Source organism: Gymnoscopelus braueri (genome assembly GCF_963280865.1).
Source record: "Gymnoscopelus braueri genome assembly, chromosome: 9".
Lineage (NCBI taxonomy): Eukaryota > Metazoa > Chordata > Actinopteri > Myctophiformes > Myctophidae > Gymnoscopelus > Gymnoscopelus braueri.
In genome coordinates this window covers 17,221,921-17,366,099 of record NC_137610.1, presented here as the reverse complement: position 1 = coordinate 17,366,099, position 144,179 = coordinate 17,221,921, and the positions used below count along the sequence as shown (strand labels likewise).

Sequence of the window (144,179 nt, the reverse complement as noted above, 5' to 3'; positions counted from 1 at the left end):
TGCTTTGCATTTTGAGGCCTCTTTTGTCATCCCATTCTTGCCTTTACAAATCACAGTGACAGCAGTTATCATAGTTAAAGTTTACACTCCATATTTCATTCATTACATCCTTAAAACACAGTTCCACACTTACTCCTGATTCATATTGTACTTCATCATACAACGGTGTCGCTTGACGAAAATAGCAGATCTTCAAGCCGCATTGTGAGCTTGTAGGTCTACTATTTTCGGCTAGTGAAATCGCTGTACGACGGAGTATAAATGAAGCACACATGCCATTAAAAATGAGTCGTGTGTGGCAGTGTGTTTTCTTAATCCCAAAATGTACCAACTGCTGGGATGGAATAGATGTGTGTTAACATTACATACTGATCCCATCTTCCTCGCTTTCAAGGACACATTAACAGGAGTGTGTTAATCACATGAAAGCAGACATTAGAAAGAATAAAAGTCCTTAATCTGCCATGGCTGTGGATGCCCATACTGAGCCATTATGAAGGATTAAACTGCCGTTCCGGAGTGAGTGTCTCTTGAAGCCTGCTGGACCTCAAATATCACTTACAGTAGCTTTTACAGTAAGATGGGAGTGCAGGCACTCACAGCACTGATCTGCACATGAACATGTGTTGACCCCACCTCTCTCTATCTCGCTCACACACACACACACACACACACACACACACACACACACACACACACACACACACACACACACACACACACACACACACACACACACACACACACACACACACACACACACACACACACACACACACTCTCTCTCACTCGCACTAGCACCAACAGTGGCAGGGCGAGCAGCTCAAAGCAGCAAGATGTCATGTGGCTGCCAAATGATATGTTAAGAGACCTGTTGGTTGTCCATGACAACCCCATCTTCATGTACACATCATGATGTGATGCAAAATACAAACCATTCTCCCCATAATAACAACAATCATTTAGGCGCTGTATCCAGAAGTTTGGTCATGTTTAGAGACATTTTAGGAACAGCTCAAAACCGGTACTAGTTTAATAATAACGATTGCAATTCATTGCACGCAACCTCTGCAAGGTAACACTGAATCACCTGTTGAATATGGCCTAAAGCTCTAATATGTTCTCTGCCAGCTAGGATGAATCTTACCTTTGTCGATCCAGAGGGGTTACGCTTGAGGGAGGACCGCTTGCAGGTGCCACTACTAGCACCTTTGGTGCCACTACTAGCACCTTTATCCATGTTCAAGACTCAGATGATGTCTCACAGAAGCATGTAAACATGACAAGGAGAGATCCTCCGTCGACACATCGGTGTGTGTGCACCAGTGACATCAACAGCACTGGAAATTTGCCAGAATCAGCCCTGGGCACCCGCTGCAGACCCGAGACATGACGGCGAGCTCCCAACATCACACACTGAGAAGAGTAAACAAAAGTGTCACCATCGGTGCGAGGATCCCACCACTCCTCTGTCAGCAGCTTTGCTCACAAATGACAAGATAGAGATCCCAGCCAGGGGATATAAATCACTAGATGACACACTTGACACATAGACCCCCTTCCACTGCTGGCCGTCCCGTAATCGGGCTTAATGCGGCCAGCTCTTTGAAGCCCCACAGTCTAATGGATAGAGATTTAATAAATGGTTATTGAAGGTAAATCTACTTTGGCGCACAACACCCCACCCCCATCCCATCCCCCATCCCAAAAATGGAAAGACCATGCAGTTTATACCAGGTGACTGTCCAGTCATGTCCCCCAGACAGGGTTCAGTGTGCTGGAGAGATGTACACATTATGTGTGATGATTCCCTCAAGTTCAAACAAATGCACAGTGCACATCATTTGCAGTTTTCAGGAAAGCAGAAAATAATTTAAGCAGAAAGGAAACAAGGAAAGCACATCAGAAGTGTCAAATATTCCTAATGTGAGTAGAGTAAATATACAGTATACATAAGATCCATGGTTAAAAGAAACAAATGGCAATGGAATGAGGCAGTTAAAATAGCAGCAGATAGAGTAACTGGTATACCGTATATATACATAGTATAAAAAACAATCACAGTAAAATAGCAATAGATATAGAAACATAGTCCCTTGTGTGGATAGTATCACATGCAGTTAAATTAACAGTGAGGAGGTTATTGAGTTGAAGTATGCTGAGGAGCTGAACTAATTATTGTGCAATGATTCTATACATTGTATATCAAGAATATTATTTTGTAATTGTTATTGTAATTTGTAACTATGATTACGACCAAAACAATGCAATCATTTTTATCACATACACAGCTTCCTATAGGCCTGTTATAAAGTATGTATTTTGGCCCCTATAGAAGAGAATACAGAGTGACTTGCATTTATTGTGTAAAGGGAATGTTGTCAGTTTGACTTTTGTAAAAGCAAAACTTTCACATGAAAGTATGTAATGGTGTATTACTATAATAACTAGTGTTGTTAACACAGCACTAGTTATAAGTCTGAATCCTACATTAGAGTTTGGTCTAGTCTCACTAGCAATGTCCGCCCATTCGTGAACAAAGAGGGTTGGAATGTGGAAAACACAAAAAATCCTGAAAGCCATCAGAGCGTGATAAATTGCACATTATAATCAAACCGTTTCATATATTAGGTCAAATCGTAGTGATTTGTTTTTACCTGGGATGTTGTATGTATCCAGCTAGGCTAGCTGTTATACACACATCAAAATACATTGCTCTCTAGACTAATACAAACAAACAAATTGTAGTCTTTAGATTGTTTTTTCCTCTCACTTCATGAAATACAAAAACATATTTAAAAAATCTTGATGCAAGTTATGCAGCAAATTTTACACCAGTCACATAAAAATTATAATTTGAAAATACAGATTCACTTGAAACTTTTCAAGTGAATCTGTATTTTCAGATTAGATTTTTTTTTAAATTTTAGAAATATTTTTTGTCTCAAATGTGATAAAAACTTTTGGCACAATTTGGAAGGCAATCCTAGCCAAAGGGAATGGAATCAGCAAATTCTACTGATCCATCTTGATCACACGACTCCAGTAATAATATGTACCGATTTCTGTGAGTTTTGGAATACATTCGTAGAAGTAGTAGCAAAAAGTGTGTTTTGAAGAAAACGTGAAATGGCGGAAAATCCAGTCAGGCACAAATGGCCTACAATATAATGCACATTCATGATTTGTGGCATTTATTTTGTGAACATTTTGAAGAGAATCTGAAAAAGCAGATAGATACATAACGATCACATGATCACAGAGATGATGTGTATCGATTTGCGTTGAGTTTTGGACTAAATCTGTTGGACTAGTAGTAAAGTGTGTTTGACAAAAAAGAATGGCCTAAGGGGAGTTGTGTCATGATCTATGGAAAAGATTTAGGACTGTATGACAGAGGGTTCAAGAGTTATAGGCCAAATGGGAATTGGTCTGTTATAGCGCCACCATGAGGCCAATTTTAAAATGGGGCAATGGTTCTTCCTTGGCTTACTGGGAGCATTATGGAAAATATTTATATTCCACTCAGGGTGAAGTGTAGACACTTTATTGAAGATGATTCGAGCAGTAAAACAGCAGGACAGCAGCATACCCCTCTAGCCCCAGCAAGGCCTCAGACCCTTCTATAGTTGTCCAGTCTAGCAGATGCCGTCCTTGAATGGTCATATTCTATGTACAGGCATGTCAGACACTTATAGACAACATGGTGTTGCTGAACCAGCCAAAAAGTTAACAGTGAAGTGGAAATAGGCCTTGGAACAGCTGCTGACCTAATGACATGAAGCAGAAGCTTGTGACAAGACTCCCTGCTGTGAAGTTAAACACTCTACAGTCCAAATAAAATCAGATACCACGGAAATTATTTTGAACAGATTGACATTCTATGAATTACATAACAGGAGTGTACACGCAGATTGGTCCTATAGTGCCTGAGATTAGCTGTTCACAGACAGACAGACAGACAGACAGACAGACAGACAGACAGACAGACAGACAGACAGACAGACAGACAGACTCACAGGAGCTAAAACATAATAGCTTGGAAACCAGACGAATAGTCTGACCATGCCAGGCTAAAAACATAATACCTCGCTTTCGGCCGTTCCGGCCTGTCTCCTGGCGGGGATAATAAGAGATTCATAGGCCTATATCTATCTCAGTCTGGTTTAGACAGCAACCCCACCTATTGGACACTGATTAGAATGGCTGTACAAGTGAAAGTCAGAGATTTTACAGATAAGCCTAACTATACTGCCTCTTTTATGAGGATAAATAAATCTATTACACAAATGTCTCACAGATATCCAGCAAATGCACTCAAGCAAAAAGCATTCATCTGCAGTCATTTTATATTTGAAATCCTTAAGTATGTGTATCAATTCATTATTACCCACTTAAAGTTGACCGATGTCCCCTATGGGTCTATACTTGGTTCCCTCCTTTTCCTCTCTACACAAAATCTCTTCCTGGAAACTTGTTTGCTAGCTTGTAGATCTGCCATTTTGAGCGATTGTTCGCCTCTTATGAAATAGCCCAGAAAATGCTGGGGTTCATTTGGTTAAACATCTGTATTCAAATAAGCTCAAATAAGTAGGTTACCCCAAATCAAGGTACACAACAACTCTACTACAGCATATTGAAACCATCTAATGATAGGACTTACTCGTAGCCTAAGCCTATTAAACTGTCATCAAGCCCAGTATTGAGATAGAGGTTTACCTGTCTTCGACAATGTAGGCAGTTGACTGGGTTCTTTCTAAAAGCAGCTCAAGCCATGGCAAAGTCTTGAAAACAGCAAATCAACCCCTAGATTTCCCTTTTCCCCCACTGCAGTCATGTTTATCACTGTTAGTGTTGCCTCATTTGAAGAATGCATAATGCATAATTCCTCCTCGTAAGCAGACACGAATAAGCTTTATCATCTGTTGGGATGGCTTTGCAGGTGTCAATTGAAGAGATTACTTGCCCATGGGAGCAGGTATGAGCAGTGCCGAGAGGTGAAGCAATGTCAACTGTAACTCAAGACAGCATGCCTCCACAGCCAAACATTTCCATTATGGCCTAGCCAAGATTCAGAAGATAAATGATCAGTCCAGTGTCAGATCAAACGGCGCAATAAGGCAGTTTTCACACATATGGGAAACCTGGGAAGTTCAATAAACAGAACTGGGATTCTACGCACACTGAAAACATTATAGTGTGTTAGCAAGTGTTGATTTATACGTGAGCATTGATTTGTGAGTTCCACAGGCCAAAACCCCTCATGATTGTGTCCATCAGTGGTGTTTAATTTAATAGATGTTATGGTCCTGGTTTTTATACACTCTCTGACTCCCATTAACATAGAAGATATTGCTGTCTTACTGCAGTATATGTTGCAACATGATAATGGCACAAAGATCCATGTTGCTCTATTTGAAATAAGCCTCCCATATATTTTGGTTTCCACATGATGATGATGATGATGATGATGATGATGATGATGATTTTTACCTCCATGAAGAACTGTCAGAGAATTATCAGTTGCATGATGATGGCAAAGCACCACAAGAGGGTGCTCTAACATCTTGCATAAATAATGACTCCACAGATGTATATTTTTAGAGCATTGGAAAACTGTGGAAATGCAATTTAAGTGTTCCATTGTATCACTATTAATCTAAAACGTCAGCATGTTATATCTAGAGCAGTGGTTCTGAAACTTTTCAGGGCGTGACCCCCAAAAATAATCATATTTGAACTGGGGACCCCCCACCCTGATAAGGAGTTGAGGCATTTAATTTTGTTTGACTCGCAGATAATATTGTGAAAATAGCAGATCTACAAGCTCACAAGTGAGCTTGTAAGATGGGCAATTTTCTATTTTTTTAATTTTTGCCTCTTTCTTATATAATTTGGCCAATGTTTGACCAGTTTTTATAGTTTGTTGATTACTTTTGATGGAGCATTGATGGTCTTTTTTCCTTTTCTTTTTTTGAGGTATTAAAAAGGTCTTTAAAGTCCTTAAATTGTCACTTCACTGTCACCTGGGGAGTGGGGACCCCCCAAAATCATGTGGGGACCCCCTGGGGGTCCCAAACCACAGGTTGAGAACCACAGATCTAGAGGATAAAATCCCAGCATACATACCACCATGAACATTTTTCACATGCTGAATGATGCTTCTTCTCACCAGTGTTAGGCTACTCATTAGAGTCAATTGTATGATGTATCACTGTTGGTATCTTATATTAACTTTACACTATCATTCTTTTTGTTACAGATGCTTTGTGTCACGCACTGTCAACGTTCTACTGAAGATTTTTCATTGCAGTTGTTGAAGTAGGCCCACGTGAGATGTGCCGTTGTTATGTACTTGTTAATTTGTTAATGTCTTCTCCCGGTGACTTCCCTCGGCACTTAAACCAGATGGGATAGGAAGCAGTGGTGGGAAAAGTACTCACATTGTTTTACTTTTAAGTAAAAGTATTAATACTTCAATGTAGAAATACTCTGTTACATATCATTATCATGAGTAAAAGTCCGGAAGTAGTAAAATTACCAAAGTATTGGTATCAAAATGTACTTAAAGTACCAAAAGTAGAAAGTACTCATAATACAGAATGTCCCATTTCACAAATTTTCAAATCTTTTGAAAATAGCAGATCTACAAGCTCACAATGCATTGTGAGCTTGTAGATCAGCTATTTCCAAATGGCCAAAATGGATAAATAGCTGAGGGCTGAAGTGGGTAATGAATAGTCAAAATCTACAAAGTAACTAGCAACTAAAGTTTTCAAATATTTGTAGTGGAGTAAAAGTATAATATTTGCCTCTGAGATGTAGTGAAGTAGAAGTAAAAGTACTGAAAATTGGAAATACTCCAATAAAGTAAAAAGTACAGTACTTGAGTTAATGTACTTACACCACTGGACATAAGAAGACAACAGCTGGAAAGCAGGTTATAGGCTGTGTGAAATGAGTTCCCCATGTGATACTCTTGGGGAAGGAAAGACCCAGGGAGACTGCATTGGAGGAAGCAAACATATTTTGACCCTGTGCTCTGGTGCAGAGTGGAGACCCCTCTGTTTTAATGAAGTGGTATTCGGTGGAAGTAGCCTTTAGGTCAAATTAGTCAAAGTAAAAGTGTATTGAGTCAAATTTCTTTGGATGTAAGACTTGTCCAGTGAAACTGATCCTGGGGTTTTCATTTCATCCCAAGAAGACTAATTTCACTAATTAATTAGACGTGCTAATTTGTGAATTCACCTGGTGTAGTGTTGTGCTGGAATGGAAACTGAATACCCTCACTCCTTCATGGCATATCATTTAGGGATGCAACTATCTTTTTTTCCCTAAGCAATTATTCTATCGATTACATTTTCAACTAATCATATAATCAAGAGGCAATTTTCCCATTTTTTAAATATATACTGTATATATCAACAAATCGACGTGAATTATTTTTATTTATTTGTATTTATAATTGACTAAATCAATTAGTCTGCTGAACCACTTAAGCCATATTCATATAGCATACAGAAAATACTGTAGCTGATCTACAAGCTCATTAGGCGTTGCTTTGCCAATGCAGTGTGTTGTGAGCTTGTAGATCTGCTATTTTTGAAAAGTTTTGAATACCTGATAATTGTTATTTTATTCAAATAGATTTTTTAAAAATAATCAATTAAATTGATTAGTTTGATTAACTGTTGCACCCCTGATATACTTGCATTATACCACCATGCTATGTCATTTCTCATGGTCACCACCACCTTTGGCAGGCAAACGTGTGCAATCAAAAGTAAATAACACCTTCACAAAGCGTTACATGTACACTCACTGCATAAGTGCCCTGTGGAAGAATACAGAACAGAACACACTGCTCTGGGAGTACAGCCAAATCACTTCTTGTTTGTTTACGTGGGCTCCATCCAGCTTATCTATTGCTCCTGTAGTGACCAACAGCAGCAATAGATAACAACAACCACACACAGCAAAGCTGCTTCTATTGAATTGGGTGTTGTTGGTTTTTATTTTATGTATTATAGTTGCTGAACAACCAGCTTTTCCCATTGTTGCCAAGGAGATCAAATACACCCTCACCTGAGACCTTGGTGCTTCAGGTGTGCTCGGTCCCATGGTCCCAGAAGCAAGTTTAAATTGGTGAGAGCACACCCTTTGTTTGTTGGTTAAAAAAGACATGAATGCAGTTGTACTACTGTAACTGTTAAAATTCTGCCCTGGTGTTTTAGTAATATGTTGTTGCTGTTTTGTGCCGACATGCACGTAGGTGCATGCAGATCTGGATACTATGCCACTTGGAGGACATTTGGCTCGACATAACCCACACTTCCCCTTCTTGGTAGACCAAACATACTGTCCACAATGAATGGTACATGTGAATGAGACTTGTCAGAGCTTGTTACAGCATGTGTATAGATTACATTATCATCATTTGTCTTCTAGGAAAACAATCTAATCTAGAGCACAATACAGTAACAATCCAGATGGACCTGATCTGGTTAAAAGTCCATACCCAATTTAAATCCTTAGAACACAAAGCTTTAGGTTGTATTGTACAGGGCACTGTGTCAATCAATAGCAGTTCCCCTACTTGTGACTGAATATGGGAAAAATGAACTGATTACATGGTACAGTCATTGCTTAGGCCTATTTGCGGCTGTCGTGTGTGCAGTACAATGGAAACAAACAGGAATCTAGTAGATGTTTTTGAACCCATGCAGACACAGTATACCCAAACATGCAGAAAAACAACAACAATAAGGGTGACTATGATTTGCCTTCCTTGATAATGTGACTTACAAAACACTTATTATGTCTCCCTAATCACAGTGACCTTACACATTTAATCGCAGGTTCTTACAGGCACCCTTTCTTTGTGAAAGCTGTTTAAACAGATTGTTTTACTGATGTTACCTTTTCTACTGGGATACTGTGTGTGTATACTGTATATAGTGGACAGTCTCTGCTGTAGAGTATTGTATTGGGAGAGAATGCTTCGGGCATGAACAGATTGGTTTTGGTGTTCTGACACCACAGCATTCAATTGGACAGAATTAAAATTATACTGACTGCACTGTTTAAACATTATGAATTTCTTGCAGCCTCGCTTTTGAGATTTGATTCTAGTTGAATCCAGATAAAACAGGGTTTTATCTGGATTCTCTACAAGAGAATTAACACCAGGTTAAGACCTGCAGGAACTGATGATTGTCAAAATAATCATTCTGCTGAGCATGTGATCTGCTCTGTATGTGTAAATGATAATGATATGGCTGTGTTTTCACCTCCTCAAAGCTGAGGGAGATGGACCCCTATGGCTCATCTCTCAGAGCTGCAGGGTGGAGTCACAGTGGCAAAGTCCACTGTCAACAACACTGCCAGGGGAGGTGGAGAAGTGAGCTACGCCTGGACCACAGGAAGGGACAGCAGGGTGAACAGTTGCAAAACCACAGATATTGAGACACATGCCTTACAAAGAACATATTATGAGCATAATTGAGATGACAGGGTGTGCCATATCTGTTTCTGGTAATCCCCACTTTACTGTATAAAACCTATACTTTATATGACTGTGGGCACAGTCGTTTCAAGAAGTATTAATTAGGCTTAAGGGTACACTGTAGTTGTAGTTGTAGGGTGTTTGATTAGAAACCAAAAGATTTAGCAATCACCAAGGTTGTGCTGAAAGTGTTACCAGCTAGTGGTGTCACTGTGCTAAAATCAGTTTTTAACCTCAGTGGCCATAACATAGTTCTTGTTTATGGCACTCTGTTTTCTACAAAATAGCTATTTTGACTTCAGAAATATTGGTTGATGTTGGCCAACTGGCCATAAACCAACCGTATGTGCATGCCAGGCCAATGCTTGCCGGAAAAATGCATAATGGGAACACAGAGAAAGGCCAAAACATACAGAAAGGGGAATTTTCGCAGTCAATATGCAATAGGTAAATACTGCTGTTTCTATAGAATATGATAACCATCAACAATTAACTAAAATGCACATAAAAAAGCATGAGAGTGTCCCTTCCTAAAAATAACCTTGGGTTGAGGTAGACAAAGCAGAGGTGTGGCTTTAAGGCTCAATCAGAGTGTCTGAGTAACAACTTCACTCAGGAACAACAACAGGGCAGGCCTGTGCATATACAGCCATCTGAACTGAGATTGGCTCAGTGCACCCCACTAGAGTAAACTGTTCCTGGAAACCTGTCCCATGGGGCAATCTCCCGCCTGGCATAGCTAAAAGGCTATAGCACAGAACTACATATGTATTCCACTCTCCACTCAACACTGGCTGGCGTGTACTATTGACCTGGGCCCACACAAAGGTTAACAGGGAATCCATATGCTGCCCTGGGGTTGTAAAACAACAGCACTCTTGACCTGCAGGAAGTCACCCCAACCACTAACTTAATTACACAATGTATCTTACTTAACCGACAATGACTTCTCCCTTTGGTGAGAGAATTTGCATCCTCATTTGCTACTGTGGCATCTTTGCCAGTGAGAGGACATCCATAAGCAAAGAGCAGTTCCCAAGAGCAGTTGTAGGAGGATATCTGGAGAAGAGGGTGGTACAAAGCTTCTCAAAACTCAGCTGTGTCAACTTCCAGTGTCGAGTCAGTGCACAACATCCAAGCAACCAGATGTGCGATTAAAGACTCAGGCGCCTTATTTTTTCACATTTTCCACATATCTTTTCGAGTGACTGACGCGGACAAAAGAAAAGGATATGTTTTACCCTCCAAAAACATTACTCTCCAAAAACATTTCTGAGAGGTGAGAAGGTACAGCTTAATTTGAAACAGAGGAGACAGGAAGAAAAAAACACATTAGTGTTCACTTGTGTACCAAGAACGAATGCCACGTGCTGCAGTTGGCGCTTTGCCCACGGAAACTCCAATCATCACTGACTGCCTCAGACCGCTGCCACAGTTTAATAAATGTAAATGAATGTTAGCATAGGATGTAATCACGAAAAATCAATAGCCATCACAGTGGCTGTTTACTTCAGCAGTCAAAGTGCTACTGTGAATGGGATTACTGAGCATTTACGAGCCAAAGTCAGTCAATATTTGGAATTCTTCCTCTCAGCCAAAGGCAGTTGTCAGTCCCACGCTAGCCTTGTAAAATCCAAAGAGATTTTTCTTTCATTGGTGGGCTACACATATAACACAGCATTATCTGGCAGGATAAAGCAATAAGGACTACCTGTCATTCCACCGTCTACTGTCTAAAGCAGCAGGATCAGGTACAATGCAGACACATGCTTACTTGGGATTATTGAAGCTCAATGGATATGAGTTAGTGTGCTGAATGAGTGTTACTTTGTAGACAATACAACCATTCCAAACTTTCAAGATTGTATTCTTTGGAATGAACCAAGTAAGCTTCTCTAAAGTCAATTAGATAGCTGCTGCTTCATGGCAGATCAGTGTCTGCTGTCTGAATGCAAGGGTGGAGAAGGACTATGGACAATTGTTTATCACATGGGCTGCGCTCCTGACTCATTTGGTTTGAGGCCACAGTTGAGATCTACTGTAGGGATAAGAGAAAAACAAACAATGCAAAGCCATGGCCATGTCGTATCACCAGTCACAGATGCACCCACTAAGACTGTTTCAGTGGATTAGGCTGTCTATATATAAATCTTGCATCTTATCGGCAGAAAATAACAGCTTTAGGCTATTTCGCTGTAAAAGTTACCTTGAAGCTGTAATTCAGTCAAATGTATCCAAATGAAGCTAGCTGGCACAATTATTAGATGGATTTTTCCCATGCTGAAGTAAGACATACTGCTTTGCTTCTTTTGTACAGCATTAATCACATGAACCCTAGTATCCCTATTCTGTGCATGTCATAATAGGCGAACATTGGGTGAAAATAGTTGAACGTTTGGAGAAATTGCAAATCTTTGTGCCCCAAGAGATTTGGTGTAATGTGAAAAAAGGATGTGGTCAAACTAAGTGTAGACCCCTCGGGGTCCAAAGTATGGTTTAAGTGGTTGAGTATCTCAAAACATCAAATACAACACCAATCACTATGAAACAAACGGTTACAGGTTCAGTGGGATGGACCGTAACCCAACGTTAAATTGGCAGTTTATTCCTAAATGTAAAAAAAGATAAAGACTAAATGTATCCTTTGGACAATAGTCAGAAATAATGTAAAGTGTACATACACGGTACATCATTATCAGACCTAAATTTACCCTTCAAGTTCCTTCCAAAATGACTGGCTATCACGTACATCCTCTCCAATGGACAGGTCTGCCACTGTGATCTGCAGATAGGACAGCACCCATTTACTAAAAGGAAGTGGCATTCTTGTGTATCTGCGTGGAAGACAAAGAGATGCTGAGATTCTCATCTTGTCATTGATTGGCCCAGGGTTTGTTACTGACCATAAGACCCCAAGTCAAAGCAAGTAGATGAGCACCTGTCTAATCCTGCTGAGGGTAGCAGCATTGTCATTATCTATGAGCTCTTTAGACTGTATTAATTAGAATTGCTTTGGATGATCTGAAACACAGATGGCGGTGGGGGGGCTGAGCAAATGGTAATGAGGTAATTGGACAGGATTCAAGGAACAGACAAATCTATAAAGACAGGTTGACTGGGGTCAAAAGACTTCAATCATGGAAACTAGGAGATGCTCCTTAACTCCGGAGAACCAATCCGGCCATATCTGTTTGATGTTCAAGGAACAGGCTGTGACAGTGTGAATTTATTATAGGTGTTATAGGTGAGCTTAAAGTCCTATATCAAGAAAGTGCAGCAGAACTCAACATGGTGGCCCCCATCCATTGAGTTCAATGGACAGGTGGTGGCGCCATCTTGTGTGTTCCGGCACTATTACTTTCAATGTGTGAGGTCACGTTCTCTTTCTGGATAGTGCTTCGTCACACGACGAATCCTACTATAATTGCGCGAAATCTCTGCGTGTGTGCATGTGTGCGTGTCTGTAGTTCACATATCTCGAGAACCGTCCAACTGACTCAAACTCAGCGTGCACCTCGCAGAGGACCCGAGGGAGTGCGATGCCTGCCATAGAGTCGGTCGGATAGGCGGTTGTAGGCCTACAAAACTGCTGATCCAACCGATATACCCAGCAAAAATAGCCAATTTTCTTTTTACAAATTTTGAGGATTTATTTTGTGTGAAATCTTTTGCCCAATGACATGCCAAAAACATGCCCTGAAATGTTATGTGTGTTATGTGTTTTGTTTAAAATATAGTCCCATGGTATCTAAGTGCACATGAAAGTATTCCTGATATTCAACCATCTCCAACATTTTAGAAACCTCTACCTCTCTCTGCTTTATTTGACACAAGCCTTTGAGATGCTTATTTCCCCCAGGTTTCATTCTAGGCTATGCACAATTGATTTATCTCTGTTCCCACACACCAAGCATTTGAAATCATTGCTAAAATCATGAAAACTATAATGCTGTCGCAAAACATTCACAGGAGCCAGGACTCTGTTGAGACAATTCTATTGTGGTATAGAATCTCCCTGCAGAGAGATTCACCTTCAGGGTTCAGCATACAGCCTTGAAAATCATTCACAGTCACAACTTCACTCATAAAACTTGTATAAGGTTCACTGTCGACACAGCCCTTCCTTGGCACATATTTTACAGTTATTGCAGTTATTACGTCATGCATCAACAAGTGATGGTCTGGAATGTTTCGCTTGGAAGGTTTTCCACAGGTGAATACCTCACTGTGTTTAACAAGCTGAATAAAGTGAAGGAACTAAACAAGTCATAATGGAAAAGTAGGGCTGTAAAGATGCCCCTCAAATGCCAACAACAATATGATTGGGTGTAGCCTTTGAGTTTTCAGTGGTATGGTATGGGGCTGCAGCAGGGGAAGCCCAAGACAAATTTCCCTTGTGGACAATAAAGTTTACCTTGACCTTGATGTTGTAAAAAGATATACATTATTTATGATATAGGCTATTAAAGAAGCAAAAGGGAAACACTTTTCTCCAAAGATCCCAAGATAGCAGACAGTATAGGCTATATTATGTCTTAGTGGTTAATTAACATTGTTGACCTACATAGGGTGCAGCCATGTCACTATTTAGATTCAGCCTCCAAATCAGTCTGTCTCAGAGATTCTCCAGACAGGAGACTCCAGAGAACACATAGCAACAGAAACTGCCCTCCCACTCCCCCACCCCTTGTACCCTCCTCTGTCTAGCTCTCACTGCGCTTCCAGACCAGTTGGAGTTGGGATTCTATCTGGGACTTTGGGGGGAAGGGATTAGAGTTAACATATGGCTTATTGTGCGTTATGGTTTGCCGCTGATGAAAAACCACATCAGTTGCCGCATGTCGGATACCTCCGTATAAACTTGAGTGCTTACAGTGTAATTAATATCAGTTTCGTTACAGTGGCTAAAATGGGTCTCTCTCATACGAAACTGCTCGCGCAGTTAAACTGCTCAGAAAAGTAGCCATCTGTCCATATTTGAAGCCTTCAAATTGAAGGGTAACAGGATAGGTGCCAAGGAAGAGTGGGCACCTCGTGTGAAATTGGCATTTTTTCCCCCCTAAATGTTATAAAATAAAATATTGGAAGTAAAGTAAAGTATACATGATTAGAACATGCTAAAACATTCGACAATTAAGACGAAGCTTCGTTTAAAATTGAGCGATGCAGTATGCGTGGCGTGCAGCGCACTCAAAAAGAGTTTTGAGTGAGCTCCATTCCAAAGACAAGAGTCATCTCTGCTGCTCTCTCTCTCGCCAGTTTAATTTGTGTCGCATTTACAAGTTGTAATCACGTTGGCTGTGAACTCCTCACAGACAGCTGCGGGTGAATGATGACTACCTGTTTTAAAAACCCTGTTTGCTTTGGAGGAAAATTAGTTTCTGGCACCGTTTTGTGGCACCCTCGCGTGTCTAGCAAAGCAGTCAACCACAGTTCGGTGACGCAAAGGGAGCTATTAATATCTCAGGAACGGGATGTTCTGTGTTCGGCATCGGGGTCATTCGAGGATAAACAATGCGCAGCCCCTTTATACAGTCTCATTATGGCGAGTGTGAAAAATGACGTTTATATAGATTATAGAGATAGACTAATGCTACGCTAAAGTTGGAGACGTCTTATAGCCATGGATACACGACGGTCGTCCGTCATGGATGAACTTCACCCTGGTGTTTCACATTCCCCATTTACGGCCCGTACATCTACATAAACGTTCAGATTTCAAATATAAAGTGCTTACCCCATGGCAACGGATGTTGCAATTATGTACGGGCCTACAGAAGTACCCGTATCGTCCGTATTGTTCAATAAAAAGCATTTTAATCCGATCGATGGCCATTTTCTCATAGAGTTATAATGTATCAGAGTGCAATACACCCCCAACCGATAGGGTAGTGGAAAGCTTATGGCGAAAATAAGGAGAAAATGGCCACCAATCGGATTAAAATGCTTTTTATTGAACAATACAGAAGATACGGGTACTTCTGAGGGCCCGTACATAATTGAAACATCCGTGGTCATTGGGAAAGCACTTTATATTCAAAATCTGAACTTTTATGTAGATGGAGAAAGTGCAAACACCAGGTTGAAGTTCATCCATGACTGTCATGATATGACAGGGCTAGAGACGTCTCAACTTCTCACATTTCAGTTGATCGTCCACACTGCGCATTCACACGGCTGCACCGTCGTGGCGTGACGTGCCGTGGCGTGCGGCGCTGCCATGCACTGCGCGCAGTGCGATTTTGTATAATCTAGGCGACGAGCCTCGCCCACTTGTGAACTCGATGACTGTGGGGTGTGTACTCCGATCAAAGCAGTGAAAACAAAGTGCCATGTGACGGGAGAGTACCAATTAGGAAACCTTACATTTTAAAATGTGAACTCCTCATTTATTTTAATCTCTCGCACTTTTCCCCCCCACATCCAGATCTTTGAAGTTAACCTTTGTTTAGTCGGCTACACGCATCATCATTTAGTCTGCCAGACATAACAGTATGCAAATACAAGACGGTTGTTGGTTTAATAAAAAATCAAGCTATTTTAGTGAAATCACTAGATTGTAAAATAACAGACGTATTAAAAGACAACATGCACACACAGAGCACATGCTGGAACATGTGTTTTAAAGGGAAGTGCACAGATTTCCATGTCATATAGCCCAGTGGTTATGCTATCATTCCAAAGTCTAGATAACATGTGTGCATCAAGATGCTCTGCAGTTTTTCATTCATTTAGGTGACTGAATGCTTTCTTTCTTTCTTTCATTTGTTGGTTAAATTAATTATTTCTATCTAACTATCTACTGGTATCTATCTATCTGTCTGTCTGTCTGTCTGTCTGTCTGTCTGTCTGTCTATCTCTATACTAATTTCAGTGATTTGAATGCGTGCAGAAGTGTTGAGCAAACATAATGTGGGTCTATGCTCTTCTTCACGACTTCACGTCACACTACGTCATACATGTCCCAGGCTTGGACCAAAATACTATATTCAGGGATTTGCTTGACACAAACTTGACTTATGTCATTATTTGACACCAGGTTACAATCTGGGAACCCATTGGAAAAAAGCTAGAATTTCAGCTTTTGAGCTGAATCTGTTTTGAGAGATTACTGTGGACATAACAGCACTACAGCTTAATGCACTGTATTGTAGGCCTACTGCATATACATTAGTACATAAAGGAAACCTTCATTCCATAGTGCTTCAGGTGGTCTTGTGGCTAATGAACAGTATAGGATACTTCCTGAGGGTGGGCATGCAATGAAATTGCCCTCACACATTGAATGACCAGATAAAAGAGACCCTAATTCCATAGCATCAGCATGGTGGGTTAATGCAGCGCCTGGGGAAACATCACCCAGCTGAATGGAGCATTTCAAGTCATGTCCCCCACGCCAAAGCCTGCAAGGCAACCCACTCCAGTCACTGCATGCCACTGGTCAATGCATATAGTACCACAGGTTGCAGGCAAATGGGATAGCAACAGCAAAACTGAGTGCGCTTCAGTTTGCTCTTTTGACTTGCATTGTGTGGTGCTGACAAAGCCGCCATGTTGTGATGCAAAAGAAACAATGATTGCAGCACACAGCTCGTCATCATTCCAGGCTGTAGGGATTGTGTCATTGATTCTGTTTAGGTTTGTCAATCATTTGCATAACAGGGGATTTTGATTCCATAGAGAAGTTGTTTATTTATTTACAAGCACATGCATGACAACAATATAATACAATGAAACTTTTGATTAATGTGCTATGCATTTCCAATTTTTGCAAATGATCATCAAATTAAATGTGGAGAAGAAATGTCCTACTAATCTCCAGACCTTTATTGGCCTCAATGTCAAATTTGACCTTCGACCATTACCATGATATATTGCATACTATGGATGTATAATCTATTCATGATGTAACTTGAACTTGTTTAGTTGTTGATGTTTCAATGTCTCTTACTTGACATCACTGATCCCCACTGACTCACCTAGTATATGTGACAGGCTTGGGTCCTGTTGTATCCAGCCCTGATGAAGACAGTGTGCTGTAGTTAGTTAGCTGAAACCTTGGTGATTTGTATAATAACCAGAAACAACAAGACTGTTTGCATCAAAGCAGTTCATGCGCATGGAGTTTTTTCAATGTACCAGTGTATTTTCCCGTACCAGATATTTCTGCTTTCAAATAGATCCTCGATCAGCAAAAAAGCCATGCATGTATATTATGGGTGGCGGGGGCTAATGCCAAAAACAACAACCTCATACCTACAGTTTAAAATAAGGGTGTAACCTACTGCTTATGATAGCAGACATATTATGTATATTTACCAAGGGGGGTAGGATATGAAACATGTTTGGGATCTTATTTTTGTGTATGGCAGGCAGGTATATGTTTTGTGTTTAAATTGAGATTGGCATGTTTGGGTCCTTTTGTGTGACCTCAAAGTCTCTGGAAGTGTCAGGTTTGTACTCTTTGTGTGTTACAGGAATGTTATGACAGCAGAGTCAAGGTGATAAGCAGGTAAATAGCACTGTTGCGCATGTAACCAGAATATCCTGCAGGACGGAGTCCAAGTCACACTCTGTTACAATAACATGTATTTTGGACTTGTTTACTTGCCTCAGTTCAGTTGCGCCTCAGTGACTTCACCTGACCTCATACAGTATGATTACTGCGCACAGAATATTCACCAGCAAATGAGTTAGCACCTGCAATCAGAGACAGACGGAACAGAGTTCAACTGGTAACCTCGCGAAATGGCAGCATACGAAACTCTTTGTTATAGTTAATCCTCCTTTGCAGTGCACTGTTGACTTACAGTGCATTGCATGTTTACTATATGCCTGCTCTATGTGACTAATTGTCTTTTATTGCTTTGTGTACAGGTAAAGATTCCACCTGGCCCCACAGCTATTTAAGTCATCATTAGTCATAGGCCTTTTCTGCCAATACAGGCAACATCACGAGGGAAACGTGCACCGGTATCATGCATTGTCACACAATAACACTCTAATATTTCTAACGAAATATAATATTTTTGTATGTTATTGTATTTTGTCCATTCTATGTTTGCTTAATTTTAGGATATTTTATGTCTATGTCTACCTTTTGTTAAACAACAAAACGAATGATACAAAAAAAGAATTATGTAATATAAATGATAAATTATTGTACAAATGATTCATGTGGTAAATTGACAAGTACGTTTAGCTAACAATAGGCTAAATATAAGATAATGCTTAATGCGAAAATAGCAGATCTAAAGCTCCCAAAGTGTTGCATCTGCGGCACATTGTGAGCTTGTGGATCAGCTATTTTTGGCACATGACACAATTATACGACTAGTATATAAATCATGCTTTATTGGTCTCCTGGCATGCTCCCTCCAAATGATCCAGAATACTGAGCACGCCTGGTCTTCAACCTCCAACAATCTTCAGGTCTACCCCCTTTTGCGTTCCCTTCACATCCAGTTGCTGCCTGCACCCAGTACAAAACACTGTTCATGGCCTACAAGTCAACCAAGGACATGGCACCCCTGTACCTTCAGGACATGATCCAACCCCACAACCCTTCCTAACACAGGAAGGCTGTTCAAACCTTCCCTAAAACACTAACACACATCCTACACTCTACTCCCACCTGAACCCCCAATGCAGACTCGCTCCCAATTTTCCACTGTAGTCTGAAAACTCACCTCTTCACACTCCACCTCACCTAGCACTCTTCTCTCCTTGTATCCCTTCTTGACATCTCGTCAGTAGATGCTAGTTTACCATGATGCAGAAACTGTACGTTACTTGTTAACATTTGTTGTTTAATTTGTTTTTCTTGACCACATATGTTAAGAATGTTATTTTACATAGCATGTTGTTTAGACATAATATGCTAGGTTTGATGTTTACTTGCTATCCTATAGTTTCTTTGAAGCACTATTGTTCTCTTTGCACTAGACAATTTACCCTGTTGTTTGTTGACTAGGGTTCCTGCTTACTCTACTTACTCTGATCTCGCACTTGTAAGTCGCTCTGGATAAGAGAGTCTGCTAAATGCCAAAATTGTAATTGCTTAAAGGAGTAGTTCACCCAAAAAATTACTTATTTTCTATCAATTACTATCTAATCGCACCTGGTGGGATTAACCAATGGACCAATGGCCATGAGAATACTGCCATCAGATCAGAACTTCACCAATTGCTTCTCATCACATATGATGTTTTTTTCTTTCTTCTTCTTTCAATCTCAGCCTTGACAGGATGGGCCAGCCAGCTGGTTTTAGTGGTCAGGGTGCCCTGTGCTTAAAAGGGATCTCTCCCATTACAAACACAAAGTGGGGGGCCAATCAAACCACAGATCCTGCCTGAGAACTTTGTGTTAGTCCTAGACAGCTCTGTTTGGACACTGTGCTCCGGGGGTGGGTGCTGGGATTTGGGAATGTACAAAAGGTCTCTTGAGTCATCACATTGCTGCAACCACACAGAGAGGGAAATGCAATGCCTCAATAATTCCCTCAATCTTGATTAAAAAACAAATACTTTAGGTAAAGATGCTACTGTATAAGTGATATATGTTGTTGAAATATCAGTAATCATTGCTGTATAGAGTGTTTGTTCAGTAACGGGGGTCCGGGTCTCTTTAGCAAACAGAAAATACATTTTCAGGTCGGGATAGAAATTGTATCCAATCAGGAGAACTCATACAGGATACAGGATAAATTGGTGTCCTACCTTAAAATGTAATTTCTGTTTACTAAAGAGCTTGAGAGATGGGGAGACCCGTGTTACTGAACCTATAGCAATGAATCAGAATATAGAGCTTTAACTTTTTTAACTAACTTTAAAAAATATATATATCATACACATGATGAATATTGAATAATAAATGAATCCACTGTGAGTTTTGATTTTTTATATTTATGATTATTATGTTTTTTCTTTAAATTTTAAAATGTACCATATGAAGGCGTAGGTCGATAACATACAACTAATTTCCTCACTGCCTCATTTGGACTTGTTTTGTTCAAGACACCCACTGAGAACTGATAAATATAAGCAGTTTCTAGCTCTGGGGAGTAGCCCTGTGAAAGAGGAACTACCCTCTTGTCGAGCTGTCATAGACCAGGCCGCCAAAAGCAGGAGAAGAAACACGAGAGCACTGAGTTTTTTGTGGTTGAAAGAATATGTAAAGTAATACAGCCAGATGGCCTTCTGAATGGCTCACTGCCTTGCTCACACTGAACACTGGGAACTTTCTAGTATGGGCTTTTGTGCGCAGCACTGAAAGTGTGCATTCATTCTCACAGGAGAGCATCAGCTGCAGCAGAGAGGCAGGTCTCGTCCTGCAGGACTAGTGCAGGTTTGTTTCCTATACCCAATTGACCATGTTCACACGGCGGCCATTTTGTGCTTATGTCTTACTTGGGGGGTGGAGAACACCACCCTGTGTAATTGGGTTTCCCACCCAGTACAAAAAATGTATGACACTCTTAATTTGAGAAATATTCATGCCAAAATCCCCTTCAACTTAAATACTTTGTTCTGGTGATGTACAGTAAGCAGGTCCCAGCTACTTATCAGCCAGCTGAATTAGTTATTTCCCCCCCATGCTTCTAGAGACCAAGCAAGCAGGCAAGGGGACACATGGGTGAAGTTCATAACGTTTAGTTTTATTTACCCAAATTAAAACTAGAAAAATGTGCTCCTCTGAGCACAGGTCTCCGCCAGCAGGTAGTAGATATGTCACGGTATCATAGCCGCGGGAAGATGTTTTAGGTTAAGGGTGCTGTATGCGCATGCGTGTGTGCATGAGTAGTGTGTGTGTGCGCGCAGATATTTTTTTCTTTTCTGATTTGTTCCTTTTTTGGGGGGATTTTGTTACTTTAATTCGGTTCATTCGGTTCCAGAACACATATTGCACTGAATCCCCCCCAAATAACGACCAACAGGCACATTATGCAAAAAGGTGCTGCAGCCCCCCAGCACCCCCACTTCCCGCGGCTATGTACGGTATGATGGGAAAACCAGTCAGATTGAAAAAGGTGCACTAGTTCTTCGGCGTGAGGCGGAGCAAGCGGAGGCTTTGATGTCCCTGCGGTACAAACCGAGTGCTCTGAAGGAACGCTGCCTCCCTTCGAAGTGTTCCGAAAATGGATTCAAATGTCATTCCGAATGAAATAAATAATCCTATTATATGTTGTGAGGGGGGGAGGACAAGCTAAACCGCTAAGACATGACTATAGAGATAATGTGTACCGATTTGCATGATGTTTGGACAAAATCTGTAGGAGTAATGTCAAAACATGTGTTTTGACATTACTCAAAAAAATCGGCCTGCTGGTGGCGAAGGCCAATTTGAAATATTTGGCCCAATGGTTCTGCTCTGGCCTCCAGGGAGTGCGCATGCACAGTTTCAAGCAGATCGGCCTAACGGTGCCGGAGATTAGCTGTCCACAGACGGACGAACACACAGACACACACAAGGACGTACGGACGGACAGGGGCGAATACATAGTCTCGGCTACGCCTACGGCCTGGCAGAGACAAATATCAAACAATGGGTAATAAACCATAAAAATGTTAACCATAAGATATACAAAAATAACAAAGACAAGTGGGCATGTTCTCAGAAGGACAAAACTGGTTGTGTGCTATTTCCTTTCTCACTTCCACTACTGTCTATTACCATAGTTACTGTGTTTGAATTTGTGAGGTTGAAAACAAATAGAAAAAGTTGATTGTGATGAGTTTCACTTCAACTCTCTAGATATCTGTGTACACAAAAACTGATCAGGTGCACGAGTGAATCATCGCTAGGATTTAAGTAATTGTGTTATGACAGATGTCTCTTTTTATATTACACAACTTTGGCATCATGTTGACTTGAGGCGTGGGGGGGAAGTAATGCCCAAGGCAGTTGGCTGGGGTCCAGTTGGCATAAACTGCAGTGTCTGTTCAGAAAAGGCCCTTTGAAATCCATAGTTCACTGGACAGAAAACGGTCATATCTCAGAAATGTACACGCTATTAATGATATATTAACTGGCATACTTCACTCCCTGCATTTAAAAATGGAACATGTTCAGAGAAGCATATAAAGTCAAGAGTGTTGTGTGTTGTGTGTGTTGTGAATCTAGCCGCTTGTCTTGTGGAGTTAAGTGGTAAATGACTCAACAGCAACTCAACTCAAAGTATTTGTATAGCCCTTAATCACTATTAGTCTCAAATGGCCTTGACGGACACATTTAATAAAGGAAAAGAAAAAAACTTGATGGGAAAAGAAACAGAAGAAACCTTAGGAAGGATCACAAAAGAGGGGAACCCCTTCCATGGTGGACAGGTGTGCAATAGGTGTCAATTGGCAAAATCCAAATGCGAAACAAAAATAAAATAAAACATGAGGCACTAGCCTAGACTAGGTTTAACTTTATTGTCAACAATACCAATTACAAGGAAAAGGCATGTGAAATTCATTGTGAGCTAAAAAACAACAACACAGCAGCTACAGTCTCAAGAAGAAAGATGTTAAAGACGCAGTGTCAAATGTGATCTGTGTTAAACTAAGCTGCTTAAATAAATAAACAATCTATATAAAAGATCTAAACTACCTGTGCAAATTAGCTCAAGTGCAAACTGCATTGTCATTGGTCCCAAATCTGGCCATATAGTCCGGGCCATGTAATGTTCAGTGTGTGTTCATAAGTCTGATGGAAGACTGGTTCACTGCCAGGAAGAAAGTGCTCCATAGTCTTTTTGTGCAGTTAGAAAGGCTGAGATACCGCTTGCCTGGCCGCGGCCGCAACCCTGGCCTGAACAGGCTGTGGCTGGGATGGACGTCCCCAGCAATCCGTTGAGCCATGGCCACGCACCACCTCTCGTATATTCCCTGGACGGAGGGAAGCTTACCTCCAACTATGCGCTGGGCTGTCTGCATCACTTTCTGTAGTGCCTTCTGTTGAAGAACAGTGCAGCTCCCATACCATAGTACAGTACACTGGAAGATAGCGGAAGAAAATAGAGGGATTAGTTAACAGGTTAAGGAAAGACCTTTGATCATTTGGAGGTAACAAAACCCCTTCTGGCTTACATGCGTTACTAGTCAGACACAGCAACGCTGAGGATTCATTTTATATTTTCTCTAGGCAGTGGCGTGTCCAGGGGGACGGGGTGGCCTAAGATGGCACGTGACACCCCTGGAATCTGACTGGCCACCCATTATCCTAAACTATGATTGGCTATCTGTCAGAGGGCATTTAATTGTATGTGTCTATAAATTCAACTTTAAACAGGAATTAAAGACACTGTAATGTGAAATTAAAGTAGATATGAGCAGTGGACACAACAATGTGTGTGTGTGTGTGTGTGTGTGTGTGTGTGTGTGTGTGTGTGTGTGTGTGTGTGTGTGTGTGTGTGTGTGTGTGTGCGTGCGTGCGCGCGACGCTCAATAATCCTGGCTTATGCATATAAGTCAGTACCCCACTTGGGCCACCCACCCCAGTCAAAAGATTCGGGATACGCCACTGTCTCTAGGGGGCGTACTCTCCTTCAATGACATTCATATAGAAAAATCAGTCTGTCAGTCAGTCAGTGGATGATTGGGTGGTTAATGAATGAAATAATGAATACAATATTGAAATTAAAATATGACAAAATATGTACACAGGCAAGTGAAACCATTCTATGGAATTCTTTATAATATAGCTTACTTATTATAGCCAATAATATAGCTCAATACTGACAACAATCCAAGAGTGTGTACACAGGTATTGTCCACACGCATTTTGCAATAATATTTAAATGTTATATAATAAATGATATAAAATTGAGGAAAATGAAGACGAAAATTAGTAGTCTGTCTCCTCCCCACAATATTCATCATTAAAATTTCACCTTGGCAACCTGTGGTGAAACAACTTTCAAGTGACTGAAGTGTCTGGTGCATTTAGGGACAAACGGTATCCAATGAATGGGGCGGCCGCTCTGACGATGCTGCCAAGCAGCTACCGGTCGGCACGCCCCCAGCATGGATACAATCAGCAGCATTAACAGGCGCTCACGAGAGAACCGTCACTCTATTGGAGAGTGCGTGTGCATTGAAGCCGCGATGGGAGTTATGACATCTAAGTTTTTAGGCTTATTACTACCAGCATCGTTGCACTAAACAAAGAACATTGCTTTTGCGTTGTCTACTATTTTTTTTAGACGTTTCTCTGTCTTGTAGGATGTTGATCACATTGGAAAGCTGGGTAAGATCATAAAAAGTCAGTTCTCTGATGAGAGCGACCACCTCAACACCATCATACAAAGGGAACCACGGAACAAGTACTTTTTTTTAAAAAAACAAGCTTTCTGTTTTTGAATGTCATAAAGAAGCAAGGGCTGTTGTTTCAAATACAAAATGGATCACTTTGCAGCAGAGTGCCTTGTTTCAATGTCCAGCCGTGCAATTGTTCACGCTCCTAAAGGGAATAATAGGGAGATTAAACCAGAAATTGCGTCTGCTCCAAAGAACGGAGAGGAAATTAAAGAACCTTTGGTGAAAGATAATTCTTCCCTTTTTGTGGTGGCAAGAATTCTGGCGGATTTTAACCAGCAGACTCCCAACAATGTTGCCGATCAGGCAAAAATAAAGGAGGAGAGCTTCATGCCGAACATCACAGATGATGGAAACTCTGCCACACCTACCACCGTCTCCGATCCTGCACTCAAACAAAGAGGCAAAAGATTGAGAGGTCGAATTGAACAAGAATCACCTCAGAAAAAGCACAAATGCCACTATTCAGGTTGTGAAAAAGTTTATGGCAAATCATCCCACCTCAAAGCCCACCTAAGGACACATACAGGTCAGTCTCACTGGATGTTAATATTTGATGCTGTATATAGATCTCGAATTAGTTTAATAATAGCCTGCACAAGAGTTGATACACAATTATTCAAAGTAAGAATACCACGACTAGGCTACCATTAAAAGTGGGGTTTCTTACAGACAATAGTCCTGGTCGACTACAGTAGCCTGATAACATGCATATGCTTTTTTAATCCACGTATGCACCCAGCCAGTATGGAAATCATCATAGCCTTTAATTGATTTGTGCCTTTCTAAGTTGGATGTAACTTTGCGAAATACCTTTTTAATGTAGTGTGGGGGAGGGAGTCAAACACAGTGCCACTCCCACTCTAGAGTATTGTCGCCGCTCCCCTCAGCAACCCCAACCCCATTGCCTCAAATGCCCTATTCTGTATTCTGCAATCTGCATTAACACTTAACAGGAAGACCTCGACTGCAGTGCAAATGCACAACAAAACTGCCTTGTTGTTCCGATTTATAGCTTTTCTTTGTTTGGACAATTAACCACTTAACCCCCATATGGATAATTCGAGTCCCCCAGGGCTCAATGTTAGTATCTTTTCTGTTGCTGTGGGGAAAGCTTTCGCCGAAAATAGCAGATCGACAAGCTGGCAGAAATGCGTTGTGAGCTGCGTTGTGAGCTTGTCGATCTGCTATTTTCAGCGAAAGCCTTCACCACAATACCGATGCTGGGGTTCAAGTTGTTAAAGGACAAAATTCTGGTGAGCCGTGAGCGCCATAGTACCGGATCAATGTTTATATCAGCAGGTTCGAAATAAAAAATAGGACGATCGAGGCACTAATGCTAGATACATGCAGAAAGTTTTCGAATCCATCTGACAAGTTGCACTGCCGTGTCACACTGCAGATAAGGGAGAAATCCAGCATGTCATATTTGACCTTCTTGAAGAACTCTTGAATTCGTCCGATATTACAGTAGCGCTTTGCATTCCCCCATTTCCCAAGATAGCCTACAAAGAGAAAAGAGACGTATAGTTGATCAACCCAAAATTGCAGGTTGATAGCAGTTGTGCAGTAGTCGCCTGTCTGCCCAAAGCTCTTTGTTGTGATGTGCCACACCCCCGCTACACAGACTGCCAGCTGATCTGGCCAGCAACAGACTCTGCTAGCTGAGCCCAGAGAAGACTTTAACAACTCATCGCTCTGCTCAGTGGTGTAAAGGAAGCACATGTACTCAAGCACTGTAGGCTTACTGAAGTACACTTTTGAGGTAGCCTACTTTTACTTTACTGGAGTATTTCCAAATTTCAATACTTTTACTTCTGCTCTACTAGATCTCAGAGGCAAATATTGTACTTTTTAATTATTTGAACGTTTTTATTAAAAAATGTTACTTTGTAGATATTGATTATTGTTACAAAACATACATTATCAACTTTAGCTCTATTTAAACTTTGGCTATTTTCAAAGCATTTTTATACATTTGGAAACTTGTGAATTGGGTAATTCTGCAAAATGAGTACTTTAACTTTCAGTACTTTAGTATATTTTAATACAACATTTCGAATACCACTCTTTTATTTGTAACAGAGTATTTCTACATTGTGGTACCTGTACTTTTACTTAGATACAAATTGTGAGTACTTCGTCCACCACTGGCTCTGCTCTATAACTTTACAGCAGTGATTCTCAACAAATGTAATTTCAAGGACCGTCTGTTTGATATGCATTATTTGGATTAGGCCACAGACCCCATTTGATATGATTTTTATTTCTGGGACCACAATCTGCAGTCTAGGGGTCCAATTTGGTTCCCAATACACTGTGTTACAGGCCTGTAAGGGTCCATTTGGTTCGTATAACTATCAAACATTTAGCAGGGGACACCCTGGAACTCCCACAAGGATCCCCTGTGGGTCCCTGAACCCTACGTTGAGAACCAGTGCTTTACAGCTCCAATTATTATTCATAAATGGAACAAAATAATGCCCAATTCTCTGAAACACTGTGTGAACTGTGTCCAACTATCCACATTAAATATGTTGTGGTAGCCTATTTATTGTCAAGTCTCACTCCAAAATAGTTTCTCGCTGAGACACCAGACAAAGCTGTATTTGCACCAGCTGTAATATGCAGCTGCACTGAAATGTGTAGACCTGCTGATTGCCAGAAACACAGCTGTATATTATGTTTAAGTAGGAGAAATCTACTCTGGGCCATTCACACTGAGCACTGTAACTATAACTATAAAAATATAGTTTTAAAAATCGTTTTAAGTCAAGTGGATGGCAAAGTTCACACCGACTATAAAAAAAATACAATGGTTAACGATATAGTTAGTTATCTTTATAGTTATAGTGCTGAGTGTGAATGGCACTTTGTTAGCTTACGTAATGTATATTCCTATATTCACTCCACTGTACTTTTTTTGGTCCTATTTTGTTGCTCACTATAAGCCCTGCCTCCACCTCTTGCCTACAAAGCTTTTCTCACTGCTGAATCCTGCCTTGTGATTGGTTTGTGTGAATAATGACTGTGTTTCTGCTTATATTTGGGTAATGAGAGAATGTGGGTCATCTGAGTTCAGCCGTCTTGGCTCAGCCAACCTGCAGCGTTCCAGTCAGCAGTCAGCGTGCCGCAGCCTCTACTAGCAGAGTCGAGAGCGAATGGATCTGTGTGGATCCTTGCCCAGCTCCAACCAAACACCACTATCTAATTGATGGGGAACACTGTGTAACAGACACAATTTAAACACAGAGCCAGAGAGAACTAGCTGGTGTCCTCACTTGACTCTGTAACGCCCAAAGCCCCAGTTTTGAAACTCCTCTGTATATAATTTTAGTGCAAAAGGAACTGGAAACTGAATGCATTTTGGCAATTGTGTGTGTGTAATGTATAAAATTATTCTGACTGAGTAACTGGGTATGTTGTTGTGGATCTCCTATATTCAGGGCAGAAGCTGCTTCATACTATGCAAGGGTTTATTTTTAGTCTCTTGTTGCACATTGCACGCTTTCTAACATTCTTCTAATCGTGCTAAGCCAGTTCACCACTACTACTACTACTGTCTAAATAGGTTAAACGGAATTGGTGAAATGGAAGGATCTCTTTTCCATTATTTAACTATAAAATCAGATTACTATCTTTCATTTTGCTCTAATTATTGTAGTACCATCACAACACCTGGCCACGTTTTGGCCACAGCATATTGTGTCTACCACACCACACGACACACAGTGTTAAATATTTGATTTTAATGTCAACCCTCATGCTGATAACATTCACAGTTTGTGTGATTGCTCACCTCGTGACGTTCATTGCAAGCCATGCCAGACTAGTTTGGTAATGCAGTTCCATATCCATTAGTTGTACGACCTCCTAATCAGAGTGGTTATTATAGTACACCTAACTATGATTTATCTCATGCCATGATAAAGTACCTGATCAAAGGTTCGTCTATACTCCAAAGATGATTCATCAGGGTACAGTGTGAGAGGGACATAAGGGTGTAGCTAGCAGAGAAGAGGGTGCATGCAGAATATACTGTATATTGCTCATTATACCACATTGATTATGATTTCTGGGAATCCACAGCACATTTGAGTCTAAGGTTACCAGACAGCTTTGTCTGATCTCATGAAGTGGAAAACACATATACCTATACTGTGGAAAATAGAATGATACTTTATAGCCTAATGTTAGGTTAATACCACAGTGCAACAGGCTTTAAAATTCTGGTTGATTCTCAAGCCTAATTTATGCTTTGTCGCACGGAGGTATCACTCACCGAAGATAACTGATTTCCAAGCCGCATTGTTTTTCTAGCCTGAAAATCAGTTATTTTCAGCGAGTATAAATTAGGCGTAACTGAGCTTTAGCTATACTATAGCATCAGTGAATTTGTCTTTGCTTAACCATTGTCAGCAGAGGAATAACTATTTCTAACAAGGGCAGACCAGTTTCGCGGTGTAGAGGGATCTCTCTGTGAAGCCTCATTACTGTGCTCTGGTCATGTCATGCAAACTGCCATCTCCAGCAGAGAGATGGCCCCTGACGAGCTCATTACAAGTCATGTCTTCTTGATAAAGAACAACTCGAGCGTCCTTGCTCCCCACAGCTGGGCCTCACAAAAGGCCATCTTAGCAAAAGTACAAGGGCATGACAAAACCCTGAACCACCAGAGTAGAATGGGGAGGACATATCCTTCAAAGACAAAGAGACTAATGACATACTTTACAGTTGGTTTGACTTTTTGTGTGGGTCCATTCTTTTGTGTTCTATTGGGGGGTACCTCTGGTATTGTAGGGATGGCATTGTGGAACAGTCATCCAGTATAGAGGCCCCTAGTTGTCCTCAAAAGTAAGCAGCCCCACCTGGTAGCTCTTTCACCGTTGCACTGCTATTTAGACTCAATTATACACACGCATTCCTTCTATTTTTAGTTAAACAACTGCACGTACGGTTGAGTAACATTTTTCTTTTGCCGTTAAATCATCCTGAATTCCACATGGAAAATGAAGCGCGTATATGTGTATTTGCCAGTAGCTTTATTTTTGGTACGCAGTAAAATCCGGATCTCACTGTGTACATTATGTCCTGCTACACTGCATACTGTGTTCCTGTTTGGTTATTGGTGGTGATGAGGTAGGAGGGTGGAGGATGGGGTTTTTCCCGCTCTTCCACCAGTCCTGACCTTGGATCAGTGATGGGTAACAGTTCCACTGGGGCACAAGAGGTCAGTCTGTCTACCCGCCACACGGCAGGATTTCCACCCCCCCCCCTCCCTCCCCCTCCCAGCAAAGCCACGTTTCCACCAGACCTTGTATGAAATGACCGTTTGACATCCACGAGCAGTTAAATAGACCGTTTCCTAATTCTGGTGATGAGAGAGTTAAAATACTAGGGGTGCATCCATCGGTGGACATGTTCCAGTGTTTTATCCCCCAGGATCATGATGATCTGTCATCATCAGATTACGTTTTCCTCAAAAGGGGACATTGTGAATTATTGGTCCATGAGGCTCACATGTCACTTCACATCGTTTGTGTCCAATGGAAACAAGGTATTAGCTAAATCTACTTGATCCCTGGGATGTAAATAAAACCAAAGTGAAGCTGCCATCTTGCCTGCTCTAATCCTCTGGGCTGGGGTCAGTGCTACTGCTGCTTTTTTCTCTGTCGTCCTAGACATACGTGTAATGTCTTCTCCATATCCCATAAGTGTAGTGGTGTATGGTATATGCACTGTGTGTGTATATTATTCGAACATGCAAAGGTGTCACGTGAAGAGACAATTCTGGGCTGATGATCTCAGCATACAGCCACATATATTTTTGTGCTGAAGCTGTGATCAAGTAACCAAATGTTGTAGACATTCAACATTTTGCAAGGCCCCTCACACAGGCTGTGGGGCTTGCTGTGCTGTTTTCAATGGCCCACAGAGCTCATGTATTCTTTAGTTAGCTTTGGAGTAGTTCTATAAAAGCCACTTTTGTGTGTGTTTTCACCCGGCCCCTCCCGCTGTTCTCTAGCCTGCTCTAATGCAAATCAAAATAGGGGTTGAAGCTTGTTGTGTTCCTGGCCGAAGCCTGTGTCAAGTCAGGGTGTCGATTTCCATGGGCAGGAAGAGAGGGATATAGGACTGGTGGAAAGCTGCATTTTTCCCCCACTGTTGAAAAAAACAGCCAACGGCATCTCTCACGCAACGGTCGCGATCCACAATACAAAGCGTGCCAGAGAGCGTACAGTACGGCGTGCTGTGTGGGGGTGGGGCAAGAGGCCGAGATGTTTACACTGTCAATGCTTTCCATTGATGTAGGTCATTTATTCAGCTGCATCTGCGGCCAATCTGATTAGCGTGTGAAGGGCTGTGACCTCCACAGGAGAGAACACCCCTGTCAGCCCTGCACCAACAAGAACCCCATTTGAGAGTTGGACTAAAATGAGTGTCCATGGCTTGGATAAATCAGCCAATGGCAGATCTCGGTCACGTATGCACCAGGGTTAGGGCGTGGTCGTCAGAGGGGACGTGGGGAGTAGGATTTGGCGGAGCATATGGGACGAAGCTTTAGGTGGGGGAGGGGCCCGTAACAGTTTCTTGCCGAGATATGAACATTTTTCCATCACACTCTCCTTTTGGAGCATCAGATAAGATATGTGGGCTGCATGAAGGTTGTGGCCTGTATCTCCTCTCATGGTGAGGCCTTTCAGGACTTGGTAGGGCCGTGGCTCTTTGTCTGATACCTATCTCCTGTGAGCTATAGCGTCAAGACTCCATCAACTGAATGAGCTGGCAGTGTGCTGTGTGATTGAGAGTCATGGATGATAGGATGTCCCTTCTCCCACCTGTGTGTGTGCCAGTGTTCCTGCAGGCATGCTGTAAGCACCCAGTAATGGCTGCAGCTGTCTCCATGTCCTTAGCTAACCAGGGTTAAAAAGATTAGACAACTGCCTGCAACACAACAAGGCTTCAGGTCATTTTACCTTGCACTCAAGGCTGAGAGAGATGGCCCACTTAAACTAATTGACGAAATACTGATGAGCTGGTCAGTGCAGTCTCGCCCCCAAAGAGTTAAAAGAGATGAAGTAATGTATGGCTGAGTGTCTGCAGGAATCAGACTGTCGCCCCCCGACCCCACGTGTACGTCTCTGGGTGAATGTCAATAGCCCTTTGCAGTGTAGACCAGGGGGAGTGAGTTACGGTCAGCATACACAGCCCATCTGATTGTAATGCATTACGGGAGTGCCTCTCCTGCTGCGTGCAAGGCTGCTGCTATTGTTCACAACCTGACGGCCATAGGCCCACAAGGGGAGACAGGCTATTCAATGGCAAGTATGGTCCTCTCAATAACGACAAAAGATGATAATAGATCAGATTCTCTATGTTTTTTAGGGTCATGACAAGCCCAAGCTAGTCCTCCTCATCAGCAGCACCGACCTGACCCACCCACGGCTTCTTTGTTAGTTGTGCAGAGATGACTTATTCAAAACAAATTTGAATCAAAACTCTGAATGGGAGCTTGGAAAAAGCCTGTTTTGACGGAGTGACTTCACTCCTGTAAAACGACACGACTCCCACAGAGTAAATTCTTCATAGATGAACATCCACGCAAACAACTCTCATCTTTGATATGTATTTGAAAACAAGCCGACCCCCCCCCCCCTCCCCCGGACCACACATTCATTCAAGCCTTTGTTGTTATTTTTGCTCAAGCGGGGGCTGTGTTTGGTCCATGTTAAAGCTCTCTGCAATGATAAAAGACAAACTGCAAGCCTTAATATGTATTTATTCTTTGCCACACACGTGTTTGTGTTTATGTCCCTGTGGCATGCAATAACGTGTGTGAAGGGAGAGGCTAGATGGAGGCGGAGAAGGGTGGGAACTTAACCCTGTCCTGGCTGGCTATCCCAAATCCAGTTTCTGTCTGCCAGTAGTGATGTCATGGAGGAAAGCCTGCGCAAGTGGTCATGTTGAAGAGTTTTGGTCTTACCCAGAGTGAAGCCTCATGCTTTGGTTGTCTGGTGGCAGGGTGGACGGGCTGGCTCCTGCCTGGCTTTAAGCCACAGTTGGTCGTAAACATGCAAGTAAATTACAGGCTTCTGCCACTGCAGTTAGCTGTGTGCCTCCTCTGCTCTTGTGTGAGAGTTTGCCCAACGGCTGAGGAAACGTCAGGAATGTTATCTCCTCTGGTTTGAAGTACTGGTAGCTTGTTGAAGCAGGTGACATGGAGTCAGAGCCCACTGGTGCTCACGTCAAACAGTGATTTCATCTCGTGTCTGCACACAGTGTCCCGTACGCTCCAGAGATCTACCCAGATTCCATTATTCTTAGCCATTTCTGCAGAAGCCCAGGGAGTGCAGGTGGGACGTGTGTGTGTGTGTGTGTGTGTGTGTGTGTGTGTGTGTGTGTGTGTGTGTGTGTGTGTGTGTGTGTGTGTGTGTGTGTGTGTGTGTGTGTGTGTGTGTGTGTGTGTGTGTGTGTGTGTGTGTGTGTGTGTGTGTGTGTGTGTGTGTGTGTGTGTGTGTGTGTGTGTGTGTGTGTGTGTGTGCGTGCGTGCGGAAGATGGACAAAGAGGCTCTGAATTGAGCAGTTTATTTACTGACCTAGTGGCCCCAAAGGGAACAGTTGTATAACGGGAGTATCTGTGACATAATCGTATTGCCTCGGAGGGGAGATGCTAGCGTTTAGCAGAGGTACAGTTTGTGTGCATGATGTAACTTGCACTATGGGTAACTGGGTCACTGTGTTCGTTAGAGAAAAGCTTCCCTAATTATACCAACCATCTCTCTCTTGCACACTCTCCTCCCCCTCTCTCTCTCTCTCTCTCTCTCTCTCTCTCTCTCTCTCTCTCTCTCTCTCTCTCTCTCTCTCTCTCTCTCTCTCTCTCTCTCTCTCATATATTCACTCATTCACTCATTCTGAGAAAGACAGACCACACGCTCTTGATGTGGAATTCAGCCAGGGCTGCCCCAGCCAATGGCGGGCCCTGCTGTCACAGTCGTTACGGTGCCACCGCACACCGGGATCACTACGTAACTGAAAGAGGCGTGTGCGAGTGGCTGACTCATTTTTATCCTTTTTTCATAGACATGCTGATTGCCATGTCTTTTTTGTATGCGAGTATGACAATCTCCCAGTACTGACGTATGTGGACCCTATCATCATATCCTCCTCGGGATCAAGATGTTTGTTTCCCAAACCTCCCCGTTGTTGCCATTCATTTTTACCACCCTCCTTGAAAGCCTAAGCCTCATGTTATGAAACCAGCACAAAATAAATTAGGGCGCTGTGTAAGCCTTTCAGGAAGACATGAAAGCAAGAGGTTTCTGTGTTTTAGGCATGGTAATACTTTTGATCCAGCCATCCTTACGTTTTTATCCATAAAATGGATTAGAATGGGCAGTTGCTCTGTCATGCCACGTTTCCTTAAGAACCCAAGGGCAGTTCAGCAGGTTGCCAGTGTACACCTGATGGTATCCACTATCACTGCATTACTGTATCAGGGCAGTTAGACTGGATATCTCAGCCTAGCTCTCTGGTGTCTGGTCAAATATTGATGCTGTTGGATCTGTTACACTGGTGGTAGATGAACTTTAAGCTGCATGCCAGATCATAGCTTCGCTCCTTAGCCTATAATTCAATCTGCAGTGCCAGGTGGCACCTTTACTCTTGTTAAGTCTTGTTGAGCCTTAAGTTTTAAGTTTGTAGAGCGAGAGGAGGGGCCTTAAAGCCAGTGAAGTTTGAGGTTCCCTTTCTACAGGAACAAGCAATAGGCTAATGTTTTTGTATATGCAATGAGGAGGGTTTGATCCAGGAAGTCCAGAGTCAAACAAGCATGACCTCCTCCGTCTTTTATATACATACATCATATCTTTGTGTGGGAAACATAGCTTGAAACTGTGCGTGTGTGTGTGCGTGTGCGTGTGTGTGTGTGTGTGTGTGTGTGTGTGTGTGTGTTTACTCTAGGAGAAGAACAGGAACAGCACAACACAGTGTGGCTGGGAATTCTTTGCGTGAGATCGGAGGTGTTTTTGCTACTAGTGTTTGAAAAAAAATGAATGAAGACTGCATCAGATGCATCAACATTTGTCTGTATGCAATGAAGTGAGGTGAATTCAAGTGAAGGGAGACAGCAGAAGTTACAGTGGGCGGGGCAGACTGAGTTTGTCTGGATCCGAGGTGAGGCGTCTGGAACACAAGACTGAACTGTCTAGACTTGTTCTGTCTGTCTGAATGTTTTGTAACCATGCAGTATAGGGGAGAGGCTGGAGCTGATGGCACACACCGAGTTCTTGTTTATGAGGCATGTTGGCATCAGGTAGCATAGAAGGTTTTTGATGCTGAACAGCCCTGTTTCCATTGTGGCCATGTGGGAAACCACAGAACAAAGATAGCATTTGGTGTACTGCTCCTATGCACTCATTTGTCATGCTGGTTTATAAACAGTCATGCAATTTAGGATCTCTCTCCCTTTTCATATATCCAATCCTTGGCTTAGTTTTGCACATAATGATCGAGCCTGCTCTCTTTCTGAAGCCCCATAACATTAAAAGAGTTTGCCCTGCCTTGGTATAGAACTGCTAGGTCACGCTGGTAAAATTAGAACGCTGGGTCCTGCTATTGTCAGGCAGAAAATCACTGAAACGGAACTAAAGGGAATACTGCATTAGCTATATTGTCCAGCGCATGCAGAGAGCACTGTATGCAGACTCCATGGAACACGCTGTTGCCACATCAGAATGGAAGAAAACCACACCAAGATATATAGTACCATCTGGCTTTGGGTAGATTTGTGTCAAAGCCCACTTTTATTGCCCTTGGAGGGGGAAGGGTATAATTTACCACGCACAGAGTCACAGATAGTTGTATGGTGGAAAATGGGCTGGGGAACCATTCTGAACATCATTAGCATATGGAGCTTAGATAATTAAGCTGTGCATCTGCCTCTGCAACATGGGTTGCAGATTCCTCCCAATCCATTTGTATCAAACATACTGTAAAAGTATGTGCTGTGAGTAGTGCACATGGTCACCACCACCACCTCTTTCTTCCATTTCAGTGCATGTACACCAAGTCTTATCACGTGGTATGAATACACCAAGTCTTAGTGTGTCCATTCTCCAGTTCGACTGGAAACTCTTGTTTGTTTCCAGCAAAGTTCTTCCAGAAGCACAGAGGGAAAAGCAGATGTTCCAGCAGGTCAGCTGTAAAAATGAAGTAGCATTGTTGTTGAAGCTGTAGTTAACACTTAAGCTGAAAATAGCTGATCTACAAGCTTGATGTGTTGTGAGCTTGTAAAACTACGCTACTTATATATTTAAATATTTTGAAAATCTTTGCCTATAAATAATGACATGCCCAACATAGGGTCACCTTGTCTTCACTTTTAGTCAGAGTCAGCAGGTTTGAGGAGCCGCATGAGCTGTCAATACATGTTGGTGGCTTTGATGACACATATTGGGAGAAGGATAGAAAACAGCCCAGTCTCGTTCAGTTAGATTTGTCGTCTCTGTAGGTGTCTTCTAGTAAAATGTAACAGCATTTATGACTTGTCAACAGTAAATCATCACTCATTGGTGCTTTGGTGAGCAGCTTGTGACAATTTAAGCACAAGTTACAATAAAAAAGTATGCAAAACATCCCAGCATTTTTTCATTTTAACACACTTTACTTAAGTAGTCTTGAGACCATAATCTCTGTTAAATGGTATAAACTTAAGCTCCTTGTGTTGCTGTTACGTAACATACTGACAGTTGCCTCCTTCTGTCCTTGCACTGCAGGAGAGCGGCCTTTCCCGTGCACCTGGCCCGACTGCAGCAAGAAGTTTGCCCGTTCTGACGAGCTGGCACGCCACTACCGCACACACACCGGAGAAAAGAAGTTCGGCTGCCCGCTTTGTGACAAGCGCTTCATGCGGAGTGATCACCTGATGAAACATGCCCGCCGCCATTCAGATTTCCAGCCCGGCATGCTGAAGAGGCCTCACAGCGGCAGTGGCAGCGTCATCGCCACGCGCCCCGGATCTCTCAGCGACTACAGCCGGTCTGATGCGTCCAGTCCCACCATCAGTCCGACCCTCAGTCCAGCCAACTCGCCTTAATGAACTGTAACCCGGTCGCATTTTCCGCCTCCGACCTCCAACATTTGTGTTGCAATCGTCAGCAACCCCCCGCCCCGGCCCTTTTCTTTGCTAATCCTGCGCTTGCTGTGGTGTAGCCTACCTTACTGTACATACCTGCTTATTGTAGTGCAATTACTGGTGTGATCTTAAAAATAAGGTAATGCCTTTCCCAAATGGCAATACATTCTGTACCATGTCTGTATTTTTTAAGCTTCTGACCGTGACTAGTTGTCCATTGTGTTTTCTCTGTTGACTAAACAAGGTTTAGAGGAAAAACAAACAAACAAAAAACAGACACACTGACAGCTCTTATCGAATCATTTTTCTTTCTTTTTTACGGGTCAGGAGAAGGGGTACACACACCTCAGGATTGAAGACCATTGCTTATTTTCTTCAGTACCACAGTACATACAGTACTTCAGTACCACAGTACTCACTTTGACTGCACAATACAAGCATCACTTTACTCTGAAATTCAACGGGGGTTGAATTTTATGCCCTGCTCAGGGATGGCCTTGTTAGCTTGAAAGAATGAACATGATGAAGAGAAACATAACATATAGCAGCCTTACACTCAACAAGATTTGCACTCTTTCCTTAGTTTTTTTGTTGGTTTTGTTGTTGTTGGTTATTGCATTCAGTGAAACTAACCGTAGTCATACAGTCATCACAGTTAAACAATATTATATCCTTCCTGGTGTGCCAGTAGTTCAGCTAACATTGGGGGTTCAAATGGAATCTAATTGCTTTGTGTTATTTGAATAGCACACTCCTCACCTCAGTGAACAAAATTCCTGCTCCTCTGTTGCAATGTCTCCCCAGGCCAGTGATCTGCAGCAAACGCTGTGAACATCTTAACTGGGAGGGTAACTGTCTGTATCACTATACTTAGCTGAATAACGTTTTAGATCTAAACTTTTAAATGGATACAGTCAAGTTTTAAAGCAGCTGTTTTGTGCCCCTTTTGAGGTGGGGGGGGGGGGGGGTCGTCGTCGTCTACAAAACGCTACATCATCAGCAAAAGTATTTCACACAATACCTACAAAAAAGGAACCTCAGTCTGTACAATGTTTATTCCCCTCACAAGCACATATAGGAAAACCTACCAAAGACAAGACTGAATGAAAGCCTCTCTATTCACTCTTGTGAGCCAGCCTTCATTGAGCCTTGGGGCTGGCGCTTGGCACTATCGCAGGTAGCGCCAGACGGCCCTGCCCACTTCCCTCCTCCTGGCCTTTGCCTGGTATGGTCTCCCTAAGGGAAACACCTGCATCCCACTAGAGTCTATTCACAGCCCACGGAGAGGTGTGGCGACATCCCTTTACTGGGGAGTCCTCCCTGCCCTTCTGGCTCTACCTGTCCTGTCAGACCTTAACTGAAGTTGAGCCTCAACCCTGCCAAACCACAGACCGAGGCTGTTCAGCCAGGGGGCAAATGTTGGCCACAGTGCTATAGAAAACACAGGGCTGGGTTGGGCCGGTACTTGGTGGGGACTCATGAAGTTAACAAAGCAGCTATCTGAGGGAGACAGGAAAGAGAGGGCAGGTCTAGAGGGCCCCTGATAAAGAGACAAGGTTTATCACGAGGTTAACAGTGCAGAGGAAGGGACGCCCCGTCACAGACACTCCCTCACCCCCTCCCCTCCCTATCCAAGTATGTCCCCGCCCCGGACAGCAAAATCGTGAGAATTGAATCGAACACTGAGTTCATTTCATTTGTTCCAACCTTTTGGATACCCCTTGGTTTAGAACTGAGAACAAAAGAGGGAGTATAACAGCAGCAGAACTGCCTAAAGCACTATGCTAGTAGTAGTGGTTAATGGCTGACTGATACAGTAACCATCTAACTTGGAGTAGGTGTTCCCATCTGCCACCATAGTCTGTGTCACAATAGACCACCACAATCTGATGTGATGTGCCCAACCTCACCCTAAGCACAAGGAGAAATCCTCCAACGCCACCACTGCTGGAGTCCAGTATCATAATGCCAAGGAATTCACTGTCTCATATTTAAACCGATGACCTGCTCAGAAACGGCTGCTTTTAAACTTCACACTTTGTAACAAGGGCCAGTGGTGGGGGAGGGGGCTTTCAAACTCTTGTAAAAACTTTGGAACCAAAATGAACATATCAGCAAAGTACAGAGCTCGCTTGCCTCACTTCCTCCATGCCTGTGAAGCTCAGATGTCCCGTGAGAAAACTCACTTGTGTTTCTAGACAGACATGCCTCAATAAGTCAGGCCAAAGGCACAGTAAACCTTCCAGGGAAAAGGGCACCACTATCAAAACTGCTGTGGCCCCGACAGTCTGTGTTATGCATACATTTTCTCTTAATGCCTCAGCACTATAGCCAGAGCTAGTTTGATCCATGCAGTTCGGCCCTACATTAGACCCCCCCCCCCAGACTGTTGCCAAGTCTCAGTGTCACAATTATGTATCGCATGCCCATTCTACCTCCCTGCCTAGTCAACCCTATCCTAATGCTTCTTTCTATTTGCATGTTAACAAACTCGTCCTTACTGTGGAGAGGGTTTCTCGGGGTCGAAAAGCAGGTGTCAGTTTATGAATGGCAGGCCTTGTCCCTCATTCTCTCCAGTGGGCATCTGTCTTAAAATGTGAGGAAAGCCACACATAATCAGCAGCTTTCATCACATCCTCCAGAGAGAAACCTGCCCCTATTCAGATAAAACGCAGCAGTTGCCTCAATAGACCACATGTAAAGAAGCCTCTATGTGAGATAAACTCATAACGAGCTTGTCTCTGTTAACTAGGGCTGTAGGCTGCAAGATGACACTTTGAATGCCACTGATAAACAGTGCCCAGTGAAAGAATCACTGAGAGACACAGTCAGACACAGGTATCCCCTTGATTTTTTTAGAAAAATGCTCAGAATGCTGCTGAGCAGCATTTTATGGTTTCTATCCATGAAATCACTGTTGTTTGTTGTTTTAACTCAATTGTTGTAGCTCATCATTTTTTTTCATTTTAATTTTTTACATGCATAAGTCCTTATCTCTTCCCAAGTGGCTCAACTCACAAACATGTTACATTAATAATTTTTGTATTCATAATCTGTGCATTTACCTCAGGGTCACCATCAGCAGGGCAGACATGGGACAGCTTGTGGATTTTTGTTGTTGTTCTTCTGACATTAGCTACAGCACAGTTGAGCCCGATTTATACTTAAAAATAGGATAAATTGGGCATTATTATGCGCCAGCCTTCCTGGTGTTCCTCTGTGCATAGTCCTCACTGCTGGTCAGTGTCCAAACACACTGGAAACATGGGAGCTCCTCAGTACAGTGCCCAGCTCCTGCCTATATGTCATTAACCTCTCACAAACCTACCTTCCCCTCATTACAAATGTGGTTTTGTTTTTATTAATGGAATGAATGCCCCCTTAGAAAACCCAAAACCCTTTAGGCTAATTTATGACAACAGTTGAAAATACATACATTTCTGCTGTACCACACAGTGGTTTGATGATGTGTAAATTAGCCTTTTAGTGTCAATGGACTTTAATTTATACTACAGTAGAGTAGACCACACAAAAGGACTCTCATCTGATCCTCAAGAGACTGACCTAAGAACACATAGGCTACAATTGATCCCAGTCAATCCATCCTCACTGCACCATTGGCATGCTGTCCTCCACAGGCCTGATGTCTCCTAACCTTTATTTCTTTCCTGTATATCAAAACTACTTGAATCATTCTCATGAAAGGCCATCGAACACAGTTTCATACATGTCCATTTTTACTGTACTTGCTTTTCTTAACATAATAACCCAGTTGACTTAGACTCTGTTGAATACGGTGTATAGTCTCTTCTTTTGTTTTCTTGTACTGTGATTTGTTTTTTCATAAATTTTTCTCTTCAGGTCATTTCAAGAGTTCTTTTTACATTTTATTTATCAAACTATTATGGTGGACAATTTTATTTCAAGGCGCCATTCTTTAACAACATTATTGTAATTTTCTTTTCTTTTGTATTTTACCCCCAACAAAGTTTTGCCCTTCTAATCTGCAACACTGAATGCTCTGTGGATGTAAGATTACAGGTGGAACAGTCACTCACTGATTCTTTAAGTTAGATAGTTGAGCCAGGATTGATGGTAAAAAGGGAAACCTTCCGACCTCTACATGGATCACTTTCATCGTGTGTACCAAATTTTATTTAATGTTTAGCTTATTTTAATTTGTTTTCCATAAGGATAGAGACCACAACATTGTGAGTTAGTAATGTAGTCATGAGTTGTTCCTATCTGTCTCACTTGAAATGTTTGGCATAATATAGTTTCATATTCATACCTGCAAAAAAAAGCATTTGATCTACCTTTAGTTCTTCTGAAATGTCCCATCAAATGACTGAATGTTTGTTGGTGTGGTTTATTTTTCAACATTTCCTTTTACTTTTTGATATCATCATCACATATTGTAAGAGACCTGCCGAACGTTTTACATCAAAAAAGTTATCTTTTCAGAATTTTGTATATATTTTTTGTCATTTAAAAAATTATAAAGATTAATATTAAATGATTAAGATTTAAATGATTATTTCCCTACTGATGTCCATGTCTTTGCTTTGGGCCAGGAACATTTTGGGCCAGGAACATTTCCTAAGTGATGGACATAATCTGTTGACAACTTTTACTTTACTTTTCTTTTCTTTTCTAACCTATATTTAATCAGGTATACCATTTGAGATTAAGAATCTATTTTTCAGTACTGACCTGGCTGAGAAAGAAGCCATAAGACAAATGAGAAAATGGTAATGCAAAGTTTCAGCAGGACACAAACAGTATACGACACTGACATTTCATGGAATTACATAAAAGTAATTAACCTGAAAATGTTCTGGTATTTTGGGAGGGCTATAAAGAATGATCATTCATGTTCAAAAATACTTATTATTAATTATTAATTACATAATTCATTGATCAGACCATCATCTCAGCTTCCTGATTGATTTATGATGCATTGCAGTGATTGATCACGATGTACATGCATGATAGATGCATCTGTGTGCCAAAAGCATAGTGGTAATTTCATTAACCATGACGAAAAACTCTGAGGACATAAAATAGTTACTAAAAACATTTAACAAAGTTGTACAGTTTTGTAAGTGTGAATTTTCTTCTTTTTTTGTACAGGATTGAATGAAACAATTATTTGCGTATTAGATATGCAAGCATTTTAAGTTAAGGTATTTCTATTCTGCTTTATCTAAACATTATTTTGATTATCTAGCTTTGTTTTCATTTGTTCTTTGTTATTTAATTGTTGTTTTTTGCTGTACAATACACACACAATGTATAATGGCTTATTCAATTTTGTGACATAATCTTATAACGAAAGCCCAACCATTCCAAAGGATTGATAATTGCATTTGCTAAAAAACTGCTGCTTACATCAAACCAATGTATCACTGCATTTCTGTAGCCTATGAATAGTACGCTGTCTTAACTGTGAGGTTTTCCACATAGTGAGTTGTACATAAGGTACGTTTCTCATTGTCAACTATCCGCCAGGTTGAATCTTCTTTGTAGTCTACAGGATCTTTGGTAGACTACACCCATTCAAATGAACAACATAATATAATAGCTAAAACAAGATAGTGAGCAAGATGTCTTCCCTTACTATAAAGGCCCAAGGCTTTTAAGATGGTCATAGTTGCTTACAAGGCAGCCATGATAGGATAGAGTGGTGTAAAAGCAGTGTGGGGGACTGGAGTGCATACTAGTCTGTACCTCACATGACACTCTACAGTTTGAAGTTGTTACCAAAGGTTCAGAAGAGATAAATGAATGTTCGTGCACTGGGTAAAAATACAGTAACTTTGAGCTCAGTGCAGGTCTGACTTCTAGGATCAACTTAGGCCTATAATTTATACGACTTTGTGCAACTGTCTCTCACAGGAAATAACAGATTTTCAGTGAGTGCCACAGTACAACGATGTATAAATTAGGCTTACGGTTGTGTTGCTCAGTGGCTGTTATTGATGTGTGGACCTTTTTTTTTTTTTTACTGAAGAAGCAACTTGTTTGATACATTTTAGGCATTTACTGATATGAACAAAACAAACCTTGAGAAGAAAAAAAGAAAACAATGAACACAAAATAGAATTATCCGTATCAGTTTGTCCTTGTTTTTTAGTTTGTTCTTTTCTCAACCAACCAAAATCACTACGCTGAAGTATTACAGTTGTACAGGTTCTTCTACACACATTCATATGTGCTGGTCTATAGTTGCTCTGCTGTACCTTTTTATGGCATTATTTTTTACATGTTAGACGATATATTGTGACCATGTCCTATGCAAATATGAAAAATAACAGAATTGTTGAATAATGTATGTTGTCATAACTTGTATGCATGAAATAGTGAAGTTTACATTTGGAAATAAATTCATAAAATAAGCAACCCCACAAGTGTTTATTTTCTGTTAAGTTAACCTCCCCTTTCCCCCAATGCAACACATTGCGAATTTTGAGATTGGCTATTTTTGGCATCATGAACACAGCGTGCGATTGCCATGAAACTTTGCATGCACATTCCCACTAGGCCAAGGAAGAAATGCGACGCTACATTTTTAAAATCAGCCTCATGGTGGTGCTATGACAGGCCGATTTGTGTTTTACCTATAACTGGACCAATTGGTATGAAACTTTTCACGCACACTCCCTAGAGGCCAAGTAAAAACCTCCGCCCTGCATTTTTCACAGCCATCAGGAAGCCGATTTTTGAGAAACATTTTTGGGGGCGGTGAAACCGCCCCTATATGTGAGGTTTGGGGATTGCACCCCCCAACCCTGCGCTGTGATTGGCCACCATTGTACCCCCCTAACCCTGCACCGTGATTGGCCAATCACAGTCTATTCAGGACTGTGATTGGCTAGTGAAACATGACACATGTGCATAGCCCTATAAATAGGACTATGCACTTAAAAAAACACATTTATGTTTTTTTAAGTTAGGGGTGTACAATGGTTGTCCACAATATTACTTTTCTTCCATCACTTCTTCCATCACTGTGATGACCACTGTGACCACACCGCCCACTTCACACTGGGTGTGATTTTTATGTGAGGTTTGGACATCGACATTCGCTGCACAGTGATTGGCCACCATTGTACCACCTATTGTACCCCCCCAACCCTGCGCTGTGATTGGCCACCATTGTACCCCCCTAACCCTGCACCGTGATTGGCCACCATTGTACACCATGGTGGCCAATTCAGGACTATTCAGGACTGTGATTGGCTAGTGAACACATGACACATGTGCATAGCCATATAAATAGGACTATGCACTTAAAAAAACACATTTATGGGTTTTTGGGCGGTGAAACCGCCCCTATATGTGAGGTTTGGATATTTGCACACCAAATCCTGCGCTGTGATTGGCCACCAGTGTACCCCCCTAACCCTGCACCGTGATTGGCCAATCACAGTCTATTCAGGACTGTGATTGGCTAGGGAAACATGACACATGTGCATAGCCCTATAAATAGGACTATGCACTTAAAAAAAATCAAATATCTGACTCCACTGAATCAGTATTGTGATTAGCTAGCAAGACACCGCCCACTTCACACTGGGTGTGATTTTTTTAAGTTAGGGGTGTACAATGGTTGGGCCACAATATTACTTTTCTTTAAGTTAACTTCCATCACTGTGATAACCACTGTGACCACACTGCCCACTTCACACTGGGTGTGATTTTTTTGGGCGGTGAAACCGCCCCTATATGTGAGGTTTGGATTTTGCACCCCCCCAACCCTGCGCTGTGATTGGCCACCAGTGTACCCCCCTAACCCTGCACCGTGATTGGCCAATCACAGTCTATTCAGGACTGTGATTGGCTAGTGAAACATGACACATGTGCATAGCCCTATAAATAGGACTATGCACTTAAAAAAAACACATTTATGTTTTTTTTTAAAGTTAGGGGTGTACAATGGTTGGTCCACAATATTACTTTTCTTTAAGTGAACTTCCATCACTGTGATGACCACTGTGACCACACCGCCCACTTCACACTGGGTGTGATTTTTGGGCGGTGAAACCGCCCCTATATGTGAGGTTTGGATATTTGCACACCAAATCCTGCGCTGTGATTGGCCACAAATGTACCCCCCTAACCCTGCACCGTGATTGGCCAATCACAGTCTATTCAGGACTGTGATTGGCTAGGGAAACATGACACATGTGCATAGACCTATAAATAGGACCATAACTTTAAAAAAAACATAAATTTGTTTTTTTATATTACTCCTACAGATTTGTGTCAAGACGGATCAGTCCGATTTTTTATTTGATCTTGACTGGAGAATTCCGAACATTGCTGGTCCACAATAACCTGCCTGACCTGGCGGAGACCTGTGCTTCGAGGAGCACTTTTTCTAGTTTTTATTGTGTATTGTGTTGCATATAAAATTTTGAAAACATCTCGATTTCCAAATATGGGAGGGGCCTGATGTGACAGGGCTGTGATAGGGCCTGACATCCCGTAACAGGGCCTGACAGGCCAAGTATCATGGTCAGTATCATGTCAGTATCATGTCAGTATCATATTAGTATCACCATGGTAACATGAAAACATGTTACCATGAAGGCCCTGTGACAGGGCTCACAGGTCACATCTACCTGCCACTACGTCTCATCGTAACGAGTTGTTGCCTTAAAGATATGTTCTTTTCGGCAAGCAACACTGTCGTACGACGGAGAATAAATTAGGCTTCCGTATAAAGCCTTTCCAGACATGCTTCCAACTGTACAAACCCCATTCAACACTTACAAATCTAGCCAATCTTCCATCATCATCGCAATAAAAACATGCAACTACACACAATTCAGAAACCACGCCTCATTTGACTGCAGCGTTAATGTCAAAAAAGTCTAGGATGAAATGAAGAAAATGTGCACTTGAATTTATTAAACTCCCCTCCCCCTCCTAAGTACAGAACCCTGGGGGACCCCGGTCATCGAAGTGTATACACGGTTTAAGTGATTAAAGGTTAATGACTGAAACTCTGAAAACATCATGGCACCCCCAGAGATAATATCTTTTGTGTACAAATATCAAAGAACTACAGCACATAAGAAAGTGAAAAAATAAATAAAGAGTGAGGTAGTAGAAGAGCTTTTCACAGGCTTGGCAAGAACTACAATAATATTCCTGCAACAGGAAGTACACCTTGTTCACTCATTGCACCCATGCAAATATTTACAGTAACTGCTGGGGTATTAACAATGAGGCACTGAATTCTGGGGACTCTTTCCTTACTGTAGGATCAAATTCAGGCCAAATACAATGGGAGCTTTTGTGCACTTTTGTGCACTTCCCTTATAGATTCAATGCTTTTGAGACTTCAGAGGAATGCTTGATTCAGTATAAACTGCAACACTTCCTCTGTGCATTGTGTTTCGACAGCTAGCAAAGAAATATTAATAACCTGAGATTCTTGTTCCATCTGAATTTGCTGCAGGTCATTTTCTAGTATATATAGCAACCAATGTGCCTTCATGTTTGTGTTCTGGTGAACGTGCCCACCATATTGAGACTGAGATTACAGGCCTGGCTTCGTCCCCTCACAATGAATCACGCACTGTAGAGTGGAACAGGAAGAAGGGATTAAAATGCTTGACGAGGAGTCTTGTGCTCCCCTGTTCAATCTGTATACCTCCTGTCTCTGGGCAGGTCGGAGCCTTCAGCACACCAGGCCACACACACACACAAGCTGCCACCCCTGGCACTGCCACAAAACTTTTATTATGTCCATGTGCCATCGCAGCAGTAGCAGGGCCTTACAGCATGTTTCAGTCCTCTTCCATGTTCATGCATAGTAACATAATAGGTAACCAAGCCCCAGAAGGCACTACTAGACAGTGAGTTCTCCAATGTGTTGATCATTCAACTACATGGTGCTTAAGTAGGAGGAGGCACTATTAATCAATATATTCGCTTCAAACAGCCATATACTTCAAATGCTGTGAAACCTCTCTGAGATCACACAGCATCCTGGTGTCAGTATCCTGGCGTCAGTATCCTGGTGTCAGTATCCTGGTCAGTATCCTGGTGTCAGTATCCTGGTGTCAGTATCCTGGTGTCAGTATCCTGGTCAGTATCCTGGTGTCAGTATCCTGGTCAGTATACTGGTCAGTATCCTGGTGTCAGTATCCTGGTGTCAGTATCCTGGTGTCAGTATACTGGTCAGTATCCTGGTGACAGCATCCTGGTGTCAGTATCCTGGTGTCAGTATCCTGGTGTCAGTATCCTGGTGTCAGTACCATGGTGTCAGTATCCTGGTCAGTATACTGGTCAGTATCCTGGTGTCAGTATCCTGGTCAATATCCTGGTGTCAGTATTCTGGTCAGTATCCTGGTGTCAGTATTCTGGTCAGTATCCTGGTGTCAGTATCCTGGTCAATATCCTGGTGTCAGTATCCTGGTCAGTATCCTGGTGTCAGTATTCTGGTCAATATCCTGGTGTCAGTATCCTGGTCAATATCCTGGTGTCAGTATCCTGGTCAGTATCCTGGTGTCAGTATTCTGGTCAGTATCCTGGTCTCACTATCCTGTCCTGGTGTCAGTATCATGGTCAGTATCCTGGTGTCTGTGAAGTGCAGGCGGAGAGGCAGCTCTGTGTAGAATTGTGTATTCAGTCTCATGCCATAGTTTTTTTTCGACGATAACAAAGTCACTCTAGCCTGGACATTTTGTCTGCCTGCTCCAAACACCAGGAAAAACCCTTGTATGATCAATTTATACTTAAACATGTAATATAATTGTAACCAATCTATGAGCTGACTAATCATTGCATCAGTTTTTATAACATTTATTTTCATGTAGCCTAGTATCTCAAATATATTTCTCAGATCAGTATTTTGAATCTGTATTGTGATACATTGTTTGACCCAGTATTTGTAATTTGGCTTATACCTGTGCCATGTGACCCCCACAGGTCATACATTTTTTATAAAGATGTCTCACCACAGACAGACCAGTAACTGTGCTACTCCATGCTACAACACCAGCAGGTTGTTGAGTTCTGTAGGATTAGTGGCATAAGCACTGCATATTCTCCCACAGTAACATGGCATTCAGTCAATCGTCTTTTATTCTCAAGAAGATCTGTTTTCTCCTCCGTGGTGAGTTATGCTGCAGCAGATGCCAAGGGCAAAGCATACAGTTATATGAGCTCTGAGAACGTGGCTCTGCCTATGTCTCTCTCTCTATTCTACAGAGAGAGAGAGAGGGGGAGAGAGAGAGAGAGAGAGAGAGAGAGAGAGAGAGAGAGAGAGAGAGAGAGAGAGAGAGAGGATGTGGGGGAGGTGAATATGGAGGTTTCACTTTGACTGACATATCTCTTTATTTTGCTTTTGGATTTCTACCATCTAAGCACCCAAACTCTAAACTACTGCCCTCAGAATGAAAGCACATGCATTCATTTGCAGCCTGCACAAGAACCTTATGGATGAGAGTTCTGGATGCATCACATCTTCTTCAGGGAAAGCGTGTACGTTGGGGAGAGACAGAGAGAGAGAGAGAGAGAGAAAAAGGTGCAGTGATTGTGGAAGGAGGAGTGGGTGGAGGTATTACCCGGTGGTATTATACGAGTACCTAAGTACCTGAAACACATTCAGATTCCACACCACATGGGAGACCCCACTGTGGGCTCGGGCGTGCACTGACCTGCTTCAGAAAGGGCCCATTGCAGGCTCCGTCGTGGTGTGTGGGCATGTACTGTAGCTGGCTTGGAGACTGACTCATGGTGGAATTAAGCCACAGAAATGGGGGGTGGGTGTAGTAGCAGAAGCAGTAATTCCGTCCACACAGAGCCCTGTGTGTCTATGCATATTCCTCCGTCTTCCTTCATACCAAGCCCCAGAAGGCAAAATGAAGGCCCGTGTGATGCCACCACCCACTCCCAAATGCAGTGTGTGGCAGAGCTTGGCGCTATAGCCCCTGTGGAGAGAGGGTGGAGTGAGCTCAGAGAGCGGAGGCTGGCACTGCGGGTGAGGAGAACAAGCAGCTCCGCTATGGGAGGCAGGAGAGGCCTTTGCAGCAGAAGCATCATAGACGAGGGCAGCCCCGCTCCAAACACGACCAGATCTGTAACACGATCGATAACAAACGTAGCACCAACTGAGCACATTTTTGGTGAATAAGATGCAAGGAGATAATTCTATTATATTTGTACACATTACACAGCCATGGCCCTTATCTCCCCGTGTTTTAATTTTTGGTGTCTGGACTGGATGAGACGCATGGCTGGCTGCTTAAAATAAAAATCTATATTTATTAACTCCCATTTTGTTGCAGCTTCCAGTGGGGATGGGCTGCTAATATGAGAAAGAAGACAGCTGTAACTGAGAGGGAAATAAAAAAAAAGGGTAATTAGAAAGCCTTGTGTTTTTTAATAAGTGCCTTGGTTTTGGAAATGACTTCAATTCAATGTGACAACATGGAGTCTGCGCTGCCTCCTCTTTGAGAGCGTGAGAGGCCTGCCAAAAGACTGCTGAGAGGTTGATAGAGCTCTTTGTTGCTTTGAACAGCAGGGAGGGCCCTCATTGTAAATTCAAAGGAAATTCTAAGAAAAGAGGATCCAAAGAACCTAGACAATGCTCTCTGTCTCTCTCTCTCTGAACACTTGTTGTGGGATAAGAAGCAAACAAGAGGTTGGGATATGCTACTAAATGCAGAAGGCTCCTCAGGTGTCAAAGTGTCACTAACCTTATACTCTTTATGTGGAACCTTTAACAATCTTACTATAATAAGGAAACCCCTGTCTGTTCTGCACGGTTCTCCTCAGTGGCTTGAGCAATTGATCTGAACTTGCACACAGGCATTGACCATTAGCATATGCACTGTTTTTCACTTCCCCAAAATGTAAGCTTTTTAGCGTTTTGTGTAAACACTGGAGATTCGGAGTTCAGCCTATGGCATCTGTCGTCGTCATGGTTACTTACAGCCCCGGATGTACTCTGTCACGGTCCCAACCAGTGGTCAGGCTGTCAGCTCTTGGTGCCAACAGCGGTAGCGCGTTGTTTACTCATTGATACAACAGAGCAGAGCGTCGGACCCCCTGGGCATTCGCTGGAGGTCCGCGACGACCTGCAGCAGAGCGCCGGGTCCGCGAAGCGTTCGCTGGGGGTCTGGGACGGCCTTCTCTCTGTGAATCACAACTCGTTGAGCTGCACTGTGTGTGTGCATGTGGTTGTTGTGTGTGTGTGTGTGTGTGTGTGTGTGTGTGTGTGTGTGTGTGTGTGTGTGTGTGTGTGTGTGTGTGTGTGTGTGTGTGTGTGTGTGTGTGTGTGTGTGTGTGTGTGTGTGTGTGTGTGTGTGTGTGTGTGTGTGTGTGTGTGTGTGTTGTAACTGTCTGAGCTACGCAGACATCGAAGCATAGGAACACATGCCTTGCCCCTACATAACTCGAAGTCTGCAAATACTTTAACTGTGCACATCCCCGGGTATGGACTAGTACTAGTTAATGACTATTTACACTTTGTTGCATTGCAGTCTGTGCAGTATTTCATATACAGTAGCTCATATCCAAAAGTCATAGAACTCCATTGTTGTCCATAATACCAAGTCTCAAAGACAGATGATTGCACGACTTGTTTTAACTTTTTTCTTTTTTGACACAGTGGCGTTGAGTATGACTTCCAGACATAGCTATATTGAGGGGTTGGAGCTCAAAGGGCTTGTGTGACATTTTTTGGCAAAAATGACTTTTATATATAATTGTAAAGGTCTCTATGAGCTCTATCAGAAAGTAAAAGAATATGGTCATTATAATTTTTACTTTTTATAATAAAGGGAAAAAAAACCTAAAGGCGTAAGTGAAAACCTTCAATTGAGTATAGAGCGCAAAAGGCATAATAAGTGTATTGAACTTGGAGTGCAAAAGGCATAAGTGCAGGTCAAATGCATTGAGCTTGGAGCGCAAAAGGTGTAACTGCAGTTCAAGTGCATTCACACCTCTAATGCACTGAGCAATTCATAAAAGATGGTGGAGTTAAGGCAAGGAGTTAAGGCAAGGAATACAAAGTTATACTGCAGAAGATGATGTCAGTATCATGGCTAGCATGGTCAGTATCATGGTCAGTATCATGGTCCAGTATCATGTCAGTATCATGTCAGTATCATGGTCAGTATGATGTCAGTATCATGTAAGTATCATGGTCAGTATGATGTCAGTATCATGGTCAGTATCATGGTCAGTATCATGGTCAGTATGATGTCAGTATCATGTAAGTATCATGGTCAGTATGATGTCAGTATCATGGTCAGTATGATGTCAGTATCATGGTCAGCATCATGTCAGTATCATGGTCAGTATGATGTCAGTATCATGGTCAGTATGATGTCAGTATGATGTCGGTATCATGGTCAGTATCATGTCAGTATCATGGTCAGTATGATGTCAGTATCATGTAAGTATCATGGTCAGTGTCATGTCTGTATCATGTCAGTGTCTTTCAGTATCATGGTTAGTCATGGTCAGTATCATGGTCATAGGAAGTACCATCGATAGGTAAGTACTAGTAAGCACCATCGATAACAGCTACTGTAAGTACCATAGGTAACAGGTAAGTACCATATAAACACAATAGAAAACAAGTAAGAACCATTAACTGCCCTGCCAAGCCAAAGTGCAGTAACTACGAAAAATCAGAAAATCACTGAAAAATGGGTTTAAAAGTGATTCAACTGGTCAGCCAAATGAGATATCGGCATATAAGTGATATTACACTAATTGTACATCTGTTCTTGAGGTAATTGTTTATCCCCCAAAATCACGAAGGCTAATTTGACCTTTTGGATACACAAATAAGTTGGTGTGTCCAAAAACGTAGTTACTGCACTTTAGCTTGGCAGGGCAGCATAGTAAGCTCAATTGAAAACCGATAAGTACCATAGTAAGCACCATAGAAAACAGTTTAGTACAAGCAAGCGCCATAGAAAACAGGTAAGTACCATATTAGCACCATAGAAAACAAGTAAGTACCAAAGGAAGCACTAGAAGACAGGTAAGTACCATATGAAGTACCATCACATACCGTACCTTTAAATGACATGGGGCTATAATACATGGGGGACACTTTTTAATAACATAGGGTTCCTGTTTTTACTTCATGGTGTTAAACAAAATGTAATCGTGGAAAGTGTTTTTAAATATCTTATTTTGGCTTGTTACTCTGTCTCTGTTCCAGTATCATTATTTTCTGAGTGTTACTTACGCCCTTGACAACAAGCACAACGTAATAAAATGTTGGTGTGCAAAAGCCGTAAGTGATGTTTTAGCTCAAATGTAATAGTAAGTGTATGTTTTTTTAAGTATGTCTTTTAAAATATAAATTCCTTGAAGCCTAATCTGTATAAAAGTATAGATTACTTAAATGTGTTGTTTTTGATTAAATACTGTAATTACAATCAATGAAAAGTTTGTTTTTACTCTCCTGTAAATTTCTGAAAGTGTCACCTACTCCCTTTGCACTCCAAGCCCTCGATATAATGTTTTGGCAAGACTGACTAAGTGACTAAAGCAAAAGCATATTTCAGTGCTGGTCTTTTCGTAGGCTATGTTGACAGTGTGGAAAAAATATCCTTCTTTTCCTTTAAAGTCATTGCAAATGTCAATTACGATAAGGTTAAAGCTACACACTATATACACTTTCCTGATCTACCCTGGATTTGAACCTCTGTCTCCTGCGCAAGTGCTGAATTTTGTTTTACCACTGAGCTAATAAAGCCTGCCTGCCTGCTCAGGGGAGACCTGAAGTCAAACCAGAAACAGGATCGAAAGGTTGTGTCAAACGGACACAGGATCTAAATGTCTCGATAGAAGAGCAGGGGGAGACCAAATACAACCACCCCAATTGTATAGGTTATATTGCATTACCATAGTCTAATACAGATTGGACAAAATAAGATGTTACTCTTTTAAAAAAGGTTACATAATACAGCTTTAATCAATCACTACATGATTTCTAGCCATATTCACAGATATAGGACCACAATGGAAACTAGTCCCAGGACTTTTTTGTGTTACCCTTTTAGCCTAAATGTCTGACTGTACCTTGTGCTGTTTACAATTTGGACTAATAAAGTATTCAATCAATCAATCAAATGCAACCATGGAGCATGGGGAAACAATTTGAGGATTGGCTCTGAACTCCACTTGCCCACACTACATTCACTATACTCCACCCCACACATGACAGCCTGCTATACTCTTGACTCACTCACTCCACCAACACAGAAAGACACTCGCCTGCTAAAGGTTAGAGGGAGGAGGAAAATAATAATAAAGCCTAATTTTGTATCCCTACTTCAAATACGGTACCATTTAAATTGTTTTGAGAGGGAAGGATAATTGTGATTGCCATGATGATGAGGATTCTAGTTTATGGAGAATGACCACAGGCACCACAGTCTCTTTTGCAGTCTAGTTTCATAGCCTACTGTATCTAGAAGTGCACTGAACTAGGTCATGTGTGCCTATCCTGACAGGCTGTGCGGGGATTGATTTGTTGGTCTGTTCCTAGGGCTCAAATTTACCATTGATGCACGTCCAGCCTATTCATCCAAGCGTTTCAACAGAATGAGTACTTGGGAAAAGTGCTTGAATGTCACTGTTGTCAAGAGAAATCATTTGGTAAATCTTTCTAATCAATTGTCCTATTGCAGTGTATTTGGGAAACACATGTTCTAGGTGGACCAGCCGCAGCGATTTAGTGCCCCTCACCAAGACCAAGTTGTCATGGGTTTGTATCTGGTTCATCACTTCTCTGCCCTCAAAAGTCTTCCAAATTAGCAGCAACAAGCTACTGTACCAAGAAACATTGTAAGCTTGTAGATTGGCTATTTTCGCAGGTCAACGCCATCGTATAGCAAAGTATAACAATAAGTGGTTAAAGGGAAATTTCACTTGTGTGCACCCCTGACAGTTTTTAAGTTGCTTGATTCAGTATTTAGACATTTTATATTCATTTTATCAGACACGCCAGCTTCCTGTATAAACCCATTGTAACTTCAAACTCCATTTTAACCATGATAGAAAACACCCATCCTTGGTTCTGGTGATTGATGTTGTCCTTCCGTGAGAGGGCCGTGTTTTTTCAATCACTTTTTTTCATTCATTTTATTTGTATAAATGTTTTAAAGGATGTTTTTGGGGGCTTTTTGGCCATTATTTACAGTAGAGACAGACAGGAAACAGGGAGAGAGAAATGAGGAGAGACATGCTGCAAAGATCATTGGTATCGGGACTCGAACCCGCGATGCGCTGTCAGGCTGTTTATAGCCTAGGTGCCTGGACCGCTACACCAGCAGTACGGACCTATTTAAAAAAAATATATATATATTCTGGAAAAAAATTTAAAAAATGAAAAAGGTTATTGTAAAAACACATCCCCCTCACGCATTAGGAGGCCAATATCAGTCACCAGAACCATGGACGGGTGTTTTCAATAAATCTAACATGGTTAAAATGGAGTTTGAAGTTACAATGGCTTCATATAGGAAAGGGGTGTGTCTGATAAAATGAATATCAAATATCTAAATACTGAATCAAGCAACTTAAAAACTGTCTGGGATAAGGGTGAAACACAAAAGCCAGAGTAGACGTTAAAATAACCCCACACATGTTTGAAAGTGAAATATCCCTTTAACCACTTTCAACCTCACACCCTGGGATCCCGATTTTGGGCAAGTTGTTCTAGGGGCGATAATGTAAAAAAGAATTCCAAATGTTTTAAAAAATAGACATGTTGTGGGCTTGTAGATCAGCTATTTTCACTGCACGAACACCATCATATGACAAAGTAGGGATAATCCAAACAATCAATATCTATTAGGGGGGGTTAGTTGTAACACAGTTATTGACTTCCTTGATATTTTTAGCCCCTCTAGCTGTGGGGCTCTCTATAGATGACGATGCCTTCTGGTCATATTTGACCTCATGGCCTTTACGCTAGAGCTAGCTAGCCGCAGGCCAACATTTCCACTTACAAACAAGATCTTCTCAAAATGTAATGGGTGGATTGCCTTGGAAATTACTGAGCGCATTCATGCTCCCTGGAGGCTGAACCACAAACATTTGAGTGACCCAATGAACCTAGCCCACCCTCAGGCCTCTCCTAAAATCTCAAGTTTGCACACAATATTACCTCTTATGTAATAGAGGATAGATGGACACTAGAGGATGAAACCTACTGTTTTTTTGGTGACCCCAAGCTTTTCCTCAAAAAGGACAAGATTTCTACTTTCTACTTATTTTTAACCCTATGTCACCAAACGTATCATATATGATACACACATTACACTGATTTTTTAATAAATCAGTGTAATCAATACTTGGACCAAGAACCTGTTGTATCATATCTGACACATCCCCACTTCCCCCTGGACCATACCATTTGCACTGCAGGTACTTACAGAGCCTCAGGTGGTCTGACCCAAAATGGCTGCCATCAACTAAACAGGAGAGGTTGATGCACTACTAACAAACAATTATTTTTTAAGGTACGTTTTCCTAGTATATCTTTACTAATATTTTGAAATAAGTGTTGGATAACTTGAATGCACTTATGAGCTCTCAAAATTTAGCATTTGAGTTTGTTTTTTATGATGTCAAAAGTGTTTGTATCATATTTGATACTACAGGTCTAAAAGATTTTTTTTATTAATGTTAAAACCGACTTGATTTTTTTTTTTTTTTTCAAAATGTTATCCCACGATTTTGTAACCCTATTTTTTACACCCAGTGCCAATCTCTATGTAATCCTGGGCACTACACTCCCTCTGCCAACCTAGGGAGGCCAGGGCCGAGCTCATGCCTCCTTCAATGCATGAGAGCTAACTGACCTTCTTATCACCTGACAGGGGAGAGTTTCCCTGGCTGGACGTAGCGCGTGGAAGGACCACGTTATTCCAACCAGTTCCTTTCCCCTCCATCAGGCGCCCCGGCTGGCCAGGGGGAGGCAGTAAAACCGACTTGAAATACCCCTTTTAATACCCCTTGTATCAAATATGATACAACAAATAAATGATACAAAGGAATGTTAAAAAAAATGTAAACAAAATCAAAAATGTTTTAAGACCCAATAAAGTGTCCCTTTTCAAATTTTTTGAATTTTCTGACCTTTCCTTCATAGTTCAGGTTCTAGAGGGTTAAAGGTTTTTAAATTATATTAGTCATTTATTCTATTTCCATATAAGGGACCATACCTGTGGTCTTGCATGTTAAGCCCTTTGACTAAATCTGAGGTATTAAATTGTATATTATTATTATGACTTGTTGTATTCTTGATGTTACTTCCTACCATTTCTCATATACAGTATATATATATATATATATATATATATATATATATATATATATATATATATATATATATATTTTTTTTACCTTGTTAGCTTGTAAGAGTAGCAGAGCCTGCCTGGCTGAAGCTCATATCTCTAATATCTCTCCCGTGAAGGGGATTCTCACTCTTGGATGAGAAATAGGCATAGTTGCATTTGAAACACAGCTTGTTTAAAAATTGTAGCCATAGTCCCTGCCTGGAGAAAAGATTGATTTAAGAACTAAATTAAATTGTTCATGACTTACTTAAAGCACAATCAAACTACAGAGATCTGGGTTGTGTAGTTACATTGCCATGATGTATCATGTAACTCCAATTATTGGCAAAATATATTTTCAACAGAAATCGATAATCTTGGAAGTAAAAACAACTGATTCACTGTTTGTTATTGCACATGCAAATGAAGATAGTACCTTTATTAATCATTGTTAGAAGAAAAAGGCTGAACTAGGTTTTATAATCTAATACGTTGGCAGAATACACTTCATTTGTGTGCCAACACTGTGACTTTGAGACCTGTTTCATCATGCAATCATGGGGAGAATATATTGGATCATCAATTATTTTATTACTGCAACTATTGAAGGTATCTTGCCAATATTTGGAGTTACATCATGGCAAGGCAATTACACAATCCAAACCTCTACTGAAGTTGAATTGTGCAACAGAAGTATCAGCAGGAGAAACAAATAATTTAAAAGTTCTGGGTTTACATTTATATATAATTATATATATATCATTATTATTTTCTTTTATGTATCAATTGGTACGTTTTTGGAATAATTACCATATTTAATCTGGTAAACATTGAGTGCCCACGCAGAGCACCTGATGTCTGACCTCCTGTGACAACAAACTGAGTTGCCAAGCGTGGTGGATTAGCCTGACACTCAGCCTGAATTTTCGTTTCACTCCATTATTCAGTCTGAAAGCCCTCTCAGTGCAGCCGTTTTCTGAGATGGGGGCGTGGCCAACCAATCACTCTTTGGTGATTGGTTCATACTGTATTATCCCAATCCCGATTGGGCCGGGCCAGCGGTTACATTTTCAACCATGAAAACCCCGCCTTCTACAGCGTCACCAGACCCTGAACGCGAGGCAAGCGATTCAGGGGCTGGAGCCAGGCTAGTGGTGGATGGAATAGCTTGTCACCCGTTTCGAAATTGCACATGTGAAGCAAAATGAGAGCTCCCCTGTACCTAACACACGGAGGATATTGACTGACTGGGTGAAACAAAACAAGCACTCACTCGTCAGCCTCCTATCGGTCTGTCTGCCTGCTCATAAATCAGCATGGACGTGAAACTGCCTGGGCTGTAGTTCTGCCTGTGCACCAGCTCTGCAGACTCACCCTTCTACTGAGAGCGTGGGGCCACTAGAGGTGCTTTTAGCCTCTTAGTCTTGTATTTATCAGATTACGGAAGGTCACTCCAACTTGTTACCAGACCTTTAATCTCCAATTTGGGGTGTTTTTCCACAATTTTCCTTGAAGGATTACAGAGGGCGGGAGTGAGGGTGGAACTTGCATCAAAGTCCTTAGAGGCCAGGGTGCTGTGATGCACTGTACGTCACTGACTAATCATTCCCTCAGAAGTGTCTCTGGAAGGTTAGATCAGTTCAAACCAAGATGACTCTTCATACCTCCCTTTGGGTTCACCTCATCTATTGCATTCCGTTCTGTTGGCTGACTGTAGTGTTTTGGCAATGCATACTTCTTCACATGTGAATCAAATTCATATCCAGCAAGCCCTCCCTAGAATTCAGCAACTATGGATACCTCACATGGATGTACTTACAGATGTTTGGCGTGTTTTTTATTGTTGTTGTGGCTATTTGGCTGTATAGCAACAATCGTGGTCTTGCCAGTGTTGTGGAGTCCCTGGAGGAATAAGGCAGAGTTACAGCTCTGGAATGCTGCCCTACTTGGCAGTTGACTCATAACAATCTCAACTCGCTGACCTCAGAACGGGTTCGAGGGAGTTTTCCTCAGATTTTCTTTTCGGAGAAATGAGACACGGTGGAAAAGCCTCATTCTGAAAACAGTTACCGAGATGAATGGCATTTTCCGTTGAGTCCTGACCAAGGCAAATGTCTAAAAATATGGATGGCTTCTGTGACTGATGTGTATGATTCCTGAAGTTAGCTAATTTATAATTTGTCACACGGCTGTGTCGCTCAACCTTTTTGGCGTCACCCTGAATCTCATCGAAATCGGTCTGTCCGTCTTTTGTTTTTCGAATCAGCAGAAAACGTCTTGTCCTTGCTTTTTAAATATTCCAAAAATAGGAATACTTCATTTTATAACGGAAGTGACGGGATGTTTGGTCCAAAACTTGGCCAAAAATTGAGTCGTTCATCATAGATACGTCATAGGTGACAAGATCCACATGAAGCCAAGCCACGTGCATACTGTGTCTCTGCCAGGCCTGGAGTCCAGTCCATGACGTCTGTCATCTATGACATTACATGTATGGGCATGGTTTCAGCCCGATCTGACCGCCTTTCACTTCCATTATAAAAGTTAAGTTCAATATTTCAAAGACAGTACTGGGGAGGTAATTCCTTGGACTATCGGCAGCATGCACAAGAAACTTGCCGCTGATTGGCCCAGCAGTTTGAGAGATTAGCTCTAGACAGACAGACAAAGGCAAACGCATAATCCCTCCCCTTGCCTTCGACCTGGCGGAGATAATTAGGGTTAAGTATGACTGTTGTCGTTTTCTATATATGTTGTTAGCTTCAGTCCTTCTCAGTGAGTATAAATAAGGCATTACTGCCAGCCTAATTGTGGTAGTTCAAGAGTTACACATCAATGCATTCTGCAAGACGACGACCACAATGTGTCCCAATACAGCATTGATAACAGTAGGCCTAATAGGTCTACTACTCATTCTGAAGTCGTCCTTACCCAGAACAGGCAAATAAGTGTATTGGGCTACATCATTGTACTTACGAAATAAGACCTTTCTCCAGTACAATATATGTGTAGTATGAACACCATAAAGTCTTGACTGCCTTTGATCAAATCATATTTCTCCATGGAACAAGGTTAATGAATATTTCTCCAGACCGAGCATTGACCATTTCCTCTAGTCTAAATGTACATCCCCATCCATAAAAACAATGAATGACACAGACACATCATATTTGTAACAATAAACTATTTTTTTTCTTTTCATATTTACATCCGTACAGTACCTAATGTGCAAATAAATAATTTAAAGTAGTGTAAAACTTTCAAAGGAATACAAAATCATATCTTACAGTCCTAACATGGTGAGAGTCCATGAACTGGTCACGTAGAAACGAGGAAGAGGAGCGGAGGAACATCACTGCAGTGTGTGCGCACGTATAGGGGTGTGTGTGTGTGTGTGTGTGTGCGTAGAGTGAGTGGAAAGACAGGAAGTGAACTGAGGAAGCAGCGGAACATCCTTGGCCAGGACACACTCAGGTAAGGACAGTGTGGTCGAATAATATTCAGGCATCACCAGAACAAACACAAACACGGCTTCTTTTACAGTAGTCATGTCCAATGGGCAGTAAGCACTGGGGACGGGTGTCTGGAACACGTGTATTATCATTTGCACCAGAACATTTTCTGGTACAAAAGGCATACACAGGTCCGAAACCCACTGATTGGTTAAAGCACTAATGATATCACAAAAGGCTTGAGGTGCTCTTAGCAGCAGCAGGTGTGTTTTCTTTTTTATGGCCTCCCCATATGAAAGAAGTACAGACAATCTTAACGTTGGACCAGTGACACATGTATACTCTATATTGTAGTAGGTCACCACATAATGCTAGTAGCATGATCGCACAGTCTTGTGTGTTGGATTAGAGACGGGCTAGAGACACACGTTAATAACACTTCAAAACAGATGGAGCCACGATTCCTGCTCACCTAACACTATCAATGGGGCGATTAACATTTCGCTCAGAGGGAAAGACACCATGAACACTGCATATTCATTCAACCCATGCATATTGGTCAATGTTTGGCACATACATTTACATATTTGTAAATTCAGAGCTACTGATGGTCACTTTTTCAATAAGCCAGTTTGGCAGCGCTACGGAGATCGAGTTGACTAAAGGGTACAAAAACCTTCATGATACGTTGCATTGCACGACGTTCTCAACCCAAATGCTGACACATCTGACCACTTCCATTGCACCAGGGCGAGCACAGAGGTACATTGTATGAACGAGACAGGTTTATATTAGATCCTAATCCAACACCATGATCCATGTTTATTCATGTGCATTCCTGTACTTGAAGGTCTTTTACAAAAGCACACCGTAATAATCCTTTAAAATGTACAAGAGACAGTCAGACTTACAGTAGCTATCATTTGGTGCATAGACAAAACTGGGAGAGGGAGTAGCAAACATCACCAAATTATTGCTTTTAAGTTAAATGTTTCCTCCCCCTCGCATTTCTTTTGATTGCGAAACAACCACAATTTCTCCACAAACAACACTTTGAAGACCTAAACATAAATATTGTATTAAAACTGGTTAAATTAGACAAAATGCTCCTTCCACGTAAGTCGCAAACCTTTCACGCTCTCAAAAATACAGGACTTTGCCTCACATATAGAAAATACAGCACAGGAAGAGATGACTTTTACTCTAAAACAAGTAAAAGACTAATGCCGAATTTATGCTCCGTCATACGACAGCGGTCGCATGCTGAAAATTGCAGATGTACAAGCTCACAAGCTTGCACATCTGACTATTTTTGGTGCGCGGCACCGTTGTGCGACGAAACATAGATCAGGCTTAAATTCAATGAGACAGAGAAAACACAGAAATAGTACAACATCTGGCCAAAGCTGCTCACTGTTTCCAGTTCTGCTTCCCACATCATAAAGTAGTATTCTTTACTAACGAGAGATGAGTAACTGGGACACAAAGGGGAGTGTTCTTCAACAGAGTAGGAAAAATGTATGCCGTTACATGTTAGGCTAAATGTGGAGTGTGGTCGGCGGCTACGCAGGCCTGTACACTTTGCTCTCCCTCTCCCTGCGTTTCACCTCCTCTCGGTAACAGTAGGAGCAGTAGTTGTCTGCCTCCGGCCTGCCGTAAAAGGAGCAGTTCTCCCGCTTGCAGCGGCGTTGCTGAAAGCAGTACAGAGGACCCCCGGGGCTCCGCCCTTTGGTTTTGTCCTGGCTGAAACAGGTGTGCGCCGAGGGGTCCTCGTCGGCGAACTCCAGGCAGTCCCGGATGTCCCCGGCGTCGAACCCGTTGGTGTAGGTGTGGGACTTGTGATCGCCCGCCATGTTGTAGGACAGTGTCTCCATGGCGTTGATGGTGCGGACCCCCGACAGGCGGGCGGGGCTGTAGCTCTGCGAGGACAGCGAGCGGTTCTGCTGGGGGTAGGTGGCGCATGTTTTCAGGGTGCCCACCACGGGCTTATAGGGCTCATCCTGGAAGCTGGATGATTGCACGTTGACGTCTCGCAGGTGGATCACGCTGTGCCTCTGGATGGGCGGGGTATGGCTGTAGTGGGCGGACACCGGGACGGGCCCCGGTCTCTTAGCACCGATACTAGGGGAGGCGTAAGGGGCCGGGACCGAGACGGGGGCCGGGTGTGAGGTGTAGTGGGCGGCTGGGGGCGGGGTGAGAGGTGGGACAGAGGTGGGTACCAGCGGGGGGGCCGCGGGGGTGGGGCTGTTCCTGCCCTGCATCTTGAGGCCCAGCGGCGCCTGGGAGCTGTGGCTGTAGGCGTGGGCGTGGTGCGGCAGGACCGGCGAGCAGCTCTCCGGAGGGGAGCTGTCCGACCGCTCCCTCTGAAAGACGCTCTCGTGCTCGGGCTTCTTCAAGGCGTTGGCGTTGGCACCGGTGGCCGAAGACGGCTTCTTGTCGCCCTCCTTCCTCCTCTGCTCCTGCTCCTGGCTGAAGCGTTCCTGGGCGCTGCTCAGGTAGTAGCTGATCATCTCCTCGTGGAACTGGTGCCGGTGGCTGGTGAGGAGGAGGCCGGCGAAGATGAACTTGCGCTCGCCCTGCATGGCGGCCCGCAGAATGTTGAGGCTGAGCTTGACATCGGTGCTGTACTTCCAGTTGTCCAGGGTCTTGTCTCCTCCCGGGAACCTCCCCACAGTGTCCGCTCGCTCGGTGGGGGAGGAGCCAGAGGGCCTGTCTTGGTCCGTAGGGGAGGGGCTGGTGGCCTTCTCGGAGGAGGTGGAGCTGGCTGATTGGCCTGACTGGCCTGATTGGCCTGACTCCTCCTTGCTTCCCTTGACGTTCTTCGACTCTTTCTTCTTCATCTTCTCCCCACCGTTGTCGCCATTGCGGGCGGTGCCAGAGTTCGACTTGTTCATTTTGCCGTGCACGAGGCCACCCAGACCTCCCATGTTCTTCTTCAGCTTGATGCCCAGGGTTTTGCTGAAGCTACCCAGTTTGTTGGCCACAGAGTCAGCCCGGTTCTTGTCTTTGTCCTTGCGCTGCTTGTCCTTGTCCTTGTCCTTGCCGCTGGGCTTCCCGGTGTTGACGTTGGAGTTGCTGCCGACAGACTCGCGATCCGAGTCCATGGACTCGGCCAGGGATTGGACGTCCTCACCTGCGGAGGCCGTGGGCGACTCCGGCTGAGCCAGGGGAGCCTGCGGCAAGGACACACACACACACACACACACACACACACACACACACACACACACACACACACACACACACACACACACACACACACACACACACACACACACACACACACACACACACACACACACACACACACACACACACACACACACACACACACACACACACACACACACACACACACACACACATATACTCACAGTGAGAAACCACACATATAGTAGACTGCTGTACGCAGTAAAAAAAAAAATAACTTAGTCTTGCATAGCCAGACGTTCAGAGATCAGAGAACAGGGGCAAGAACGGCTGCTGACAAAGCTACATGCACTGCTTTGAAAACAAATCATCACCATCGCAATAGGAAGGAGCATTGGTTCTGCGATGCAGTTTTTTCCTTTCTTTTTAGAACTGCTTCCAACCAGTGTAAGCAAATACAACACATTTCTGATTGTCTGGCTTGGTTATCAGCAACATTTTCACAGCATCTTGATTGACGGAACATTAGGGAAGGTTGGTATCTAAATAATCAACAGAGAGTCTCTTTCATGGATTTCCTACAAAGTTGTAAAACCGATTCCAACAAACCCGTAAATCAAACACATGCTTGAGCTTGCCGCTGTTTACGTGTCCGCTCTCACGGCAGACTGTGCGGGGATACTGAGAACATAATAACATCCTGACAATAAAACTAAATTGCAGGGACTGTATGATTTAAAGGACGTCTGGAGCATAGCATCCATAAATGAGCCAAATCAAATGTGACACACATGAAATGTTACATGCGGCAAAACATCATTACCCTGGTTTCAGACGGGATCCGGATCCACGTTACGTTCATGTAGTTGTGCAGGAGATTCAGTTTGGCCTCCAGGGAGAGGATGAGGCTGCAGAGAGACATCCAGAGGTTAACACTAAGTCATGTGATGGAGCTCCCACAACCACACATCCAGGGCTTAACACCCAGTCATGTGATGTGACCCTCTCACAAGCACATCCAGGGTTAACACAGTCATGTGACGGAACCTCCAAAAGGACTCATGTTCTAATTTATACTCCATCTTATGACAGCGTCGCTTTCCGAAAATAACGGATGTACAAGCTCACAGCGTGTTGCAATGCAATGTGTTGTCAGCTTGGTGGATCTGCCATTTCCAGTGTATAAATCAGGCTTTCAATGCGGCATTGTTTCATGACATCAAAGTAAAATTTCTAAAATTCTACAGCACAGGCAAGATATAATTTCTTTATTCCAAATACTGCGTCCATTTATCTGTACCGTTTAATTAAAACATTCTAACACATAACAATCCAATTCATCGGTGACATAATGATGGTTGTATTGTGGATGTTATTTCACATAACATACAGAACAGTTATTGTTCTAAATGCTTCATATCTGTACCCTTAAGAATGTACATACCTCCAGCCTGTTCCAGGGATAAGTATACCACCTGACTGGCAAGAATGTGAAACAGATACCCTTACATAAACTCATTCCTAAACACCGAGGCCAATCCGGACTGGCAGGAGGAATGCTGCTTTAGCACACTCGTTCCTGGGAAACCCTATGGATGACTGACACGGCTCACAATTTGTTCTCTGCTTCGCTCTTTGAAGTGACCCGAGAGCCCGGAGCCCATGACCAGACCTAAATCCCTCACAGTGAACTTATACAGACACAATGGAGCCTTATGTCTCTATATACTGTATACATACTGTATGTGTGTTAATATATCCATTTGTAACTCAGAGAGTGTTACAAATGTAACCAAATGGACAATTGTATACACATAGAGAGAGATGTTTCTGGTCTGCACATAGTTCTGGTACTTTGGTAGAAAGCTGTCCAGACAACCGGTCCCGGTGCTATGGGACTTACTTGGCTAGTTTGGCGTTGTCGTTGTCATCTCTCCCCCACTCCCAGTCTCTCCCAGGGTCCACGGCGAAGTGGAGTGCAAGCAGCTTGTGTTCAGAGTCGGTCAGAGGGATAACAGCTGGAAGACAGAGGAGAGGATGAGGGATTCGGTCCGGTTTGGCTGCATCGCCGGTGATTGTGTACGCAATGATGTCAAGGTGTCAGAGACAACATGAAGGCTGCACACGTTTTGTCAGCCCGTGGGATTATCAACGACCCCAGCCACAGACTGTTTCAGATGCTATCACATGGCAAAGGGTTCCACATCCACAAGGCCAGGGGCAGTAGACTCCAAAAAAAACGAACCCCCCCCCCCCCCCCAGGCAACCAGGTTGATGAACAATGACACTACAGGCCTGTTACCTGTCTGACTACCACACACACGCGCACGCACGCACCCACACACACACACACCTGACAATGCAAAGGAACCTGACACATACAGTTGCACATACAGTACAAACATAATGCACACACATATTATTATGCTTATATTCTGCACACATACTGTAGTGTACATACTGCATAGTATTACCTATTTAGTTACGTTTAATTACGTTATGTGACACTAGTGTCACATACCTGTTATATATTACCTGTTATGTGACACTAGTGTCACATAACAGGTTAGGTCATCAAGCCATGAAAGTTAAAACTCAAATGGTTACTTCTTTCATAACACAGATGCAATTCCTGTCCTGGTCCACTGAAGCTGCCAATAAACGGCAAATGGAAACATGTGTTTTTAAGCTAGCTTATATATATATATATATATTATTTTATTAATAATAATGTATTCATTTTAACCATTATTTTTCATTATTTTCATTCAGCTCAAAAGTACTTTGAGCTGCTTGCTTCCAATGTATTAAAAGTGCTATACAGATAAAGATTATTAACTACTACTACTACTACTACTACTACTACTACTACTACTACTACTACTACTACTACTACTACTACTACTACTACTACTACTACTACTACTACTACTACTACTACTACTACTACTACTACTACTACTACTACTACTAGTGTGTCTCGCCAACGGTAGCCAGTATTTCCACATTGTCGCAAACAGAAAAGGGAAAACCTGGAAAACCACCACAGGTAAGGTTGTGGCAAGGGCGTGCCATTCGCTGTTGCTTTCACCAACACAGGAAGGAAAAGTGGAGAAGATTATCGACAACAGCGACACGTCTGCTTATGTCCTGAACAGCCCTCTCACCCAGTGCCACTAAAACGATAAGGGTGTGAGGAACAATGCAGTCACGCATTGTAGTGCACGACCAGTGGCCCTGAAATGGTTTCATTCGATAGCATCTGTCTGTCTGGCTGGCTGGCTGGCTGTCTGTCTGCACACGAGCAGGAAGAGCGTTTCAACAGCCATTGGCAAATGCAAAACAATAGAACGGTAACCCACCCGCACTTCCTCTTGTGGGAGGCGTGAAGTGTGCACAAGCGTACAATGTGTGTGTGTGTGTGTGTGTGAGTGTGTGTGGGGATGGGTGGGTGTGGATAAGACCCACAGTGTGAGGAAGAACTGCTGTGTTCCTCTGGACCACCTGACCGTTCTCCTCAGGCAGTTTAGTGTGGGGGCTGTTGTCCGCATGACAGCAGGGTGATGCAGCCTGTTCAGGCCGAGGACATTCCAGCCTCACTGTCAGTCCCAGATGGAACATACAGTCTCCTCCCTGCCTCACAAATCCTTTTACTGCCAATAGGCTGCTCTGCTCTGCAGGCGTCTCACTCACACACACACACACACACACACACACACACACACACACACACACACACACACACACACACACACACACACACACACACACACACACACACACACACACACACACACACACACACACACACACACACACACACACACACACACACACACACACACCTTTGTCATGACAATGAAACTGTGGGGCAAATCCTACCATCTCTCTCTCTATCTCTCTCTTATCCTCTCTTTAATTTCTCTCTCTGTGCATCTGTTTGGCGTGTGTGTGTGACGTGTATAACATGATGAATGTGCCTACAAGTGTGAGTTGAGTCATTGACAGTGATGACACATCTTTGTAGCATTTCCCAAAGAGAGAACAAGAACAGGCCAGAACCAGAATAGTCCGTCGTCTCCGACTCTCCATTGATATGATCACTTTGCCACCAGGCCGGCAGGCAAGCAAGCAGGCAGGCAGGCAGACAGAATGTCGCACCATCAACAGAGCAAATATATCACTAAGAGCATCTGGAAAGTCTCTCAATAGATCTCAGAGCGGCCGTTTGCTTTTTTCATGGGTGCAAACTAAAGTGCCTTACAGAGACCCTTTCAGAAGGCCGGTGCCAATTCGGCACTGTCTGGCATTCTGCAGATACTGGCATGGCTTGTTGAATTCTAGGAAAAGAGGGACGGGGGACATGGGGTCTCCTTACAGAAGAAGCATCTAGCTTACAATGCTTCTATATATTTTCTTTTTTTAAAAGCCACAACAAACAAAGGAAAGGCTCAATATAATGATCATGCAAACGTGTACAGAGCACACTAGGCCAAGCTCCCACTCAGTTCCCACTCAGGTCATGCAGCGGGCAGCCGAGGCCTTTGGGGTCGCGTCCCAGCTCCCACGGTGCAGCTGTCCTTCCCTCCCCTCTCTGTTCCGAAGTGCTGTGTATGCCGTTGTTCCCGTTCGGGGCTTGGTCCGCTTCCAGCGTCTAGTGCTTGCCAACAGAGCTCCGGGGGACTGAAGTGTGCTGTAATGTATTTACTATCCCCGTTCGGCAGCCTCGATTCCGCTGTCCTTGAATGACCGATTCGCATAACATATGCGGGGATGACATCACCGCAGACCTCCGCGGAATGTGAGCTGTGTACTCAGCAGCGTAGCTCGCTGCTGCTAGCTCGCCTAGCGCCCGTTCAGTGTGCATCTTAGATTTTGGTGGAATAGAGACGTGGAGGAGTGGGGTGGGGGGGTGGGGCTGGGTGTAACCTGGTGCTGCAAAAGGATGCAGCTGTTGGAAGTGTGCGGGGGTTGACATTTGTGTTTGTTCATTTATTTCTTTGGAGGAGGACCAGGCAGACGTGTGTGTGGCGAGCATCTCAATCCTAACTCCTGTGTGTGCGTGGGGAGCATCTCAATCCTAAATCCCGTTTCAGGGGAGAGGAGAGGAAGCAGATTATTGATTCTCTCTCTATAGCTTACTGCGTTTCGTCACGTCGCAACCTTTACACACAGACAGACACACACAGCAACAAGGCTGAGCAAATGTTTCCCCTCCGCTTTGTTTTTGAGGACAATTTGTACTGCCTGGAAAACGTACAAATTTGAATTCCTGACTTCGGCCACTGTGCACAGCTGCAGATTTAAGGGGTCTAATTCACCACAATAAACAGCAGTCACGCATATAAACAAGGCAGTGTTTGGCCTCACATATTTTAACAGCGGAAACATGTCTGTGATTACAAAAGCATCACATTTGAAGTAACATGTAAAACAAAAGAACCGGTTGATCGCCATATTGATACCATTAGGCTAAGTGTATTGTACTGTAAAGTAGGGCACTGAAAGTGTTTAATAGAACCAGTAGTTAAAGTCCCAGCCAGAGGTGAATGACTATACCATGCTGTTCTGTAGGTGGTCTTTGTGTAAAAGAGGACCATTTACTTCACTGAGAGTTAGCGGGCTGATGATGGGAAGCCAAGGAAAACCAGCAAGTCTTTTGATACTGGGAGCAGAGCTTGAAATAGCGCCCGAGTTTTCCAAGGGGCCGGCCCCTCTCACACATCGCTAAACCACAGAGGGAAAATAAGCCGACAAGAAGGCATGGTCACTGGCGTCTGTCGAGGAACCACCCATTATCACGCAGTAGGTGAGCAGGATTTGGCAGACAAAAAAAACACACCTGACTGCCTTACACAGAAAACACTCTTAACTGCTCCTTTGGGACCCCAAGTGTGAAAAAAAATATTAAACAAATAATTCTGAAAGAAAGTCTCACTTCATCCTCGCAATAACCCCTTACTCCATATAGTCCCCCCCTTCACCCTCACCGTTTTTTTTCCCTGACATCAACCCAGAAGCCCCATCAAAGCCGCCACAGCAGCCCATGCTAGCAGCCCATAAAAGGGGCAGTGGCGTGATGTGTCAGTGTGATTTAGGCTCAGGTTACTGGGAGGGACCGGGCTATAATCTTCCATAGACAGAGCTGAAGAAAGAGCCAGTATTCTAGCCGAGCCTCTGGCACCTGAACACACACACCGGCGTGACAGCCCCTCGGATGCTCCTCGCTGGCTAGCGGCTAGGGGAAATGGAGAGACCCTCCACCTGAGACGCCCACACAGTGGCCGGCCTGTGAAGGGAGTCCAGTCCAACCACCTCTCCTCCTACACAGGACAGGATGGTTGGTTTGTTGGGGCCCCCCGGCTTTGCTGGACCCTGCCCATATGTGGCAATGTGCTGCAGAGGGCTTAGGGTCCGTCTGAGGCTACCTTGCCCTAATTGGCAGTGGAAGATTGGGCCCTGTCTGTCTAGCTGACCCTCTGTCCTTCTGTCTGTTTGTCTGGCACCTGCTCAGACAAACATGCACTAATGCAGCCTGGTGAGGCAAGGCAAAGCTTGTGACATAAAACACTTGCTGAGGCTGTCGCCTCATGCTCTTTGCTAACAATAAAATACATATGCTGTAAATACATATTATCACAAAAATGTATGTGCTATATCCTTGCATGCAGACCTATAGCAATAATGTAGAGGAGCCGAAGCAACAGCATATTGCTCTGTATGTTCGCCGTGTAAAACCAATACACAGGATACATATATACACAGAGCTTTGTATTTTGACAAGTGTGTGTGTATTTTGATAACACAGTGGAGAGCGACTGCAGATGAAATGTACTCTAATCCTAGCACAGGACACCCTGTACCAGACAGTGCTAAGGACAGTCACGCTGCTACTGTGTTATAACACTGCTGTGGAGTTCTATGGACACAAGCACCACCTGCTGGACAAAACGAGAATTACCTCTCCTATAGTAAAAAGAGCTTAATAAAAGTGGCAGCACCAAACAATTATGGGCACAGGAGTAGCACGGCTTTGATGTGTGGCTGGCTTTATGGAGAATGACTTCAGGGAGTAAATAGCAGGTTAGGAACCATGCCTGTCTGTTAGTCTGCTGTGCGCTGCAGACTGCAGTGGTCATAATGACTAGGTTGGTGTCTGCAGGCCCAAAATAGGACCATAGTATGCACGCGCACACACACACACACACACACACACACACACACACACACACACACACACACACACACACACACACACACACACACACACACACACACACACACACACACACACACACACACACTAGAGAGAGAGAAAGAGAGCAGGAGGATAGGGGAGTCTGTGTAATGTGAGTGGGTGAGTGAGTAAGATTTGTGTGAGAGTGAGAGAAAGAACGAGAAGAGAAAAAGAGAGTAAGACAGAAAAATAGGGGGGGGGGGTGTAGAAAGAGAGAAATAAGAGTTGGCCAGCAGCCCACGCGAATGACAAGTGTGTTCCACCCACTAGGGCTGATACAGAGAGGTGCTGTGACTACCAAGGCCTGGTTGTCAAGGAAACCTGGCCTATTTGTCACTCAAAGGAACTCCTTGTGAGGATAACTGTGACCTCGGGTGTGAGCGACGCATCCTGAGTGGGCAAAGTTTAAATCTGAATAAGGCCAGAGCGCAGAGTCACATAGCAGAGGAACAACGGTCACTCAGCCGGCATTGACCCACACACTTACAGTATGTTTTGGCGACAAAGTTTCGACGAAAACAATGTGTTTTCAGTTGAAAATATGTTGTCGCACGACCAGCAAAACGCAGGCTTAAATGCAAAGTCAATATGCTCCACAAGGCACCCTTCGCACCATATACTTCAATGAGGAATTGAGTAAAACCACTTATAGTAAGTCAGATAGGACAACGCTAGGACATTATTCTTTACTCTCTCTCTCTCTCTCTCTGATTCTTGCTGGGATGCTTTAATAATAGATCACAGGTAATTAGACCGCAGTCTCATATATTATTCACCTTTGGCAGGACAGGCTGAGCTCTCTCTCTCCCTTTCTATCTCTGTCGCTGTATCCCCCGCCCTCCAGCAAAAAGCAAAGGGCAAAACTGCCCGACAACCACACAATACAGCAGATGACATTTTAAAATTTGCACGTGCTTTTCAGCAGATGAGGGACTGCCCCCGTCCTCTGCAGAGTCCTGCTATACTGTATATAATGCTGTATATCCCTAGAGTTGGCCCATTGTTTTCCCTCTGTTCTATCCTGGGGGCTGTGATGGGGCAGCGGGTTGGTTACCTTGCTCCCGCTGCACGTCCCTTTGCTCCATGGACACCAGGGCTGAGAAGTGGGCCTGGTCGTAGGCCAATACCAGCGGCGAGCAGTGGCAGCGGCTTGGGGGCACCTCCAGAGGCAGATACAGACCTCCAAATGGGATAGGAGCAAATGCTGGGAATAAAAAAAGAAAATTATAGGTAAATAAACTCATCATACAAGTACAAGCAGCGAAATGTAACTCTAGTGTAAGTTCTCTCTCTTTCATCTTTATTGCTGGGGACGCTTCACAAACATCCTGTCATTCACAGCTTGAAGTGTGAGCAGTTCTAGCCAATCTGCAGTCAGCCAATCAGCCGATTGTACTATATCACTGCCTCTGACCCTGTGATTCTCTTTTCCAGAGCAACCATCCCAACTCCACCTTGTCTCAATCGTCTAGAGTTGAGAAGGAAGGAGATTCATCTGCACTACCAACAATCCAGGGGGTTCTCCCTATTAAAAGCTAATCTTATAGGTTAATTGTTAAAAGAGTCTAATCGCCAAAATGTTTGATCTTCTATTCAATAAAATCTTTCGTTTGCAACAACTTGATCTCTCCTTTTATTGAAATGTAGGAGTGGCATGTTCTGAACAATAACAATTACAATATAACAACAAGATAATAATAATGATAATACTGGATGTAATAATAAATGAAAATAAGCTCAAATAAAGTTGGCAATAGTAGGTTAAGGGCCTTTACCTATACCGTACATTCTTAAGCAGCAATGGGGAGCGTGCAGAATATGGGGGAGAATAATTTAGTAGCTGGATATTATGTATCAAAATAATAAGGCATACCCATATACATATTTATATTACATATACTTTATACACAATGGTGTAAAACTTCCATCAGGGGTATCTACAGATTGAAAGGGGATGACACGCAGCAAAGAACCTGGGGCCAGATTCAAACCCAGACCAGCTGCGGGAGGGCTATAGCCTTATATTTATCTGGTATTCGCTCTTAACCGGTGAGGCCCCCTCCTACCCCATTTATTTTGTTCTCTGGTATTCAGTAGATACTTTGAGTGCTGATTCAGTTAGATTTATGTGTAGCATAAGCATTAGAGCCACACTGGACAACTACTGTACATGGCAAAGTCAACATTTGAGGATGTACACTGTATGCTGTTACACTGTATGTATGAATGTATGTATGCAGCTACTCTATGTACACAAGTGCAATAGTTAATATGAATTTATTTATCTACCCCTGTTACCTACATCAGTCTCTGTACGCTATAGTGTGCAATGTTCTTTGTATTTTTCATCTTTATGCTTATCTTTAGGTTTCAGAAAATAGTACGGTAGTAAACAATTTGTAAATGTTTCTTAATTCAGTTATTCTGTGTAATGAACCAGCCTCTCAAAGACAAATTCCTTAAACGTATAAATATTCCTTTCAATAAAAATAAGTGTGGTTCTAATTCAAATGCTGTGCTCTCCACTAAGCACTTTGCTTAAATGGAATACCATTCATCAGGTGGAAAAACATGCAACGTCACTGTCGCTTATCTCATCCTGAAGGATAAACTCACGGCACGCCTCCTGTTGTTATAGCAGTCAAATGAGATAAAAACTAAAGCTGCTGAAGTCGTCATCCTGGGTCTGTATTCAATGTTGCTATGGTTACAGGCATTAATCATGGCTATCATGGCTATCATGAGATTGGAACTAGAATGGAATTGGCTCTATTTACATTCATACAAACTCTTTTAACTTTGCACTGCTGTAATATCTATATTATTATGATTATATTATTCATTGAATACTTTAGACAGAAATGTAAACGGCACGAGGTATGGTCAGACATGTGAGCTAAAAGGATAACACCAAAAAGTCCTGGGGACTTGTTTCCATTGTGGTCCTATGTATTCAATTTCACTAGTACCGTAATTTTCGCACTATAAGGCGCACCTGAATATAAGCCGCAGCAGCTAAATTGAATGATTTGTACATATATAAGCCGCACTGGACTATAAGCCGCGGGTGTAAAATCCATAGATTTAGGAGGTCCCCTAGTGGCCGTTAGCTGTAAAAATCCATAGATAAGCCGCACCGTTATATAAGCCGCAGGGTCGAAAAATGGGAAAAAAGTCGCGGCTTATAGTCCGAAATTTACGGTACATACAGTTGTCAATCCCTAACACTGACAGTATGTATTCATAGCCATAGCCACATTCACACATATACACAGACATACACATGTGCATTTAGTTTTTCATGTACTTGAATGTTGTACGACGTGGCTCTGCAAAACACTAGCTGTCTATGAGAGATTTATGTCAAACTTTGCATGCTTGCTTCCGGTAGGCCACAGAAGTCCCTCCACAAATTTCTTTTCACATATGTTTTATACTTTCTGAAGCATTAAACTTGAATTGTATAACAGAAGTCAAATGGGGCTCTGATTGGGCTGTAACCTTAACCACATTTGGAGTCATACAGAATGTCATAGATATGTTATAGATGACTCATGTCATAGATGACTGACGTCACAGGTTGACTACGTCCTCCCGGTGGGGGCTCCTCACTGGCAGGAGAGCCAGTATGGTACAATTATCCTGGAAACCAGACGAATCTGCCAGCGAAAAATAAATAAAAAGCCCTCCACAAAGTAGTCTGGCTCCGCTCGGTTGTGATTGGATTTCGCTGCTCCCGAAGTTGTGGAGCACCAACCAGAGCCCAGCATGCAAATATGGGGCGGGTTTATCACCAGACTAATACTGTATCTACGCAGTGATATTAGTCTGGCCATGCCAGGCTAGGGTACAATAGCCGTGGCAACACAGAAATGTGTGGGTAGAGTTAATTGGCATAACTAAATTGAGAGAAAAAAGGGGGGAAATAATAGGCTACTCTTAAAAAAAAGAAAAATAATAGCCTACATTTCTTATGTTATGGCACAATCAGGAGGATATTCCATTTAAGTAACTGTACTTCTACTCCAATAGGATATTATAGTACTCTTTCCACCCTTGCGAATATAACACACACACACACACACACACACACACACACACACACACACACACACACACACACACACACACACACACACACACACACACACACACACACACACACACACACACACACACACACACACACACACACACACACACACACACACACACACACACACACACACACACACACAGTTAGATAGACAGACTACCTTCTCCTCCTGAGTCTCTTAGCATAGTGTCAGCAACCACTACGATGGGCCTGCGCAGCACGTGGGCCAGGACAAACACATGGAACTCCTCCAGACTCTCATAGACCGGGTCCTCAGTGTTATCCACCCTGCAGACAGACACACAGACAGACAGACAGACAGACAGACAGACAGACAGACGGATAGACAGACAGACATGATGGTTAGCATCACTGTCGTGTAACAAACAATAAATTATGCTTTATTCAGCTGCAGTTGTTAGTGACAGACAGGACTCAATTGACCTGCAATTGAGCCGGTCATCAAATTATTGGCTTAGGAATGCGACAAAAACAAAAAAAATGCATGAATTCAAGGCTTCATGTGGTATGTAATTGATAGAAAATAAGATTTTTTTCGGCGAACTACTCCTTTATACTGTACTTCGTGTGACAAATAACGGAAATAGCCGATCTATAAGCTCACAAGTCACAACGAATGCAACACGTTGTGAGTTTGTAGCTCAGCTATTTCCTCTATTTTTGTAAATTGAGAAGAATTCATTTTGAAAATGTTTGAAAATCATTTAATGTTTTAAAAATAGGGACTCCAGGGTTAATGTGGTTAATACATCGAACTGAGGCTGAGCTATCTAAATAGCACATTTCACACAGTGGGAAACTCAATGTGCTCCTCCTACAGTGATATTACACACCGCTCGCTTGGCCATCGTGCTCTGGTGTAACCCGATCTTACATAAAATACTCATGGTAACCACTGTTGCCAGATTTCGCGAGAGAAATAAGCAACCAGGTCTATGAAAACAAGCCCAAAAGAAGCGACTAGGCCACATGAGCACTTCAAACCTACTGTATACTTGAAAATAGCAGATTTATTTTAAATAAATAGCCGATCTATAAGTTTAGAAGGCGTTGTAAGCTTGTAGATTTGCTGTTTTCAAAAACATCTTGAGGGGAAAAAAGGGCAAAATGTGGAACATTTTTTAACCATTTTAACAATACAAATCTGGTACAAATCTGGCACAAATTATCATTTCAAATGGGGGTCCGTGGACAAATCGTTTACAAATAGGACATGAAACAGTTTGAGAACCACTGGTTTAAACAATAATCTTTTTTTTTTTTAAGCAAGCCCAAATAAGCACATACACGTTTGCCCACAACCACCAATATTTACAAGCAACTTTACTGAAAAACAAGCCCAAAGTCGCTTATAATAAGCAGACCTGGCAACACTGATGGTAACCATAAAGGTGATAGCCGTGACACACAGCACACAAGCCCCATCTGCTCGTATATGTGCGTGTGAATGGGAAGAACAACACCAGAGAGAGACAGAGGGGGGAGAGAGTGAGCTTCCAGGCATGCAACCACCAGGGGATGTGCAACAATTAAGTTGTCAACCACACAGTTCCACTGCCAAATTCACTCTTAATGAAGAGCCTCTTAATATGTGAATCCCACTCAGCCGCTTTATGGTCTCATTAGACTCGAGGGCCATCAAAACGGACCTAACCTGATTACTGTACCGCAGTCAAACTCCATGAGAGATTAAAACCACCATCCTAAATGAAAAATATAAAATAAAATAAAGATATCTGCAAATTGACTTTAATGTAGCATCGTGGGCAATTCGTACATACGTAATAAAAGACATATCCTCAAACTGGCGATATCTCAAGGTGTGTTTCTATTGTCCATAACTGCAGCGAATGAGGTTTGGGGCGTGGAATTGCACTGGAATTGCATATGTAGTCATGGCAATCTACTGAAATTAAAAGTGCTTTAGCCAGCGTTCAATTGCATTTAAGATGTTCCACTAACAGTGAGACCTTGTCAGTTCATGGTTATTCTTTTATTATTTCCATTGGAGAGAGTACATGTGTGTGTGTGTGTGTGTGTGTGTGTGTGTGTGTGTGTGTGTGTGTGTGTGTGTGTGTGTGTGTGCACAAACGAGGGAGTAATGGCTGATTCATACTGTCGTACGAGACAAAAATAGCAGACCTACAAGCTCACAACGCGTCCCATCCGCAATGCGTTGTGAGCTTGTAGGTTGGCTATTTTCAGCACGCAACACCTTCATATGATGAAGTATGAATCGGGCTCAGGAAATGGAAAATGAAAAAGCCACAGCGTTTTTCGGTGCATTCTCTGTGCGTAGTAGGAAACCACAGTCTGCTTCCGGGTCGACTCCCTCCCTGAACCCCAGTTCAACCCATCTGAAAAGATTTTGTGCCAGAGACCCCCATACAAGATTTGTATTGTTCAAATGTTTCCAAATGTTTTTTTTTTGTGTGCAAATCTAGAAGCTCACATCGCGTCGTGAGCTTGTAGATCGGCTATTTTCAAATAGCCGATGTATAGGGTTAAACAGATTTTGATGCTATATTAGCTCATTTAGCTGGGGACCCCCTGGAACCCCCTCAAGGACCCACTTTGAGATCCGCTGGTTTATGCCATCGGAGGGAGAAATGTACAGTACCTCATCATCTGCTGCAGCTCAAACACATGTATAAATGATATCGTTGCTGTCGGGCAAAATCCTCTTACCTCCATATTTTAACTTTTTGTGTTTTTTCGTAAATTAACGCACTACTTGATCATACTACAACGTCACACAAAAGCATCAAAAATAGCAGATCTACAAGCTCGAAAGCTTGTCGATCTGCTACTTTTTGCTAACATGGAATCCAGACTGATTCACTCCGTTCGGTGGATTCGTTTTTTCTCACTTTGCTTCTCAGTCTGGTAAAACTGCCATTTGCAAGGGGCGGGACCCTCGGGTAATTGGTGGCGTTTGAAAATCCAGCTCAAACTGGATGATAGCCAGACGGAGAAGCGAAGTAAAAAAAAAAAAAAAAAACGCTGAACTAACGCCTCAGCCTGGATTCCAGGCTAACACGGTCCATTTGGCCTGAGCCACCAGGTGTGTGTGAGTGTGAATGAGGCACCACACACACACACACACACACACACACACACACACACACACACACACACACACACACACACACACACACACACACACACACACACACACACACACACACACCTATCAATATCCAACCTCACCAGTAGATGGCAGAGTGTCACAATCTGATCTTCCACTGTGTTATTGTAGGTCAAGGCAGCGCTCAGGGAAAGCGCTGCGGTCCAGGAGAGCGCTCGCAGGCTTTCCTGACAAATCCATCTCGGTGAAAAGGTCAGCTTTTAATTGCGAGCCCTGTCTGGTGTTAATGGGCAACCATCCTACATCCTCAGCCTTAATTTAACTCCAAGAATGTAAAAATGGAAGCTCCCAAGAGGTAAATGAACACTGAGGATTTTTCGGTGTATAATGATGGCCCCCTAATGCAAGCAAAGTCCCTTCTTTAGTCCCCAGATCCCCAGTCTTCAGACATTGATCACAGTGATGCAAGGTTGCAATTGCAGCAACCGTCTGTCGATGTCTTGGATTTTGCCACTGGCTTGTCCACCGCAAGATCCCCGAGTGTTATTTAACTCCGACAGTGAACAAATGTACCCTTTCGGGTACAAATTACGGGTTAAATTAACGCTCAGGATTTCTCAGTGTCTGCTGTTGTGAACTAATCTATTTAATTGATTATTCAAAATAATCCATTTTAATCAAATTGTACATTTTGGGGGGAAATTGCAATAGTTCACCCCTCCACCAAACGGCAAAAATGACACAATGCGCCACGTTGTGAACTTGTACATCGGTTTTAGCTAAGTATAAAATAGGTATAAATGGTTAATCAGATCATCTGGGTGCCCCTGGTGTTAGTAATAACAGATATAAGCACTCCTTTGTCCCTGCCTCGATCCGCGCAGTCAACGCTGCCAGTAACAGGTAAATGATGATATGTTGCTGATGATGACGATGTTGAACGAACAAGCACTTTATGCCGGCACTTTATATCAAAGCACTTTTTTCTGAATGGAGCCTTTATTTTTATATTTTTATTGTCTATTCTGCACTAGATGCGCCCAGGTTTCTGTTTATGCTTTGGTGTTTCACGTCTGTTGTTGTCCTGTACTGTTTGTATGTTTTAAACCACTACCTCTTTGCTGTAAACCTAATTGCCCTCTTGGGACATTAATAAAAGACCTTGACCTTGACTATCAATTTAGTCGCCTATTAAAAAATCTAACATCAATTTTAGCTTTGATTCGTTGATATATATATATTTTATTGTAAGTAATTGATAGAATAATACTTTTACATGCAGCTGTCATATTGCTGGATTCTGGCTCGTGTGTGTGTTCAGTCAGGTGAGTGAGTGCACGCTGCACACGCGTAGGCTTGCTGGATTTCAGGGAGCGTGTGTGTGTGAAACACAACAGTCTTACCCTCCACTGGTGTTGCCGTTCTTGCTGAGGTGGGTGCGCGGTTCACTGGAGGCCAACTTCAGCAGCTCGTTCCATTCTCTCTCCCACTCCTCCTCGGTGTACACCAGTCCTGACTGCAATACACACACACACACACACACACACACACACACACACACACACACACACACACACACACACACACACACACACACACACACACACACACACACACACACACACACACACACACACACACACACACAGAGGGGGAAATGGAAACTGATAAGCATGTGCTCATGTTCACCCACATAAATGCCTATTGCCATTATTTCACTTCTCGAAATCTCTGTCTGCATCTATGGGTTGGTTCCTGAAGCTCTCTATAAGCCATTAATCCTGGGGTTCCTATTATTTTGGGCAAAAGGAAGTACTGTATTAAGTGTTTAACACCCACGCAAGTGCACTTAGTTTAGACCAGGAGCATCCGGACTCAGGGTTCTTTGTCCTGACCTGACCCACAACACGCTGAATGGTTGTTCAATGCTATTCAGTTATTATCTAAATTGGTTGAACACTTTACAGATCAACAGATCAGCAGGTGCACCCAAAACTTGTCAATGTTATATCATTAAGCATGTTCAAAACTGTTACTTTTCAGGAAAAAGTCGAAGGAAAATTCGACAAGCTCAAAACGCGGCTCTGCTACTTTTAATGTTTTTGTGTGATGGAGATAAGAGGTTTCTGCCCGACATGCAATGATAAGAGCAAAATAGATGTTTTCATTTTCCACTTTCTCTCATATAACCTGTAGTACCTCCGGCAGAGACTCAATGGAGGTCATCAAATTATTGGCTTAGGAATGCGACAAAAACAAAAACATCTCCATGAATTCATGACTTCATGGGGTGTGTAATTGATAGAAAATAAGTAATTTTTGGGTGAATTACTCCTTTAAGGTCACATTAGAGAAACACTGATCTATACAAGCTCCCTCCTTTTTTTCCTCTACACTAAATGTCTTCACTCTACAAGCTCAAAATGCATTGTAAATTAACACCCTACTTGATCATACTACAGCGTCACAAAAGCCTCAAAAGTAGCAAATCTGCAAGCTCGAAACAGCGACGCGTTTCGAACTTGGAGATCTGCTACTTTTGCCGTTTTTGAATTTGAATCCTGAAAAGTTACAGTTTTGGACATATGAGGTTTACACTCGACAGAGACGATTTACTATTTTTTGCCGAATGTTCGCCCCCCAGAATAAGGACGGCGGGGTTCATGAGGATCCAATCGTCCGTTCTCAAATGTAGCACACTCGTTATAAGACGGAGAAAAACCAGCTGCCGATGTTGATGACATCATGAATGCATTTGTGTGGAGTATACAGTGAATAAAATGGACGCCTGACCTCCTTGTTCTGCTGGGTCTGCTGCCACCTCCACCGTCTCTTCAGAGCCGCTTTCTCAGCTCCGCTCTTCATCATGGTGTAGAGAGACTTCCTCAGCATCAGGTCCCTGTCGTGGAAGCCCCACATCCCTGATGGACACATAACACACGACCATTAAGGAGTGGACGATATATTACATCAGTGGTTTTAAACCCTTTTCATAAAGGTCCATTATTTATTCTGCATTTGAGCCACTGACCACCGTTTGATGAGAATTAAGCCTCTCAGACCCAAAACTTAGAATATTATGTTGTCGTTGGATAAGATTTTGTCAAAATAACAATTCTTCTACATCCTCTAATTGTGTAGACTTCTTGCAAATTAAGTAATGCAGATGTTCAACAATAATTTAACTCTATCTATAAGGGCCACTGGTGGTCCCCGGACTACTGGTTGAGAACCATTGTATTACATGACTGAAACAGCATAGTCAGAGGAACAGAATAGTCAGAGATCTGCACAGACGTACCCAAGTATCGACATAATAATGAATATGTAGGGGGGTTGAGGTGACCCCCAGTTCATCTCCCTCGTTGTGTCTTAACACTTCACTTGTTGCCCACGCAAAGGCCCTTAATCCTCTGTCAGCATAGATTACATTTATGTGTCTTGGATTTATTATCCCCCAGCAGCTTCCCTCTTGATTCCAGTGTTTCTCACAAGAGAGAATCAGACCTGTCTCCCTCCTCAGCCCCCCAAGTCCAACAGCATGACAGTCTCCTGCCCTCTGCACGGGTCAGCCCATCTCCCTCCCTATCCTCCCCTTCCATCGCCCTCTCATCACACCTCTCCCTCTCCTCTCTGTCCTCTGCACTCAGCAGCTGTGGCACACAGCGCTGACACACAGCTGTGACAGCGATTCGCCCACGTTTGTCCACGAGGGACTCACCTAATGAAGCGGCATGCAGCAGGCAGTTCCCGTCGCCGGTGGTAGCCAGAGGGAGGAGCTTTTTACAGCCAGTGCACATGGTGGACCACCAGTTTAAACGACCTGCGGGCATGGAGGAACATGTACAAAATAAAATAAAAATATTTCTTTACATTGGTCGCATTCTTTAACCCGTTCAATCTGGGAACGCATCTGTGTCATTTTTAAGATTTCTTTGGCTATTTTTTTAAGAATCGTGAACATTTGTGCAAATCTTTGAATATGTAAAATATTTTGTTCCAGGTCTGTTCCTGATCTACAAGCTCATAGCTATGAGCTTGTAGATCTGCTATTTTTGAAAAAATCTAAAATGACACAGGTGCGTTCCTGGATTGAATGGGTTAACAGCGTAGTAGGTAGAGAGACATGAAGGTGAGACCACAAAGGAGGAAGATGAACCTAGACGATGTGATTACTGTATGCAGTCGGTGCATTAACTGGTTTAACCAGCAGGTCATCCCATATTTTAAGTGACGGTTAATTTCCTGTATGGACCTTTAACTGACCATACCAACATCAATATACTGTATGTCATTGTTTATTTACAGCTTCAGCCAATATCATACAAAAGCAAAGACCATTCCCCTTAATGGCATAATTATTTTGATTTTGTTTTGAGTCAATGTTGATTACACATCATTGCGAGGTTAATAAGTCGCTGACGTTTGAATTCCATTTGTAAATCAATATTTTCTCCAGGGACTCTTTACTTGCAAAGTTGCAATGATATTGTAACTTGATGAAATGAATGATAAATGATACTTAGTGTGTTGCGTTACCTATCTTAAGCAAAGTGCAAGTCTCTGCAAGTAGATTTTTCTACCGTCCTGAAATGACTGGATTCCATCCAGTTGCTTCCTTGAAAATCATACAAACCACAGTATGGCATTCACTTTGCCCTGATGAAGCCTGGTTGTGGTTGAAACATGTCGGCTTAGCCATGTATAAATAATGGCTTTTTATTTATCTTTAATTTATTTACCTTTGTCCTCCAGTTTTCTGCGCCCAGATCTTTCCTTTGTTTTTTCTATGGTTATTTCCATTTGATCCAGGAGCACCATCAATATTTTTACATATTAATTTGTTTTCTGTTGAGCACCTGGTTGTCATTTCTCTGTTTTTACAAACCACTGTAGGCTATGCTTTTGAAAATGACTGGCAGTAATCAGTCAAGCAAAGGGTTTGTTGTAGTAAGTGGCCTAAACATGCCAGACCACGGGTACGGTCCATTATCAATGACACAATCTATGAAGATATTAGAAACCCCTTGCTGTGAAAACTGCTTGGAACAAGCACACATACTGTAAAGAATCTAAATAATATCCTGCTGTTTTTCAACCTCATCTTCACTTCTTTATCGGTATGAGTAATGATCAACGAATGGCGTGAAGTCAGTCAACGCTCACTGTTTCACAGAGGGAGCCAATCAAAAGCAACTCAATAATGTCTAAGCGGTGATGTCGCACAGACATCAAAAGCTACAGTAAGTAGCCGGTCTACCCACTGACACTAGGGGCCGCTAATGGCATCGATAACTGCTCCAGAAGCAAACCTTTGCAGAGAATTCTGGGTATTGTAGGATCATACTGTAAAGTAAAGTAAATCTTCAGAACGGGACATTGATTGATTGTCTAAACATTCACAAAATTGACAGTGGAGATCCTATTATATGAATTGTCAGATATACCATTTTAAAGTCTTTTGGATTGGACAATTGACTCCTATTTGAACATAACCATGTATCTATATGTCCAGCATTATCACATCATATGAAGGCTCCTTGAGGACAATTAGCCTTCAATCCTTGTGCATGAACCTAGTATAGAGTTTGGCGGGCTATGGCTGAAACATCCCTTGTACTCCTACTGTATACTCAGCAACCGCCATGAAACTATACTCTGAAATCATGGAACCTCATATCATTCCTACATTATCTGCACTCTCCCATCCCCCGCTGTATGCCTGGACTTTCTTCCACATTTTACCCTCCCTCGGTCGGCGTCCCTGGGGGTGGAGACAGCTCATGCTTCTCTGCCCTGGGCCCGGTGCACCATGCAGCCTCTGTGCTCAGGGCCTGAGGTGATCTGAAGGCATCATTTATTCAACAGTAAACACAGAAGAGATTTGCACAGAAGATTTGCCCCTCAGTGTTGGATCTGCTTGAAATGCAGATGTTTTTCTTTTTTTTTGTGCCTCCTTCAATTGTTCTTTGATGCATGACAAAAATTCCGCCCTCAACTTTGCAAATCATAGTCCATTGCTGTCCCTGCACAGGCCCAGTCTGGGGTATACTTTTATTTTAAAGACCACTTTAAGATGGCTAATCTCTTATTTATGTACTTCCAAACCAAGTAAAATGGAGGTCAATAGAGTTCTTGGCCCCACGATTCTGCCCTGATGGCTGTCCCCGAATGCCTGACAGGAAACAAGTTAGAAAGCCTTTTTTTGATCTCTGTATCGTGTGGGAAAGCCTACACAAAAATGTGAAACTTCACAAACTAGTTCCTCTCACTGAGGTTCAAAGCTTTAGTTGAGTCTACGGAAGATTAATCCCTTGGGAACGGTGAATGCCTCTGAATTACTTGATGTCTAGCTTCCAGACTACGGTGCAGTTCTATCTCTCTGCTAGTTTTTGCTGCTATTTGAAGCTTCACATCCATTGCAGCTTTCCCAGCCAGGTCCTCCAAATTAAGACGAGTCAGAGATATGATCTTGAAGACAGACCTCCAGTAAAGCACGGGCATTGCGGCACTCACCAGCCTGCTCCAGAGCCATCATGGTGGACTGCTCGATGAGGTCTCTCTCTATGAAACTCCTGAAGTCCTCGCTGTAGACGCTGAGGTCGGGCAGTTGGAATGTGTAGATGGGCATGTCAAGGGGGAACTGTTCGCTGGTATCATTGGCCACTTGCAGCCGTGCCAAGGACATAATGGCAGAGCTGGCGTGGGAAATCCCACGGGACAGGCGCTTCTCTAAAAGAGGGAGGGAAACAAGGGAAGTGAGAACGTAACGAGGTAAATGGGAAACGATCGTATACGAATTGAAGGAACTACATGTTAAGATGTGTGGTGAGGAATGCTCATTGGCTGCGTTGATGTTGTGATGACGCACAGCCGAGTCCTCCGTGTTAAAGCTGCAATCTGTAAGATTAATGTCCTACCCAGGATTCGAAACCTGTGTCTGCCGAACGAGAAGTTCTACCGCTGAGCTATTCGTCGCACGACACAGTCGAGCATAAATGGGCCTTAACGGGCTGCCCGTTTGAGGAGGCACTAGGGCTTCATGATTCCTGCTAAAATGTGAATCACGATCTTTCTCCCTACAAATTGAGATCACAATTCTTATTTTTTCAATAAAAACCTTCATTGCAACTTTGATAAGAGATAAGAGCGACACCTTTGTATGACATTCAGTCTCGACTCATTCGACATCATGTTGTTTTAAACCCCTCGATTTGTGTTGACTGTAGTCATTTTTTTTTATCCAACTGCCTTGATCTTTTCTGTAATCTCTCCTGTAATATTTGCATTATTGAGGTTTGTGGACTGTGGCTTTTTCAGGCTAAATCATATTTTACTCATGTTTGGGGTGGTTGTGGAGGGTTGTATAGTGTTACCTTGCGCTTGCGGTGCAGCAACGATGCCAATGTGTGCAAAATATGAATCCTAGGATGATGATTCATACTGGGATGTGCTCCTTTTTCAGTATGAGCACACAAATATTTCCCCCAATGTTTCTTTAGCTTGAAAACTTTATGTCATATGCTCTCTGTCATACGGCTATTGCTGTGTTTCTGCCTCCATCAACACGTGCCGTGTTGGGTTACTATAGTAACGGGGACAGCGCACTGTCAATGAGTAATATAGATAACACAAATTGAGTTGTATGAATATTTTAGATTTAATAGCGTGTTTTGCTTTACATCGTGTAAGTGGGATTGAAATTGCAACCCCGATTGCTCAGAAGCAAACGAACCAAACGCGTGAATGCGCAGAGCAATGGTATGTTTGTGGAGTTCACAGATGCATTGATCGTGCAGCATTAGAAGGCTTGAGATATTACCCTTTGAGCTTCATGCAATACATCTTGTCAACCAGTAGTGGTTCTACCTGACCACAGGATGTATACGTATGTCTGAACAAAAGAGCAGGGAGGCCACCTCTACCCAATGCAGTCGTGTTAGTTGTATTGTATTAACAAACTCTAACTACAGTGGTTCTGAAAGTGGTGTCCGGGGACCGCCAGGGGTCCTTGAGGGGGTCCCCAGCTAAATTTGTTAATATAGCATCACAATCAGTTTACCCACTTACTGTAGCAAGAACCTCTACTGGAATATAAAAAATGAAAACAATTGAATGAATTAACAACACAAATCTTGTATGGGGGTCCCTGGCACAAAAAAATATTTTCAGATGGGGGTCCGTGGCCAAATACGGTACATATTAATTTAGGGGTCCTTGACATGAAAAAGTTGGAGAACCACTGCTCTACCATACGGATTGGTTAAAATGACGATTTATTCCCCCCCAAATTTTTATGGATTGCAGCTTTAACCCATCAAAACCGGGAACGCATCTGTGTAATATTTTCAGACGGGGGGTCGGTCGGCGGCCAAATACATATCATTTGGGAGGTCCTTGACATGAAAAATTTTGAGAACCACTGATAATAGTACGTTTTTCAGAAAACTGACACAGACAGGCTATACCTTGTGAAGCATCCTCTTGCTTCTGTGCACACAGCCTGTCAGCCTTGTTGACATGGGTGGGCGTGTCCCTCGCCTCCGGCTGCTTGGCGAAGTAGCGGCCCTCGTTGAAGACCTGCGGCAGGTTGGCAGTGTGGACCTGCCTGAGCTGCTCATAGTCATTAAGAGCGGCACTCAGGTCCCAGTTTTTACCTGTAAGCAGTGGTGGACACAAGTATAATACTCAAGTAAATACTCCTCCAAGTACTCAAAAGTGCAAATTACGAAGCCCCACCCCTGTGTACCTTTAAAACACAACTAAAACAATGGTTAAAAATGTCTCAAACATGTGACCATCGATACATTTAAAATCTTGGATATGTCAACATAGGCTTTAGATATTCTATTGGTTAGGCATTAGACTTTATAGTAGGTATTTTAGGTTGTTCGTTAGGCTTAAATTAGGTATGTATGTAAGTATTTTCTGTTTTTGCTTCTAGCAAAATTTACATGAGATCATGTTCAATTGCTTGAATTCTTGTACATGTATGACTGTTCATTAACGTGCACTGTCCGTAAATAAACGAATAAAGTAAAGTAAGTGAAGCACGATTTTCATACATTTTTCAAAAATAGTGAAAATAGCAGATTTACAAGCTGCGGGCTGCAACCGGCCATTTTCATTACATTTGAAATAAGGCCCAAGTGGTTAATTCATAATATTTTTTGTACGTTTCCGTCCCAAGAGTCCCTTCCTAGAAATGTAGTGGAGTCAAAAGTACAATATTTCTATTCAAAATGAGTAAAAGTCATCAGCTTGCAAAAAAATTGTTCTTCACCGGCACCCTGCTATAATATGTGTGCAACCACAAGCTAATGTCACGTTCCTGTGTTCATGAAACCTACAGTAAACATGCCTCAGAGATGACATCGCGTGAGGAGACTGCAATACTGTATGTACATTGTGCCTGAGAGAGAAACACACAGGCACAAACGTACATACAGTACACACACACCGACACACACACACACACGCGCGCACACAAACGCACGCACGGCTGTCTCCTCTGGGTGTCATCTCTCTGTGACAGAAATCCCTGCAGGTTTAGGAGACACCAGTCTGGGTCTTATTATAACTCCGAGGGCTGTCTCGCCATGCCATGGGATCGACACACCGTCTCCGAAGAGGCACACACCAAGCGACATCAAAAACATCTAGAGGGCACAGATGCAGTAATGTGTATGCTGGTGGTGTAATGTGAGCATGCGTGAGAGAGAGAGAGAGAGAGAGAGAGCGAGACAGAGAGAGAGAGAGACAGATTAATTGACTCCCCGTCTGCAGAGGAAGTTGTCCTCTATTCTCCAGCCCTCAAGAGGCATGGTCTTGGCAGTGTATGTGCACGTGAAACCTGGCACCACCAATCATACCCACTTAACCACGTCAGTCAATACAAAACCAATTCCTCCTCGTGTGTCTCACTTTGGTTGAGCTGGTCAAACATGAGAATACATTTTAGGGGTCCGTCTTACGGCCACCCAGCACCCTAATGCATGGTCTACATAACCTGTCCGACATTAGCCTCCAATCAATTAAGTGAGTAAAAAGCATTGTTTCGGCCTTCAGTGACGGGATTCCATCTCCGTTTAGCTTCCCGTTCGATTAAAAAGGGCTGATGTCGGCAAAAGCCACACGAATACTCATCTGTACCATATAGTATGTAAGTGCATTAGTTAGTCCATTATGGAAACATCGTACTGTACCTGCACTGAGCTCACAATTGATCCAAGTTTTCTCATTTCAAGATGAAAATGAACCCTATTCGCCGTGTGCATGGGAATGTTTCCAACACGGACAGCAGAAGTCATGCTAAAGCATTCATGTAAAATGAATTAAACTGAACTGTTCAACTGCAAGGGAAATTGGGGTTTATTCCGTAAACTGAGATTGTTAAATTAATCCATAAGGACGCATATACTAATGAGCCTTACAGGAAACGCCATTTCCTTCTTCTAAACACAAAAGAGATTATTAACAATATAAAAAAACCTTCCTCATTAAGAGTGGTGCCTCAGTGATGCATTGTTGACCTGTTCCAATATCCTGCCTCAATTAACTCAAAGCAAATCAAAACTATTTACTGGCTATGCTGTAGAGATTCAGTGCATAAATATGCCTCCAGGGGGCAGCACCGCATGAGCTGTCAGTGTCAACACACTTCTCAGCATGTCAGTGTCTCTGCTCCTCTCCCTCAGTCAGACCAGAGGGGCACAGAGCAGCCGACTGATGCTAGCCAGGCAGGCTAACGCCGGAAATAAGCAGCTATGATATTGACCGCTTGAATTGGATTGTCCAGGGCCATTCTCCCCAAGTGCTTTGTCTTGTTTAGGTGTGTTAGCCTGTCCAGAGTGCCCCTGTGGCTGAGTGCCAAAGGGAAACCACAAAATAGAGGCCAGATAGACAGAGACAGACGGAGAGAGCAAGACAGAATGCAAAAGAGAGAGACAGAGAGCTTGGGTGATTACCCAGTCCTATCACTCATTTATGCGGCCACCACCAGACAATGGGTGCAGAGTCAGAGAAAGAGCTCTCAGGACAGGCACAGACTATTTCCTGCATTGCTCACTCACACACTATGATGATTTCATACCCCAAACGCTGTTTCATACTCCTCAAAGGCTGTTTCATACTCCTCAAAGGCTGTTTCATACTCTCCACAGGCTGTTTCATACTCTCTAAAGGCTGTTTCATGCAGACTTTCTTAGTTTGAGAGCCTATTATTTTTGTCAGTCATCATCAGCAACAGACACTTCCGAGTATTAAACAGCCTTGATGCAAAGCTTATTGGGGCAGAAGTCTTCAGTGGTACACCTTTTTGTTCTGGTAAAAAGGATGACAATGCCCTATGGTAAACAATATTAGATCCGCACTCACAAAATCTAGAAAACGATGTAGAATTATTTCATTTATAACGTTTACACGACAGTTGGCCAGATGGGAAATCTAATGGAATCCACTTATTTATGATAAACATGTAATTGGATAAGACTGTATTAAATTGCAGATTTAGTGTACTTTTCGTAACTTGTGGGGAAAAAAGACCACAGCGCTGTTTGTATTAATCGTATAGCTAGTTCCATTGACCGTACGTATGGTCAGTTTTCTGTTGCTGTATGCACTTTTTGCTCTTCATCCGTCCCTTCCTGGGCGGGCAGGGTACTGTACATAAGCTGTGCGAGTGCCAGTAGCTCGCCACTCCTCAATGAGTTCCATTGAATGGGCACAAAGCTCTCCATGGGGAGTGCACTCGTAAAGCTGTCACACTAGCCTCTAAATCAGCGGGCTGGCTCACTGCTGCAGGCCTCTCCTCTCCTCTCCCCTCCTGTCCACAGGGAGCAGCTAATAATATTGTTAATTCCCACCGATCGTAGCCGAGATAGAAGATGTCTTATAGCAGTGGTTCCCAAATCATGGGTCGGGACTCCATTTTGGGGTCATGGAATCATTATTATTTTTAAAAGATTAAAAAAGACTTTTTCCATAAATGTAAAAAAGTTTAAGAAATAGCCGATCTACAAGCTCACAACACATTGTGATGCAACGCGTTGTGAGCTTATAGATCGGCTATAGTGTCTAGTCTTGAATGCACACATGCCAGTAAACGTGTGTCCTACCTTCCAGCAGGTCTCTAGCCAGACCCGGTTCCGCCCCTGTGGACCGAACAAAGTCTGACAGGACCGCGTCCATGTCCAGAGTCATGTGATCATGTGTGTGTGCTGCCCAGGGTGCAGCGGTGGCCTTGGTGGACGCCAGCCTTCACGTTCTCATCTGGAGAGACAGACAGACAGACAGACACGGCAGGATAAACAAAGGACAGAAACGGGTCAGTGACGTCAGTAACAGACTGGCAGCTATCAGTTGATCACTCACGAACCCTTGCCAGAAAAAATAAAAGAAGAATAGTCACTGGATGTGATCTTTCTTTTGCCGCCTCGTCAACGGCCTCTGCCTGGCACCTACTGATTTGTAATGCTTCGTCACGGTGCTTTGTGAAGCGCGGTCCCACTCCCACTCCCACACACCGTTCCTCATAGCTCTCACCAGTGGTCATAACATTATATCAAAAGTTCCCAAAGACGGAGTATCAACAGTAAGGCCTTATCCAGGACACACCTGCCTGGCCCGGCGGTCTCTGGCCCACAGCCTGTGCTGCTCATGACAACATTAACCGCTTCCTGCTGTCCCGGGGTCAACCAAGGGTTGCTTGCTGGGTGTGATCCAGCATCATCGCCCCCACATCAGCACTCTGGGCTAGCTGATGGAGGTGTGTGTTTGTGTGTGTGTGAGTGAGGAAGGATGAGTCATTGTTGTTTGGTCAGCAGAGTGTGATGTTCTGGAGGCTTTTTTGTGTGTGTCCCACTCCGCCCCCCCCCCCCTCCTCCCTAGCTACACAACATGTTTACATCATGACTACGCCACGCCGGGGCTCTGATGATCAACAACACACACATTCCATGCCTGCAAGGTCACATACAGTACCACTGTTTCTCAACCAGTGGTTCACAGACCACTAGTGGTCCATGGCATAATTACAGGTGGTCCATGGGAAAACCTTTTTTAAATTATTTTTTAAAAAGGTACAAATATATTGTACCCGTTGAATATATAAAAAAATATGTTTAAATAATATGAGTTACTGAGTCCGTCAAATTTAAGAAAACACATAGTTTTTTTAGGCTTGAAATGAAATAACGACTGTTAAGGGCTTGATGTACTTTATTTATACTTAATAAAAACTCCTTCTTATATTCTAAATATGATTTTTGTGGGGGAAAGTAGGGTGGGGTGGTCCTTGAGGATTGTTCAAAATATGCTGGTGGTCCAGAGAGATCAAATAAAGGAACCACTGTCAACACTTTCACTGTGACACACACACACACACACACACACACACACACACACACACACACACACACACACACACACACACACACACACACACACACACACACACACACACACACACACACACACACACACACACACACACACACACACACACACACAGCCTGGCGTCTGCTGTGGGAGCATATGCATACTTTCCTCTCCACGTGGGGCTGTGTGTGGGCGTTGGAGAAGAGTGCATAGCATCGTCAGCGGAGAAAACAAACACCCACAGGTTCATTGACATTCTGTGGTTTTAGATGCGTGCGTGTAACGTGTTGAACTCAGGAGGAGCGCTCGTTTTGGTTCGCTCAACATCCTGCGTACATGCAAGCAATATTTTACAATAAATACATGACTTTTTAACCACTTAACCCTACAGGATATATACTTCATTGACCGGAGTCCCCCAGGGTTCTACACTAGGTCCCCTCCTTTACAAATTCACAACGCGTTGTGATGCGTTTTGAGCTTGTAGATCAGCTATTTTCACAGAATGTTCATCCCAGAATAGGGACACTAGGCTAGGTAGGGTTCATGTGGGTAAATCACTTAACAAGGCAAGCGTGCCGACGGTTAGGTGAGGCCATGAGACCCGCCTGAGCGAATCGCCAGGCGAGCGATCACCCGTGGCGAGCAGCCCATGGCCTCACACACAACGACGAGCGCACCGGCCTAGTTGTCAAGCCGCGGTAGACCAAAGCGGTTCTTACGTGAACCAAAAGGAGCACTCCCTGCTGGGTGGGAACAGCTTACAGACATCTCTTAGAACATTGGTTCTTAAAGTGGGGTATGGGGACCCCCAGGGGGCCTTCGGGGGTACCAGGGGGTCCCCAGCATAATTAGTTAATATCACAATCATTTTGACCACTTTAATCATATATTACACTTTGGCTATTAAAAAATAGCAGATATACAAGCTCATAGAACTTGTAGATCTGCTATTTTTTAAAATTTTTAACACAAATCTAAAAAAAACGTTTTCAGATGGGGGTCCGCAGCCAAATAGGTATCAATTTGGGGGTCCTTGACTTGAAAAAGTTTGAGAAGCACAGTTTTAGAATGACCATAAGCTGTTGTCCCACAGTCCCACCTGACACCGCAGTGTGTTAGTCGTCTGTCTGTCATGTTTAACCATTTCTCATAGATGGGCATTGATGGTAACAGCATGAACAGGACAGGGTGAAAGTTAACTACTGGATGGCAGAGTCCCAAAAGCCTTTGAAATTTCCCCTCATAGAGGAGTCTAAACGTTATTGTGTGTTGCATTATTGTGGAGCCCCATCTAAAAAAGAAGTCACTCTCAAGAAGGCTGGTACAGTAAAATCATCAGTGTTTATAAAGAGAATAGAATAAAGCCTGCGCACTCATGCTCCAGTTTATTGACGACGTTTGGAGCCAAGGCTCTTCGTCAGGTCAAAACTCTGAGTGCGCGGGCTTTATTCTATCCTTCATGATCCCTTCTAACCCAGCACCTCAAATAAGGGATGTGTGGTGAGCACTGCTCACCGCACTGTGAGCAATGCCTTGGCATCAGAGAGAAAATGTTCAAGACCCAGCAACTTTTGTCTTCATCATATGCATTATTTATGAGCCAAAGCTGCACTTAAGCTGTAGTTTTTGCCGACCTAGTTACTGCCAGCCATTTGCATTGTGTTGCATGCGTTGTGTATCACGGAGCATTTGAGAGAGCCTCAGACATGGTGGTAGGTGGAGGAAACACAGAGCAGTTCATCCTCATTTATACTCCATTGATTCAATGCGTTGTTAGCTTGAAAATCGGTTCTTGTTGGAAAGTGTCACCGTCATGCAACGTTGTATAAATCTGGCTTGAGGTGTAGCCAATCAGACGACCACAATTATACAGGGCTCTACAATGTCACATGTAACTCACAGAGTGACACCAAATAGTATTTTAACCGTTAACATTTTAACTATTTTATTTCTTAACCACAGGAACCGTAGCATTCCTATTCTGGGCATGTCATAACAGGCTAAGATTTTGAGACAACACGTCACTCACGCGTTGTGAGCTTGTAGATCGCAAACAGATTTGTTGTAGAGGGAAAAAAGGAGGTGATCAAGTACAGAACCTCTGGGGGACCCCGGTCAACAGATTAAATAGGGTTGAAGTGATTAACTGTAACTTGATGTTTATAACATCAAAACAAAAACAACATACGTATTTACATCTTAATGACACAGCTTCAATTTAGGGAGATATACTGTATGTCAGTCTATAAGCCAATCTCTGCTCTTTGTAGGACGGTGGTGATAATACAAGCGCATCATTAAGCTCTCCCCTGGGGAGGACGCTTAACTACGAAGAGAATAATAGGTGGTTCACAAAGTGTGAATCATGATATTGCTTTGTAGAGCAAAAAGCGGTGACTAGCGCTGGGGAAAGAGACATTGAAATAGCTGAATGTTATAAATCATGACCTCACAGGTTCCCCTGAGAACTCCTGTGGGAGGTCATTATGACTCAAGACTCATCCTACACACCATTTCTCTTTGTCTGATCCAGCTCAATGTGGGCCAAAGAATCGTAGTACTGTCCAACTAGCGTGGTTTATAATACAAATATTAATATGAATAATAATAATAATAATAATAATAATAATAATACATAACTAATAAAAGCATGTAGAGTATAATCAGAATATTTTGTACAATCGTTCAGGTTAAGTTAACCAGAAACAGAAAACCAATCCAGGCAAAAGAGGCCTATGTTTTGTTTTTTAATCCAACTTTGTAGCTATCAGTCAGCAACAACAAGAAATGGTTCTACTAACAAAAATTCACAGAGGAGATTGTGTGCATATCTTGTATCTGTATTTAGGCCAGGTGCTGGACATCAAGAATAGAAACAAGGAGAAGAAGGTAAAACATCCGCACAATGGTTTAAAGCTCCAAAACATATTTTAAAAATTGGCAAACGTTTCAACCTTATAGGTCTTCATCAGGCAAATATGGTGGATATATTTGCCTGATGAAGACCTATAAGGTCTAAACGTTGCGGCATTAAGTAAAATACGTTTTGGGAGCTTTAAACCAGTGTGCGGATGTTTTACCTTCTTCTCCTCTACTAACTATAATGCAATTTAATTTTGTGTTTAATGTTCATGGAAGGGAAACGTGTTGAACATACTTTCTGTATTTTCACTGAGGGTTGTTGAGCAGCCATCTGACGGCCATGGTACTGTCAGTGTCACACACACACACGCACCAGGCTAGTCCATGTCCTCAGAGGCCGTGGGGAGACGAGGAACACACTGGGTATGCAGAGAGCCCTGAAACACAGACACAAGACATACAGTATTAAGACTTGGAAGCATCCATGCACATTAAAAGCCACTCTCCACTACAGTGCAAGAAGTTGAAACATTTAGAAATTTGGACTAGTATGGCTTGGCTGGTACTGTAACAAGGCAACCAGCCTTGTTTGCATAGCTCTATCAGCAACTCCGGATATTATCTTAAAGCCATTTATGATTCAACATTGTAAACGTCAACCTTGGATGGATGGAATTTATGGATTTAATTCACTCTTCTTGAGTCAAAGAAAAAATAATAATACATGTTTTTATAAGACCAAAAAGGAGACTAAGAGCTCCTCTAGTATCTAATCTTCCATGTGATCTAACATTTTGACCGAATTAGACTACAAATCTGCAATGCTATGTATTGCCCACAACTGTGATGCTAGCATTTTGCTAAGATGATGAAATGCTTCAAACGCAATGCAAGCACTGTAACTTGACAAGTCACAGGGATTGGTAATTAATCAAGTGAAAGTTTGCTTTCTAAAGCTCCTTTCACTTTCACCGTAGTCTCAGCTTCGAGGTGCAGGTGTACTGCATGTAACTGTGCTGTCATGGGCAGGGAAAGTGCAGTGCTAGCGTCATGGTCTTGGCTGTGTTACGCAAGAGAGTGCCAACAAAATGCTGATGCCAGTGAAGGTAGGTCATGGTTATTTGACGTGTGTCATTTCCACACAGTCAAAAAAAATATTCCATCGTTTGTACAAAGTACAAATTTTGTTTCATAAACCAACGTGTGAAAACGTGGAAGGAGCTGTAGATAAAATGAGATATGTTTATAGAGTAGGTGAGGGCATACATGGAGATGATGAGGGCTGGTGGAAACTTAGCAAACATATGGTGGCTGACCTCCGCACCGGGCCACACCTCTCACTGCACCCATTTCAACATAACACTGAGAACTGCCGAGGAGCAAGTGTCAAAGCCCTTATAAATGGAGACTGAAATATCTTGCAGTGCCGTGCATAATTCACAGGAACACCAAAGGGGTTCAAATACCGTTTACCCCATTGCTATATGGATGAGCTTTGAACACAGCAGCAAAAAGTGTGAAAGTAGACAGAGCTCTCACTTAAAAAGAATAGAGTTATGACTGAAACTTAGACAATTAGCCAATAGATGTTTGCAGTTCTCTTCTAGAACATAGTAGATAGGCCTAACCCCAAGCTGAAACTCTCCTGGAAAAGGAGTCTTTAATGTAACCAACAACTTAAATAGGGTGTGAGATGTCTTTTTATTTGAATACTTACAATTATTTGAATACTTCTTGTTTGAATGTTGATGTCTGTTTGAGGGGTGCTGGTAAAGTAAAATAATGTGGAAAACACATACTCTGTACACTACACTTCCTCATTTAACCAATCATGCCCCACCTGTCCCAGGCCTCCGCCCATTGATATAACACCTCAGGACAGTCACAGCACAGGTGAGGTTTAAACAAGCTCAGGCACATAGAGTTCTTCTTTTTTTTCCTGTTTGTTTTGTGAGTGTGTTTCTTTTTTTTACAGCAGTGATTTCTGTGATTTACAGTGCAGACCAAATGGACAAAGTTGGAACAGAAAAATACAAGGTTTCACCAAGATAGAGGAAAATAAACAAAAGCACAAACAAACACATACATAAACTCAAATCCACGTTTCCAGGCTATGTCCTTTAAATTTGGAGGACTCTGCAGGACACAGCATTCTGACATGTATGCAAACAAGGTGTCCGCTACTCTCAAAACCGATGCTACTCTAAAAAGCAGCTTTGTCGCGTTCCAGCTGCTATACAGACTGCCGAAACTGATTGCAGCCGCTCTAGACAATGCTTGTGATTTCACCAGATGCATCTCAGATGCCTTTTATAAGTGTCCCATACAGGAATGGTAATGCGTAGCAGATGAGAGGTGACAAACAATTCAATTTATTGTATTTAATAAATATATGTTGTTGTTATAATTTAATTGAATGACTAAAGTGTATGTATTTAATCTGTATGGTAGAGTACGTTTATACACATGGGGCACCTTTATTGTAGTTCGGACATCGTTGCAATTACCTCTCTCCGTCGGGAGAGAGACAACGGACATAAAGCGGTACGGTACATATTGTAGCTTTAATGTCAAACATTGCTAAAATGTATTAAACGTGTGTTTGTGTACAACAATGGCCCAATTGGAAACAAATAAAGACAATGTAATTAGGGCGTTCCCCTGTGACAATGAGTCAAAGACACATGACACAACACACAGAAGTACTCCCTTACATTCTGCTCTATACTTAATAAACTTGACCGAGTCAGCGCTGCACTTGTTCCGCCCTTTTTAATCACTCTACACCAAAACTCAGCTAAAATAGGAAATCTACAGGCTCACAACGTGTGCTTGTAGATGTGCTGCCTATTTTCGTCGAATGTTCCCCCAGAATAGGGATGCTAGGGTTCAAGTTGTTAGATGTGCTGTAAACAAAGACTGGCCGCCTACAATGGATACAACAAAAACAGTATCAGACAGTAGTCTAGTCAGATTGTATATCATACTACCTTGTAAACAGAACAACTGTCATATGAGTACTGTGGTCAGTTGTTGCTGCTCTATCTTACTGTCCTTTTTCAAGTGGCTTCTTGAAAGCCAGGAAGACGCGCACACTCACGTGCACGCGCACGCACACGCACACGCACACGCACACACACACACACGTGCACACACACGTGTGCACACACACACACACACACACCATTGTGTACAAACCATGCTCCATTGACCTCAGAGCACTCTGCCTGCAGCCCCTTCATATTTACGAGAGCATGTTTGTAGGCAGTAAAACAGAGCGACAGAGAGAGAGGCCCTGGCTCTTAATCATCCGACTACACAAACACCGCTCCCCGACCCACTGTCCTTTCTTGCAGCATCACAACAGCCTTTGTCCACAGACACTGCAGGCCTTCAGTGTGGATTGCTGGGGCCTCGTGTATAAATAACTTGACCTCCTCCATGATATTTCTTCACGTCATGAACATGATCATTTCAAATTACATTATTGACAAATGAAAGTTATGTTGATGAGATTATTGCAATAATTGAGTGAGTCATTGTAACTTTAGTTTTTTTTATAAATCACATTCACAGCCAAATCACAGCTTCGGATTTGGAATTGGATGCACTTGGAGGTACTGTAACTGGGCCTTGTGTAAATGCATGCTCCCTGAGAAACTACTGTATCTGGTCTACCCAACTGAGAGTTGAATTTCATTGAAATTCACATATTCTGGGACTCATAAGGAACTTAATGGTTTCATGACATTCAGTTTTAAAACACATTAAAAGTATTTATCATGGTCCTTCAAATGTGTATTAAAAGTTTTAACTGAAAAATCTACTCCAGTGATCCATGGCAGGATTTTTTCTCTCTGATTTCTAAAGCCTTTTCAACTGCAATGAAAAAATAAATCTTTGCCTGCGGGTGTCACTGTTGAGGGATTTTGACTGTCAATCATCGCCTCTACTCCCCCCCCCCCCCCCCCCCCCCCAAAGGAATGTATAGGAGAGGGGAGGGGCAGAGAGGAGAGGGGGCGGGATTAATCGACTGTGACCTCAAAGTCCAGGGGCCAATCACAGATTACTTTTCAGCCTAATTATTCAGAAAACCCCAGACCACAGAAAATCCACTGAATGTTCAAAGTTCATAAACCCCCCCAAAAAACGTAAAAAATTAAAATGAATGTCATAGAACCTTTAAAGGTAAGAGCTCTTTCCATCAGGTGAATGGAGTCTAAAATGTGATGTGTATTAAAAAAAAAGTTTTAACCAACATCATATTGGCAGGCATACAGCCAACACAGACTTTAACCAAATCCTACAGCCAAATCCTATCAGACATTATAAATCTGACTAGGCCATCATCAGTGACAAACCCTACACACGCTTTATGTTTGCACGTGATGGATATGGGGAATCACAACCAGTGTTGCCATGTCTGCTTATTATAAGCGACTTTGGGCTTGTTTTTCTGTAAAGTTGCTTGTAAATATTGGTAGTTTTCTAAAGTGTAGTTGGTTATTTGGGCTTGCTTCCTAATGTTATTTAAATCAGTGGTTCTCAAACATTTTCATGTCAAGGACCCCCAAAGTAATATGTATTTGTAGTAAAAGTAAAAGTAAAATGTTCCAAAATATTACGCTTTTTTCACCATTTCTTTTTTAAATAGCAGATCTACCCGCTCACAAAGTGTCACATCGTGTTGTGAGCTTGTAGATTGGCTATTTTCAAAAAAATCAAATAGCCGATGTATATAGGTTTAAAGTGCTCTTGGCCTAGGTCGATTCTCTTGGGCTTGTTTTCATAAACCTGGTTGCTTATTTTCTCTCACGAAATCTGGCAACACTGATCACAACTTGCAGACCTATAACACAGAGAACCCCAGGAGTAAGCCTTTATGAGAGCTCTTGGAGTTATCACCTGTTCAGTGAAAATGTCAAATGAAAGGGTATCCTGGGGAGAAACTTGCTGTAAAATTTGTCCAGATGAATAAAGAAAACCATCACGTAAAACATGCATGTTATCTGCATGTTAAAAGCTGCTAAAGCGCAAAGTATTCTTCTGCTTGAATTGTCTCAGACATCGTGTAATGATCAAGCACTAATCCTGCCTCAACACATATTAGATCCCATCGTTACATCTAGCAGTTTGTTCAGGTGTGTGACGTACAGTAAATGCAGTGGACTCCTCGTAGAAGAATATGATGATAACGTCAGGAATGTCCCACCACAGCTGAGACTACGGTATACAGAAGCCAGCTGCAGCACTTGATTGGACACCTATGCTTAGCGTTAGCACGGCTATGGCGTTCCTCCCTTTCCCCCCCATGTAAAGTCCTGATACATTTTATGGAACAACGCAGCTCCTTTGCTGAGCGCTGTACTTTAAGTAGCCAGTCAGCTCTATACATCTAGAGGTTAGTCAGGGTTATCTCGCGATCCCCACGTCCCACTGCAGACATAATATGTCAAATTAACTTTGTAAACGCTGTTCTGTTCTTTCTTGTTTTCATCATATTATGAGGAAAACAAGAAAGAACAGAACAGCGTTTATGACGTTAATTTGTCTGTGTTGATCACCGTGTTATAGGAGTCTTCATGAGCTGGTCGTAAATATCAGTGTAAATATGGGTGCAAATGAAATGTCTAAAGGAGGGTGTATTTTCTCTATGCAAAAAACAACGTTCAATTCACAAATGTGCGGATCACAGTTGTTCCTCATTTTTGCCTTAAGGTCAGAGGTGCGTTCATGTGGAAGATTATTTGCATTGCTCCACGCCCCCATTTAAGACCATAAAGCTGTTTACACTGAAAATATGGGTGTAAACAGCTTAGTGAATCGGGCCCATTGTATTTTGGAAGCCAGAAACAGGTGCATGACAGCCAAATTTACAAAAATATCAATCGATCTCTATTGTAAAATGGGTAACAATTTCACAGTGCACACTGCCACGGTTTCACTACTCCCCCCCTAAGAGTATACGTTTCTTGCGCCATTTGATCTGATCATACTGTCCACTCAGTGGCCGCTGTGACGAGTTGACACAGTGAATCATATTTGTTATTCGCCGAGTGGAAATCTGGGTAGTTTTCCACTAATACAGTACATGCAGGTCATTCATATGTAGCAACATTTTCCACTGTGCACATGCTTCCATTGCACCGTGGTCTACTTGTCGCTGAGACAATTGTTTCCACAGAGAGCTGTGGGGTGCCTGCACGTCAAAGAAAGAAGTACAATACTGTAATGTAGGTGGGAGGTGCAGCCCGGTCGTGGAAATCACATTTCATTTGATTTCAGCAGAAGTCAAATGAAATGTGATTTCCACGACCGGGGTGGTTTATCAGGCTACAACTACAGGCTAAAAACAAGTACCTTCTACTCTCTGATTCATGCCTCCATTACCAGAAAAGGGTCTGGTGAAAAGAGTTATCAATTTATGGCTGGCGAAAGAGCATGCAAGGCTTTGCATGTTGTAATGTACATAAGCAACAACTAGCACAGAAAAGTGTGTTTATATTTCCTTGCATGCATAGAACTAAACCTTGTTAGTATTCAAATGCACTCTACTCAGAGAAGTGTATACCAGCACACACTTGAGTGCACCACTTGGAGTGGGTACTTTAACTGCCAGCCATCATGAAGTATTATTGTTTTAAACCTCTTAAAGGGAACAGGCTGTTGATGCATTTATCAGTCTATAGAAACAATAATTATGATACAACCCATGTTGACATAGAAAATCCCCTATTCTGTCCATTTCATCCATTTTCTGTGTTCCTATAATTCTCATGATGCATTTCCCATGCCAGCACTCTAGCCCGGGTCTATAGTCCATTATTAGACTCAACTTACAAATCTCTAAACCAGCCATTCCCAACCTGTGGTTAACCTAGTTTTGGTCAAAATCTTTAAGTAGCAAAAATTGTGTTTTGAAGATAAATGGTGTGAAATGTAGTTGGACGGAAATGGGCCATTTTGATTGACCTATTGACTGAAATGTAAAATGGGTTGGCATAGGACCACCACAATGCCTATTTGAGTGGCTTCCAGCATGCACAAGACATTTTGCGCTGATCGGGCTTGCAGTTTGGAAGATTAGCCAAATATTTTTTCACACACACACACACACACACACACACACACACACACACACACACACACACACACACACACACACACACACACACACACACACACACACACACACACACACACACACACACACACACACACACACACACACACACACACACACACACACACACACACACACACCCTGCTGGGAGATCAAATAAAAAAACAAGACAAAAAAAAAGGAACAGTGTAAAAAAGCTAGATTCAATATTTCAGTGGAACATCAAATGTCACAAACATGTCCTGCTACTCAGGCACGCCAAGGACAGATAGAGAGGAGAGACATGCGAGCACAGGAGGGGGTTCGTTACGCAGAGTGCCAACAATACTTGATGTCAGCCCTGGTACCATTTCCAAGCTTAGGAACAAGTTCCGTGAGACTGATGAAGTCAAAGACAGAACACGAAGTGGCCGTCCCAGGAAGACAACACCCCACACTGAGGAACCATAGGCTTTCTTCCAGAGATTTACAAGTAAGATTTGCACAACGGTAGCCTACCACAGACAGATCTCTATCAAAGTTGCAGGACCCATACTCAGGTGCAGTCACACACCTGTGACTGGCAGGTCACTCAAAATGAGAGCGCATACAATACCAACAGAAGCACATTGGGGGATTTTGGCAAATTTTTGGAGGGAGCTACCCACACTTTAGCTGTGTTGCTCATTCCATGATTGCACGATACTTACAAGTTATACCTTGTTGTAAAGGTCACTAAACAATGATAACAACAATATAAAATACAATACTAATTGGTATTATTGAAGGGGAGAAATAATTGCGACTGAAGTTACGTTTCCGAACCTTTTTTGAGGAGTGTTATGTGTGAACAAAATGGGAGGCATATGTGTTGTACAAGATTATGTAGATTAGCTAATCGACTGTTCATTGCTAATCTGTGTTCTGGGCGTGACTCACCCGTTATAAAAAGGGAGGCTCAGTTTGGCTTGGGCTATCGATCTTGCAAGCTATAACAAGGCTAATGGCTAATGCATGTTTTGTAATAATCAAAATCTACAAAGTAACTAGTAAATAAGTTTTCAAATAGTTGTAGTGGAGTAAAAGTACAATATTTGCCTCTGAGATGTAGTGGAGTAGAAGTACATTTTGTAGTATTGAAAATTGGAAATACTCCAGTAAAGTAAAAAATACCTAAACTTTGCACTTAAGTACAGTACTTGAGTTCATGTACTTGGTTACATTCGACCACTGACAGGGAGTCAGTCACAAAGGAGAGGAGTTCAGATTTTACTGTACAACCACACAGCTAGTCTAAGCGACTGTCAGTCAGTCCGAATTTGTCAAGTGCAAACCAACCACTGGTCGAGCGTAGTCACCGTGCATCAATTCCTCATACATTCTGTGATCCATTAGCCATAGTCATAGTCTATTCAGTTAAGGAGCCGGCTCTAATGCTTGTTGCCATGTAATCCTGTGCGATAACACAGCTGTGCTCATCATGCAAGTCTCATCTGTGGACGTCTGATCATAAAGGGGCGTGGCAAGCAGCTAATTGTTTTTCTATTGCTTTAAGCTGCCATAAAATATGCAGTCTTTCTGTTTAGCAGCTGAGGAAGTCTCTCTGCAGATGCACAATGCCATATGTGGCAATAAGGATTCAATGCAATATTAAACAAAGTTTATGAATAAGTCAGTAGATCTCTGCACTTTAATCATTTCCAATCTGCACTTGTCCACCTCCACGGCTCCAAAGGATCACAGACAGCACTGCCACCAGACATCAATACTGAAGAAACATGAGCCAAATAAACAAAACGCCAGCTGGAGACCTACCCGCCAATGGTCACACAGAAGACGACGTCTGCGAAAGACAAAGTAGGACAGGCTAAACTCAAGGAGCCTGATCCATCCTCGGCTGGAACAAAATAGTTGGATACTTCAAGTGTGCACATGAGGGAATTATATCCCATATTCTGGCTGTAACTACCAGCTCTGTAAGGCCAACCGACTTCTCACCATTAGCAGTGGTTGAGCTAAGCTGTGGCTGGTACTGTAGGGAGCCACATAAAAGATTGGAAATATTATGTCAAAAAGCTTGGAAGATAAGCACTCTATCAGAGCCCTTTCTCTGAAGTGAGCATGCATGCAACCATGCACGCACGCAGCCGCAGCCACACACACACACACACACACACACACACACACACACACACACACACACACACACACACACACACACACACACACACACACACACACACACACACACACACACACACACACACACACACACACACACACACACACACACACACACACACACACACACACACACACACACACACACACACACGCTTTATTATATGTTCATTACCAACACTTAGTGTTTACCCATCACAAAGCCAGCAGAACAAGTGCTTCCACAAAGGGCTGCTGATAACAGACTGCTAATAAAAGATCCCATTCTCATCCAACACTCGCCTATTTCACATGCCTGTGCACAGCAAAATGTCAAGCCTCCCTCTCAGTTATGGCCCAAGAATGTGCTTGTTTACAGACGGGGGGACATGTTGGTGCTACTTCATCAGCCAAATAGCAACATTGCTACAGGTTTACCATTCTAACACCTTAAAAGCGGACAGCCCTTTCACCAGCATCATAGGTTGTACGATGCTATTACTAAACAGAAGTTGGAATGAAAAGAAGACCAAAACAATGAAAGACGACAAAAAAACAACAGAGGTAAATATTGCTCCATTCTTCTCAATAAGTCAATAAGGCGCTCTTCGAAGGACAAAGTTGGAAAATTAATCAACACAATCCCAGGGTACACACAATGTCCCTCTCTGTAATTAATGATCATCTAATCAATCACTTTGCATCATAAATCACCACTGTGAAGTAGCATGGGGAATTAATGGAATGGAAAACAATAACATCTCACCGAACTTTGAACTAAGCACTTCCACTAGGTCTTTGCTGGTATCATGATTCATATTATCTTGTAATACTGTATGACACCAATTCACTTAGTAATAGCATATAGCCTACATTAACTTATTGTCTCTGAGATGTCACCGTGGCTTGTTAATTCTTTTATTTTGTATTAGTAATTTTATTTTGGGGGTGTAGGGGTTTGAGAGAGATTTTCTATATATATATATATATATATATATATATATATATATATATATATATTCATATATTCATTTATTAAACTCAATCATGCTCTTTGTGTGTGGGTGGGTTCAGAAGGTGTATGGGTGTAAACATGTTCATGGTGTTTGCATGTGGACGTACTGTATGCGAGTAATTTTGGTATGTATGTTAAGTTTGTGTACGTGTGTACAGTACACTGTCATCCATAGTAGACATTCACAAGTCACGATAGCATAGACATTCACAATTCACCTGGTGGAGTGAGTGTCTCAATCAGTCGGCGACTCGGAGGAAGCACATATTAAACCTCTGGCACAGTCTGTGGTACCAACATGCTTCAAGAGGTCAAGCATTGTCCCTGTACCCAAGAACTCCACCCCAGCTGGCCTAAATAACTACCGCCCGTGGCCGCCCGGTAGTGCTGCAGACCTCAGTGGTTTGTGGCTAGTAAAGGATCACATCTGCTCCCCTTTCCCCAAGCTGTAATGTATTGATTACAGCTCTGCCATTAAAACCATAGTCCCCACCAGGCTGGCTAGCAAGCTGGCAGACCTGGGACAAAACCCTTCAGTGTGCGACTGGGTCCTGGACTGGACTGCCAGACCCCAAGCAGTCAGGTTGGGCAGTCACACCTCTACCCCCCTCTCCCTAAAACACTGGTCTGGAACCCCCCAGGGTTGCGTACAGAGTCCCCTGCTGTACTCACTGTACACCCATGACTGTGTGGCCAGTAACGGCTCAAAGTCAAACACCATTGTTAAAGGAGAATACCGGACAAATTAAGTGTTGTCTTTGATGTCTCGTTACTCACCGACCGACGTGAAAAGTGGCGTTCTTTTTTTCCATAGATTCCCCTGTCGTCATTTTTTAAACCCCCTCCGTTGTCATAATGGGAGCGCGTGGGTTAGGGAGATTCGTCTATTATAACCAATGCAAAGTTGTTTTTTTCTCTACTGCTAGTCATTGTGGAGTCTCATGATAGTCAAACATGCGCTGAAAATTCCTGCGAGCCCACCGTTAATGGCGAACGACTTAACACTGGTTGCTTGTTTCCAGAACCTGGCAACACGAGTTGCCAGGTAAAAAAGAACGCCACTTTTCACGTCGGTCGGTGAGTAACGAGACATCAAAGACAACACTTAATTTGTCCGGTATTCTCCTTTAAGTTTGCTAAGTTCTCAAACAACGATGAGAGGGCCAATCTGGAGGAGGTGGCAGGCCTGTCGCAGTGGTGCCAGGATAACGGACTCTTTTTCTGAATGTCAGAAAGACCAAGGAGATGATTATGGACTTCTGTAAGCAGAGACAGAGGTCTTACACACCACTCCTGATCAACGGGGAACCAGTGGAGAGAGTGGACAGTTTCAAGTAAATTGGGGTGCACATCCCACAGGATCTGACTCGGAGTATGCACACAGAGGCTGTGGCAAAGAAAACGAGGCAATGCCTGTTCCACCTTAGGCAGCTGAGGAAATTCAAGGTGTCAGAGAAGGTCCTGACATCGTTCTACTCTGCTACAACCCAGAGCATCTTGTCAGGGGCCATCTCCATTAAGAGAGATGCACCGATTAGAATATCGTTGGCCGATCACGATTCAGTTTTTTTTACTTGCCTGTATGAATTTAAATAAAACATTGACTAACTATTAAATCACTTTGAAATAAATGCCACAATTAATTACTAACAGAACTGTATTGCTTGTAATTTCTTAACTTAAATGAATGAAGTTGGCAAATGAAACATTTATATCTTACCAGACATTTTGGCAAAATTGATATTGATATAATTGATATTGAAAAAACTGTTTTGTTTGTACAGGTCGCAGATTTGATGATGAAATTTGATTGTGAAATTTCTAGGTGATGCGGAGTAGATCTACAATGTAAAACCAGACCAGATCACATCCCGATACATTCTTAGCTTGTAGATCTTTTATTTTTGACACGCAACACTGTTTGTCAAACGAACGCCAAGAGACGAAGCTCTGATGCTTTGACCAAATGAAAAGTAGCGAACGCGCATATGGTAATTATATTCCTCTTCCTTGTGTAACCAGTGGTAGCCAGGAAATTCAACTGCTTAATTAAACCTCTCTGTTCAAAGTGAAAAACGTCCACACTGACGACAAGTTGTTGTTGTTGTTGTTGTTTCTGAGCACAGCACACCGGCCAAACGTGCATGTTTAATTTCTATGGTATAGAAAGACCTCTTTATAATAATAATATAATAATAATAATAAACTTTATTTGTATAGCACCTTTCATGACATGAAATGCAGCTACAAAGCAATAAAACAAGTTAAAGGGGTAGTTCACCCCCCAAATAACTTTTTTTCTATTGATTACTCACCCCATGGAGCCTTGAATTCATGGATATTTTTTTGTTTTTGTCGCATTCCTTCTTTTATTATTTGATTATAATAAATTTAGCCCCATTGATTCCGGTAGGAGACACAAATGCATTTGTGTCTCCTACCGGAATCAATGGGGACACATTTATTATAATCAAATTATTGGCTTAGGAATGTGACAAAAACAAAAAAATATCTATGAATTCAAGGCTCCAGATGGTCAGTAATCAATAGAAAAAAAAATATTTTGGGGGTGAACTACCCCTTTAAGCTGAGATACCAGGGTTGCGGACATTATTGTTTTTTTTTGTTTTGTTTTTTTTACAGTTGATCAACTTTATCCAGCACCTGGGGGAGATCGGATGTGCATGTCTTTGATAGAAAGACCTCTTCCCAGATCTTTGTCCATATCCTGCAAGCCAAGCAGCATTTCCTGGCTGTGCAAACTCAAATCACCCCGGGACATATTAGTCCCAAAAGTCTGGATGACTTGTCTTAGAGAGAGGGAGGCTGCAGAGTGGTAGAGTGACAGAGAGAGATCAATGCACAGACGTATAATGGTGCGTTCACACGGGCCAGATACAAAGATACTAAAATACACCGCATCTTTGTCGCTGTGTCGCTTTGTATCTGTGTTGCTCAACGCGGTCGTTGACGTCATCAAACGTGCGGACATCGGAGCTACAGTTGTAGTTTTGTATCTTTGTATCTGGAAGTTGAACCCTGCTCAACTTGAATTTGTAGCTTTGCATCTTTGTCGCTAGAGCTACAGCTACAAACGTCGGATGTATCTTTGTATCTTCATGTCGGCTTCCATTGAAAATGAATGATAGCGTGTATCTTTTTATCTGCCCGTGTGAACGCACCATAAGGAAAGAGACGGGCACAAGGACTGACATATAGAGATCTCCATATAATGGGCATATCGGTCGGATCGGCGGTACGACCTAGGTGTTAGGGCCGCTAGATGTGAGGGCCGAACTCAGTTGATCATATTCATACAGTGGCCATTTTGCTGTTACATCACACAATGTGAAACGCTACTCCAAACATCTAGCTGGGCTCTGTCTCAGAGATGTACTGCACACACACACACACACACACACAGGCTTTATTCCCCCCTCACTTCCCTTGCTCCCCTTCTTTTTTTTAAAAATAAGACAGACGTCTGTATGCTGCAGACCGTACCTTCAGAAATACTGGGACAAATATGCTGCTGGAAGCAGTAATGTCACATTACATCTCCTTGCTGTGCTGCATACAGCCAGAAAAGCAGATGCAAACAACCTGAGGGCTGTAGTCAATTGGCCCTCAATACATCATCACATTAATACTTGATGCACATTTTGATTTACACTACAGTGGACAGTGTCAGCCGTGTGTTACTTATACACTGCACAAGCCCTGTTCCTAGAAATCCTTTCAGGTTATGTGCCAGCTGAAAAACAAACAAACAAAAAAAAGAAGAAAGAATAAACAGCAAAATTGTTTATTGGCACAACTTCACAAGAGCTTAATAATGGCATCTCAAATATATGAGTGTGCAGGTGAATTCCATAGTGCAATAATCAAACAAAGCAATGTGTTAACATAAGTCAATGTATTCATTATAACAAAGCTGCAAGCACAGCTCAGCAGTGTGGTTAAACCAAACAAATGCAAGGGAGCTATAGGGTAGATCAGAGCGGTATCAAGGTCTTCACACACCGGGGGCGTGACGAATAAATGATACAACAATCACTGGAGAGTATTTTATATCAACGCTATTCATATACGGTACAGGTAGTTGATGACTCATTCATAAAGGTTGATGCCTTTATTCCCAGTGAAAAATCGAACTCGATCGCCATGTCATTTTCGGATTATGCTAGGATTATGCTTCATCAAAGGACACAGTCGTGTAAGGCTGTATGGATGTTACTTTGGTTCTGTGAAGTGTTGTGTGTGTGTGTACGCTCAGAAGCTTTAACCACTTAAACTCCAGCATCCGTATTGTGGGGAAAGCTTTCGCTGAAAATAGCCGATCGTCAAGCTTACAACGCGATTGACGTTGCGTTGCGTCGTGAGCTTGTCGATCGGCTATTTTCAGCAAAATAACACAGAACAGAAAAGACACAAGTGTTGAGCCCTAAGGGACTCCGGATACCCATATGGGGTTTAAGTGGTTAAAATTCCAGTCCCTCCACACAGCAGCCAATACGTCTCGCCAAAGCTCGTTCCAGCAGAGCAGCACCAAAAGCACACAGCTGTGTACAGAGTTCACGCCCTCCCCCAGAGCAGATGGTATGTAGCTTCCCCATTGGTCAAGACATAAAGCCACAGAAACCAAACTGGCCTGCTCCTAAAGTGTGGCTTCATGCCACACTTAATGATGCACACAAAACAACCGGCGGCACTGGCTCAGGTGTAGCGTGGCCATCTTGGAATTGGCCACGCCCGTATTCATGTCGAAGGTTCAAGGTTCAAAGTGTCCTTGAGCTCCCAATGAGCAGGTTGATGCCTTGCATGTTTTCCTCTGCTGTCGGTGTTTGAATGTGCGTGTGAATGGGTGAATACAATGTAACATAATGTGAAGCACTTTGGAGAAAGGCTATACTATATAAATGCACCATTTACACAATCCAACGTTACACAGTTCGATGGTGATTGGTGACAGGGGTGTTTTAACCCATTAAGACCTGAGGCCGATTCTACAAATGTCTTCTAAATCCTGCTATATCAGTGGTGCGCAAATGTTTTCATTTCAAGGACCCCCGACATTATATGTATTTGGCCGCGGACCACCATCTTAAAATATTTTGTTCCAGGGACCCCCGGAAGTAAATATTTGAGTAAAAATGTTTGCTTGAAAAAATAAATATATATTCAAAGATTTAGCACACATTTTCAAGATTTTTCAAAAATAGCAGATCTACAAGCCGTGCTATGAGCTTGTAGATCTGCTATTTTTGAATAGCCAAAGTATACAATAACGGTTTAAGTGGTTACACAGATGCGTTTCCCGGTTTTAATGGGTTAGGGGCAGAAGCAAAACAAGGACACCAAGCATACCCAGAAAGAATATAACGAAGAACTTGCATACGATTTGAATATTTACCCTGGGATCCCAGGTGAGATAAACCAGCCAGGTGGTGTTGGCCTGTTTCTGTTTTTGTGCTGAGGGAGGTTTTCCTGTGAAGAGAGCCACCGGCTCCACACGCACTGCTGAGCTTCACTCGTGAATTATTAGGTCCTCCAAGATGATGTACTGTAGAATTCCTCATGCAGGAGTCCGACCGATGCCAGATTTTTGGTTCCGATGCCGATCCCGATTTCGGAGAGTCCAATGTTTTGACCAAAGCAAAAAGTGCTAAATCAATTCAAATAAAATTGATTTATTTTTTATTTTTTAAAGTTTAAAAAAAAATAGAAAATAAAACAAATAATTGATCTACAAGCTCAGGTTGTCACTAAGCGAAGCAATGTGAGCTTGATTTTTGAGGGGGCCAGATTGAAAGTGGCAAAAACATTGGACATATCGGTGCCAATACCGATATATCGGCCAACCTTATCAGTCTGGCTCTACCTCACATTAAGTGGGTTAAGTGTCTTGCTCAGTAGCTCAGGGACACGTCGACTCATTGCCAGGGCCGGGAATCGAACCTGGGGGAACCTTCTGTTTCCAGGCAGCCTCTCTATCCATTCAGCTTTGGCTGATGTAAGTCATAAGTGAGGGTATTATTGTGTCTCACATCCAACGCCAGAGGGTGTGTATTATACACAGCATGCTGCAATACTGACATCCCTTAAAATGGTAGGGATGGTCAGACGAGGAGAACATTACACTTTGAATGGAACAACTGAGAGAACTCCCAGATCAATTATTGAATGTGGATGGGGATGCGGGGGTGGGGGGGGGGGGGGGGTTGCAGCAAATTAACTTCACAGTCGGTGCAGTTACTGTTATGGACACATGTCAACATGATTATTTCATTTTAGTCCATTATCTAGGATGAAAAAAAAAGAAGTCGAGTTCAACACAAGGCAGATCGACCTTGTATTGCCTTGTACATGTCTTCATGTAAATTGAAGTGGACTGAAGTAGGCAATATCAAACAAACCAATTCTTATTTTAGTATTCATTTGCAGAAAAAAGGCGTGAGTACTTAGGTTTCCAATAAAAGAAGCCCATGTTTGTGGGCTGTGTGACAGGAATGCTGTGGCCGGTGGTGAGGACTCCTCTAGCGGTTTAATCCAGTCCACCACTCCTAGCTACCCAGTGACCTGAAAGTCACCAGTGTGAATCCCCCGGGAAGACCTGTGCACAGGGAAAGTTAAAGAGTAATGCACTCCCTTAACAGCTACTGTTGTATGTAATGCCCCTCAGCAAGGCACTTAAGGACTCCAAACTTCTCCACTGGAATGCTAGTGGACAGTTATAGAACGCTGTAGTTGCACTGCACAATACCCAGATGAGCATGCAAGAATATGAAGGGACGAGGTTTTGAAAAATTGTGTGTACAGTACTCACAATTTTATGAATTGTGTGTGAAACAGGAAGGTAGTCCTGCATGAAGACCAGGAGCCTAAATCATGTCAAAGCATGTCGGAGGTTGATGTTAACAAATAGCGGACATCGGTGGCACAGTCGGTAGTGCTGTCGCCTAACAGCTAGAAGGTCCTGGGTTCAATTCCCGCCGGGGACGCTGTGGGCGCTGGGGGCGTGTTCTCTCCTCCTCAGTGCCCATACCCTAGGTGGGATTGGCGAAAGGGCCTTTCTGTGTGGAGTTTGCATGTTCTCCCCGTGTCGCCTAGGGTAGTTAATACCCTCACAAAAACATGCAGTAATCCTGGTCACTATACTGCCTCCCCCTGGTCAGCCAGGGCGCCTGATGGAGGGGAAAGGAACTGGTTGGAATAACGTGTTCCTTCCACGCGCTACGTCTAACCAGGGAACCTCCCCCCTGTCGGGTGATAAGAAGCGGCCTGCTTGCTCCTCATGCATTGAAGGAGGCATGAGCTTCAGCTTGGGCTCTCCCTAGGCTGGCAGAGGGAGAGTAGCGCCCAGGATTACATAGGCAATTGGCACTGGGTGAAAAAATATGGGTTACAAAATTGTGGGATAAAAATTATAAAAAATAAAAATAAAAAAAAATAGCGGACATCCAGGTGTCAAAACCACTATTCCAGCACTGTATAATGTGGGTTCTAACTTTCAGCAATCGAAGTGGACCTGCATAGAGCATAAAAGAGTTTCATCCTCAGAGAACTTCATTTGGTTCAGCATCAGCAAGCCAAAAAAAGTTTGACTTTGTTTATGCTGCCAGCTTAGGGGATTGCATTTAGTCTCTAGTCATGGGTGTGTTTTGGTCATAACATGAATTAAACCAATCCAAGCTTCTACCATTGTATTTAAGAGCCAGGTGCGGCTGTACCGATGGTACATTGCCATTTAAAATAGTTGATACGGTAAGTGGAGGAGAAGCAAGTTGTTTTCAGTTGAGGAAATAGATCAGTTTGTGCTCATGTCCGCATCTTCTGGCATCACCAGAAAGAGCACAATGCTGAAAGCAATATAATGATTCAGGAGACGGGTAAAACAAAAGCCCACCGAGAGGATCTGACTTCAACTGAGTGCTGCTTCTGGCACAGCCATATAATGTGGCTCTAGATCATTAATTGTTATAATGTATTTTTACCTTGTCCTCAATTCATCTCTCAGCAATGTTATCTACATGTTGAACGTGAGAGATAGGTTGACCGTGACACCCTGTAAACTCAGTTGGATTTTGATTGCATACACATCAGCAATGATTTTCTAATGTGCTAAAGTGAGCTTTGTGTGGCATAGCGGCGTCAGCTGAGCTGTGTGGTTCGCTGTATGTATGTGGCAGCGTGAGTTGCACTGTGGTTGGTCTAGTTTTGTGGGGACAGAGATACAGACCCCTTTGGCGTCACCTCATAAAAAAAGATCTGGCCACTCTGACCATCAGGGTGAATCATGGCTTAAGTGGGTCTTCTCCCTCGACTGTGAGGTCACCAGACCTTGGGAAGATGGGAGAAATCTAGAGGTAGAGAGGGTGAATGACCTCGCCCACGTTGCATGAATGGGTTCAATTTAACACTTGATGAGCACTGTGGTGCTGTGTCAATGAAGTGGAGATGAAACAAAGGTCGGTGGTGAGTCTGGTGACATTGAGAGGAGGCAGCAAAGCATTTATCACCATTTAACAAAAATGAATATAGTATAGCAGCCTACTGAGAAAACAGACAATATATCTCTTTCAATATATTTTATTGGTCTGAATTATGACTATATCCACTAAGGGGGTGTTAACGGTACACATATTCATACCGGACCGTTTCGGTACAGGCCTTTTCGGAACGGTGAGGATGTGTACCGATTCGAGTGCAAAGTAAAACTTGTTTTGCGTGCAGAACATAGGCTGTGGAGTTCCCACACGACACGACCATATTAAGTGGCGGACTGGAAGAGCGCCGCGCAATTGTGTGCTTGTAGATCGGCAATTCTGCACCTGAGGATTTTGTCTCGAGAGACTATAAACCATTTAACCATTACTGTGTACTGAAAATGTACCAAACTGGTTAAAAACTAAACTACATATACCCAAACCTGATTTTTGTGTACCATTACATCGCTAGCATCCAGTGCAATACTGTTGTGTTTGGTAGAATGGCTGTTCTCTTGGTGATTGGAGGCGAGGAAGGGGGACGATGGCTGTGCCCATTGGGCCTGGTGGAGAGAATGTGACAATGGCAGACGACTCCAGAAGCCAGCGTCCTTCTAGATGCAGCACCAGACAAGTGAGGCAGGACAAATGCAATTATGTGGAGGTGTGTGTGTACACACACTCACACTAACACACACAAGCACACACAAGTCTCTCGATACAGGCTGTTGGCTCAAACAATTTTGAAATGCTTCCGCCTGTAGTCTGTACATCAGAAGCGCTGAAAATGAGTAGAAAATAAAGCGGATGTCCCGCCTCGACCCCACTACCCTTTCGCCTTTGCAGCCATGAAAATATTCCCTACTGGAAAGTGGAAACCAAATTATTAAAATGCATTTTTGTGAACAGACATGACAAACAGATGACAGCTTCCTGTTCTCAACTTTTATGGGGTGGAATAGCAGTCTCTCTTTAGCATTCAAAGATTGTGGAAGAGTCGTCTGGCTTAACATACCATGCACACAAACACTACACAGTCAAATCCAGAGTGTTTATTTAACTCTGAGAGTGTAAAGTGTCTATTTCTACAGTTAAATGAACACTCTAGTCTGGCTTTTTGTCTCTCACAGAGGACATCTTCCTGGCAATAAAACCAAATAAAAGTGCTGTCGCTGCCTCTGCGACTTTCACATCTTATCTTATCTTAACTTACTACTATAATTGGCGAGCTGTGTTGTGTGTTTGTGTGCTTTGGTTGTCAGGGGTCTAACAGCAGACCAGTAGTCCAACTGCCTCCCGAGGGGGCTTTCATGTACAACGGGGCCAAACGCCCGAAGTGCTCTTTTTTCTAGTTAAGGGAATGTGGACACTACCTGTGCACTACATGCACACACTTCCTACCATGCAGTGCAAACACACACACCACCCTCGTCCTAATCACAAGCGTCCATCAACAGTAATAATCTAAGGACACAGTGAGTGTAACAGTGTGAGAAGTGGGACACCATGCAAGTGTTAGGGTCCATTTTTCAAGTTAGTAATAATAATAATAACGTCCATCTAGTGCCTTTCAAGAGATCCAAGGATGCTTAACATCAACAGAAGTCACAGTAAACCTCAGGATTTGACTGTGCATGCCTGTGTGTGCTACGGTAACAAAACAAAAAACAATGTCAAATCAAATCACTGTGAAAAATAAAATGCAGTTGTCATGAAAATCAGTTCAACGGAATAAGCCATGTTTTGTATGTTTTTGTTTTCCTGCAACATTCCTCTGAAGAAGCATGTCACTTACACTATAAGGCTAATTAGATTAAAACTATGACAAGTGCAACCACAATCACCACTAAGTATCCAATTTACTCCATCAACAAATAACTTTGTCAGGACAGATCATTCTTGATCAGTGTCGTGTCAGTGTGCAACAAACCATCACATCCACCCAAATGACCACATATGATGGCAATTCAGTTTCCAAATAGGCATAAGTTGTTAATAAAAAACTATGATACAACATTCAGAAGCCACAAAGGCTTTCCATTATACTGTCATCAACTAAAGCCACGGGTACTTGGAAATGAGTGCTTAAATTGCTTTAACTTGTCAGCTAGTATTTACCTCATCAGTCGCCTTTTCAAATCTCCATAATGATCAACAGGGGTGCAACAGTTAATCTAAAAATGAATCGATTTAATCCATTATTTTGATTTTAATAAAATTATGGATTTTGAAGAAAAACTATTACATTTGTTTTTGTGCCGTTGTTTTTTTTTTTTTACATATTTTTTATTTATTTGTTTAAATACAAGCAAAAATAGACGATCAACAAACATTGAAACCAGGCGTGAAATTTCATCTTTTTAGGGGCAAGGCAACTTGGCCTTTGGCCTTGTAAATGTTTTGAGGGCACAAAGGCCAAATACAAGGACAGCAAGGCCATCAAATAAAACACTGATATTAAGTCCACTGAAATAATACATTTAATATAAGGGTTAAGAAAGAATTTGTATGAATTAAATATGAAGTATAACTATCAGTGAAATTTAAAAAATGTTGTACAAACTCCTGAAAAGGAGTTTGAGGAGTTAAGAATTCAGAATCTTGACAGTGAAATCGATTAAACTGTAATTCTGTACTCTGTCTGATGACCTTATGTCCTGTAACTGTTGGCCCAAACGGCATGTGAGTTTATGTTCTGTTTGTCACATACTCAGTGTCTCAGAAGTCACATAGACTGTCTGAGTTGTCTTTGCACCTGGCAGAGGACCTTGATGTAACTATTTTTTATCATCCTTTTTTGTCACCCTTTTTGGCAATCTATGCTCTTCCAAGGGCCTAGTTCAGTTGCATATGTCCTTCTCTGACCACAAACGGTTCATGTTCTGCACGGTTCATGTCTGTGAAAACTACAAGAAAGAGACAGAGGAGAAAACTGTTAAATCAGCTGGGGGGCAGTGTGGATGGGGCATCAAGGCCACTGTGGCCTCAGGGCAGATCATTTTTTGAAGGGCTTTTTGCGTTGATTCGTAGATTAATCTTTTTAAGATTAAAACAATTTATGAAAAAAGTAATCGATAGAATAATCGTTAAGAACATAATCGATAGTTACAGCCCTACAGATCAATGCAAAGCAAGCCATCAGTGAACAGCACTGTTAAACAAATATATGTCAAAAGTATAAATCTCAGCTAGTGCTATCCAACGGTCTCTTTGGCCAACAGTGGTTTTCTGTTTTAGCACCTTGTTATCTAGATTCCGCAACTTCCCCTTCAGTTATATAAGCTAAGCTTAGGTTCCATTTGGTACCATTTACACTCTCACTCAGAGTTAAATTAACATTCAGGATTTTACTGGAGCCACAGTTCCCTCACCACCACAGCAATTTCATAACAACGGATCACACAAATAGCTACAGCTGGAACCAGTTCTAACATCACATAGAAGGTGTTCAATTTACGGTATATTCACCTGAAATGTCATTGAGAGTGTTGTTTCAACTCATGATGACACTTCACTGGTGGAGGAAAACCTACAGTATGTATAATATATATATATTTATTTATACTGTATATAGAAATGTAGGGAGAAAATATCCTCAAAAGCATGCCATTTCAACAGATGTAGAAATGAGTAAATTGGAATGAATTAAGTGTACCAATCAGTCTCCCCATTATTTTGTGCATGATCTCCCCACCCCGACTCCTCTCCTGGCTCCGCCACCCGCCCACCCCTGGCCTCTGGCTAACCCCTCACACACCCAGCCCTACCTGCAGACAGGATACTTAACATTGCTCCCCCACCAGTGGAGATGTCGGGAAATGCCCACTTCAAAGCCAGTGATTGGGCCATGATTGCCATGGGCCACTTGACTTATTTCATCTGCTGTGAAGAACTTTGGGGAGGAATCAGACATGGTCAGATGACATTTGTTTCAAAGGCAACATGTACAGTTTAGCCTCTATTTTACGTCCATTCCCGATATTATTATTATCATTTTTTGACTTGTCTAATGCCAAGGGTGAGTGAAAACAGCATTGCACTGGTGGCCATTATAGCACATTGTAAAGTCTGAACTGAGAGAGTATTTTTCCATAATTCAAAGATTGGATAATCAGGGCTGAGGGCCTATGAGACATTTTTATCTGCGAGTAAAGTTTTTGAAGTATGCTAGGAGAAACTGGCCCAGATGTTTGGAAGCAACTGTCATTTTGCATGACCTGAGAGGCTGTTTGATATAGCGGCACAGCCACAGTGACATGAAAGCCCAACTGAGTTCAACAACAGCCGTCATCTCTGCTCTGCTTTTCTGTAGCTAAATGCCAGTGACAGGAACAGAATTCACTGTGGTAACTGATCAGGTGCCAAGTGCCCCCTCTTCCTAGTGCTCTGGTGCTCTGTGGTGCTGGCATGGCATGGCATGGCCCGGGCATGCCATGGCATGGCTCTGATTGTTGCTCTGCACTGATTATTGTGTCCATCTCCAAATCAACCCTGACTATAGTGTCAACTGCCCATCTCACAAACCTGAGTAATGAGTTCACTGGTGAGGTCTGAGTTGCGTTATATTAAATTCAGAATAGCCAACACAACGATTCAATCAGATCAGAGAAACATTCTGGCACAGCAGTGACCATGCAATACATTGGGCACAAGGTGGTGTTTGTTTCCCTTACTGAGCTCAGCCATAAGCTACTGCACAACGCACAGTAAATATAGCATCATGGAATTACGTAGCCTGTGTGTGTGTGTGTGATGAACATGAATATCATTCAGTATAGCCATATTCATCATTATTACAGGCCTAAAACAACAAGCATCATATGGATAGGCCTAAATTGGGCACTTTACTATTAAACCACAGTCTCACTGACATTTCGAGTGAAATACATTCAGGTTGTTGTGATTCACGTTTCAGAACACATGCGTCTTGTGTTTCACCACCATTCATTCACATACACAATCGATTTCCCGTTCATCCCCCAAACACAGTGTGATGATGATTAGCCTAGTAGTGTGTCATTGAAGAGAACCAAGACAATACAATAACAGTCTCAACTATTTTAGCTTGAGGACAAAGCTATCGTCACCACAGATTCTACTGGGCTGCCTGACACGTTATGCTGCTATATGTGACAGTGTTCCCACATCACACACACACACACACACACACACACACACACACACACACACACACACATACACACAGGTCTGTGAAAATGGGACTCAGACAGAGATACATCCATATTTGCTGCGTGGTGGATCTTAGACTTCGAGTCTCTTAACACTCGGTCACATCATCTGCCATGAATGCATTTGCGTCCAGCGTGCCTTATATACAGACATTCACACCCCAACCTCAGATCAGATGTATTTCCAAGTTGAATACACACACATTGAGGCACGTACCATCCAGGCAGGTGCACCTGTCTCTGTCTGCAGTGGTATCGTGTTCAATTCCAAATGGTAACCGGAAGCCTCGCCCCAAAACACGCTCGCCCCCAATTTTTTTCGTGGACCGCTCGCCCCCAGCGGTTCTTGTATTCTTGCGTTTGTTTTCCTGAGGAGGACAAGTTTAGGGTTAGGCATAGTTTTACTGAGGTCAAGTTTAGGAATGAGGTTAGGTTTTGGCACCGTTTTACTGAGGTTAAGTTTATGAATAAGTGTAGGTTTAGGCATAGTTTTACTGAGGTTACATTTATGAATAAGGTTAGGTTTAGGCATAGTTTTACTGAGGTTACGTTTAAGAATAAGTTTAGGTTTAGGGTTTAGGCATAGTTTACTGAGGTTACGTTTTAGAATAAGGTTAGGTTTAGGCATAGTTTTACTGAGGTTACGTTTGGGAATAAGGTTATAGGTTTAGGCATAGTTTTACTGAGGATATGTTTAGGAATAAGGTTAGGCATAGTTTTACTGAGGTTACATTTAGGAATAAGGTTAGGTTTAGGCATAGTTTTACTGAGGTTACGTTTAGGAATAAGGTTAGAGGTTAAGCATAGTTTACTGAGGTTACGTTTAGGAATAAGGTTAGGTTCGTTTAGGCATACTGAGGTTTCGATTAATTGAATTCTGAATTGAATTTCTGAATTGAATTCTGAATTGAATTCTGAGTTGAATTCTGAATTGAATTCTGAATTGAATTCTGAATTGAATTCTGAAATTGAATTCTGAATTGAATTATTTCGATGAATTGAATACACATGGACCCCAATGGAAACAAGCCATAGTGCTTTCTTGGGCTTTAATCCTTTTAGCAGATCTTGTATAGAACTGTACTTTCTGTGCAATTTTTTTGCAAACTGTTAATAAAGTAATCAATCAATCAATCAATCAATCAAGGTTACGTTTAGGAATACCAGGTGGCGACCGTTCCGAAGTCGCCGGATTTGCCCCGGGGCGACCGTGTTTTGGGACGAGCGTTTTTGTATTCTATCAAACGAGCAGAGACGTGGCCTGTCTGTCTGGTCGCTGCAGGAACAACCACAGCGCGTCTTACCGTTGTCTTTTCTAGTCGTTGCTCCCCATCGCATCCAGACCATCTGACGAACTGGTTTAATTCCAATCAGCCCAGACTGTGTCTCTGTTTCTCTCTCATCCCCATCATGTCATGTTTCTCCGCTGCAGCAGAACAAAGTCACGCCTCCTCCTCCCTTCGGCTCCACCGTCGCGTGACGTCAGCCAGTGTTGCCATCTCCGCTTATTATAAGCGACTTTGGGCTTCTTTTTCTGTAAAGATGCGGGTTGCGGTTTCCATTGTTTCCCAATGTTGTTTAAACCAGTGTCTCTCAAACATTTTCTTGTCAATGACCTCCAAATTAATACGTATTTGTCCGCAGACTGAAAACATCTTGTGCCATAGACCCCCATTATACCAGATTTGTGTAAATGGTGTTGTTAAAATGTTTTCGAAAATGTTCCAAATGTTCCACATTTCTTTTCCAAGATTCTTTTGAGAATAGCCGATCTACAAGCTAGCGCGAGTAGATCTGGTTTAAAGTGCTCAAAGCCGAAGGGCAGTATTATGAAAAAGATCACTGATAAATGGGTTTAAAAGTTTTTCAACTGGTCAGCCAAAATGAGATATCGGCATATAAGTGATATTACACAAATTGTATATCTGTTCTTGAGGTAATTGTTTACCCCCCAAAATCACGAAGGCTAATTTGACCTTTGGAATACACAAATATGTCGGTGTGTCAAAAAACCTGTAGGTTTGCTTATTTTAGGCTTGTTTTCATAGACCTGGTTGCTTGTTTCTCTTGCAAAATCTGGCAACACTTACGTCAGCCCGTGAACATTTTTGGCCCACGCCCTCATTCATGTAGGCAGGCTGGCTGATTGTGATGATTGATCGATTGGAATGATTTATTGATTGAATTTATCTGATAAATTAAAATGAATTAAAAAAAACCCGTGCAGTCATACTGGCAGAATATGTACACAAATTAAAATGAATTCAGTTCAGGGTCACATAATAAAGCTCAGTTCATTTCCATTGTGTGGTCTTTATAATGTAGCCTACGCATAGCCTACTTTACAATCTTGACATGGTGACTTGAAAAAATGAAATTGAACTATTTCAATTATAAACATATAGGCCTATGTTTATAAATTCCCTGCATGTTTCATTTAGACCTGTGGATGGCGCCCATAAGACAATAATAGAATGGACGATCATGTGGCTCCATCTGTGTCTTTCTTTCCACTGTTGACAAACTGGCACTGGCATATTAAGAAACATTCCTGGCAGCCTTATCATGTGTATCCTACATTTCACCAATTTAGGCCTAATCATGAACCAACCTCCTTCCGCAGGCCCCACCAAATATGTCTCTCTCAAAAATCCGTGTGTTAAGTGATTATAAACAGCAGCTGAACTGTAACTTCTTATATAAGCCTAAGTACTACAAATACAAATGTTTTATTAAGAGGATATGGGCCTGTACTTTGTCATGGTAAAAGTACTCTGTACTCTTAGTCTCTGTGTCTGCAAGCCAAGGTCAAACGCAAGCAGGCTTTCTCTGCGGCAATCTTGTTTTGGGAACACGGTATCTGGGTGTTCTCTTCTCTTCTACAGCTGTCTCCCTTAGTGTCACCAAATCTCCACTGACCAGTGACAGGTCAGAGCAGTCAGATGTCAAACCTGTTGACCCAGACATGGGGACGCTGTTGTCCAGAGATAAACTGTCACACAATCATCATCTACCATCATCTACCATCATCATCAGACGACGGAACCTCATCGCTCTCCACCAATGGCAGGATTACACCTCCGACGGCTGGACGATTGATGTCACATCCTATGATGTCATATGTTTATGTTACTGGACAATGTTAAAAGCTCGTGCTTGCTCTGTTACACTACGGAGAGACGCGACCGATGTTGCGGACCTGTGATACTGTAAACCTTCTATTGTCTCTCTGATCTGAATACAATCAATTGTTTCATTATACCCAATGGCTGCCTGTCTGAGTTTGGTTTTTTCCTTATTGTCTCCGTGCTACAAGTATCTGTACTTTGTGTGGGTCATGAGGTGAAATTAAATTCCAACAATTGGTCCATCGAGCCAGGATATGTTTGAAATATGGTGGACGGGGGGGGAACTGAGCTATTATCAGACTCTCTTTCCCCGGCAGACCATATTTTAATACGTATCAAACGAACCAGCCTTGGGTGTAACGACTTATCACTTCTATTCAGATGAAGGTTAACTTTGAGCAGTATCACAATTTATTTTGTTTGGGACCTGGACGCGATCGCTGGACCTTTGGACTGGACCCTCGACATGTCTCAAATTCCACATGGTCCAGCCATCGGGGTCGGGATCCCTGAACCAACATCAGATTTGATGAGTATATATTTTTATTTTTATTGTACCATGGTCCAGTGATTGGGACCCCCATGTAACTTATCCCTGCCTTGATCTGATGAGTATACCTTTTTCTTTATTGTATGTATTATCTTTACCGAACCATGTGTCTCATAATTATCAGCCTGTTTGTAAATGACTGTTTAACAAAGCTCCGCCAGGGAGCCTGTCAAGTAAAAATGTTTTATCACCTTATATTCCTGGGAGGACATTCCTGAATGTCTCATAAATTCTCTTATCTAGTGGTCAATTATTTAGCTCGTTATTCCTTTTTCCGTTTCTAAGTTTCAGAGTGTAGTGCAAACACCCTAATCTATTTTTATCTACTACTCCTCCACGGTTTTCAGACTGTATTTTTTTCGGTGCGATTTCTTTATGAGGGACGGGTACGGGATTTGTCCTCTACAAATTATACGTCCAAATTACTCCATTGAGGGACGGGTAGGGGATTTGTCCTCTACAAATTATACGTCCAAATTACTCCATTGAGGGACGGGTAGGGGATTTGTCCTCTACAAATTATACGTCCAAATTACTCCATTGTTGTAATCTGTACCGAATAATATCTATATCTTTATTTTATCTGCCTCTCTTTCTCTCACCACCTCCGGCCGGGGTGGTGCGGGGGGGTGAGCGTATATATATTTTTTACCTTTGACCGGTTTTATTTTGACCACTGTAGTTAAATCATCCATCCATTTAATATATTAAACTTTGACAATAACTTTTAAATCCCTTATCCAATATACAGCCTCTCACTTCTCCCGTGTCTTATCTGTTTACATTCTCTTGTTCAGAGCTGGTATCATAACAAGGCTATGCCCACAGAAGAATACAGTCACACTATAACTATGAAGGCTTGTTTTAAAAGTTTAAAATATATATATTTTTATCTGTTCTAAATTCATTGAACCATCAGTATAATTATTTTTGCCTTAATAATACATTTTAATTTATTTAAAATATTTTGAATATAATTTAAAATAATAAGTAAACCAATCAGGTTAAAATCTTTTTCATTCCAAAATTAGTTTGTTGCTGGAAGATATCTATGTTCGGTATGTTTGTATGTCTGTCTGTGTGTAGTAATGAACGGTTTCTCTCTCTATCTCTCTCTCTCTCTCTCTATGGGTCAGCAAGTCCGGGCGAGCACTGCGGTGACGCTGGCCGCACTTCAGAGGGAGACAGTCGCACTAGCCGCGCTTCAAATATTCCTGCGCAGCTACGTGGCCTTGTACGTTAGGCGAACTGATGGTGCGTTCAATGAAATCGTAAATCCCAGTCACTTCAATATATACATGTAAAAATGTAATAAAACAATCTAAAAACATTGTTTGTGTCTAATGTTCTCGTCTGTGATGATTACCAAAATGTTTTACTGGACAAATTATTAATAATAAAATATTGAAATATTACAGAATCCCATACAGTTCAATGAATCTTTTGGGAAAATCATAAAAAAAATCTAAAAACAGAGTTATCACCCAGCAACTAAATGTTATTGTGCCCATGTGTGTCCTTTACAATATGTGATTATTACCAATATGTTTTACTGTACCAATTATTAATAATACATTATTAAAATATTACAGAATCCCATCCATTTCCATGTAATCTTTCGAAAAATAATAAGAAATTCAAAAAACATAGCTGTCACCCAAGGACTAAATATTAATGTGCCCCATGGTCTCCTGCACACCAGGGATGAGTATCAATATGTTTTACAGCAGCAATTATTAATAATAAATTATTGAAATATTACAGAATCCCATCCATTTCAATGTTATTTTTCGAAAAATCATAATAAATTCAAAAAACATAGTTATCACCCAAGGACTAAATATTAATGTGCCCCATGGTCTCTTGCACACCAGGGATGATTATCAATATGTTTTACAGCAGCAATTATTAATAATAAAGTATTGAAATATTACAGAATCCCATCCATTTCAATGTTATCTTTCAAAAAATCATAACAAATTCAAAAAACATAGTTATCACCCAAGGACTAAATAGTATTATTTCCCATGGTCTCTTGCACACCAGGGATGATTATCAATATGTTTTACAGCAGCAATTATTAATAATACATTATTGAAATATTACAGAATCCCATCCATTTCAATGTTATCTTTCCAAAAATCATAAAAAAATAAGAAAACATAGTTATCACCCAAAGACTAAATAGTTTTATTTCCCATGGTCTTCTGCACACCAGGGATGATTATCAATATGTTTTACAGCAGCAATTATTAATAATAAATTATTGAAATATTACAGAATCCCATCCATTTCCATGTTATCTTTAAAAAAATCATAAAAAAATCAAAAAACATAGTTATCACCCAAGGACTAAATAGTATTATTTCCCATGGTCTCTTGCACACCAGGGATGATTATCAATATGTTTTACAGCAGCAATTATTAATAATAAATTATTGAAATATTACAGAATCCCATTCATTTCAATGTTATTTTTCGAAAAATCATAAAAAATTCAAAAAACATAGTTGTCACCCAAGGACTACATATTAATGTGCCCCATGGTCTCTTGCACACCAGAGATCTTTCTCAATATGTTTTACAGCAGCAATTATTAATAATAAATTATTGAAATATTACAGAATCCCATCCATTTCAATGTTATTTTTCAAAAAATCATAAAAAAATCAAAAAACATAGTTATCACCCAAGGACTAAATATTAATGTGCCCCATGGTCTCTTGCACACCAGGGATCATTATCAATATGTTTTACAGCAGCAATTATTAATAATAAATTATTGAAATATTACAGAATCCCATCCATTTAAATGTTATCTTTCAAAAAATCATAAAAAAATCAAAAAACATAGTTATCACCCAAGGACTAAATAGTTTTATTTCCCATGGTCTCCTGCACACCAGTGATGATTATCAATATGTTTTACAATAGCAATTATTAATATTAAATTATTGAAATATTACAGAATCCCATCCATTTCAATGTTATCTTTCAAAAAATCATAAAAAATTCTAATAACATAGTTATCACCCAAGGACAAAATAGTTTTATTTCCCATGGTCTCCTGCACACCAGGGATGATTATCAATATGTTTTACAGCAGCAATTATTAATAATAAATTATTGAAATATTACAGAATCCCATCCATTTCAATGTTATCTTTCAAAAAATATTGAAAAATTCAAAAAACATAGTTATCACCCAAGGACTAAATATTAATGTGCCCCATGGTCTCTTGCACACCAGGGATCATTATCAATATGTTTTACAGCAGCAATTATTAATAATAAATTATTGAAATATTACAGAATCCCTTCCATTTCAATGTTATCTTTCAAAAAATCATAAAAAATTCAAAAAACATAGTTATCACCCAAGGACTAAATAGTTTTATTTCCCATGGTCTCTTGCACACCAGGGATGATTATCAATATGTTTTACAGCAGCAATTATTAATAATAAATTATTGAAATATTACAGAATCCCATCCATTTCAATGTTATCTTTCAAAAAATCATAAAAAAATCAAAAAACATAGTTATCACCCAAGGACTAAATAGTTTTATTTCCCATGGTCTCCTGCACACCAGTGATGATTATCAATATGTTTTACAGCAGCAATTATTAATAATAAATTATTGAAATATTACAGAATCCCATTCATTTCAATGTTATCTTTCAAAAAATCATAAAAAAATCTAAAAACATAGTTATCACCCAAGGACTAAATAGTTTTATTTCCCATGGTCTCTTGCACACCAGGGATGATTATCAATATGTTTTACAGCAGCAATTATTAATAATAAATGATTGAAATATTACAGAATCCCATCCATTTCAATGTTATCTTTCAAAAAATATTAAAAAATTCAAAAAACATAGTTATCACCCAAGGACTAAATATTAATGTGCCCCATGGTCTCTTGCACACCAGGGATCATTATCAATATGTTTTACAGCAGCAATTATTAATAATAAATTATTGAAATATTACAGAATCCCATCCATTTCAATGTTATCTTTCAAAAAATCTTTAAAAAATCAAAAAACATAGTTATCACCCAAGGACTAAATAGTTTTATTTCCCATGGTCTCCTGCACACCAGTGATGATTATCAATATGTTTTACAGCAGCAATTATTAATAATAAATTATTGAAATATTACAGAATCCCATCCATTTCAATGTTATCTTTCAAAAAATCATAAAAAATTCTAATAACATAGTTATCACCCAAGGACTAAATAGATTTATTTCCCATGGTCTCCTGCACACCAGGGATGATTATCAATATGTTTTACAGCAGCAATTATTAATAATAAATGATTGAAATATTACAGAATCCCATCCATTTCAATGTTATCTTTCAAAAAATATTAAAAAATTCAAAAAACATAGTTATCACCCAAGGACTAAATATTAATGTGCCCCATGGTCTCTTGCACACCAGGGATCATTATCAATATGTTTTACAGCAGCAATTATTAATAATAAATTATTGAAATATTACAGAATCCCATCCATTTCCATGTTATCTTTCAAAAAATCATAAAAAAATCAAAAAACATAGTTATCACCCAAGGACTAAATAGTTTTATTTCCCTTGGTCTCCTGCACACCAGGGATGATTATCAATATGTTTTACAGCAGCAATTATTAATAATAAATGATTGAAATATTACAGAATCCCATCCATTTCAATGTTATCTTTCAAAAAATCATAAAAAATTCTAAAAACATAGTTATCACCCAAGGACTAAATAGTTTTATTTCCCATGGTCTCTTGCACACCAGGGATGATTATCAATATGTTTTACAGCAGCAATTATTAATAATAAATGATTGAAATATTACAGAATCCCATCCATTTCAATGTTATCTTTCAAAAAATCATAAAAAATTCTAAAAACATAGTTATCACCCAAGGACTAAATAGTTTTATTTCCCATGGTCTCTTGCACACCAGGGATGATTATCAATATGTTTTACAGCAGCAATTATTAATAATAAATGATTGAAATATTACAGAATCCCATCCATTTCAATGTTATCTTTCAAAAAATCATAAAAAAATCTAATAACATAGTTATCACCCAAGGACAAAATAGTTTTATTTCCCATGGTCTCCTGCACACCAGGGATGATTATCAATATGTTTTACAGCAGCAATTATTAATAATAAATTATTGAAATATTACAGAATCCCATCCATTTCAATGTTATCTTTCAAAAAATATTGAAAAATTCAAAAAACATAGTTATCACCCAAGGACTAAATATTAATGTGCCCCATGGTCTCTTGCACACCAGGGATCATTATCAATATGTTTTACAGCAGCAATTATTAATAATAAATTATTGAAATATTACAGAATCCCATCCATTTCCATGTTATCTTTCAAAAAATCATAAAAAAATCAAAAAACATAGTTATCACCCAAGGACTAAATAGTTTTATTTCCCTTGGTCTCCTGCACACCAGGGATGATTATCAATATGTTTTACAGCAGCAATTATTAATAATAAATGATTGAAATATTACAGAATCCCATCCATTTCAATGTTATCTTTCAAAAAATCATAAAAAATTCTAAAAACATAGTTATCACCCAAGGACTAAATAGTTTTATTTCCCATGGTCTCTTGCACACCAGGGATGATTATCAATATGTTTTACAGCAGCAATTATTAATAATAAATGATTGAAATATTACAGAATCCCATCCATTTCAATGTTATCTTTCAAAAAATCATAAAAAATTCTAAAAACATAGTTATCACCCAAGGACTAAATAGTTTTATTTCCCATGGTCTCTTGCACACCAGGGATGATTATCAATATGTTTTACAGCAGCAATTATTAATAATAAATGATTGAAATATTACAGAATCCCATCCATTTCAATGTTATCTTTCAAAAAATCATAAAAAAATCTAATAACATAGTTATCACCCAAGGACAAAATAGTTTTATTCCCCATGGTCTCCTGCACACCAGGGATGATTATCAATATGTTTTACAGCAGCAATTATTAATAATAAATTATTGAAATATTACAGAATCCCATCCATTTCAATGTTATCTTTCAAAAAATATTGAAAAATTCAAAAAACATAGTTATCACCCAAGGACTAAATATTAATGTGCCCCATGGTCTCTTGCACACCAGGGATCATTATCAATATGTTTTACAGCAGCAATTATTAATAATAAATTATTGAAATATTACAGAATCCCATCCATTTCAATGTTATCTTTCAAAAAATCAATAGTTTTATTTCCCATGGTCTCTTGCACACCAGGGATGATTATCAATATGTTTTACAGCAGCAATTATTAATAATAAATGATTGAAATATTACAGAATCCCATCCATTTCAATGTTATCTTTCAAAAAATATTAAAAAATTCAAAAAACATAGTTATCACCCAAGGACTAAATATTAATGTGCCCCATGGTCTCTTGCACACCAGGGATCATTATCAATATGTTTTACAGCAGCAATTATTAATAATAAATTATTGAAATATTACAGAATCCCTTCCATTTCAATGTTATCTTTCAAAAAATCATAAAAAATTCTAAAAACATAGTTATCACCCAAGGACTAAATAGTTTTATTTCCCATGGTCTCTTGCACACCAGGGATGATTATCAATATGTTTTACAGCAGCAATTATTAATAATAAATTATTGAAATATTACAGAATCCCATCCATTTCAATGTTATCTTTCAAAAAATATTAAAAAATTCAAAAAACATAGTTATCACCCAAGGACTAAATATTAATGTGCCCCATGGTCTCTTGCACACCAGGGATCATTATCAATATGTTTTACAGCAGCAATTATTAATAATAAATTATTGAAATATTACAGAATCCCATCCATTTCAATGTTATCTTTCAAAAAATCTTAACAAAATCAAAAAACATAGTTATCACCCAAGGACTAAATAGTTTTATTTCCCATGGTCTCCTGCACACCAGTGATGATTATCAATATGTTTTACAGCAGCAATTATTAATAATAAATGATTGAAATATTACAGAATCCCATACATTTCAATGTTATCTTTCAAAAAATCATAAAGAATTCTAAAAACATAGTTATCACCCAAGGACTAAATAGTTTTATTTCCCATGGTCTCTTGCACACCAGGGATGATTATCAATATGTTTTACAGCAGCAATTATTAATAATAAATTATTGAAATATTACAGAATCCCATCCATTTCAATGTTATCTTTCAAAAAATCATAAAAAAATCTAATAACATAGTTATCACCCAAGGACTAAATAGATTTATTTCCCATGGTCTCCTGCACACCAGGGATGATTATCAATATGTTTTACAGCAGCAATTATTAATAATAAAGTATTGAAATATTACAGAATCCCATTCATTTCAATGTTATTTTTCGAAAAATCATACAAAATTCAAAAAACATAGTTATCACCCAAGGACTAAATATTAATGTGCCCCATGGTCTCTTGCACACCAGGGATCATTATCAATATGTTTTACAGCAGCAATTATTAATAATAAATTATTGAAATATTACAGAATCCCATCCATTTAAATGTTATCTTTCAAAAAATCATAAAAAAAATCTAAAAACATAGTTATCACCCAAGGACTAAATAGTAATGTGCCCCATGGTCTCCTGCACACCAGGGATGATTATCAATATGTTTTACAGTAGCAATTATTATTAATAAATTATTGAAATATTACAGAATCCCATCCATTTCAATGTTATTTTTTGAAAAATCATAAAAAAATCTAAAAACATAGTTATCACCCAAGGACTAAATATTAATGTGCCCAAGTGTCTCCTGCACACCAGGGATCATTATCAATATGTTTTACAGCAGCAATTATTAATAATAAATTATTGAAATATTACAGAATCCCATCCATTTCAATGTAAATTCTGAATATTGTTTATTGTTTATTGTTCATTGTTTATTAAGGATCCCCATCAGTCTAGACCATAGCGGAGACTATTCTGCCTGGGGTCCAGGCAAAAATCATCAAAATACAAATCATAAAATGCTGTACAACATAATCAATTTGTTAGTGAACAAAAACACAAACTTGGAGAACTAAATTTACATTAACAGTAAATGAAGAATTACAAATAAAACACAACAATAACAACAACATAATCTAATCTAATTTCCTCTTTGATTATTGCTTCCTTAAGTTTCTAAAACATTGTTTTTGGCAACACTCTACTTAAAGGTTATAAATGTTTATAGTTATGCATAACTATAGGTTACTAGCGTAACCCCGGTTTTATGATATAGGGAGAGAGAGTCTCGCTTATGGGAGAGCGCCCTCTGGCGTGAAGCACTACTTATTACCCTGATTGGCTGGACTTGGATAACTCTCCTGTCCGTAGGTCCTGCCCTCCGTGGTAATAAATACCCAGGATAGATCCGCTCCCTCCTCATCAAGATAACAGTTTTCTTCTTGTTCGCCTAACAAGAAGGGTGTTGTGGGCGAGACTCTCGCTCCCTATATCATAAAACTTGGGTTATGCTAGTAACCTATAGTTTTATTACGAAGAGTCGCTTCGAGTCTCGCCTATGGGAGCAAATTTGATAAATTCCCGTATTGTTGTCACAAAGTCAGAGGTCCCAGACTCAGGTACCGCCCGGTGCCTGGAGGCAACGCATGGTATCGTATGTGCCCCTAAGGCGCAGATACGTCTCACCCGTAGAAACCTTCCAAGGTCAGAGGCGAAGCTCGGCAAGTGGCACACCACAGGGCCTCAGGCCACAGGGCCTGAGACATCTCCAAACAGTGTCCCATATGCCGCCCCCTACAGGGTACTGCCTAGAGCCTTGAGGCCACGTTTAGGACTGTATGCACCACTGAGGGTGCAATAACATCCACACTATAGAACCTCACAAAAGATGCCGGGCGAGGCCCAGCTGGCAGCATCTTATATAGCCTGGATAGAGACTCCTCTAAACAAGGCCCAAGATGCATTCATTCCCCTGGTGGAATGCGCCCACAGTCCTTCTGGGGGCAACGTGCCACTACTGGAGTAAGACAACTGTATGGCCTGTAGGGCTGCACGATTCTTGCTCAAATGAGAATCACGATTTTCCTCCATAAGAATTGAGATCACGATTCTCACACGATTCTCACACAATTCTCTTGTAAATATAAAATTATTAAGCAAAAAAATAAAAAAAATAAAAAAATCGTAATAATCTAAAATCGAGATCGCATAGGTGTCTGAATCGAGATCACGATCTTTTTTCGATTAATCGTGCAGCACTAATGGCCTGAACTACCCAGTGGGATAGTGCTTGCTTAGCGATGGGCCTACCCCGCAATCGTGGTGCCCATGACACAAACAACTGATCCGACTTCCTAGAAGTCCTGGATCCGTCCACATACATTTTCAGTGCCCTCACTGGGCAGAGATGATGCAGTCTTTCATCCTCCCATGACGCAAATGGGGGCGGATGGAACGCCGCCAAAGTCACAGGAGTGCAGGGCGTCAGAGGGTTCTTGGGGATATACCCAGGTCTGGGCTTAAGCACCACCCTCGTCGCCACTCTGAGGCAGCCCCTCGGTGCCCAGGTTCATCCGCTCACGTGCCAAGCCCAGAGATTCAGTTCCTCTGGGTGTGGGCAGAATATCTCACCCTCCGCTTGCGTTAGCATGTCCCTGCGTAACGGTAGGGGCCAAGGGCGCTCGTGTAGTAGAGGAGTGATTTCTGAGAGCCAGTGGCCCCACGCCGGGGCCACTAGTATCACCCTCAAGCCCTCCGTCCTCACTCTCTTGAGTGTAGGAGCGATGAGAGACAGTGGGGGAAAAGTGTACAGCAGTGTCCTGAGCCACACATGTGCTAGCGCGTCCAGGCCCAGAGGTGCTGCCCCCCTCACTGAAAAGAACAAGCGACATTTTGCGTCGTCTTGTGAGGCAAATAGCTATATCTATCCGAGGTCGCCCAAAACGAGCCCAGATCTGTTCTGCTATGATGGGGTGTGCTTGCATGCAGGGCTGTGTGATGCGTAGTGCGGTAGATCTGTAGTATTAGTGCTTGTAGTTAGTGCATGCTGCTTCTGCTTGCAACTCTGCTTTCAGCTACTGCCGCCGGCTAGCCCTCCTCGTGGAGGGTGAAAAGAGGAGCCGAGTGCGTAAGTCTCCTTCTGCCGGTACAAAGCCGCTCCACCGTCAAGACTCCTGCAGTGTCTCCCCGTGGCCACACATGGTAACTGGGTACCGCGAGGTCCCAGGCTAAACTGTTGGGGATCTCGGAGCAACAGTGGGCCCCAGAGGCAAGGCGTGCAGGCCCACCGGCGTGTGGACATGCCCTGGCGCCTGCCAACCACTGTCCCAGCTATGGGCAAATAACATGGGCAGATGGGGCTCATAGCTATGGTATGCAACCCATCTAGGAGAAGGACACTCTGAAATAAAACCAGGAATGTGAGGAGTTGCGCCCCACAGTCCTTATATAGCATTGTAAAGCCCAACATGGAGAGTCTAGTTATTTCAAATCCTATACTTCCAGTGGCGGGAGTCCGTAGGAGCCTCGCAGCGGACCGTAGTGCTGGTCCTCCTCATGGGGGACAACATGACGACTGGACCCCAAACCCGCAAGGGAGGATTCAGTCCGAAAACAGCACTCGGTCTAATGCTATCTTGCGTTGCAGGAAAACATTTATAATGGGGACCTTCAACGCATGCACAGTCAGAGAAGATGGAAGGTTGGAGGAACTTACACACTGTGTAGAGAGCAGAGGAGTGGAGATCCTAGGAGTCCAGGAGCATAGAAGGGTGCACGCTGAGATTAACATCAAATACTGAAGGGTTGAGAGTTACACCTTCGTCACCTCCTCTGCATGGTGGAACGAAGCCCAGGCAGCAACCGGAGGTGTGGGGCTGCAGTTGAGCCCTCGTGCACGCAAGGCAGTCCGGAAAACCCACCTTCTCAGAGCGGATCCTCATTGCTGAGTTTGATAGCAGCCCAGTAACAACCATCATGGCAGTGTATTCACCCACCAATGTGGGTGAATAGTTGAGGAAGCAGAGAAGTTCTACAGGGACCTGGCAACAGCAGTCCGTAACGTCCCTGCTCACAACTTTCTTGCGATTCTGGGTGACTTCAATGCAAGACTCGGTCGAAAGGAGCACGTCAAAAAGTGGAGGACGCACGCCACGCAGCTGGTCAAGACCCGTCCACAGAACAACGCGAGACACTGAAGGAGGCCAAGCGACTTCTCTTTGCTGAGTACGACAAAATCAGAGGTGAGGAGCTGATGCAAACGGTCCGCAGAGTGGAAGCTGCTCAGGGAGAACACCAGTACAGCGAATCATCGAAGGTGATCAATGAGATGTGTGGAAGGAAAAGACCAAAAGAGGGACAGGTTGCAGGAAACAGCCCAGAAGAGAGAGTGACCACCTGGTTAACTCACTTCAGGAACCTTCTTGGTACACACCAGACAGTGGAAGATGCCGAGAAGGAAATACCTGCAGTCCTGAAGGATCTCAACATTGATGACGGCCCTTTCACAGCTGGGGAATTTGCCAAGGTCAAAGCCTCCCTGAGGCAGGGGAAGAGTGCTGGACCTGACGGCATTCCCCCAGAGGTAATCAAGAACTGCAATCTTGATGATGTCATCTTGGAGATCTGCAACCAAGCTCTGATGGAAAACATCATGCCAGAAATATGGTCTCTCTCATACATCATCCCGGTACCAAAATCTGGGGATCTCTCAAAACAATTACCAAGGTATCAGCCTGACCTGTATCATTGCGAAAATGTTCAACCACATGATACTGAACAGGATACGGAGTGCTATCGACCCCCACCTCAGGGAAAACCAAAACGGATTCCGAGAGGGGAGAACCACCTTAGCCCAGATCCTTGCGTTACGGAGGATCATTGAGGAGGTAAAGAGGAACAACCTGGCGGCGGTGCTGTGCTTCATCGACTTCAAGAAGGCCTTCGACACTATCCACAGAGGAATGATGTTGAGAATACTTAAGGCCTACGATGTTCCTCCCAACCTACTCCGAGCCATTGGGACCATGTACACGGGAACGAGAGCCCAAGTGACAACGCCCGACGGTAACAGCGAGGAGTTCAACATCCAAACCGGAGTGCTGCAGGGTGACACCCTAGCCCCCTTCCTTTTTATAACAGTACTGGACTATGCTCTGAGACAAGCTATGAAAGAAAGGGAGCATGAGCTCGGCTTCACTATCACGCCCGGAAGGTCAACGAGAAACCCTGACAGACCTGGACTAAGGTGACGACATCTGCCTGCTATCTGACCACGTAAAGTAGGCACAGGAGCTCTTGTCCAGAGAGGAGTTAGAGTGTGCTAGGGTTGGCCTCATGCTAAATGCAAAGAAAACCGAGGTCATGACCTATGTTATCCCCCAAGAACATCCGCCCCAACAACAACTGAAGGCACTGTGCTAAAGGAGGTCAGTGACTTTAAATACCTGGGCGCATGGGTCGGCTCCACAGAAAAGGACCTTAAGGTGAGGAAAGCAGTAGCCTGGAGAGCTCTTAATGGCATGACCAGTGTGTAGAAATCCAACCTCCCCCGACGCATCAAGATCAGTTTCTTCTCTGCGACTGTGGAGTCCGTTCTCCTCTACGGCTGTGAATGCTGGACACTAAAGCAAGACCTACAGAAGTCCCTGGACGGGTGCTACACCAGAATGTTACGTGTGGTACTGAACATCAACCAGGACGAGCACATTACCAACAAGCGTCTGTACGGGGCACTACCAAGTGTATCAGAAAAGATAGCAGTCAGGAGGATGAGACTAGCCGGCCATTGCCACCGGCACAGAGAATTCCCGGTCAAAAAGCTCGTACTGTGGGAACCAACACACGGGCATTGATCAAGAGGACGTCCCACACCTACCTACGTGGATGTACTATAGAAAGATGCTGGTGCAGAAAGCACAAAGGAGCTGGCCAGATGTATGAAGAACCGAGATGACTGGAGACTCCGATGGAGGGCTCGTCTGAGGACGACGTAGAGAGAGAGAGAGAGAGACCTTTCTGCGTAATGGCATCTACCCCTGGATAGTAGACCTGCCCACTTGTTCAGGAGTCCCGCCACATGTGACACTCTGAGAGAGAGCAGTCGTGGTTCGCTCCAGATAAGCAGTCTGTGTGCCAGCTCGTGCAGCATACGAGACTTCGTGCCTCCCTGCCTGTTGATATAGCACAGCGTCGACATGTTGTCTGTCCTGACCAACACATGGCCAAGATCACGGCCAGGAGCAGGTAGTTTGTGTTGGGTCTGCCGTCGGCTGTCCCACACACCCCTGGCTATCCTGCCGTTGTAGGTGGCACCCCACCCTGTCAGGCTGGCATCCGTGGTGATCACTACTCTGGGGGTGATCATGCCCATCGTTACGCCTGAGGAGAGAAAACCCGGTTCTCTCCACTGGTCGAGTGCTGCTACACCTTCCCGCGTGACTAGCACTCTGCTGTAGGGACCGTGACTGGGAATCCCCAGTAACGTCATCCACATTTGAAACGGCCTCATGTGCAGCCTCGTCATGTGTATTAGCGGGATGGCCGAGGCCATAAGTCCCATCATCCTCATGCAAGTTCTGAAGGTGACCCTGTGGTCCACTTGGAACTGTCAAAGACATCACTGAAAAGATTGGACCCGCTCTGGCGATAGGCGAGCCGTAAACGATACAGAGTCTAGAGCTATGCCTATAAAAGACGCAGTCTGGGTTGGTATTAACAGCTCTTTTCGTGGTTGATCTTGAAACCTAGTTTCTGTAGATGATCCACTACTCTCCGTGTGTACTGCAACGCCTTGGGTTCCGAGTCTGCCTTCAGTAGCCAGTCATCTATGTACGTGGACAGGCGAATGCCCTCTCTCCGGAAGGGGGCGATCGCGGTGACTGTACATTTGACGAAGACTCTCGGGCTGAGTGACATACCGAAGGGCAGTACCGTGTACTCGTAGACCTTTCCCCTGAATCCGAACCGTAGGAATTTCCTGTGCGGCGGATAAATGGGCATGTGAAAATAAGCGCCCTTTAGGTCGATTGCACTCGCCCTGGCGCGTTTAGGTCCAGGATGGGCCGTAGCCCCCCCCCTCTTTTGGACCAGGAAATAGTGGGAGTAAAACCCGCTGTTGACCTGATGTTGTGGCACCTCTATTATGGCTCTTTTTGCCAGACCCAAGGGGTCGGCCTACATGAGGCTTTGTCGGTCGGTCGGTCGGTCGGTCGGTCGGTCGGTCTGTCCCTCTTTTCCTGTCCTGTCCCTCTTTTCCTCTGCACACACGTCATGCGAAGTCCGGCCATTCGGATTTCAACCACTAGGGGTCTGGCAGTACCAGGTCTCCTGGTTCCCTTGTTTTCTAACAGGGTGAGAACCTCCGCCTGTAGTATGTCGCTCGCCTTGCCCCTCGCTTCTGAGAAAATGATTTTCGCAAAAGCGGGGGGCCTCGATGCGAACTGGAGCCTGTACCCCCTCGAGAGAGTGTGGATGACCCATTGAGAGGCTCCGCACTGGATCCACTCTGGGATTCTCGAAGTGAGAGAAGTACCTACCATTGTGTGCCCGGCCACCTGAGGTGCGAGGTTGCCCTCTGGTGGACGAACAGTGTAAAGACTTTGACTCAAAACCCTGTGGAGAGAATTTACCTTTCTTTCTACTTCGTCCGATTGTCGGCTCTGACCCGCCTCCTGATCGTCTGCCGTGGAGTCAGGAGGTGGTGTCGAGCCTGCCTGAGGGAATTTCTTGTCCCTCTTGCGGAGTTAGCGCAGGTCTGTGTCCCCACAGACCTTGCAGAAATCTGCCCCCTCTCGTAGGCCTCGAGCGGCGTGCTCCCGGCCCAGACAGGCTACACACTGGGTGTGTTTGTCTTGGCCGGACATCAGGCGGCTGCACATCTCACACGTCTTCTGTCAACTGTTGAGGGTCGTGGACCTCACGCTGCGTCTGGTTCCCGAAGCCATGCTCTTCTTGGTCAAGGCGTGGGGGGAAGGGTGGGGAGGTGGACTCGACCCGTGTGGGAGAAAACACGAGATTCTGTCGTGCTTGTCCGAGCGCATACGTTTTGGTAGCTTAGCACTATGGTGGCGAGCGCCACGTGTTGCCCAACCGCTTAGGCTATGGTAGGCTAGCTGGTAGACAGGGCTAGCTATGGTAGTGTAGCAGAACAGCCACGCGGAGTCACCCGATAGCAAGCTAACGATGTGCTGTGCGGTTAGCTGGTGGTTAGCGTAGGCCTGAGACACCGTTAGCTGTGAAGCTAGCGTGTGCTGGGCTAGGCTAGGTAGCAGTCACGAGGCTCGAAGACGCGAGCTGTGAGTTCAGGCTTAACTGTTGTAGATCCGTGTGTTCGTCACCTAGCGGAGAAATAATCAGATCACCTGGATTAAATGCGCCTCGCGGTCAGAGAAATCTATCCTGGCCTGGTGAAGCTCGATAGCAGAGATAATCCTTGAGGTGACTGAGTTGAATGCGTCTGTAGTTCTCAACGAGAAGAAACGAAAAAGGAGGAAGCGGAGGTGTCCTGGGTATTTATTACCACGGAGGGCGGGACCTCCAGACAGGAAAGACATCCAAGTCCAGCCAATCAGAGTATTGCCCGGAGTGTATCAAGTAATGCTTCTATGTTCACCCAGAGGGCGCTTTCCCATAGGCGAGACTCTCGCTCCCTATATCATAAAACCGGGGTTACGGTAGTAACCTATAGTAATGCATAACTATAAACATTTATAACTAGTGTTATGAAGCATTATAAGTGCATTATAATTCATTATGTGATTATAATGCATTATAGACAAGACCTTTAATGTGGTACCTGGTAGGGATAATGTGCTGTTCCACTGAGTTTATAATGCATTATGACCAGCACTTAAAAATGATATTATTATAAGTTACACTTCATAACCCTTGTTATAAGTTGTTATGTATAATTATAAACATCTATAACAACTGTTATAAAGCCTTATAAGTACATTTTGCGTTAAAAATGTAAGTATAGTGTTACCAATTGGTTGCAAAAATAAACTTATGGAAGCAATAATCAGAAAATAATTTAGATTAGATTATGTTGTTGTTATTGTTGGTGTTGGTGTTTTATTTGTAATTCACAATTTACTGTTAATGTAGATGTTGTTCTCTAAGTTTGTGTTTTTGTTCACTAACACATGTATTATGTTGTACAGCATTTTATGATTTGTATTTTGATGATTTTTGCCTGGACCCCAGTAAGAATAGTCTCCGCTATGGTCTAGACTAATGGTGATCCTTAATAAACAATGAACAATAAACAATGAACAATATTCAAAATTTACATCGAAATGGATGGGATTCTGTCTTTTTATGATTTTTCGAAAAATAACATTGAAATGGATGGGATTCTGTAATATTTCAATAATTTAATATTAATAATTGCTGCTGTAAAACATATTGATAATCATCCCTGGTGTGCAGGAGACCATGGGAAATAATACTATTTAGTCCTTGGGTGATAACTATGTTTTTAGAATATTTTATGATTTTTTGAAAGATAACATTGAAATGGATGGGATTCTGTAATATTTCAATAATTTATTATTAATAATTGCTGCTGTAAAACATATTGATAATCATCCCTGGTGTGCAAGAGACCATGGGAAATAAAACTATTTAGTCCTTGGGTGATAACTATGTTTTTAGAATTTTTTATGATTTTTTGAAAGATAACATTGAAATGGATGGGATTCTGTAATATTTCAATAATTTATTATGAATAATTGCTGCTGTAAAACATATTGATAATGATCCCTGGTGTGCAGGAGACCAAGGGAAATAAAACTATTTAGTCCTTGGGTGATAACTATGTTTTTTGAATTTTTTAATATTTTTTGAAAGATAACATTGAAATGGATGGGATTCTGTAATATTTCAATAATGTATTATTAATAATTGCTGCTGTAAAACATATTGATAATGATCCCTGGTGTGCAAGAGACCATGGGGCACATTAATATTTAGTCCTTGGGTGATAACTATGTTTTTTGAATTTGTTATGATTTTTTGAAAGATAACATGGAAATGGATGGGATTCTGTAATATTTCAATAATTTATTATTAATAATTGCTGCTGTAAAACATATTGATAATCATCCCTGGTGTGCAGGAGACCAAGGGAAATAAAACTATTTAGTCCTTGGGTGATAACTATGTTTTTTGATTTTTTTATGATTTTTTGAAAGATAACATTGAAATGTATGGGATTCTGTAATATTTCAATAATTTATTATTAATAATTGCTGCTGTAAAACATATTGATAATGATCCCTGGTGTGCAAGAGACCATGGGGCACATTAATATTTAGTCCTTGGGTGATAACTATGTTTTTTGAATTTTTTAATATTTTTTGAAAGATAACATTGAAATGGATGGGATTCTGTAATATTTCAATCATTTATTATTAATAATTGCTGCTGTAAAACATATTGATAATCATCCCTGGTGTGCAGGAGACCATGGGAAATAAATCTATTTAGTCCTTGGGTGATAACTATGTTATTAGATTTTTTTTAATGATTTTTTGAAAGATAACATTGAAATGGATGGGATTCTGTAATATTTCAATAATTTATTATTAATAATTGCTGCTGTAAAACATATTGATAATCATCCCTGGTGTGCAGGAGACCAAGGGAAATAAAATTATTTAGTCCTTGGGTGATAACTATGTTTTTTGAATTTTTTATGATTTTTTGAAAGATAACATTGAAATGGATGGGATTCTGTAATATTTCAATAATTTATTATTAATAATTGCTGCTGTAAAAAATATTGAAAATGATCCCTGGTGTGCAAGAGACCATGGGGCACATTAATATTTAGTCCTTGGGTGATAACTATGTTTTTTGATTTTTTTATGATTTTTTGAAAGATAACATTGAAATGGATGGGATTCTGTAATATTTCAATAATGTATTATTAATAATTGCTGCTGTAAAACATATTGATAATGATCCCTGGTGTGCAAGAGACCATGGGGCACATTAATATTTAGTCCTTGGGTGATAACTATGTTTTTTGAATTTGTTATGATTTTTTGAAAGATAACATGGAAATGGATGGGATTCTGTAATATTTCAATAATTTATTATTAATAATTGCTGCTGTAAAACATATTGATAATCATCCCTGGTGTGCAGGAGACCAAGGGAAATAAAACTATTTAGTCCTTGGGTGATAACTATGTTTTTTGAATTTTTTATGATTTTTTGAAAGATAACATTGAAATGGATGGGATTCTGTAATATTTCAATAATTTATTATTAATAATTGCTGCTGTAAAACATATTGATAATGATCCCTGGTGTGCAAGAGACCATGGGGCACATTAATATTTAGTCCTTGGGTGATAACTATGTTTTTTGAATTTTTTAATATTTTTTGAAAGATAACATTGAAATGGATGGGATTCTGTAATATTTCAATCATTTATTATTAATAATTGCTGCTGTAAAACATATTGATAATCATCCCTGGTGTGCAGGAGACCATGGGAAATAAATCTATTTAGTCCTTGGGTGATAACTATGTTATTAGATTTTTTTTAATGATTTTTTGAAAGATAACATTGAAATGGATGGGATTCTGTAATATTTCAATAATTTATTATTAATAATTGCTGCTGTAAAACATATTGATAATCATCCCTGGTGTGCAAGAGACCATGGGAAATAAAACTATTTAGTCCTTGGGTGATAACTATGTTTTTAGAATTTTTTATGATTTTTTGAAAGATAACATTGAAATGGATGGGATTCTGTAATATTTCAATAATTTATTATTAATAATTGCTGCTGTAAAACATATTTATAATCATCCCTGGTGTGCAGGAGACCAAGGGAAATAAAACTATTTAGTCCTTGGGTGATAACTATGTTTTTTGAATTTTTTATGATTTTTTGAAAGATAACATGGAAATGGATGGGATTCTGTAATATTTCAATAATTTATTATTAATAATTGCTGCTGTAAAACATATTGATAATGATCCCTGGTGTGCAAGAGACCATGGGGCACATTAATATTTAGTCCTTGGGTGATAACTATGTTTTTTGAATTTTTTAATATTTTTTGAAAGATAACATTGAAATGGATGGGATTCTGTAATATTTCAATCATTTATTATTAATAATTGCTGCTGTAAAACATATTGATAATCATCCCTGGTGTGCAGGAGACCATGGGAAATAAATCTATTTAGTCCTTGGGTGATAACTATGTTATTAGAATTTTTTATGATTTTTTGAAAGATAACATTGAAATGGATGGGATTCTGTAATATTTCAATAATTTATTATTAATAATTGCTGCTGTAAAACATATTGATAATCATCCCTGGTGTGCAAGAGACCATGGGAAATAAAACTATTTAGTCCTTGGGTGATAACTATGTTTTTCGATTTTTTTATGATTTTTTGAAAGATAACATTGAAATGGATGGGATTCTGTAATATTTCAATAATTTATTATTAATAATTGCTGCTGTAAAACATATTGATAATCATCCCTGGTGTGCAGGAGACCAAGGGAAATAAAACTATTTAGTCCTTGGGTGATAACTATGTTTTTTGAATTTTTTATGATTTTTTGAAAGATAACATGGAAATGGATGGGATTCTGTAATATTTCAATAATTTATTATTAATAATTGCTGCTGTAAAACATATTGATAATGATCCCTGGTGTGCAAGAGACCATGGGGCACATTAATATTTAGTCCTTGGGTGATAACTATGTTTTTTTGAATTTTTTAATATTTTTTGAAAGATAACATTGAAATGGATGGGATTCTGTAATATTTCAATCATTTATTATTAATAATTGCTGCTGTAAAACATATTGATAATCATCCCTGGTGTGCAGGAGACCATGGGAAATAAATCTATTTAGTCCTTGGGTGATAACTATGTTATTAGAATTTTTTATGATTTTTTGAAAGATAACATTGAAATGGATGGGATTCTGTAATATTTCAATCATTTATTATTAATAATTGCTGCTGTAAAACATATTGATAATCATCCCTGGTGTGCAGGAGACCAAGGGAAATAAAACTATTTAGTCCTTGGGTGATAACTATGTTTTTTGAATTTTTTATGATTTTTTGAAAGATAACATTGAAATGGATGGGATTCTGTAATATTTCAATAATTTATTATTAATAATTGCTGCTGTAAAACATATTGATAATGATCCCTGGTGTGCAAGAGACCATGGGGCACATTAATATTTAGTCCTTGGGTGATAACTATGTTTTTTGAATTTTTTAATATTTTTTGAAAGATAACATTGAAATGGATGGGATTCTGTAATATTTCAATCATTTATTATTAATAATTGCTGCTGTAAAACATATTGATAATCATCCCTGGTGTGCAGGAGACCATGGGAAATAAATCTATTTAGTCCTTGGGTGATAACTATGTTATTAGATTTTTTTTAATGATTTTTTGAAAGATAACATTGAAATGGATGGGATTCTGTAATATTTCAATAATTTATTATTAATAATTGCTGCTGTAAAACATATTGATAATCATCCCTGGTGTGCAAGAGACCATGGGAAATAAAACTATTTAGTCCTTGGGTGATAACTATGTTTTTAGAATTTTTTATGATTTTTTGAAAGATAACATTGAAATGGATGGGATTCTGTAATATTTCAATAATTTATTATTAATAATTGCTGCTGTAAAACATATTGATAATCATCCCTGGTGTGCAGGAGACCAAGGGAAATAAAACTATTTAGTCCTTGGGTGATAACTATGTTTTTTGAATTTGTTATGATTTTTTGAAAGATAACATGGAAATGGATGGGATTCTGTAATATTTCAATAATTTATTATTAATAATTGCTGCTGTAAAACATATTGATAATGATCCCTGGTGTGCAAGAGACCATGGGGCACATTAATATTTAGTCCTTGGGTGATAACTATGTTTTTTTGAATTTTTTAATATTTTTTGAAAGATAACATTGAAATGGATGGGATTCTGTAATATTTCAATCATTTATTATTAATAATTGCTGCTGTAAAACATATTGATAATCATCCCTGGTGTGCAGGAGACCATGGGAAATAAATCTATTTAGTCCTTGGGTGATAACTATGTTATTAGAATTTTTTATGATTTTTTGAAAGATAACATTGAAATGGATGGGATTCTGTAATATTTCAATCATTTATTATTAATAATTGCTGCTGTAAAACATATTGATAATCATCCCTGGTGTGCAGGAGACCAAGGGAAATAAAACTATTTAGTCCTTGGGTGATAACTATGTTTTTTGAATTTTTTATGATTTTTTGAAAGATAACATTGAAATGGATGGGATTCTGTAATATTTCAATAATTTATTATTAATAATTGCTGCTGTAAAACATATTGATAATGATCCCTGGTGTGCAAGAGACCATGGGGCACATTAATATTTAGTCCTTGGGTGATAACTATGTTTTTTGAATTTTTTAATATTTTTTGAAAGATAACATTGAAATGGATGGGATTCTGTAATATTTCAATCATTTATTATTAATAATTGCTGCTGTAAAACATATTGATAATCATCCCTGGTGTGCAGGAGACCATGGGAAATAAATCTATTTAGTCCTTGGGTGATAACTATGTTATTAGAATTTTTTATGATTTTTTGAAAGATAACATTGAAATGGATGGGATTCTGTAATATTTCAATCATTTATTATTAATAATTGCTGTTGTAAAACATATTGATAATCATCCCTGGTGTGCAGGAGACCATGGGAAATAAATCTATTTAGTCCTTGGGTGATAACTATGTTATTAGAATTTTTTAATATTTTTTGAAAGATAACATTGAAATGGATGGGATTCTGTAATATTTCAATAATTTATTATTAATAATTGCTGCTGTAAAACATATTGATAATCATCCCTGGTGTGCATGAGACCATGGGAAATAAAACTATTTAGTCCTTGGGTGATAACTATGTTTTTAGATTTTTTTATAATTTTTTGAAAGATAACATGGAAATGGATGGGATTCTGTAATATTTCAATACTTTATTATTAATAATTGCTGCTGTAAAACATATTGATAATGATCCCTGGTGTGCAAGAGACCATGGGGCACATTAATATTTAGTCCTTGGGTGATAACTATGTTTTTAGAATTTTTTTATTTTTTTTGAAAGATAACATTGAAATGGATGGGATTCTGTAATATTTCAATAATTTATTATTAATAATTGCTGCTGTAAAAAATATTGATAATCATCCCTGGTGTGCAGGAGACTATGGGGCACATTACTATTTAGTCCTTGGGTGATAACTATGTTTTTAGAATTTTTTATGATTTTTCGAAAGATTCCTTGAAATGGATGGGATTCTGTAATATTTCAATACTTTATTAATAATAATTGCTGCTGTAAAACATATTTATAATGATCCCTGGTGTGCAGGAGACACTTGGGCACATTCATATTTAGTCCTTGGGTGATAACTATGTTTTTTGATTTTTTTATGATTTTTCGAAAAATAACATTGAAATGGATGGGATTCTGTAATATTTCCATAATTTTTTATTAATAATTGCTGCTGTAAAACATATCGATAATCATCCCTGGTGTGCAGGAGACACTTGGGCACATTAATATATAGTTGTTGAATGATAACTATAATTTTTAATGATGTTTCGAAAGATTACATGTAAATGGATGGGATTCTGTAATATTTCAATAATTTATTATTATTAATCGGTACCGTAAAATATATTGGTAATAATCACATATTGTAAAGGACACACATTGGCACAATAACATTTAGTTGCTGGTTGATAACTTTGTTTTTAGATTTTCCCAAAAATTACATTGAACTGTTATATTTCAATATTTTATTATTAATAATTTGTGCAGTAAAACATTTTGGTAATAATCACAGACGAGAACATTAGACACA

The 144,179-nt window shown here is 41.7% G+C and overlaps 2 protein-coding genes across 3 annotated transcripts; one reads left to right on the top strand and one right to left on the bottom strand.

Moving 5' to 3' along the window:
- The first annotated feature begins 24,354 nt into the window (after positions 1 to 24,354).
- On the top strand, positions 24,355 to 43,335 carry klf13 (Kruppel like factor 13). The gene is made up of 2 exons (XM_080437151.1): positions 24,355 to 25,333; positions 36,579 to 43,335. The coding sequence occupies exons 1-2, from the start codon at positions 24,889 to 24,891 to the stop codon at positions 36,896 to 36,898; spliced, it is 765 nt and encodes a 254-aa protein (XP_080293277.1). The 5' UTR covers positions 24,355 to 24,888; the 3' UTR covers positions 36,899 to 43,335.
- Positions 43,336 to 59,483: 16,148 nt separating this feature from the next.
- Positions 59,484 to 118,920, bottom strand: otud7a (OTU deubiquitinase 7A). 2 transcript variants are annotated; one of them, XM_080438792.1, is made up of 13 exons: positions 118,811 to 118,920; positions 93,850 to 93,991; positions 89,429 to 89,582; positions 85,781 to 85,969; positions 83,829 to 84,044; positions 81,034 to 81,135; positions 80,106 to 80,233; positions 78,716 to 78,828; positions 74,364 to 74,491; positions 71,162 to 71,311; positions 64,774 to 64,888; positions 63,694 to 63,778; positions 59,484 to 62,893 (listed from the first exon to the last, which is right to left on the bottom strand). In XM_080438792.1, exons 3-13 carry the CDS (start codon positions 89,511 to 89,513, stop codon positions 61,283 to 61,285), a joined length of 2,922 nt encoding a protein of 973 aa, XP_080294918.1. In that variant the 5' UTR covers positions 89,514 to 89,582; positions 93,850 to 93,991; positions 118,811 to 118,920; the 3' UTR covers positions 59,484 to 61,282. The 2 variants fall into 2 exon arrangements, with proteins under 2 accessions (XP_080294918.1, XP_080294919.1); XM_080438793.1 differs by lacking the exon at positions 118,811 to 118,920 and adding an exon at positions 117,724 to 117,835.
- Between the last annotated feature and the right edge of the window lie 25,259 nt (positions 118,921 to 144,179).

Bases quoted from the DNA above. Each gene is read 5' to 3' on its own strand.
- klf13 (XM_080437151.1), top strand. From the start codon at position 24,889: ATGGATCACTTTGCAGCAGAGTGCCTTGTTTCAATGTCCAGCCGTGCA. The intron at 25,334-36,578 runs GTCAGTCTCACT...CTTGCACTGCAG, and splicing joins CCACCTAAGGACACATACAG to GAGAGCGGCCTTTCCCGTGC.
- otud7a (XM_080438792.1), bottom strand. From the start codon at position 89,513: ATGACTCTGGACATGGACGCGGTCCTGTCAGACTTTGTTCGGTCCACA. The intron at 85,970-89,428 runs GTAGGACACACG...CACTGCTTACAG, and splicing joins GGCTAGAGACCTGCTGGAAG to GTAAAAACTGGGACCTGAGT. The intron at 80,234-81,033 runs GTGAGTCCCTCG...TGTGTCCATCAG, and splicing joins GCTGCATGCCGCTTCATTAG to GGATGTGGGGCTTCCACGAC.